At 36.4% G+C, this 144,179-nt stretch overlaps 3 protein-coding genes across 4 annotated transcripts; 2 read left to right on the top strand and 1 right to left on the bottom strand.

Annotated features, from left to right (window-relative positions):
- Window positions 1–73,984: 73,984 nt before the first annotated feature.
- On the top strand, window positions 73,985–92,690 carry LOC102694612 (sodium- and chloride-dependent neutral and basic amino acid transporter B(0+)). Its single transcript, XM_015351086.2, has 14 exons — window positions 73,985–74,152; window positions 74,341–74,506; window positions 77,174–77,305; window positions 79,519–79,680; window positions 82,101–82,236; window positions 83,344–83,476; window positions 85,642–85,782; window positions 86,886–87,114; window positions 87,947–88,072; window positions 88,582–88,697; window positions 88,780–88,879; window positions 89,763–89,872; window positions 90,337–90,504; window positions 91,497–92,690. Exons 1-14 carry the CDS (start codon window positions 74,060–74,062, stop codon window positions 91,659–91,661), a joined length of 1,977 nt encoding a protein of 658 aa, XP_015206572.2. The 5' UTR covers window positions 73,985–74,059; the 3' UTR covers window positions 91,662–92,690.
- A 9,086-nt stretch (window positions 92,691–101,776) lies between these two features.
- On the top strand, window positions 101,777–121,209 carry LOC102694810 (sodium- and chloride-dependent neutral and basic amino acid transporter B(0+)-like). Its single transcript, XM_069193439.1, has 14 exons — window positions 101,777–101,946; window positions 103,165–103,330; window positions 104,272–104,403; window positions 106,561–106,722; window positions 107,837–107,972; window positions 109,068–109,200; window positions 110,422–110,562; window positions 111,657–111,885; window positions 114,673–114,798; window positions 115,428–115,546; window positions 116,098–116,197; window positions 118,392–118,501; window positions 119,268–119,435; window positions 120,552–121,209. Exons 1-14 carry the CDS (start codon window positions 101,875–101,877, stop codon window positions 120,711–120,713), a joined length of 1,956 nt encoding a protein of 651 aa, XP_069049540.1. The 5' UTR covers window positions 101,777–101,874; the 3' UTR covers window positions 120,714–121,209.
- Window positions 121,210–122,690: 1,481 nt separating this feature from the next.
- On the bottom strand, window positions 122,691–130,767 carry agtr2 (angiotensin II receptor, type 2). Of its 2 annotated transcripts, XM_069193440.1 has the most exons (3): window positions 130,571–130,767; window positions 128,842–128,983; window positions 122,691–126,174 (listed from the first exon to the last, which is right to left on the bottom strand). In XM_069193440.1, exons 2-3 carry the CDS (start codon window positions 128,922–128,924, stop codon window positions 124,983–124,985), a joined length of 1,275 nt encoding a protein of 424 aa, XP_069049541.1. In that variant the 5' UTR covers window positions 128,925–128,983; window positions 130,571–130,767; the 3' UTR covers window positions 122,691–124,982. The 2 variants fall into 2 exon arrangements, with proteins under 2 accessions (XP_069049541.1, XP_015206587.1); XM_015351101.2 differs by lacking the exon at window positions 128,842–128,983 and having other exon boundaries at window positions 130,571–130,764.
- Window positions 130,768–144,179: the final 13,412 nt, after the last annotated feature.

Here is a 144,179-nt window from a genome sequence, read left to right as displayed (position 1 = left end):
CTCTCTACTTTAGTCATCAGAACTGAACACCCAACACCTTGTACACTAATGATGGATTTTGGTATGTCAGAAAAGATTTATGTTCATTTATGATAATATAATGTGCACAATAAACTGACATTGATTTCTGAATCTTAATCATTTAAGTAGCCACCCATCTTATGCAGACTATCCCATGGTTTGGTGTTAATCTCCACATTTCTTCTTGTTTTAGTTGTGTTGCATGTTCCTAAGAAGTCCACTATAGACTGTAACGAAACAGTTCTTTCCGGACCCTATGCGGACGACACAATCCGAAATAGTGAGGAAACACTGGGAAAAAAGTCATGCAGGGATGCAGGGATACGGGGATGAAAACAGGGGGGCATGTCCAAAGTGCCCTGGTGCACGGGGGAGGAGTGGCCGAGGCGAATAATCCAAAAATCATCCAGACTGGGAATCCAAGACAAGATAGAGTCCATGGCCAGGCGATCCATCTGAAACAGGAGATTAAAATCAGGAACCAGGTCGGAACTGGCAAGGGGAACAGGAACAGGCATAGAAACTTAAAAACATAACGGAGCCAGGCGCAACCAGGTCCCGGGCTCGCAAGATATGGAAGTCAGATGCAGAGCCACGATTGGCGACTGCGTCTGGCTTTTAAAGGAAGCTGGAAGGAAGCTAGAACAAGGAACAGGTGCGGGGAATAAGGCAAACGAGGAAGAGCCGGAGCGCCCTTAAGGAGGAGGGGCTACAATCGTGTCATAGACTTTGGTCTTCTAAATTTTTGCAGAATTGTTAGCTTGCCTTTTCCTCAAATGTTCTAATATGGAACATGAGAGCATGATCTACACTGCCTAAAGTCAGGATTGTATCTTGCAATGTGGATATCAAACAAGAAACACACTATTTGAGATTTCCAATCCTTTGTGCATTTTATATTTGTTGTATGTGTAACAAGTGAATGCCCCACTACTGCATTGTCAGAGTCCAGATGCAATACAATACAGCAGTTGGACAGAGCAATACTGTATCAAAATTCTTTGCTTAAAACTGTGGAGCCCTCTAGTTCCCCCATGTGTGCTAAATTGTGATGTAGTGGAGCTCAGCGATCGAGGCCTCATGCCAATGCATTTTGGACTCAAAGAGCACCTGGATTCCACCACTAGTGCATTATCAAATCATTATATATGATTATATGTACAGTAGTCAGAAGTGAGACATGTACACTTTAAAAGCTAACTGTGAAGGCTTAAAAGAAGTTGCTACATGGTTTAGATAAACCATATCATAAGTTATATGTTAAAATGAAAGTGAACCTAAAGTTTCTACTACTCCGATACAACAATTGAATTAAAATAAGGATTACTTCTGACTGTGTCTTCTTTAATTTCTTCTTAAGGAAATAAAAACCAAGAAAAACGATAAAGGAAAACATATCTGGGAATAGTCTCTCCTCAGCCCAATCTGAAAAAGAATTATAAGGAATACCATTGCCAGAGCCCAAAATAAATACAAAGTTCTATGCCACCTCTGATTAGATAGATAGTGGGCAAACAGGGGATTTACAGTAAAATAGAGATTTTATGCTTGCATTGTGTTTTGCATGCTTGTATTTGCCTAGGAATAGAATTATATGTTTTGTTGAAAAATAGCTGCGTTTCTTTTTTTTGTATCGACTCATCTTTCTTTTCAATATTAGACAGTATTCCGATGCTGTTGACTCAGTTTTGGAAATGAAGCTTCCAAAGTCATTATGATCAGTTTGTTTTTATCTCCATTTTTCTAGTTAGAATTAATCTTATGATAACATCCATACACAATTACCCTGTCCAGAAAATGCTTTCTAAATGTTTTTGCCTGAAGTAAAAGCAACACAGCCTTTTCTTGTAATTAAAATTATACACAGCAAATTAATTTACTGTATATATTTCCTTGATAACTGAAAATAGTTAGAATTGGACATCTTTGAAGAGATTGATTTGAAAACAGAAATTAACATCCTGCATTTAGGATGCATTACTCGGAAACAGCTGAAAGCTTATGACACATTAATGCCTATTTCTCCTTGGTGAAATGGAGAAAAGGGTGCAGTAACTGAGTGTACATTATTCAGTAATGCATCTAATTGTTTTTAACAGGGTTTTTTCTGTAAACTAAAGTATAAAACGTGTCTTTGGGAATATGAAATCTTTGTGCGATGTAAACACATTTGTCACGAATTTACAATGAATTACAATGACCCAAGAAGTGTCCAAGAATGTGTCAGAAACCTCACAGCAATAGCCCTTCCATTGTATTTACTGATTTAAAGAGTAATTATAATTACAGACAACTACAGGCCCATTAAAATGATTCTAATAAGATACTCAAGTAACAGAAATGGAGGCTAAAGTGAGTGCAGAGAATTTCTTTTTGATTTGACAAAAATATATATTAGGCATAATCCATCCCTAGAAATAAATATATATTAGATACGAAACAGGAATCTAGAGGTGTTAGGATAATTCCCTCATTAAATAAAATGAGTGATTATTGTATTTGAAGTGGATTTCAATAACAGCATTAAGTTCTTGACTGACAGGCAAATTAGATTACCTTGTCCTACATGCTTGGCAGTTCTGCCAGACCCACAAAGTTTTCAGAAGCTTTGAGCAATTTACAATAATAATAATAATAATAAACTTTATTTTATATAGCGCCTTTAAAGGTGGCTTCTCAAAGCGCTTTACAGGATGACAACAACAAATTTGAACAATATCTTCCTACTAACACTTTTTTCAGCACCTTTATCTACACACCCTGGTCCACAAGCAAAGACTATGATGATATCCTGACAACAGCCTGCACTCATTTCAGGATCGGAGTCAGACTTACTTGCTTCATAGAGTTTCCTGTTTGGAGAATCTCAGACTCCTCTTAGCCACTTAGCCTTACTGTACAGAAACCCTACAGTGGATCTCGCGCAGTGGATTACCCAAGTGTTTGAATAGTCACAATAAAGGTCTATTAGTCTCTTCACTATCTGAATTTCCTTTGTCTTCAAAACTTAGCGCCCTCTGGATAGAGAACTAGACAAGCTGAATTATACAGGCAGTCCTTATTTGAGTGCAGCCAGGGACAATGTTTTCCTTTTCTCCTAAAACCGTGCAGACCAGATCATTTGTTTTAAAAAGCGCAAAAAACCCATGCAATTCTGGATGATGATTTCCCTCTGACTACAGTATGTGTTACACACATGTTTCCTATTACTGTATCTAACTACAAAATGAGATAAAATGAGATTGAGTGTGTGTGACTAATGTGCTTTCAGCTGTGACCAGTATCACTGTGCCATTGAGCCCTTATTTCTTCCTTCTCCATGATAATTTCCAGGCTGCTTTCAAATTTCAGACACAATTTCTTTTGTTTACAGGTCTTGGAGTCTCCTCAAATGACACTTAGTTGCCTTCATTGGCAGAATTGCTTCTTATGGAGAAACACAACAGTGAAAGAGCATGTTTAGATGTGTGAGCATTTCTGATATTTCAAGAACTTTGTTTTTTTTATTAATATAAAAAACTTGTTAAACATGGCACATGATCATCCCCTATATGCTAATAAATTTATTGTAATTAAAGTTATAAATGATGTACAAAGTGTCACCAGCAGCCATATCACCCTGCACCTCACAACTGGCAACCCACTAAAGCTAAGCAGATGTGAGCTTAGCTAGTACCTTGATGGGAGACCTCCTGGGAAAAAGTAAGAAGAAGTGTCCTTGTTGCTGGAAGTAGTGTAAGTGGGGCCACTAGGGGGCACTCACCCTGCAGTCTCTGTGGTTATTAAAAGAGTAGGGGTGTTAGTCCAGTGCCCTAGCCAAATTCCCCATTGTCCTTTACTAATCATGACCTCCTAATAATCCCCATTTATGAATTCGTTTCACCTCCCTAATGATAGCAGATGTGGTGAGCATACTGGTGTACTATTGCTGTTGTCGCATCATTTAGGTGGATGCTGCACACCAGTAGTGGTGGAGGGGAGTCCCCATGTAAATCGTTTTGGGTGTAATGTCCAGAAAAGTGCTATATGTAAGAAATTATTATAATTATTATTATTACAGTTTAGACATGTAACTGCATCTGATTGTATCACACTTTAAAAGGAATCATACCGGGTTTGGAAGACTAATATTAAAGAAGGGGCTGTTCATAAGATCCTGATTGAGTTCTTTATGGCCAAGAGAGTCCACAGTCAGAAACTGCGCCACACATCAGGATTTTTGGCCAAAGAAAAGCACATTGCTTATACTGTAAATGTCACCACCTTCTGGGCACAAATCAAAGCACCTAACAACATGTATATAAAATAAAACTTTAATGTACCTTTGCAACATTTCTTAATAATTCTTATTTTCAATTAATTATTTCTCAATTTTCAATTCATAATTAATAATTAAGGAGCTCGCTGATGTATTTTTTTTTGCATATACTCAATTTATATCACATACTGTAGTACATTGTTATCACATTCCAGTACAGTTACTTGCAATGGAAATAACTAACTGTAATCATCATCATTATGAAACGTACTGCATACAGTATATTGAACTTGAACACCTCCCTATGCATTCATCTCAAACATCTCTCGTCTACACCACCTCTACCTTGCAGCTGCCCCTTGGTTCACTCAATCTGAATGGGGTTTGAGTCTCCTTGTTCTTTGACAAGGAGGATACCCCTTAATCAAAATGGTTAAGCCATAAGTATTCACAAAGCTTTCAGTTCTTGGATTTTCTTGTTGGTAGTGAAATCAAGTTGCATGAATTCTAAATAAACCCACACTCATAGGTGCCATAGGTGCCTGTGTACTGACTTTTCAAAGAGATTCCAGTGACAATAAATTCAATCACAAGCAGTAGTGCCATTTCTCTCACATTAAAAAAAACAATCACACAGTGTAAACGCCAGAGCAGGGAAGAAAAAAAAGACATTTATTTATTTTGATCCCACTTAACAATTGCATCATCCAGCATCTATTTCACAAGGAACCCACCATCACATCAGCAATACGTGAGCATGCACAAACAGACTATAGAAATCTAGCTTTCTACAGGAAATTAGAGGTTATTTACTGTAACATTCAGGTGTGGTAATGTTATTCAATGAGCTTTCTACATAATTTCACAAAAACAAAGGAACTATTTATAATTTTAAAATGGTGAACCTGTTTAAGTATGTATGTTCTGCCAAGTGTTACTTAAACTTAAAAAATAATATTGAATTTATGTGGATTTACCTGACAAGTGTAAATCAGGAACACCCCTAATAATTGGTATCATTTTTACAAAGATTACACATATTGCATTGCTAGAAATAACTGTCAATTTAATAGCCATTCCTTTACAGTAACATAAAGCCATTCAGTATACAGTAATATAGATTGCACAGTGTTAGATTGTAATTTATTCCTATAAATAAAACTTAACCACAATTTCAAAATGGATTTACTCATTGAATTTGGCTGATAAATCATCCTTAAAACATTTAAATTCCTACTAAGAGATGAGATTGAACATAATATTGTCAAGGGGCACTGAAAGACGAAAGCGACACCAACAAGCAGTAAACTGAACAAAAATGTATTTGGTGAGAAAGCTGTTTCCACAGTTTAGAATGAATTGAGCTCATGTACTTTTCTGAGCAAAACAATAATCTTTTACATAGATGGAATGTTGAATACTTTTAAATATGTCGAAGTATGCTGATTTCAATGTAAAGGAGTGGAAATGTTGTTTCCACTGAGCAATTTTGTTTGTCCATGGAACACAATTTTTGCTGTAGTTATTTTTCTTTTTGTGCTGATGATCTTCCTACTTCACTGATTCAGAAGTATCTCAAGAACACTGAAAGAAGATATGCTAATTTAGCATTTCAATCAGAAAGTGGTGACGTACAATGTAAATATGATAATCTGTAAAACCCTTGACTTGCATTTTAAAGTTCTTTAAATCTTTAAATCAGATCTTTGGTGCTTTTCACTCTGGCACTAAACTTTCAAAGGATTACAGTAAATCTCAACCAGTCTGTTTATCACTGCTATACATACAGTATACAGTATATAGTATTCCTAAAAAAGGCATTTTCCAGCATTTTCTCTTTTACTAAGCTTTTGCTTAGTACATTTTAGGGGGGATTCCGACTTAGAGGTGTTCAATCAAAATCACACATACAGTAGCTTTGCTCGACTGGATCCTAAGCAAAGCATACGTTACCATCCTAGACTATAATAGTAGTGTGATTTACCATAATAATGCTTATCCTGTAAGAGCTAAGCAAAAGTATAAAACAACAGAAATTGAAAGTGTTTTTTTTTTCACTAAGTGTTGTGGTGTTTTGCAGTGATGTTTAGTGATGTTTCAAAAAATAGTTTTTAAATCTTGCTACTACATGACAGCATCAATACTGTATGAGTATTGCCTTCTATTGTATGTAACCAACTGTTTCTTTTTACAGTGTTTCAGTTTTTACCACACCAGAACAATGACATATGATGATATACCAGAGTGAATGCTTACCAAGAATGAACAATCCTTTATTTGTAATCTGTATGAAAGTATTAAAACAAATGTCTTGCAATCTGATATTTGGACCTTCCCTAGAGCTACAGTATTATATTTAACCACCAGTCTTGCATGTTAATGTCATAAGTTGTAGTGATAAAAAAGAAAATTTCTAGAGGCAACGGGCATTTATCTTACGTCCCATACAGGCTAGCTGTCAACACTGATTGTGGTGCTAGAGAGACCCCCTAAGCCATTACACTTTTCAAATATTGCCAGGAGATTACGAAACATTTCACTTTCTTTCTGTTGTTTTGTTTGTCACTTTCATCCTATCCTGTCAGATTGGTTGTAAACAGCTCAATGAATCGACTCATTTGCTGTCATTTCCTGGCACTGTTGATGGTTGCTCCTCAAGACAAAAGGCAAAAAAGTCTGAAGGAAAGTCAAACAGAACAACAAACTTTAAAGGAAATCACCTTATTTCACGCTCGCTGCCCATAGACCTGCTGCATGATTGTACAAAACTTAAGATTTCAATCCCCATCACCATGGGGTAGCATTTAGATTAGATGCAAACGAAGCTGGGGAAATGCAGCAAAATGAAAAGTATTAAAACTCTGAGGCACTGCAGAAAAAAATCTGTACTTTCTCCCTTTATTCTACTTACTATGAAAAGTTTTTTTTAATCAATAGTTATCAACAGTACCAGCTGCATTTGATGTACAAGGCCAGATATCAGCCGTGGCACATTTGAAAATAAAGCCCGACTTTCTCAAGCATAAAAATACTGTATGCTGTCAGATTGAGAACTCATAAATAAACACAAAGCAAAGTTTCAAATACCACTAGGAATGATGGGGTGTGCCGTTAGGCTCTATGTAGCAGATCTGGGTGACTTTCTGAGGTCCCACATTCTTGAAACCTTGGTAACATTTTGAAAGTGGTAGCAAACATTGAGATTGGCAGCTACTCAACATAGTTGTCAAGAACAAAATCAGCCTTATTAAAAGTATAAAAAACAACTGGCAGTTGTCCTCCCCACAAACATTTATTTTACTGTCTGAGCCTTTATCACAAACAAACATGATCCAGAAATTATTTCTCTTTCACAATATCAAAAGATACCTTTTCCTTTATCAACGTGTGGTACTGAAAACAATGTACCAAGAACAAGGGAAATAAATCTCTAGCCAAGGAATCCTATCTTAAAGTACTGTATATTGATTTTTTTGGCATTTTAAGTGAGATATGATGGCTTAAAACATCTTTTTTATTATTTTTCTCTCCTGTAAAAGGATTATCAGCAACTCCAGCATCATGTGTGGCTTGGATCATTAACTTGGTAAGCCAGTATTGGAACTATTCAACAAACTTTACATTTACATATTGCCTGAGATGCATTATTGAAGCTTCAAGCATCTTATATGGTTGTCAAAAGGGCTGCATCTGAGTCCATTTAAGCTATAGCACAACACATTTGTCATCATAATCCTCTGCCTACCTCTCAGGACAATATGTGTAAAATATTAATATCTGAATGGATTAACTTTCCACAAGACAGCCTCCAATTCCCATTTGAAATCAGTGCCACATCATGCTGTGACTGTGATTAGAGGAGGTGGTCACCCACTCTGATATTCTGAACATTTTCTTATGAAGCTGCCATGCAGTGATTTATGGTTGTGATTTTTAATTACATATTTCAATTCATCAATCAGTTTAGGATTTTAATTAAATTTTTCTCCACTTTTCTCATCAGACCAGTTCCAGCTATTCTGGAAGCAGTACATTGGTTGTTTTAATATATTTGTAAATACAATTGTCATTTCTGAATTTTTTACAGGAAGGAATATCCAAGATATCTGCATTAAAATTCAGTGGTGATATTCACAGGACAGAGGAATGATCAAGCGAAGAACTCCACAACAACTAATCTTTTTTAATCAAAAATCACAGTTTTCCTATGTTTAGGAAAGAATAATGTAACTATAATTTGCATCCATTTTATCCAATTCTTGCAAATTATCTGTTCTAATGACACCATTTATTTTAAAATACGTAACATTTTTTCTGTTTTATGTACATTTATTCAGAGAACAAATTTGCTGAATATCATTTGTGTTATTATATATGGATCAACATAGAGTTCAATGGACTACTGAGACTAGAGCTGACAACATTATCATTTATACTTGGATCATAGTTACAGGTTTATTTAATTAATTATTATAATTCAAAAATGAGGATTGTAGTGCAATCTGCTTTTTCACTCTTACAAAGACAAGCTAAATGAAGTAAATAATCAAAGCCTTGAAAACAGAAGACTAGAAGGGGACTTGGTGTGAGTATTAAAGAGTATTGACTATAAAATCCTATACGGTATCGACTAAGCTCAGAGCACTGTATGAGGGGGAATAGTGAAACAAGGACACGAGTGGAAGTTATGAGAAAATTATTTTAAGACAGTGAACAGTAATATGTATTTACACAAGCAGGACTGAGGGTGTGCAACAAACCTTTCAGTCATGTTCTTCGTATTCTTCCTCCAGTATTGGCTAGCTGGAATCCTAAAAAAAACCACAATATTGGATCGCCCCCCCACCAACAAACACACAAACATGCACCAAAACTTATAATTTGCTATTATCCAGAAATAGTTGCACAACAGAAGTCCTTTTGTTGGGAAACATTCAATTGAGCCAGTACAGTATTGTTATACATACAGTAAGAGATGTGAATTAATTTTGAAAACATGGCACTGAAGTGAGTTTCAGAAATCTGCCTGACTGGAGCTGTTTCTGAAAGCAGTTGCAGTCAAACCATTTTAAACGTACACAAATGTGTTTGTTTGTGGTCTGCCGTCAGTGTGTGAATGAAAAAATGTTGTCTGGAAAAGACAGATTCTATCTAGAGCAAACTTAGCTATATCCCTGCACCAATTTACATTTAGATTTGATTTCTGTTCTTCGTTTTTGCTTGTTTTGATATCTGAAAGGAGTTATTTCACTTCTCACATGTAGATGATACAACAGGATTACTTTTTTTGCATTGTGTAGCAACTTGAAAGTTACATTAAAAAAGCAGATAAAGAAAAGCATACAGTATGCAGCTAATGCTGCCAGTCTTTTCCCATGGAGATTTACTGCCTCACCGTAATTATTGGTTTGATATCATGCTGCCTGAATTCTCTAATGCTGATGTAATTAAACAAGAAGCTGTATCCATAAAAATCTGCCCTGAAGCAGTATTGGGGCACTCCTGCTGTTCTCATTCTCCTACAGCTGCACAGTGGGAGGGTTGTGGAAGTTTTGGAATATAGGGGACACAGAATCCTTTATTTCTGGGATGCCTGCCACAAGTGCTGCTTACAGCTCGTATTTAAGTACAATTTCAAAAGCAACTTGCAGGGTTCTGAAAAATCCAGTATAGTAAGTCTTCAGCATTCATGAGGGTTAGGTGTTTAAATCCCTTACGAACATTGACATTTATGAATAATCCCATGGTTTATAAAAACCCCTTATTTTAGTTTTCTCATAAGGACGTTAGTATACAGTGTACAGCAAAAGTGGAAGTGCCATTAAACATATTAAATCTACACTTCTAAAAAATTGTCCTTTCATATTTGTTATAAACAAAAGAGAAAAAATACATTTCAATTTCAATTTAATTTCAAGAAGCCCCGTTCTCTCCTCAACATCACATTGACCTGGGCAAGGCCCTTAATCCCAAACTGCTCCAGAGGTGTCGTATTAATGGTTGACCCTGGGCTCTGACCCCAAGCTTCTCTCCCTGTGTTTGTGTGTCTCAAGCAGGGGTATGCAAAAAGACAAATTCCTAATACAAGAAATAATATATATATATATGTATATTGCCAATGAAGTGATCTTATCTTATGTTTCATCTCATTATCCCTGTACAACACTAATGACAGTACAAGGATCATAACATGTTCATTCATATGAAACAGGATTGATCCAGAAATGTGAATACCTTTAATAAACTGAATAAGTCAAACTTGGCAATACTTCTCTCTGTGTATTCAGAGCTTTTTAGTTTTAGTTTAAAATACATCATCCTTCCATGTACAAAACCAACATACGTACTGCAGGTAAACAAATATTAATCAGTCAAAATGGGGTAGTTATTTAACAAAACAATAACTTTATGTCAGCACTTTCTACCTTGAATATATATGAATCTAAAGTTGCAATTTTGTTGAAATTGTTTTTACATAAAATATTCTAAGTTTTAAAAATGTATATTTAAAAATAACTTATTTTCTTCTCCATGGCAACTTCACTCTGCTTTGATATGTTAGAATATAAAACGTCACCACTCCACAAGGAAATTATGGTAATTCCCTTCAGTGAAACCTGGTCTGATGCAGACTTCTGAGAATGTTGCATAAAGTGCTCAGCGGGGGCTGTTAAACGCTTTGCTCAGTAAACCACACGATTCTGGTAGATCAAACTGGAGATTTCTTTATTGCAATAAAGAAAGGAGAACAGACAAAGTTAACAAGTTAACCTAATCTCTCACTCACTTTCCTAAGGACGGCAACACTTTTGTTCTTGAAGATGAGCAAAATTTTCATACAGTACAAAAACATACATTTATGATGGGTCAGTAGCAGTTTTTTATCATATAAGGTGTAACAAGGTCAGAAGGTTAGGTGGTTGGGTCACCCTTGGGCAATTAACCAAGACCCTAATCATTTAAGTCCCTATTCCCTTTTATTTCACATATACAGTATTACACACAATCGCACATAGGATACATGAGTTACACCTCCACTCAAGAGTCCTTGAAGAAACCTAGCCAGCCGGAGTGTACAAAACAGTGAAACAGTTCTTGAGGACCAAATGGTTAACTCTTAACAGGCATACAGTAGGTTCCTTCAGGGCACTCGTGAGTAGCCCTGTGAAACACAAATTAGAAGTGGGACAAATTAATCCCTTTCACAACCTCACAGGAACATGCTCATGAAGGCTATGAGTTTGCAAGTGTGGATATTGAGACACGACCTTACTAGTGCACAGACTCAAATTTTACCTGACGCATCGCAGCATTATGGCACTGTGTGAGGCACAGTAAAATGTTACCATTTAAAAATACAGTCTACATGGAATGCATGGTGGTGGGATTTGAACCCTACTTGTGGATTTTCTGTTACCAGCACCCTGCTCTCTGAGCCATGAGGTTTAGAAGCTTTCTGTCATTACTCTATAGTGCCACTTCAGTGATTATTATCCACACCTATTTTGCATTGTTCATGAAGACTCCTATTTAAACTGACATCTTTCCTCAGCCTCTGCTCATTTTTGAAGCTGGCTTAGCATATGCACTTGCGCCACTACTATTTGTCTTTGTGTCTTTGTGTTTTTCTCTTTTATTTTACCCTTGCTCGGTATTGACTGTGCTTCTGTATAGGTTTTTTGTTAGGTTTCTTGAAGTTTGAATCATGCCTATCTCTGCTGCTGGCCAATCCTTCAACAGGTTCCTACTCATCACACCCTGTCCCAGACATTATTTTTCACCTCACAGCCCAATTCTATCCCAGTGACCTTTTCTTGCTAATAATGTTTAACCAATGTTTAAACCTTTCTGTATGAGGCATTGACAGTCCAATGCTACTCCTATTTAAGAAAAGTGTCTGAAGATTTGCTTTTCATCATTCTCAAACAGAATTTTTTTAAATCAGTACAATATGTCCGAAAAATCTTTCAAGATTGATACAGTAGTGTGTGTATCCATCTGTCTTCACTTACATCTTCTACTGTAACTGTTGGTTCTTCAGTTTCATCATGTTGCACATTTACTGTATCTTGACAATAACAAGCAGTTGACATTTTGAAAGTGATACCTCTCAAGAAATAATTCATAAATGCTTGTTATAGTGTAAACAGTGATACATATCTTAAGATTACAAGAATGCTTAAAAAGGTTAACGAGGTTAAGATCTGCTGCCTGTTATAGATCTTCATATTGTTTGTCATGGTTAACCACTGGTTCTGAAAACTGTCTCAAGCATTTTGATTTGAATATATTTAATCTGATGTCATCTGAATCAATTAAATATATCCAGCTACTGAAGTTTATATTTCTGCACTTCTCTCTGACAGATTTGACCTAGCCTAATTAAATGCTAGAGTTTGTTTTTGAGTATGGCATACATTGTTGGAGCTGTCTTTTAGTGGTTGGGCTAGTATTATTCTCCTGAAAGTAAACTGGGTGATGGGGTCCTTTTATGCTAATAACTTTTGGCACAATGTTGTAAATAAAGTGACGAGAAGGAAATTGTTTTTGGCTGTTCTACGTAATTACTGTAGGTAATGATTGTAACAGATGAAGGAAAAGGGATCATATAGTGATTTGAAAATAAGCTTAAGCACTACATGAGTTTTATATTTAAGGTGGAGATGGGAATAAAAAAACAGAAATTGACACTGTACTCCTTGACAGACAAGCTTAGGTGTAGGAAGAAAAATTTAGTGTGACTCTATATCTTTGGTAAGCCTAAGGAAATGATTGTACAGTTACCTCCTTGTATTCTATATGCCCTATTATAGTATTTAGCTTTTCTCTACTCATGTCTAATCTAAATAAAAATAATACAAGTTTCAAGACCATTGTTTCTGTATGGCTTTGTGTTTTTAATTAATGCTGAGTCACCAAATTATTATACAACTGTTAATACTGCTATATTACAAATTGCTTTAGGCCCTAATCCCAGTTGAGTATTTAGGAAATCAGTATTGACATCACACACATTTACGCAGATTTAATCTTTTCAACTATTAAAAGTGAAACAGTAGGCAGTAGCTCAGAGAAAATTAAAAGAGTATCAAAATCTTCACTGTAGACAATTTGAACACAGTAAGCAGTTTCCCCCCCCAAGTCATGAGTACACTTTTTTTCTGTATTATTCTTTAAGCAGTTAATTCATTTTATAACTTTAAACAAAAATAGTACAAAGCAGAACCTCAGAGCTTTGGAGAAGTAAGGTTTTCAAACCCACTCACAGCTCCCTCACTCCTCATGATTACTGACATTACTGACATTTAACTTCTTTCACCCATAAGAGCATTAATTTTGATCTTTCAAGTTTGTAATGGAAAAATGTAATATTGTTATTCAATAAAACAGGAAATAACTGGGAAGAGGATAAGGTATTGTACAGTACATGGATTCTCATCACTTTGTATTATAATTTCCTAAATTTAATCATAATTGATAATAATTGCTTACACTTACACACTCCACTCAAAGCGCTTCACAGGTAATGGGGACTCCCCTCCACCAACACCAATGTGCAGCATCCACCTGGATGATGCGATGGCAGCCATAGCGTGCACAGTGCACTCACCACACACCAGCGATCAGTGGGGAGGAGAACAGAGTGATGGAGATTATTAGGAGGCTGTGATTGGCAAAGGACAGGGAGACATTTGGCCAGCATGCAGGACAAAACCTTTACATCCTATCTGAGGTATAAATTTACTCTTGGATGTAAAACCCATACAAAAGCAGTATAACTCCATTTTAGGATACCTCAATATGAAACAAAGGACCTTAGGACAACATTTATTTGATCAGAGAGAGTTATGTTCTGTTGTTTTTTCGATGGATCAAAAACCACAATTTAATTAAAATCTTCTCATTTTGTTTTATTTCTAATAATAAACTTCCCCCTTATTTAATGAAGAAATTTTCCACTGCTTAATTTGAATTTGGATCCTGCTTGACATGAAAGATGGGTTGTCACTGATCCAGAAGATTCAGCAAAGAATCTTTGTACAAAGTATTCATGGTTTTAACCCTGAATGTTCACTTTTGGATTTCAGTTTCTGTGGTCTAGTAATACAATGTTACTCATTAAAATGTATTTCCTTTTAACTTCTGTTGCTGTCTAAAAGCTGCTTATCATCTGTTGGTCTTTACTTTCCAGTAAAACCACTGCATTATGGTCACATGAGTCCCTACATAAATATTACAATTTTAATGGGTAAATCTTTGGGTGTCTTGCACAGTCACCACAAAAAAAAAAATAACAAGCTTTTTTGGAAAAAATAGAAAAAAAAATAGTGTGTAAGACAATAATTTACCTTCTTTTTGATATGTCTCAAATGGCTTGTCGCTAGGTTTGGTCAGTGCTGGTAAGGGAGACCACTGAGGAAAGGAAACCTCCTAGGAAAATCACATGGTTACTGTAAATGTAGATGGTGCACCAGTAGATGGCGCTCCTCTCTCCAGATTGGAATAAAAAAACAACAACCATGGTGCTGTGGTTAACACTTCTAGCACTGGTGCCCTGGGTTCAATTCCTGTCCTGGACTGCAATGTTCTTGCAGTTCAGTATGTTCTCCCTACATTTGCGTGGGTTTCCTCCAGATGCTATGGTTCTGTCCCACAGTCCAAAGACATACTGGTACAGTAGGTTAATTGTCTTTTGTGGAAAAGTTGAACATTGCATAAGAAATACAATGGCCTAAGGAAACCGTGCATGGAAGCCCACAGACAACTTCCTACAGTATAAGCATTTGGAACAGAAGGGAAAATGAAAGTTCTCAAGAAAAATTGCTTTACTTCAATAATACACAACAAAATAGTTACTTAAACAACATGAACTGAATACATTTCAGAATTAGGGGCTGGCACAGACTTAATTTTCAAAGATCTCTGAGGTCACTGAAGTTTTCTAGCAGAAAAATCTTTCCAAGTAGCAATAAAATAAATATTAGTGCTTGTACTATATGTGACAATCTAGTGCAACACAAATTCGTGTTTCTTTATAAAGAGGTTCAGTGAAATAGACCAAATTTTAAATTCAGTACCTTTAAGTTACCAGTATGCAAAATTTTGTGACACTCCTTAAAGATTCTTTATACTTATAAAAACTCCAAATTAATTGCTTCAGTTCTTTAATTTGAGACTTAACACACAATGTTTTAATAACAAAATGTAAAATGATAGAACTGCAGAAGAGATCATGAATAACTTTACACATTTTTTATTGTTGCAATACATTTCTCACCTAAACCTTTTATACATCAGATACATACAGAAAAATGCTAAGGGATTGGGAGACGTCAAAAGATTAGAAATTGTGGCTACATTATTAAATATTGATTTAGTAATCTATGGATTACTTTTAATTGTTTTGAAACATACAGTAGCCATAAACTAGATTAGATTATTTTTGTGAAGTTTTTGGTTCAATCTCATAAACTGGCTAAATGCAGTCCATTTTAAAGACAGGCTTAGGACTTGTAAAACTCCACATAGTCTTTCTTTATTACCGCAGGCAAGGGAAGTTTTTATTGTAGGCCAGCTTTCTAATCCAATTCACTTCTTAAGTCTAACAAAGTCCCAAACTTGATGGACATTGGAGTGCAAATCAACTGGAAATCAAATGTTGCAGCTAATAAGGTATTATGAATGTAAAATAAATCTCATGACCTTTTAGCAGCCTTCCCCAAGGAAGAGCAACCACTCCACATGCCTTGATATTTTCTACTTCTTCTTGGTGAGGGGCTCTTGGTTCCTCACCAGAGTATTTAGGGATCAGGGCAGCAAGAACTACAGATGGGTCAAATGTTTTTTGGTCCTTCATCATTCAGCATGTTACCATATTTATGTGAATATGACATGAAAAAGTCTTAATTATAACAAACCTTTGCAATTTACAAACAATTTACAGTATCTTATGCAGTCAGCACCTAATTTAAAATTATTGTATAAGGCATACTTCAGACCGCTCATACCACCAGCTCAATGAATAATGACCATGTACAGTACACCATAAGATGACCTCTGGGCCACCACATCACCACATTTCTCTTTTAAGGAGCTTATATTCCAAAATACTTTCCATTAACTTGCTGTTCATGTCTTTTATTACCAGTGGAAAGACACTGTTCACTGAAAGCACCTGAAATCAATTTCAAATGTGCAATCATCAAAGCCTACCAGACATAATATACTGGCAAAATATATGTTTTCTCTACTAGCTTTAGCTTTTGTACATTCCAAAGTGTTTTTCTTTCCACTGTAAATATCTTCTTGCCAAAGAAAAGTTGATTTCAGTGAAGAGGCAAAATAAGGAGAGGCGTCCTGATGATAAAGCATCAACGTTTTTTTGAAAATAGAGTACAGTCGCCACTGCCTTATAACTTGACCTTTATGCCAGATGTGCTTTATTTTTTATGATCAATATGAGTCTTGCAGAGAAAAAAGAATTCTGACCTTTCCTTTCATTTTCCATCTCTACTCTACCTGTCAATAATGGAGATGAAGGTGAGCAACAAAATCTCACAGCACTGCTGAAAATATGAAAGCAATCACAACAGCAAAAATGAGGTATAATCTGAAGCAATGAATCCAACAGATTTTGATATTTCTCAAATTTGTGCAGACTATCAATTCCCATGTTTACAACCACTTTGGCTTTGTTAGAGGATCATGTTCCCTGTTGCTGAAATGTCATTTCATCAATCATTTTAGCTTCTATCCTATCTTTGGGATGCTGCATAAGAGTGTTATATATTTTGAACATTTTTATCTTCCATATCTGCTTTGACAAATGCTGACTACAGATCCATGAATAGTTTCCCAGATATTCTTTTGGATTCTGTCTGTACCAGAATCTTCAAAAGAGAAACAAATGCATCTATTGCTTACACTTGCTCTTCTGCTCTGTCCTGAGCAACCACGATTTCAGTTGTATGGATAAGCTCAAATAAATGTGGCAAGATTCAAATAATGAACTATATTAAGCTATCTCACCTGCCTGATGAAAATGCTGTTTGATGTAAAGACAGGGTTATCTGAATATCCCTTTATCTTTATAGAGGAATGAGAAAACAAAGCATCCAAGCAAGTTTGAAGTCCAATAATTATAAATAGGTGTGTGGGAGCAAGCAAGATTACAATTTTATCTCATTTTGTTCTAAAGTAATGTGAAAACCTCTGTTGACACTAACGACATTAAAAAGGGCTAAATACACTTCTGGTTGAGCGATCTCTTTAATGACAACATATTTAGTGAGCTCTTGTTTTAGTCAACGAAAGACATTTAAACTGATATCTCTTACAAAACAGAAGTGACAACAGACTTAACGTAGACAAATAATATTTTTCAACAATGAGTACAATTTTGCAGCATAGAAAAGGGGAAAAAAACAAAGACACTGACGTTGATAGTGGAGAAAAGCAGAGTGCAGAAATGGCGGCTGTGCTGCCTAAATTGAAAGCTCTACGAACAGATATTAATACACGGTAAGAGAAAATTGAAAACTCCATAAAAGGGTGAAAGATACGATGAAGAGTTATGGGCTTCACAGGTATATTTTTCATCTCACCCATCAGGAAGAAAACAAGGTGTAGCAATTCTATTTCATCTACGCTCTAAAATTAAAGATAAAGAAAGGAGATATATATTAGTAAATGGTTCAGTCTGTGGAACACCAGTATCATTGTTGAATGTGAATGCACCAAATGAAAATGATCCCAGATTCATGGAGAAAAAAAATGGTTTAGTTGCTGAAAAAGCAGATGGAAGTTTAATGTTCCGAGGAGACTTCAATTGTGTAATTTCAACATTGCTAGATTAAAGACCATCAACTTTTACCACACCTTCTGCTAAAAGTAGGACTCTTAGTGATGGGTGTAGCGAGTTAGGACTGGTGGACGCATGGATAAACTGTATTCTAACCCACATGGCACTTACTCTAGAATTGACTATTAGTTTGTATCTAAAAATGAAGTCCATAGAGTGCTGGAATGTAAAATGCACAATGTCTGACCATTCACCACTTTCTTTATAATGAGATGTAGGTAGACACTCTTCATCAGGGCAATGGCGCTTGAATACATAACTTTTAGGGGATTCCAACTTCCAAGCTTATATTAGGGAAGCTTATACAACATTTGGAACGGAATAACACTCCAGACATCTCCCCTATAACTTAATGGGAGGCAGCCAAAGCAGTATTTAGAGGTAAAATAATAGCTTTCTCATCCAAAAAGAAAAAAATAAGATACACTAAACATATAGAGCTAGAAAAACAGATCAACAAATTAGTAAAACAACATCAAAATACTTAACTCCTGACTGTCTAAGCCAATTGAATACAGCAAGGAGAGAACTAGAAACTGTACGCAAGTTGCGCTTTCTAAAGCAAAGATATTCCGAACATTATATTTCTAGAATTTCAACTTAAAACTTAAAGGGGATCAAGATTTGTGCAAAAATATTAAATAAAAATTAAAAGATAAATCAGATAAATCATTTTTATATAAACCACATGAAATATCAGAAGCCTTTGCTTCATTTTATCAGAAACTTTACTCAAGAGCAGACACATTTTCAGAAACTAGACTAGATAAACTCCTATTTGGGAAGTATTAATTTACTTAAATTAGATGTCTCCTCCTCTAAAGCAATAGATGAATGCATGACAAAAGTAGAAATTGAACAAACTATAAAACATTATTATAATAATATACAAATAAATATAATATAAAATAATAAAAGTCCCAGCTCAGATGGACACAAATTAATTTTATAAATCCTATATAGATGTAATTAGTCTATTATTGGAAAAAGCCTACACATATTATTAACACAACGGTGAACTGCCACAATCTTGGAGAGAAGCCATAATTTCAGTTATTCACAAGGAAGGCAAAGATCTAACAAACTGTGCATCTTATAGGCCTATTTCCCTACTTAACACGGACTGTAAGATACTAACCACAATATTAGCAAGGAGACTGGTGCCAGTTATGACAACTCAGATATAAACCCAGATCAAACAGGAGTGATCATAGGACGTCTTCTCTCTGACAAAATCTGTAGAATTAATCTTAGCGCCACAAGCCACTGTTGGGGGGAATGCAGGGAGAGTATAGCTACATATTTGCATGTCTTCTATCATTGTCCTTAATTAGATATTTGCTGGCAATTGATTTATCATTCTATAAATAACATTATAGACATACAGTATATTTGCCAAAAGACCCTAAAACAGCAATACTAGGGGCGAAACCAGAGGAATATTCATACAACAAAACAGGCTTACCTGCTACAGATTCTACTAGTAGCTGTAAAAAAGGCAATCACACTAAATTGGCTTAAAATGAACCCTACAACCTATGGGCAGTGGTTGTCAGGAATAAAAGAAATTTATCTGATGGAAAAGATTACCTTTTTATTGAGATTGAAGATGAAAAATATATGTAAAAAAAAGATTGCACTTATACGCAAGGTAGAGGGACCATGGGACGAATTAGTATAACTTAAATCTCGATTGAGAATAGCAATAGTAACCATAGGTATCAAAACAGTTCTTCCCCCAAGTTAATAGAAATATGAAAGTAATTATGGAAAATTAAGAGTCCAGTAGATCACAGCAATATTATCATTCTCACCTGTTTATCTTATATTTTGTTTTTTTATATAGGTTTGCTTGTAATATCATTGAAATGAATAGTGATCAATGAGATCATTTGTATTTCTAGTGAAAAAGTACATACATGAGAATTCAATGTAAGATATTTACGAGTATGTCTTTGTATGGCCTTGTTCTTTGAGCAGAAAATTATGATCTTGGTGGCATAAAAATGTGATAGCATTTGCAAATAGTACAGTTAGCAAATGAAGTTTGGGTCTTCTCAAAGGAAGCACCTCTTGTGTTAAATCTGGTTGCCCACTTTCTCATGAACCAGATTTTTTACTTTCCCTAGAAAGAACATTAGATTGGATGATTTGTTTCACACTCTTTCTTCACTTCTTGTAAGGGAAACCAAAGGTGCCCCATTGTAATAAAAGTTCTATTTAACACTTCATTCACAGTTCCCTAGTGGTGCAACATCTATTACTTTTATGCTATCTCTTATACTGGTTGTCTGAAAAAGACTGGGTAGGAATAGGTAAGAACAACTCAATTTCATCTTCCCTATTTGTCTTCATAAAATCCCAATTTATATGAAATTTCCAATTTTCTTCCTTATTTGAGGACTGCTAAAACAATAGAAGACAAAATCTTGAATTCATCCTTAATAAATGTGCCTCTCTGTCTCTGTCTGTAAGGTGCCATCAGGGACTGGTGGTTAGCATTGTTCCAGAGACTGGTGTGGACCTGTAGGACCAGTGTTGAAAAACATGTTGGACAAGTACTGTCACAAAAGGCATAGATTGAATATTAAATAATATTTCACTGTAAATAATGATGGTTCACAGTTACTGCCTTTGGCTGTCGTCATTAAAGAGACAGTGCTTATATTGACAGGGAAAATAAGTTACTGCACAGGTCATGTGACTGCTTGGAGAAGTAAACTGTAACTTTAAGCCTTTAGACTTCTCTAGTTTAAATACTACTCAGATACTCTAGACAAAAACTTCCCATGAAGTGTCCATGTCCCTCCAATTCAGACACAACTCATCCTGCACATGATGTACAGGTGCACAAAATTGAGGGTTAACTGCATAAGCAATAACCTTTTTATTTCAAGTTAAACCACTTTATAGAGGACTGATTTTTGAAAATCTTTAATGATCAATATCTATGTTCCAAATGGGTCTAAATTACAAGCACATGCAAGAATATGTCACAAGGTACAAAACCTGGACCATTATTAACACTCACACCTCACACCTGAAGAAGGCTCCACAGCCGAAACGTTGTCTTTTCTTTCTTCTTTTTTCAGCATGGAATAAACCTATTACTTGTTCCATTATTAACACTGTCAAGTGCATTTATTGCATGAAAGGCTATGTAAGTCTTTACACAAATCACATATTTTTATTTTAATAAGACATTATCTGAAAATTCAATGTTGTGAGAAACAGTGAGGGTCAGGTTCTGAAAGTATTACAAAATAACTATTTTCCATCTGTTACTGTGATCTCCAACTGCCCCATTCATTTTAATGTGATGTCTGCTTAATTGTAATGCATTTTTAATACTGTATATCCTTAAGGTGTGTGTTGCAGAATCAGCAGCTTTCATTGCGTGTTGTAAGAAAAAGCAAGATTTCAGTAATAAAAACACCAAAACATGCTATTCATAATTTCTACCAATCTGCACATTATGACACTTTGCAAGAGTAAATATTGTAACTCCAATGGATTAGCCAAGGTTTCCTGCTTATACAGTGTAGCGGCAATGCTTGTTCATAAGACAGAATTAAGTGTTACTGTGCTTTACTAAATGAGGCTCCATCTCTCTCTACCTCATCTCTGTGGTGCAGCTACAGAGAAGCTATTCATGCAGTCTGATTTAAAGTGTTTTCTTTCTGATAAGGAGCAGCTCCCAAACTGGGATGCACTTATCTATTCCTGACCATCATGATCAATAATCATCCCTGGCGCCTATCTGTCTATGGAATTCCTGGGGACATCTGGATTGCAGTCCTAGGTGTCAGGGGTCATTGACTCATCTCTCACCTTGGTCAACCAATCAGGAACTTGCAGGGTGTTGTAACCCTACGTGGGTCTCTAATACCCGCAAAACTCTTAACCAAGCATCGCACATCTGTATCTTGGTTAAAACATTGGCACAAGCGCAGGTCTTTGCCATTTTCACATACCCTCAGAGATAATCACATGACTGCTGGTGTTGTCTGCACTGGGTCTTTGTACAAGGCGCGAGGCCAAGGATCCCGTATGTATTCAGACAGAATTCTGCATCGACCAACGTGAATGCTCCGCTTGATCAACGGAAGCCTCCATTGGACCCTTGTCGACAATCTGGATATTTTTATTCAGAAGCAGCACTTGACCGGGAACAAACCAGTCTTCTTCCCCTCTAAAGAGTGGCTTGAGAGGACCCGCGGTAGATTTTCTACTAGTCAGCCAGACTATTAGTAGACTCCTGGGAGAAACGATTGCACTGTGCACCGTAGTTAGATTCCTCCCTTCGTCCTACTCCGAGCTGCATTTCAACTGGTTGGCCGGGAGCCAGAGGACGCCGGGACGACGCCTATTGGACGACCGCTGTGACAGAGTTGCAGCAGAGCCTGCCAGCTGGATTTGGTGTTCACGCCAGGAAAACCAAATCCATACACAGAGGATAAGTAAACTCAATGTTCTGCATTGCATCCCAAGAATTTAATTGTTACCTCAACACAAGTTGTTATCAATTTAATTCATGAGTAATGCATTTACTTTTGAGTATGGTGTAACAGTGGTTAATGAGACTGTTTAACGATACAGTATACTAAAGTATATTCTCTGTTGTGTACCTCTTTGTGTTTGAACTTTTGATAACCCTCACAGTAAGATCTGCCACCTGTATCCAAGCAGACTGATATACAGTACATGTTTGGTGCACAATTTATGTTCAATAAATGTATCTCGTGTATTGAATGTGTGTGTGTGTGTGCATGTTGCTGGTTATTTTGATGATTGATTGTCTAAGAGCCATAACGAATCACCTCGTGATTACTGCTACAAATAATCAATTGTCCCAGTAAATTCATAAAACTCCTACAACTGTAACTTTCTCTCAGTATACTTATGAATCAAACCTTCAAGTGCCCAAAGTCTGCCTGCCTCCTCTACAAACCCTTGTTTTTTTAAAAAGAAAAATCTCTTTTCTGCTCCAGGCAGAGAGAAACCCAAAACAAATCTGAGTTCCTTCTGTGTGTATCACACTGCTCACTGCAATGTGGACTGAGTGCTCTGTCCCAAAGCTGAGGTCTCTTATCCCCAACTTGTTTTCAACTCAGTCCTCTTTAAAATCTGGTGTTTCACTCACCAGCCTGACTATAAATCTGCCCCATTCTTGTTGATTTTGTCTCTTTCCCTTCCCCAGTGCTCCCTTTTTGCTGTCCCTGTAGGAGCCCTCATAGTCACTGATGACCTGGCTTCAGTCTGTGTTGGGTTCAGCTTCGCATTCGCAACTGTCACCAATTCCTCACCACCACCTCCACTTCAACTGCAGAACAGGCAGCATCATCTAATGGCTTCCCTTCACTCCCTATCCTTCCCACTGCCATCCAAGTTTGTCTATTGTGGGTTCATGAATTTCTCCCCAAAACTGTTTCATCCACGGCTTAGACCTTCTTCATAGGATTCCTACTTTCCTATGGTTTCCTGCCTTCCACCAGCAGGCCTCCTCCCAACTCTGCATTCCCCACCTTTTGGCGAAGGCCATCGTCTACTTACTTCAATAAAATCATTATGTGCCTTTTTCCCATATCTGCTGGGGCATGTGTTACCACTGATGCCTGCTTTCCTTGCACCCTTTTTCATTTCACACTTTGGTCTCTTCAGGATTAGTACTTACTAAGTGTGCAATACTTAATAGCCACCCACACGTTTCGGACTACATGCACCTCATCATCGATTTCTGCTCCTGGCATTATCAAGTCTGCTACCTGCATCTGACTTTCTTCTGCTTTATGCAATTACTGTCCATGTTATACAATACTTGATCAAAGCAACAGGATGAAATGCTTAGTTCATGACTACTATTATCACTAAGGCTCTTACATTTACAGTATGCCTGTTGACTCAAATATTCAGGCACATTGTTGGGTACGGTATATCAGCAAGATAAGTATTTCAATTTTACTTGCAGCACCAGTTCAAAGCTTAATCAACACTTTCAGAAGCCCTCTATTTTTATTGGTGATGCTAATTGGTGAGTTCCTTAAACTTTAATTTGGGATTTTTTGGATGGACATACAGTATTCACTTCTGCAGAGAGAAAACACATTGCACCTCCTTACCACAAGCTAAGCTTAGCCAGTTTAAGAAAATTCAAACTGCTTCCTCCTGGTCTTATTCAACACAAGCTTCTCTACACCACTGTGTTAACATGGATGTTGCATGCAAAGCAAATTAAGGCAGTTTCTCCTTTTCCTGAAGCAATGGAAGAGCATCACTTTCTCTAATAGATAACCCGTCTCCCAAATACCTTCAGCTTTTCACTGTGGGGTTATCATATTCATAGGCTGTGTGTATTCACAAAGATACTGTAAATACCTGTAGCTTGCAGCTCTGTGGCTCATAAATCCTTTAAGATTTCTCTGTAGAGTTTTGTAAATTGTGCCCAGTTTTCAGCATCATTCTGCTATGGGATTCCACTTGGAGGGAAAATCTGACTACATCAAATCTGAACCCAATCCACTTTAAGCACACTCACTGTGTTTTGTTGCATTCTTCTTCATTTTCCTTCTTACCCCTTTCTCAAAAATTATTATTCAGAGCAGTCTCTCCTGAACTTTCTCTCTCTTATCAATTTAGAAACACTAATAAAAAAATATTTTGAATTGTTATTTCTTTCTTATGTGTTTGATCTGAAAGCCATACCCTCATTCATAGTCCATCTTTAGTTTTTGTTACTGGAGACTCCTGTGTCGTATTATAGGTAATCCTCTATTTGTTTGGGGGATTTTGGCAGCCCCATCCTTATGGACTGCTTGTCACTCTCCTCAGTCAGGTGAGTTACCCTAGTAAAGCTCACCATTTCAATCTGCTTTAATTGGGGCGGAGCAGTGGCTCTGTGGCTAAGGATCTACCCCTGTGGCTAGAAAGCTACCGGTTTAAATCCCATGGCCGGCAGAGGAATCCTACTCCATTGGGCCCCTGAGCAAGGCCCTTAACCCCAACTGCTCCAGGGGCGCTGTTCAATGGCTGACCCCAGGCTACTTGCTCCCTGTCTGTGTATCTCATGGAGAGCAAGCTGGGGTATGCGAAAAGACAAATTCCTAATGTAAGAAATTGTATAGGGCTAATAAAGTGGTCTGATCTGAATTAGGCTTTGACTTCACTATTGAAATAAAATATGACAAAACCAGGAACTGACCTTTATTTTACCTTACTTTTATTTTAGTTTTCATTATGTTTATTCTGACATTATCCAAGTCTATACTGTGCATGATAGTTTTGCTTGGAAAATGATATTGTCCTATAATTGTAAAATATAATTTTAATATAATCATATAATCTATTTTATTTGTAAAATATAATTTAAAAAAATGGTCTCTTAGTACTTTTAGGAAGCCAATGAAAAAGCAATGAATTCAGTAATTGTAGGCACCTCATCTGATAAGTTGATTTAGATAAAGCTACAGACTCCTTAACACAGGAGACAGATAGTGTAGGACTATTTAGAGCACTTTACAGAATAAACTGCAAAAGCTCTCATCACACCACACTCTATTTCTGCTTTCATATCAACATTAAAAAGGTAATGGATAATTTTCATTTAAACACCTCCGGTTTCACACCTGAATTGCTAAACACACCAGATTCACACTTTTAGGTATTTTTGTCATGCACTATATATAACTGTGCAGTGCATCTGCTACGTTCCCTGCCTAGGAAAATACTGTGTGAAAGCAGTCACTAGGAATGTTTAGAATGTAGTATTTTTCCCATTTATTTGGTAGTACCTACTAGTGACTGCTTACTTAAAACCATGTACCTGTTTATTTTATATCGGAAAAGAGAATAGTCACATAGGATGCAAAACATCTCTCCTTCAGGGTGTGGATATTTTTCTATTTTCAGTCTGTTTTGAAACCATTCTAGATGTTGCACACCTGCTTGGTATTCATGATAAGATTTAAATTTAAAATTGTAAAGTAATTCAATAAGGTGAAAAGGGTTACAAATGAAAAGGAGTCATTTGGGCTCACTTATTTGTTGGCCTGCTAATAGCTTATCCAGTTCTTTCTTGAATGAACCTGGGGTTCCAGCCATAATATGAATATATCTTGAAAAGGTCTCCTAAATTCACTTGGTCAGTAACTTTTAGAATTTTGAATACTGTATAAGAACATATGGGAGTGTTTTGGCAAAGTCCCTGGTGGGAATCTGAGCCTCTGATTACAGGCATGATACCTTTTTCCACATGTTCTTCTGCACCTTTGCGAGATTGGAGTAGAAACATTGGGTACCATTTACACAATATTCACTGCCAGTTTTTAATAATTATGGGTCATCAGCAGTGACAAATTCCACACAGTGCCTATCCTGTCAGCCTCTTTCCCTCATGTGGAATTTATTTGTAATGTTCCCTCTGCATTTCAGGGAGTGAGCTTTATATGTCTTACTGAGACGTGGTTGGATGAGTCAAATGTAGAATCATAGTTGTGGTTAGATGGGTTTGGGGCTTCTATAATAATTAATTATAGTAATTGCTTACACTTATATAGCGCTTTTCTGGACACTCCACTCAAAGCGCTTTACAGGTAATGGGGACTCCCCTCCACCACCACCAATGTGCAGCATCCACCTGGATGTCTATACAGACTAGATAAAAGTAGTGAGGAAAAGCAAAGAGGAGAATCCTTGTTTATGTTAATAGAGTGTGGAGCAGGAAGTGTAACATCTTTGGCTCACATGCATCAGCGGATGTGGAATTACTTTCACTTGCGTTTAGACCAAAATATTTACCTTGTGAGTTTGGGCAACTTTAAGTTATCCTGGTTTACTTTCCTTTGTTTAGGACTATTAAGCACACAGCTGATGTCCTTACAGCATTCGTGCATGACCAAAAATCTCCACACTCCCCTGTTCTCATGTTGGGAGATTTTAATAGTTGTAAGATGGATAAAACCATACTTTTATATAATCAGTACAGTATGTAAAATTCCCGACCAGGGGTACAAAAACCATTGATCCATATTGTAGTTATAAAAAAGGCTTACAAATCAATCAAAAATTCCATTAAGCACTGCTGACCATAACACTATACATCTCGTCTTACTCCAACAAATCGCACCAAGTTACAAAGGGAAGGGAATACATTTAAAACTGTAAAGAAATGGGATCAAGGAGAGGAGTTACTCTGTGATTGTTTCAATTGCATAGATTGCTCTAATATGACTTTAGATGAGGCTGCTGAGGTGATGACAGATTATATTAAGTTTTGTGAAGAGCTAATAACACCTTCAAGGAAAGTAATGTTGTTGTCTAATAATATGTTTTGGATAACTAAGGAATTGAAAATAACCCTGAGTGAGAAAAAGAGTGCTTATGCTACTAGTGCTAACGTACTGTAAACACAAAAATATTCCAAAGAATTACAACCAAATTAAGGATTTGAAAAGAATTCACAGAGAAAGAGTGGAAACACTGCTGGAGGACACATGGGGAATGTGGAGATTTTATTTTCTGAGTTTTTAAACTCTTTCTACTGCAGATTTGATGAGTTCAATTTTAAGAATTTTAAGAATCTGTTATTAACAGTAAGGATAGCGGAGGTGGAGAGAGTGGCTTCAGGACAAGATAACATCAGTAATTGACTCCTGGAAAGCTATCATAAAGAACTGTCCCCTGTTTTCTGTTGACCTGTTTAATTGATCTTTGAGAAAGTGCACTAAACCTCTGCTCTAGAAATTCTTTGTATTTTGCCCTGTACCAAAGAAAAGCAGACCTCCTGCTCCCAATGTTTTTCATTTTGCAAATTTTCATTTCAGTGATAATGAAGTGTTTTGAGCTCCTGGTATAGAACTGTTTGAAGTTGACGGTCTTGGGTTTACAGACCCACTCCAGTTCGTGCACTCGCAGAATAGAGGAATGATGCTGTTCTGACATTGATCCACCATGGGTACTCCCACCTGAAGAACCTTTAGGCACAGGCAAGATTGCTGTTTGTGGATTTTTCTGGTGCTTTTAACACTATTTAGAGCTGGGTGGGTAGGAAACTTCTTAAAATGAAAGTAAACCCACAATTTATTTTACAGATTATTTATTTCCTAAGAGAGGGGCCCCAATGAGTCAGATACGAAAAGCAGTGCAGCACAATGAATGTAATCTCCACTGGTTATCCTCAAGGCTAAAGGCTCACTGGTTCTCATAGCCAAGGCTCTATAATTGTCAGTCTAGTTTGTATTTTTTATGTAAATTGAGGAAACTACTGTAAAAATGTATCTATCCTGCAGACCTTTTATAGATGTTGTATAGAATTGGCCTTTACATTCAGCATCACATCCTGGTTTGGTTACCACCCCCAACCAGAGTAGGGTGGAGAGAATGGTATAATTCTGTAAACTTGAGAGTGAACTCTTAAAGACATATTATTTTAGATCATACTGTATGAAAATGCAATGATATTATCCTTGATCCTACTCACCCCCTCTTGTAGTTAGTATGCCATTTTGCTGTCTGGATGTAGGATACAGTCCCCTTCTGTGAAAACTAAGCAGGCCCTTTCCAGTTTGTGTCCATTAGGCTGCTGAATTCTAAGGGCTGCCGTATGTTCCATTCTCCACCATAAAAAAGGAGATGCTTAGAACTATGGATACATCTTCTCATCTCCTTCCCCTTTTCACCAGCTTTCTTATATAGTAATTCATAATTAATTTGCCTGTTTTATAATACTAAATAATAAGACAATTTACTGTGGAACTTTTTAATATCATGTATTTTTTATGCTACATGTATGAGTAATGCGTTTTTAATGTTTGTTGAAGAATGTGTTTTTAATCTATGTACAGTATGCTTAAGGATATGTTTTTAATGTACCCAGCAACACAAATGAAGATCCTTGTGGAAAAGATAAAGTTAATGCTCCTGCACAGTAATTAAGCAACACTATTCATTAACCAACACTAAACATGAAGTAAAGGTTTAACGCTCTGTTTATAGCTTTTCTGTTGAGCACCCAAGCCTGGAAATTTGTGTCACAGAGAAACTTTCTTTGTATAAATCAAGACTTTTCACAAGTTATGGGAGTTTTTGCATTCAGGTTCTGTCAGAAGCATTCCTCATATTATATAGGCATCTTTTTCTTCATCTTTACCTGGCATTGTGTTCAGTGTTGGAACAGGAGTATTGCTAGTGTGTCATCACTGCTTATTAATGTTCAAGCACCTGTGGTATTACATTTTCTATGAGCTGTTCTCTGCACAGCTTGCTTTAGTTTGCTTAAAACATCCCAAATTTTGAAACACTAGTTTCATAGGAATACTGTATACTCAGACTAATGTAAGCTGAAACATAAATGAAAAATGTTTGTTTTCTTGGGTGGGGAAATATATCCTATGATTTCTTCCACATACTGTAAGTTCTTGTCTTTTTCCAACAGTATTTCTATGTGTTTCCAGTAGGATTTTGTAATTTGGTCAATTGGAAGTTTTGCTTCTACAGGAATGCATGTTGAAAACAGCAATCCTGCCCAAATAGTTAATTTCAAGATTGTCACTATCTGTCCAGGTAAGTGATTTCCATCTTTTACATTTTTTGTTCTAAGGAAAGCTGTTCTGTAACATTCTTTGAACCACGCCCATTAATGAAGGAGATCCACCTTCATCTGTAAAACAAAAGTTTAGCTTTTAGTTACAAGAAGATGAAACTTAGAAGTTTTTTATACAAACTGCGTCAAAATACTTAAAAGAAATACTCCAGGTTGTCTCATCTTTAGCATCTTAAAGAAAAGAATGTATACAGAGAATGAGACCAGTGACCATATCTCTTATAAGAAACCTTTTAGCTATTGTATTTTTGTTAACATGTGATACATTTAAAGCTGTTGTAGACCCTTTATTCTGTCTGCTTATTAAAATACTGTAGAAAATGCACTTTCACAGTCATAGGCTCTTTCTTCATTTCCAAAATGTCTTTAATTTAAATTTCCCTTATGCCTCTTTCTCTCTCATTTGTCTTTATACCAAGGCAGGTGATAATATATTATCCTCATGCCTGCTTCTTTATTTATAGACTGCAGAAAACTATGCAGCATTTATTATATTCATTCATTTACTACAGTATAAGTAAGCTTTTAGTGACCATCTTTAAAAAACTTCAAAAGGAAACTTTGTAAACCTAACATGTTTGTCAGAAACAGATAAAAAAGTGTATGATTAAATACCTGGAAGTTCATTAGTCATTATTAAATTTTGGAAAATATCGAGGAACTTTTTTTTAAGGTTGAGGGCCTTTGAGATGAGAGAATAAACATCATTGCATCTCAAGCACTAACTAAAATTAAACTGGAAACATTTTCATAAAATACTGTATATTTTTTTTAATTTCATATACAGTACATTTTGTTAACTGTATTTTCTTTGGAGTTCTGTTGCATATGATTGCATATTATTTGCATATAATTATATCATGTTATTCAAAACAGAACATTTCTTATTGCATGAGTCTAAAATGGATGGGATGTTGTAAAGAGAGTACCCTTAAAAGTCTTCATAATTGTGAAGATTGCTCTTACAACAGCTTTTCTGTTTTACAAGCTTTGCAATTTCCCTCATTTCCCTTATTCTAATTGAATGCAATCAAGAGGATGTGTTGGCATAATCTGGGTTAGGCAATCCCAGTGTTTTAGAGGCACTTTTCAATTAGTACCTGATTAAGACCTGCAAAACACAGCTAATTTGTTTGCTTATTCACTGAATTCATTCAATTAAGTTATTAAACCTTAAATTATGGTTTGAGGCATAATAAAACACAGAAACAAATGCAGCACTGATACAATTTTAAAGCAAATAACAATTCCTACTGATGTGCAAAGAACAGAGTGTAAATATTTGGACCAGTGGTCTCTGCAGATCCCAGGACTGCAGTGTGGATCAGTAGTCAGGGTTCAAGTAGAAGATTGTTTAAATTCCAGGTGCTACACTGCTATGGTACCCATGAAAAAGGTGAAGTACTTCAACCAAATTATTCCAGAAAAAATAGACAGCTGGAAACTGAAAGTGTGCTCTCTTCAGTCCTTGAAAAAAACAGATGTCTTGAGGCTTTGCAAGACAGGATATTTCTACATTTTGTGTGATTCTGGAACATGTTACCCAGTCATGTGCTGGTTTCAATAAAGAAACATCTGGATGAGATCCTTGGATCAATTAACTACTTACTACCTAACAGGACAGATGTGCTGAACGACTTTCTCTCATTTGTAACTTTTCTTATATCTTTCAAGGAGCTATAGTGAAATGCCCATGGCGGTTGAGTCCCAGACGTCATGGCAGAGAGGTTCAGTAGCCTAAGAAGGACAGGAGCTTCCTGATGAAGGATGAAGAAAGAATTGGAGGACATCCAGGCAGAAACATACCTTTCAGACACGTAACGTGAACAGTTCTGGAGAAAATGTTTTGGTTATTTCTTGGATAACAAATGCAGGAAATGCACAGTTTTGTGTCCCACAACAAGAGAGTTGGTAGATTTTTCATATTGCTGACCACAACGTGTTTAGGAATTATCTGCTCAGAATTGGCACAAGTACTGTTAAAGACTCTGATTCTAGAGCTGTTTTAATTTTTTAGTTTTATGAATTTGTAACTGCACAAAAGACAACTTTTTAAATCCCCTTATTGAGGTGTGAATTTTTTTACTACTGCAATGAAACACAACTGCTACCGCACACCATGGGCAACACCATGCAAAAGTCAGCTCCTAAACTTTTACCCAACCCCTTGTTACCATTATTTAACAATCAAAGCCTTAATTCAATATGAACCCACTCCACAATAATATAATTTTTGCCAAGCACTGTCATAGTGATTTGTGTTTTTATTCACATAATATCATCACAACTTTTTTCCTAGATAAACAAATGAAAATAAATTAGCAATACAGTATTTCAAAGCAGTGTGTGTTGCATGACAGTAAAATTCTGAATATCTGAGAGCACAAATTCAAGAGGAATAGTGATAGATATCCTTGATGAAGCCAGAAGTTGCACGATTGCATCTCATGATATGCCATGGGAGTAACATCATGCAGCCTTTTTCAAATGACAAGGAAAGGTGGGTGTTCTTTTCCATTGTAAAAATTCTATGGGGCTGTTTTACCTCACACAGAAAATGTGGAATTTTAACAAATTTAAATTGGTTTTAGACTTCCAAAAATTTAGATTGTTCATAGACATTTGTCTTCATTACATCTTCAAGCACCATCTATAATTAAACATCTTTTGTGACTTTGACTGTAACTAGTCATATTGTGATTTAAAAGGCTCTTGTTCCGACTATAGTCAAGTTATGGTTATTTTCAATATTCACTTTCTCTTCTTCATACTTTGATGATTTTATCCAGTAAAGCTATTGCTTTGTATTCTACTTTTACACTACTGCTCTGATTTATTATTTTGTGTCACATCTAAGCAAAGAGGAGAAGAGGTACTAAACGTGTATACCTTTTTTATTCTTAATTTACTATAACTATATTTGTCCTTACCCACTAATTTATTTCATTTTATATGAAACTTCTCCTGAAAAGCTTCCCCATTTTTTGTTTTTTAAAACAATTTGACACATTTTCTCATTTTAAACAGCCCAATTGTTAACTTTTGCTATAGGGTTAGCAAAGAACCAAGAAGCACAACTCATACAGTTAGTGACTGTAAGTACCTTTCATTTTTACTTTTGTATGTCAAAATGCTGGCAGTGGGGAGAACCTTTGCCTTGATTGTATTTAAGCTGGAAGACTAGATGAAGAGGGACTAACTGGCTGTTGTACAGAGATCTCTGAATTGCTTGGGGTCATTACTAGACATCTGTGAGTGTCACTAAGGCAAGAACACGCTTTGTGTAAAGAGAATATAACTGTGGTAGATCCCCCTTTTAGACAGCATGGCAAGGGGTCTCCACATGAACTGTAACTATCTTCTCTGGTTAGTAATAGCAATAAACTCTCTCGGTCGATTCCGGTTGGCCAGGTACTGTACAACTGTTAACCTTATTTACAGACACCCTGACCGGGAAAACAACCAAGGCTGCTACCAGTTTTATCCTTTTAAAAGCCTTCTTTGACTGGTAGTGCTTAACAGAACCATTATCACTTTGAATTCTCACTGTCTTATTTAACCATGAGGGTCCATAAAAAGACAACCTCTGACTTTCCTAGGAACTGCTTTTATAGGGAGCTAAAGTCACCAGGTGCAGCCAATTTACTGATTTCCCAGTGAGAATCCAAAAAACGTGATTCTCCTCGCCCCTGGGGAATTCACCCGTGTTTCCAATCCCTGCTTTGCTACAATAACCTGTGGTAATCCTACAAATACAATCCTAAAAACTGCTGCTAATGTCCTTAATACTGCCATTGCATACTTACTACTTACTCCTCTTGTCACAATACATATCATACAAACATGTTTTTGTTTTATTTTTCTCCAATGTAATACCCTTGTGAAAATGACTTGTGCATAAAGGGTTTTCACAATAACAATGACCCCAAAGCACTTTTTGATTCAACATAAATTACTTAATGGTGAAAAAATCATCTACTGTAGTCTTAAATCACCAGTCCCCTGATCTCAACTGCATTGAACATTGTAGAATGATCTTCAGAAGAGTGAAAAAGACAGTTACAGCAACATATTGTTATCAAGTGTCTTTAAGAATCTATATACAATGGGTAACACCTTCAGTATCTAGTGTCAACATTTCCAGCTTCAAACCAAAGGGGATGTCTGCTGAGATTTTTTGGTCCTAGATTCTGTGATCAAAGCAATCATAAAAGTTACCTTAGTTTACCTTAGCTAATTAAATGCTGTGTAAATGATTAAGTGTCAATCAAGAGTCTAGGAAGAGAGTATAAAACAGACAGGTGTAGCGGTGAGGCTTATTAATAAGACAGAATTAAGTGTTGCTGTGCTTTCCCAAATGAGGCCCCATCTCTCTCTTCATCTCTGTGGTGCAGCCACAGAGAAGCTATTCAGGCAGGCTGATTTAAAGATGTTTTCTTTTGATAAGGGACAGCTCCCAAATGGGGATGCACTTAGCTAAGCCTGGCTATCATGATCAATGGTCATCCATTGGCACCTATATGTATAGGGAGTGCCAGATGGACATCTGGACTGCATACCTAAGTGTAAGTAGTAAGTGACTCATATCTCACCTTGATCAACCAATCAGGGACTGGTAGGGCCGAGTAACCCACGTGGGTCTCTGATGCCAATGAACGAGCTGAAGTTCCTCCAGGTAAAAACAGGCAACACAGAGAGCCTGGAGTAGGAGAATTCTACAGAGAATTCCAGGGGTGCGAGACAATTCCAGGGGGGGACGGCCCAGGAGCAGAAAGGCTCCCAAGGGCAGGACATTTTCGCAGCGCGCCTCCTGACCATCCTGAGACTCAGTCCGGACAACCACAGAATGGCCAGTGTGTGCGAGTGCCAGAACTTCCACCCGAGTAACCAGAGGATCCACCCGAGGTTAGCATCAGCAGCAAGCCTCATGAACAGGTCGGAAATGTGGACAGCTGAATCAATATTCAGAACTAGCACTTCATCAGGAACGAACCGTTTTTCTTCCTGACCTGCTGGGACCCACAGTCATCTTTTCTCCTGTGCACAAACTTCGCTAGTTAAAGCCAACACTAACTAGCCGGTCTTCAGAGAGCAGCGCAGAGCATCGCAGGATCTCCACCACGTTGCAAACTGCAACAGCACAGCCACTGCTTGGCACCGAGCCAGAGAGCGCGGATTGGACAGCAACAAGCCTGCAACTGTTTCTTTGTCCCTGCAGGAGATCTGAATCCCCACTGATTGGATGAGTTTTCAATTTCACTGCATTACTGCTCAAGAATTAAATTGTTAACTTTTATGTCCTCTTGATATGGGTAACTCTTTGTAACTGAATGAATATATACCTTTTGTATTCTGATAACCCTCACGATAAGATCTGTTAGGTTTACATGCACATTTTATGTATAAATAAATGTATTCTCGTGTATTAGTATCCGTGTGTGTGCGTTGTTTGCGTTATACCGCAAGGTTGGATTCTAAGGCCATTAAAAGAATCATTTTGTGACTTACTGCTACAATTAATTATTGTCCCAGTAAATGCCCAAACCCCTACAGAACTGGTGCCTCGTGAGATCATGCTGAAAAACCAGACTGGTGTAGTATTTAAACCTTGCTTCTGAAGAATATTCCTATGATTTCTTTTGTAAATGCCTTGGTTAAAAATGGCCTTTTGTGATTTACAGAGTGCATTTTTTAGAATGTGAAGACGGATTACCATTTACTTTTTAGCACCTGGGTTTGCAGACAGAGGGATTTATCTCTATATATTTGAATAGGTCACACCTGAAGAAGGCTCCTCAGCTGAAACATTGTTTCTTTTCTTCTCTTTTCAGCATGAAATAAACCTTTACTTGTTCCTTTGCAGCCTACGCATGCTGAAGCAGCTACCCACCTGAACTACTAGAGGGATTTATACAGTACAGTATGTCTATAATGTGAGTGCATGTCATGTTTAGAAGCTTTTTCTTCTAGCTTTCTCTTAGCCTTTGTAGACATTTTATACAGTAAGAGTTCGAATGCTTGGTAGCAGTGTGGAGATTTTCTGGGCTGGACTTTCAACAAAGCTCTCAACCGCTCAGGTATAATCTAGACAAAATCATTTAGAATCTGGGGGGGGGGGGGGGGGGTTATGATTATTTATGTATTGATTAGAGAGTCAGGAAATAAACCAGGAATATTAGAATTAGAACCCCCTATTTGTAACAATATGAGAAAATATTATTCTTGCATGTACTTGGAATATTCTTGGCCCAGAATGCAAATTTTGTCCTGTCCATGTGTTTGTCAGCAGTTTAACCTGTCCTACCTGCTAAGCTTGGTGTGTTTAACATAGTTTTATAAAGACATCAACTTCTCCATCAACTACCCTGACTCTCCACTTTGGTTTATTACAAGCCTACAGATTCACACAGCTATGTCCTGTATAGCTCATTTCACCCCAAACACACTAAAAACTCTCTCCCTTTTTCACAGTTCCTTCTGCTACGACAATTATGCAGTGACAACATCGACTTCAAGAATCAAACCCTTAAAATGTACTCCTTTTTCACCAACAGAGGATACCCCAGCAGTGTTATTGACAGGGCCCTTGCCCGAGCCAAAAACACCCCTCAGACCATCAACTCAATCAGGAACTCCCACACAACAACAGCATTCCTTTGGTGCTTCCTTACCACCCCAACACACTTCCTATCCCCAGGACTATTAACGACAACTTTTCCATCCTACAGGATGATCCCTCCATCGGGGCCCTCTTTTCTGACCGCCCCATCATCTCATATCGCCAATCACCTAATCTGCTCAACTTTCATGTTCACAGCTCCCTTGACCACCCTCAGCAACCATCCACACCAGGCACTTTCCCTTGCAACAGAGCTTGGTGTATCACCTGCAAGTACACATCTAACACCACACTCATTCAAAGCCCCTCAGGACAATTCCAGATCACCCAGATGACATCTTGTAGCTCCAGCAACCTTATTTACTGTATCTCTTGCAGTAAATGCCCAGCCATCTACATTGGAGAAACAGGAAGGAGACTCGGAGACCACTACAGAGAACACGTCAGGGCTTAAAGATATCTCCAAGCCTATTGTTTCTCATTTCACCTCTGACGGCCACTCTAATCTCTTCGTCTGTGTTCTCAAAGACGGTTTTCCGAACTCATACATCAGAAAGACTACCGGAACCAAAATTATCTTGCAGCTAGAATCACACCTTCCCCCTTCTCTTAATGACAGACTACTCTTCTTCTAAATTTTCTCCATTCATTGGAAGTTTCATTTCACACCTCTCTACACCTATTCTGACTTCACACCTCTTGATTGGCCTCTCTTTCTATCCCCTGCTCCCGCCTCTCACTCCTCCTCTCTCCCAACATTTGTTCTCCTGCTACATTACCTTTGTCTACTGCCTTGTCTCTCTCACACCTGTAGAAGGCTCCACGGGCAAAACGTTGTGTTTTCTTTTTTCTTTTTTCTTTTTTTTTTCAGCATGGAATAAACCTATTACTTGTTCCTTTATAGTTTTATAAATGTAGTGTTACCTCCAAGCCTGATCTTGACAGATCTATGCATGGCTGGCTTTGGTCAGTTGTTTAATGGCACACCTCCAGGTAAACCAGGTGCTGCTACAGTGGACCAGTATGTGGTTTGTTTTCCTCTGTGCCTGAATTTCCAGCTGATGCCTTTGTATGACAATTTCAGCATCCAGTTACAATCCTTTGTGATGAAGAGTACAATGTAAAAATAATCTATTGCTGTACCTCTAAGTTATTCTCATTGAAATACATCAAAAATTAAAGTGGTCCTTAATATTTTAACTTGATATTTGTTGCTCAAAGAAAGAACAGTTAATAAGAGACTATTATATACTATTATACTATTATATAGTAATATGTTTTACTGTTTAGGTGTAACAGCATATAGCAATTTCTTTACTAACTACTCCAATATCTTTATTAAGACTAGATTTGATTTAAGAACACAGGTAGTTGAAACGTAGGTGGAGCCATCTTTTGAATACATATTTACATTCACTGTAGTAAACCAATTTCATATTTATTCTTAATGCTGTGTCCTTATTTTGAATTTACTTGGCAATGTTAGCACCCCCCTTTTCAATATTGAATACATTTGAACATCTAACATATTTAATATTTGAAGGAATGGGAAAATAAATTATTTAATTTAGACAAACCAATTATTTAAATTTGTCTCTGAAAGAAATTTCTTGTGTTCTTACACAAATTCATACATTTTCTTAGATTAAATGTGTGTTTCACATTTCATGTTCCTCAATAGAGGAGGGATATCCACACATTCGAGATATTATCACTTAAATATTTTATTCACAAAAGATGTCATTGTGACCTTGAGATTACCTCTTTAAGATATGGCTGAGCATAGCAGTTCTAACTCAACAATTTGTATAGCCCAGCTTCTATTTCAGTCTAGCACTCAAACAAGTTTTGTTTTCCTGTCCCAAGACTGGTAATTGGCACTTGGGGCATTTTTGTTGTGGAACAGGCAGTGGAATTTAAAAGCACCAGTCTTTTTAGCTTGACCATTTTGAGATAGCTTAAGAGTTCCAAATCTTAATTCTTTATGTTGCTTAATGCACCACTAAACTGAAATATCACACTCTGTATCATAAATTCCCTGCTAATGTGACTTATTAAAAATATTTCTTAGTTTCTCAAATCCCTTCTTGCTTTTTATGCAGCAAAGCAGAAAGGACAGCACTGGTACTGAATTACTATGAAGCTATTGATTGGGAAAAACAAGCAAATTGTATGTCTCTGCTACTGTGGCCTGTTAATAGCCTCAAAAACAATCAGCATTTTGACAGGTTTCAAGAAAGAAAAATATTTTGAAGTAACCTTGATTCAACACCCTACTCCTATCTTTATAAGCATTTAAAAATCCCATACTTCAAAGATGCAGAGTGATAGACTGGCCCTGTGACAGTGTCTCATTATCACTCAATTAACGCAAAATTCACTATGTGACTATACAGTACATCATTCAGCTTGGTCATCAATCAGCAGGATTAGAAAAATAAGGAGTCTAAGAGCCTTATCCAAAGCTCTCACTGTTCCTGTCCTGTAAACACGACTCAAACTGGACTTCATGAAAGGCCTGGAGTTAAGATTTCAAGGTCCATTTACTCTAGAATAATAATTTATAGGCACGAAGGTGACATGATGGAGCCAGTCTGCCTAACCAGTGCTGGAAGTTAACAAGATTTGTAAGTACATCACAAAGCATAACATGTGCAGATGATTCTATATGAGGAGTCTCCAATCATTTTTTATAAGAGTAACTTCACAAAAATGAAAAATATATCTCAAACTACTTGTCACATATATATATATAGTTTTATCAGGGTACATACTTTAGATTATTTATCTCTTAATTTTAACTAATTTATACTTTAACATGTACAGTAAGCATACCTATATTTCAATATACGTAATATATATCCGTCCAGCTACATTCTACAGTATCTATCAAGAGTATTATCTGAGAGAAGTGCTCAAGGTGCTCGTCAGTCAGAATTGTATGGAACACTGACTTGATGAAGGTCATGTTGGAGATAGCAGATTTGCACACGATCATTAAGCCAGACAGTAATTCTTATGGAAATTGTGTGCATGCTGTTGTACTTCTCTCCATCCATGAAGCTGCACAAATTGTTGAAAGATTGATGTGACATCAATTGAATACCATATTGAATACTGACAATTTCAATTTCCAGAATCCCAAAATCAGTATTAAACACACCCATTGTTTACAAAATGTCAGAAATATCCAACTCTCTGAAGGGTGTTTAAATCACTAGGTTTGTTAAAGAGATCACTGTACTTCTGAGAGTCCAAGACACCAGCTGCAACTTTATTGTCAATTAGCATTTTTAGCAGAGGGCAAATTCGGCACTACTTTTTTGCACTTGTTAATGAAAGAGGTTCAATTCAAATTAGACTTGAAACGTTTGACCGCCCTGATCATTACAGTGATTGTACTGGCCTTCTCTTGCAATTCACAGTTCCCAATTCAAAGTTAAAAACATAAATCAAGCAACCATGCAATGTCTGTTAGCTAACTGATAGCCATATTTCTAAACTCCATGAAAGCTTTTACTATATATCTAACAAAAGTGAAACAAATTAATATAGTATGCTTTTTCGGCTTAGCTATATAATTTCAGTGAGCAGCAAAAGCTACAATACTGCCATACTCAGATGACAGCTCTTCCTGAAAATACAATAATAGCTCAAAAAAGAAGTTTGTTTTTGGTCTGAAATTAGCAATGTAGCCTACACCCTTCCCAGTCATGATTGGTGAATGACTGATTTTTATTGACAGCAACCTCTCGGTCTTCCTACTCTTTTCTGTGCAATAGTTCTTCAACCCTTTGAATAAACAATCGAACAAACATCACATACTGAGCAATATCACTTGAGTCCAATTATTCCTCAGACTAATTTGAGATCCTTTGGCAGCTAACATCTAGGTCCAACCCTTCTTTATATTGGTAAAAGTAAAACATGGCACAAAATGTAATTGTCAGCTTCAGGACAAAAGGTTTTGATCGGGTTTTGATATTGTGGATTAATTAGGACAGTAGTTCTCACTCCTGGTCCTACAGTACCTCTGTTTCTTCTAGTTTTTGCTCCAGCTGAGTTCAGAACTGCCTTCATTCAGGTGTGCGATCAAATATAAGCAATTGAACTTAAACAGAAGGAAAATCACTGACTTACTGTGGGAGTGTCTGATTATATTATTCCCACTTGTGTCTGTTCATCATCAATTGATCACTGATTAAGTTGATCACTTATTGATCACAATGGATCGCTGTTTAGTCAGATATTAGCAATTAATTTTATGTTGTCAAGTTGAGGAGAAACTTTATAAAGTTTTGTGAGACAAAGTTGTTGGAAATAATGCAGTTTAGCTAACACAGTTTTTTAAAAACCCAAGGACTCAGAAAAGAAAAATGTCTAAACTAGCAAACAGATCTGTTACAAACACCAATTAGCACTTGTATTTAAAACATACCATATAAGGCACTTATACTGTTTATAAGGAAATGCAGATAATACAATTATTATCTCTTATATTTCTGTGTACAGTGATGTTTAAGTGCATAGGATTGAAATGCACTGAAATTAATTCTGGGTACTTTAGTCCATATGAGAAAGAATTTAGTAATACCAAAGTATACTCAAGTCACACACAATACCCATGACTGCTAGAGAACCAGAACAGACCAGAAGGTACAGTATATATATCTTAATTTTAGAAACACACTGTTTCATAAATCAGTATTATTGAAAAGTATTCTATTATGTTGCTCAAACGTGGTTTTCTGATAGCACTGCCTGGACATTTCATATCATACTGTAGCTTAGCACTTAAAGAAACATAATGATCTTTAATGTCTGTTTTAGTTAAATAATGTATTAAAAAATGAAACAGAATAATAAAGCAGTAATGATTGTTTCATCCACATTCATAACATTGCAACAGAAAAGAACCATGGTTTAGACAGATAAACTATTTCATAGCACTGTGAACTCAGACAGGGTTGAAAGTATGACCATCACACATGAAGAAATCATATCCAGCAGAAGGGATATAAATGCCGACCTTGTATACGGTATGTTATCAATCAAGTATTATCAGATTAGACAAGACTAACCTCCCCTGACTGACACATTACACATAGTTGGATTATTTTCCTCAGTCATATACATCAGCTGCATATGATTGCCACTAGATCATCTCGTCTGAACTAAAATTCAAGGACCTGCCATAATGATACAATATCAAAAAAGCTCTATTTTTTTATGTCTTCTATGTAATGGAACTATATGTTACTGTATTATAACAAGTTGGATACTGGAGTGCTAAGAAAGGATTGCAGGCAAGCAGAAACAAAGCATAAGATGCAATGAGACTAATTGTTAGTGGAACTGCAGATCAGAAAGCTACAAAATTGCGCTAGAGAAAAACAGACTGGTAGGAGCTGGTGAGGTACCAAAATCAAATCATCACATCACTTTTAACAACCACTTCAGAACACTGGAGTGGTTCAGGAAGGTACAGTACTAAAATGTCATTCATAATTGTTTAATGAGGAATACATAGTATATAGGACTGACAGACTGACCAGGGTGCCACAATTTGACTGAGAATCAGTGCTCATTCAATCCTTCAGTCTCCTTCCTTCCATAGTTTGTCTGCAGGTTGGTTGCTTCTGCTCTTTTTGTCTTCCCTGCGCATCACTTTTCCTTCTGCACAAGCTTTCACTGGTGTTGATCTAGTATTGGTACTAAGAGAACAAGGTGGCACCTGTGTGCTGAGCTTCGCTGCAACCCCCACCAAAGAATTTGATTTGCTCTCACTGTTTCTTTCTCTGCTTGTTGCTGCTCTAGACTTGTAGCTTCATGCTCCATGCCTTTCTGTGGACCTTGTTCCCTTCTATGAATGTTAGTGCCCTCCATCATGACATTGTCCCCCACACCACTGTACTGATGTAATCTGAATTGCTGTTTGTGCTTGCACTGTTCCACATCATTAAATCAGACACCCCAATTGGGTGACAACCAGGTAAAGAAATAGATTAAGGGAATTGAAGAAGAAGCAAAATAATTAGGGGTGAGTAAGTTCTGGCACTGCAGACAATCTTCAGCACTTAGATTCCTCATTAATGAGCCCTAGGCACTAGGCACTGATGGTATTCAGCTTAAATTCAGGGAAAGGAGCTGTATATTTCAAATATGTAGAAATATGTATTTTTGCTTTTAAATACTCAAGATAAACATTGTCCATTTAGAGTGAAGCATTACCTCTGTAAGACTTTTTTTAAAAACAAACATCTTTCTCATAGAGATTTGTGTTTAACAAAATACAGTACAGTTCATCACAGGCCTTGGAATTAACAAATTACTAGGTTTTTATTCTGTTTTTAAAACTGTTCAGGTTGTATATGTTTATATATTTTTAAAAATTATCTGATATAAGTGACGTACATAAGATACATTTTTGAAGGTGCTTAGTTTGACATATTATTTAAAACTGATTTTTAACCAGATACAGGTTATTACGAGTTACCATTTTGCCTTTGCAAATGAGAAATTGCTTAAAGAGAGAAGCCAGACACAGGTCACATTGCTCAATGGGTACTACATAAAAATAAGGTTACTTTTTATAACGAGGACATTGATGTCAGTTTGCTTCTCACACACCTGATTAATTCATGGATTCTCCAGCTGTTTATGGGGTACTGCACATCATGTACAGTAATTGTATAGCTTCTTCCTATTGTCTTTCTCATTTGTGAATGTAATATTTCAGAAAAAGATACATAGATACAATAAATACATAAAAATGAGAAAAAGTCATTTAAGGATCAGGGGTATTTGAGCAAAATGTATTTACATCCCAATATATTTTTAGATTCCTGGGTGTCCAGGCAGATGACCTTTAAAGAAACCACTTGAAATCACAGAGACATTGCTGTACTGCCATCTGTTGTAGTAAACCAAGTAGTACAGGCGACCATGATAGCCCTAATAAAGAATATAAGTGCCTAATTTTACAATAAAAATCAATTAAACTTCTTATCTTGGTATAAACTGATAATGTGGTGTTAGTGACATATATCAATAAAAGGAAGAATCAACAACAACTACTGATGTACTGTATATGAAGATGCATTAAGTTTTAAGTGAAAACACAACACAGCACATACTGTATTCTGATAGTATTTCATGAGAATAACAGACTTCTCTCATTGAAATATTTCTAACTTCTTCCAAAGGAAACACAGATTTATCTAAGATTTATCAAAGAAGCAGACTTTTCTCATCAAAATGTTCCCCTACTGTTCCCTTCATAAAAAGCCCACTTTTCACATTCAAATATTCCCCACTTGTTAGTTACCTTAACTATATAACCTCTGGATATTTTGGCCCTCAGTACTTTCCCATCTTCTTTCATCAGTTCAGCCCTGTTTTTGGCAAATTACTGTAGTTCACTTATGTAATTTTTTCAGGATTCTGTCAAGCACCACCAGTAATATTTCAATTTGATCAGATCAGGAGAATTGCAAGGTCAACTTAGAAAAATAATTTTATCTGAACAAACTACAGTATTGTGTTTGGTTAAACTCAAGATTTTTGTGTTCATTTACTAAAATGTAAAGTTAAAGGTGAATGAACCAATAGGCAAAACTAGTATTTCAAAAACGCTGTTCTGAAATGGAATAAAGTTAGTTTCCTTGAAAGAAAGCTAAATGCAATCAGAGTGCATAGGAAATGTACTTGTCTGATTATATTCAGAAATCTGCACAGGAAATAGAATGTTCAAAAACCTGAAGTAATCTCTTACATTACACCCATAAGATCTATTCAGATCATATGCTAGGCCTTTGACCAGTTCCTCTTATTGTCATCTCTTTTACTACAAGGAAATGGATATTTAGTAGGGGTATAAAAAAGGATTAAAATTCAAATGTATCAATGTCTGCATTTGATTTAGCAGCTGGAGGCCAATAAAAGTAAAAGAATATGAGGTAATATTCAGCAAATTTAGTTTGGACAGTTTTTTTTTTACTTAAGCATTATGGAAACATACAGTAGGCTTCCGAGACACCTTCTGTAGTTTTGAATTTGTTGCAATCAGCTCTCAACATTATGTTCACTGCAATGTCTGTTCCATTCTACTGTGTTGTGTTTGACATTTTAAATATTGTTCTTTAAGATAAGATGATTCCTTAGACTGTTGTTAAAGATGCTTATTTCCACACTATTTCCATCGATAGTTTATATTGAGGACCTACATGAAACACTGCTCAGAAATATAGACACCAAATTATTGTTTTTATTTCCTTATAAATTAAAAAGGTCTTAGAACTAAGTTGCTGATTGCCAGAAACAGACTCTGGGTGTCTCATCTGAGGAACTGTTTTGCATTGTGCGTCAGTGATTCTGAGGTGTGCTGATTAGAGCACAATTGCTCAGGGAATTGACTGATTTCTAAAAGTAAAGAGGAAACCTATGGGCTCCCCGGCATTAACAGACAAACAAGGTGGTAACAGCTTCTGATAAACCCTGAAGACAGTTTTTTTCCCCTTCAGATGCCATTTTGAGAGTATGTGCTAGTCTCTGCTTGACTGCACTAAAGTTTCTGTGGGCAAAAACAAATAATTAGCAGCACACTTTCATTTTTCTAAATAACACCAGCCCCTCAGAGCAACCCTTGTTATTTAGAAGTGGAATTTGTGTCGCCTTTGAAAAACACAAAGTATACACTGAGAATTCCTGAAGCAGTATTGTTTTTAGGAGGCCTGGAACAACACATAAACCTTGTCAGACTGTTTGTTTAGCCATGATATGTTTTAAGTAGATGTAGGACTGAAAAATGGAAATGTTGTAGTCATGCGGTTTAAAGTACAATTAAAATTCTCTTTAAATTCTTTCCACTAAATGACTTCAGAATATACAAATTGCAATGATGAAAATGTGCAGTACTTCATTTTTTGAGATAGCACTAAAGAAGAAGCTGAGGGGTTGCAAATTATAATTAAAACAAACAATTAATCAGAGATCAGTCTGTGCCAAAGTTCCTGCACTGCTTATGAATAGATTTTTTTTTCTTCACAGAGCAAAAAAGAAACAAAGCAACTAAATGCATAAAAAAACAGAGGAATGTCAATCCACCAGACCTGTGCGCTATTAGCAGGAATGAATTGAAATAATTAATGGCAACACTTTCTATTTTTAGAGCAGTCTAGATAAAATTATGATTAGAATGATCACATTTGGGTTCAATAATGACTGCAGATGTCTGCATGGCTTTATTAATTTTGCACAGCTTGAACCTCTCAGCTATACTTAGCATTTCCTACTCTCAGAATATATCAGATGGTATCTCTCATCCCATAAAAAATACAGTTGATGTTATGTGTTAATATTAAAAATTCAGTATTACACATCATCGTATTTTGCTAAAACTGTTTAACCAATAATCTTTTGATTTTTCTTTGGTACTGCCTGCATTGCCATCTTATATGACAGAAGTATACGACACTCACTGTCAAGATGTCAGCTTGCCGTGGCAGGGGTATGTCTTTAAAGCTACTGTCTTGTCTGATGTCACTCATATCTGTTAGAAAGACAACTTTCTGCATACTTTTGAAAGATACAGCTATAGTTAGGGTTTATCCAGAAGCTCTGAGTCATATAATACAGAAAGCATCCTTGAGCATACTGTACATCTCTGCCATACCAAATATAAGGTGACATTTTGAAAGTTTGTGTATCACAATATAAATAATAAAAAGAACAATTACAGGGATATGTGCCAATGCAAAATGCTATGATTTGAAACCCATCTACTTCTTACAAGTACTAGAAATAAAATTGAATCCATTGCATCTGAATGGTGTTCTTTACCTCTAACCCAATTAAAAATAACTAAGTATAAATAAGATTCACTACAAAGATATTTACTCCAGACAAGAATCTGTACTATTTGCTGTTTGAATGCATTAAATACATGACCATTTATAGGACAGATTATTGTTGGTAATGCATTAATATAAGTAATCAAAATTAACTGTATTATTAGTGTATCAGAAATAAGGCCAAAAGCCTATATACTGTATATTGATACTGAGCAATATATGTGTATACTTTATTTTAACAAGCAAAGTAGCTGAACTGAATCCCTAAAAGACATAAAATCTAAAGCTAAACTAACATACTAATGTGCTTATTATACTCAATCTTTCACATCCCCAAAAACACACATTCATCTTGGAGTACAAAGTGAGGAAGCAGCAAGAAGCTGCTAGATTCTCTTTCACTCTCACGGTAGCAGAAGATTAGTGGATCAAATGATTAATGGTGAGCATGAGAGTGACAGGAAGGGAGGGAGGTGTTCCGCTGGATAAGTGGTAAAGGGATTGTTAGAGTAAGAAGTGTCAACAAAGTAATGAAATACAGTTTCAAACGAAATCTGGAGGAGATGATTTGAAGGAATTATGATGATCACAGCCTGTTTGTATAAGGAGCAATCTTCCTCAGGCATGGCACCTTTATTAAGACCTTAGACAGCTGGGCCTTGAGAAAAAAAAATCCCATTGCGATACAGCATATTATAAATAATAATAGTAAAATCCAGACAAGAGTTTGGATGACAACTTTTGATGAAGGATGTACCATTTTGTTCCAGGAAATTGAGTGGTTCTATTTATGGACATATAAACACCCATCATTTCACTCAGGCATTTAAAACAGAATATCTGTGCCTTGTGCAAGCAATGCTATTAAAAGTACCTTCTGTCAAGAGAAGCAGCATATGACATCTATTTTCTTTTATCTCTGTTTAAATTCAGTCACTTTAATGGCTGATAAGCAAGCTAGGGGAACTGGTTACAGTTTCTCTTTGAACATGAGTGTTAAAAATACAAAGTAATAAAAAGTACTGTATACAAAGACACAAATACATGGAATCAAAGTATATTAATTTAATATCAAAGAGCATTGTTTATTTGATGAAGTAATATTTGGAATTCATAGTTTCTGAAAATACACACACATATCCATCCATACATTTTCTAACCTCCTCTTCAATGCAGGGTCACAGGGGAGCCCTGCAAGGACCAGGCACAAAGCAGGGTCCAGCCTGAACCGAACGCCAGTCCATTGCAGGGCAGACATTAGGCAGGTACACCCATGGCCAGTTTTCCCAGAAACAAATTAACCTACCAATATGTTTTTGGGCTGTGGAAGGAAACCAGAACACCTGGGGGAAACCTGGGGGAAACCCACACAAATACATGGTGAACAAACAAACAAAACACAGATAGCGCCTTCAAAACCTACAAGGCAGCAATGCTAACCACTACACCACTGTGCTACCCACACATACATATCATTTGTCTTATTGTGGGTTTGTGTTGTTATGTATTTGAGTTGCATTAATGTAAGGATGAGATTTTACCAGTTTTAAACTGTGATCTCTTTATTTGAATTTATGCAGCACAAAGGTTAGATTAACAGGTCCAAATTAAAGATTTCTTTTTGCATTTTTAATTTTTGAACTTTTTGGAACATTTCAGTGATAACATTTTATCACTCTTACGATATGTCACTTTATTGCCACCTGTGATATTTTCAACGATGTAACCAAAAGGTTAGAAATTTAGTGGAATGAGATTAATGAGAGTAAATTCTAGCCTCCTATGGGCAAAAGGCTGGCCATCCTGTGTTTGGCATTTGTCTGAGAGCAAATTAAGGAGAAAACCTGTGAAATCTTTCTGACACTAGTTTCCTGTCAAAGACTATGTATCTCTGTTGGCCTCACACCCAACTCCCTCCCCTTCTATGAACTTCTTTATACCATATTACATTAACTCCACAAGCATTTTGTTGAAGCGACAAAAATATTGGAGTGCTGCAAAGTTCTCCGATATCTTTGTTGATAGTTGGGGGAGGAGTCCTGCTCTTTGGTGATTCTTGTATCTGACTGTCCTCCAATGGAGGCTGATTAAATGTCTTGAAGTGACTGATACCCATGTCTCTGTCTCCTAGCCATCTCCTGACTTCTAATTTCCTTTCCCTGTCCTCTTTTTCTCATTTACTACAAATAATTATGTCCATCACTTCTCCTCTTACCTCCACCCCTCTCTCCCTCTTATCAGCTGCCGAGAACTTTGGTGTCACTCTTGACTCCTCCCTCCCCCGTATTCCTGAATCTCTGGCACACTCCTGTTGCTTCTCCTTGAACAGCTTCCATAGAAACCACCTCTTCCTTGTTGACTGTTCTGTGTAGGCTGCAGTCCAGTCTCTGCTACTCTTGCCTAGACTGCTTTAACTCTCTTGGCCTGTTTCTGCCAGCACTATCTACACATTCCAACTCAACTTGAATTCCACTACTCACCTTCCCCATCATAATCCTGCAGTCACTCCACTGGTTTCCCTATTGCCGCACACATCTCATTAAAAAAGTCGTCAACACCTAACACTGTCTCAACTACTCTGCTCCCTCAGGGTGGAATGAACTACACTTATAAATCAGAACTGCTCAGGCCCAAAAGACTTTTTTGTGCCTACTCGAGACTTGTTTGTTTAGGCAGCACCAGTGACCTCTCAGCTCTCAACTACTGTATATGCTTCAGTAATTCTAACACACTATTGCACTCATGTTTTCAATTCACAATCTGGTAATGAAGCTTGTAAATTACACTTCTTATTGCAAACAAGTAAGACATACTAATAGAATATCTACATCACAGCTATGTATCACTATGCATGATTTGTATTCTTTTCATAATATTTCATTTTGGTTTTGAGCAGCGCTTGTGTTGTGCTTCCAGCTTTATTGTGCTGGCCTTCTTGTCCTTTATTCTTTTTATAGTTGCATTTTATCATAAGTATTATCTTTTTTATACATACACTTAATAATAAGGGTGTCTACTAAGTAATAATAATGTGACATTGGCAATTCAGTGGAGAGCTAAATCTTTCAAAATACTGTAGATTTTCCATCACGAAATGATTATTAAGATGAATTCTCCACAGCGGGTTCAAAAGTCATAAGGAAATTTTTAACTAATATTTTGAGAGAATCCAATGTTCAATAAGTAAGCGCACTGAAACATAAATTCATTTCATCATCGTATTTAAAGAAATTGATAAAGGCTATAACAGGCTTATAGTCTGGAGTGCCTGTTAAGTGAATCCTTTGTCTATGAAATTATGAGATTATTGTAAATGCAAAGTTCTAGGTCCCCAGACATCATTCTTTGTAAAGGTTGCTCTTTTTAGAACTTATTATTCAATACATATTATCATTACTAACAGTACATGTGTTTCTGTGATTCCAATTTGCCTGTAAGCACTGATTATATCTAACGCAAAGAGGATGTACATAAATACAAGTCAGATAATGAAAATGTTTCCATGAGAAGAATCATCTAAATAGACTCACATATTTTTCATAATTTCTGCTTGTGTGACATAAAGGCTCATTAGAAGAAAAAAGCCTTGGCTGTATGTTTGAAAAAGGTGCACTTTACCAGTGTCCTAGTTTCTAAATCTGTTGGCTTGATTTAGAAAAATGGGAAGCCTATGAAAGAGGTTAGGTTGCTGTGATATCTATTTATACATTGTAAGCTGACCTGAATAAAAGCACATTTATTTAAACTAAGCACATACATTTATTTTACATCTAGACCCAGATTTGCTAATTTTTTGTCACAAGAAATATCTTTCACTACTGTCTATGATCAACCATTGCTTAATAAGATATGCAGCAGGTCAAGGGAAAAAGAGGCATATCATATAGAATGTAGAAGTTATCATAGAAGTATGATATACTATAGAAGTTGTCGAAGAAAAGTTTTCACTCAGGTTAGGTGTAGTCAAGCCAAGTCCTTTATTCATGCGCATGAGGAGGATAAATCATGCAGATCTGAGAGCAATCTCTCATACAGATCTGAAAAAATCTAACTCCCCGATATGATAAATGCAATGAGTTTTATACAGCAGACTCATACAGGAAAGCTCAATCTAAGTTTCCAAATTAGGGTTTTTTTTTCTCTCTACAAATATTTCTTTGTAACTGACCACATTCTTCTTAAGAAGCAGTTTTGCCTTGTATACAGACAAAAGGAAGTATAAAAATAAAAGGTGTGAAATGAGCTAGACATTCTGCGGTTTGTAATATCAATGTCAAAAGGTAAAATAATATGCTTGAATTATCCTTTTATACTGTTGCTAAGCAAAAGGCATATGAGCTAATAAAAATAGTCACTATTTTATATATTTAATAAAAAAGGCAAATGCTAAAATTCTTCCTCAAAGTAAAAAGTGCCAAAGACCTGACCAAGAACATAAGCAGTAGTGCTTTATATGAATGAGGCTAAAATATTGGCATATCTCCCTCTTAAACGCCAAACACCAAATTAAAACAAGATCTATTAAAGCCAATTAGCAAATTACAATTTTCCTGTCAGCATTATTACAGAGCTATACAATCCTGTCAGCTCCTGTCAGCCCTCAACAACTTGTACTGTATATTTTTACAACCATTTCTGCAAATGGCAGTACAGGTACAGGTACAGTATTTGTAATTGTTCATTGTGAAATATAAGTTCAGCAAACGTTAAGAGCAAAATTCCAGGTAGTGAGAAATCAGGTGAAAATGATGGAAGACTCCATTGAGGGTTTATATAAATAGTGTATTGTTTACTGTATTTCAGGTTATCTATTTACAGTATGAGAAAACCTCATTTAAGTAAAGCTCATATTTACTGGTCTTTAGTGTTTCTTTTTCAATACTTTGAATGAAGCACACTTACAGTATTATTTTGTAACCCACTTAATGTATCTTAACAGTGGAAGCAAAAATTACTTTCAGCACTTCTAATTTGCTCAAACATAAAAAGAAAGACAATTATGTAGTTTAATCAAATCATACATGGTGTCAGATCTGCTGTGTTTCACTTTAAGGGCCTCTTCAGAAGTCCTAATCTGTTTTTTTACTCTTCAGAACCTCCATGTTTCCTGAATGTTTTTGCAATAATATACACCAAAACAAAACAAAAAAACACCAGAAAGACCACGAATGATAGAAGTCCAAACAACTCATTATGATCATTTGAGTTTGATTCTATATTGACTCATAGCCAGTACTATTTATACTTATCTTATGTGCAAACAAAAGTGGTCTCACAAATCACTAAGTGGCAGTATTCCACATTGATTAATTTAGCATCAGATCCTCTGTCTTTAAATGTTAAATACAGTAAAGTTATGTTTATCTAGGTAGAAAGGTAAGAGGTAAAGACCATACCAGAGTCGAAGCAGCTCCTCAGGGCGAGCTTATCTGGTTTCTTCATGTGAACCACTATTATATACAGTGTACAACAGTTACTAACAATCTTCTTATGGCTACTGATTCAGGTTTTCTATCTATCCCTATTCTCCTATACAGTACCTCAGCTCTGGTTTTGACACTGTTAACCATAACATCTTACTTTCCCGTCTTGAGAATGTGTTTGGAATTTATGACACTGCTCTAGAAATGATTAAACTCTTACTGTACTGATCACCAACACTTTGTCTTCCTTGGGGGTTTCAGTTTTGAAGTTGGATTCATTAAGACTGGTATTCCTTGGAGCTCAATACTGGGCCCCTGTGCTATTCAGTATTTACATATTCCCACTTGGATAGCTATTATGATTGAATGGCCTGAATGATCATTTCTCTGCTAATAATACCCAAATCTACAGTAAGTCCATACTAAACCTGGCACTGAAATTGCTGCACTGTCTGAGTGTATCTTTAACATACTGTAAAAACCTGGATGAGTCAAAATTTCCTTAATTAAACCTAACAAGACTGAAGTCATGTTTCTAGGAACCTCCCATCAACTATCTAAAGCCAATGCACTAAGTCCATCTCTTACTGTAGATGTGCAGTAACCCTGTATGTTACTCTAGGTGACACTGTACTTTAATTTCACTCTAAATGAAAGAACTTGGGAGTTGTACTGTATTTGATCTGGGCTTAAAGTGAAAACATTATCCTTCCATCTCAGAAATATCAACAGTTTAATGTTGTTTCTGACTGTAGCTGAAAAGCTGGTGAATACATTTGTCTTCTCTTGAACTGATTATTGTAATGGCCTGCTCGCTGGGGTATCTTAATTCATTCTGAGTGTAGCGGCAATGCTTGTTAATAAGACAGAATTAAGCATTGGTATGCTTTCCTAAAGGAGGCCCCATCTCACCCTCCATCTCTGTGGTGCAGGCACAGAGAAAGTATTCATGCAGGCTGATTTAAGATGTTTTCTTTTGATAAGGAACAAGCTCCCAGACGGGGATGCACTTAGCTAAGCCTGGCTATCATGATCAATGGTCATCCATTGGCACCTATCAGTCTAGGGAGTGCCGAATGGACATCTGGACTGCATTCATAAGTGTCAAGAGTAAGTGACTTATATCTCATCTTGACCAACCAATCAGGGACTGCCAGGGCGTGGTAATACCACGTGGGTCTCCAATGCCCGCCAAACTCTCAACCAATCAGCACACATCTGTGTCTTGGTCAAAAAGGGAGCGCAAGCTCAGATCGGGGCTCTCCTTGGCCATTTTCGCGCATCCTCAGAGACAATCATGTGACAACTGCTGTTGTCTGCAAAGGGACTTGGACTTTGTTCTAAGCGCGAGGCCGAGGATCCCGTATGTACTCAGAATTCTACCAACGTGAATGCTCCGCTTGATCAACGGCAGCCTACAGTTGGACCCTCGTCGACAACCTGAATAGCTTGTTCAGAAGCAGCGCTGGACCGGGAACGAACCAGCTTCTTCCCAGGCAAAAGAGTGACTTGTGAGGACTCGCGGTCACACTCTGTGCATAGAGACTTTCTACTAGCCAGCCGGACTGCTGGTAGATCCCCTCGGAGCAACGACTGCCCTGCGGGCCGCAGTCAGATTCCTCCGCCTGTCCTACTCCGAGCGGCACCTCAACTGGATGGCCGGTAGCCAGAGGACGCCGGGACAACGCCCATTGGACAACCGCTGGAACAGAGGCTGCAACAGAGCCTGTCAGCTGGTTTGGTGTTCGTGCCGGGAAATTCCAAATCCATACACAGTGGATAAGTAAACCCCATGTTCTACATTGCGTCTCGAGAATTCAATTGTACCTCAACACAAGTTGTTATCAATTTAATTCATGAGTAATGTATTTACTTCCGAGTTTAGAGTAACAGTGGGTAATAGCACTGATTAGCGATTTGGTAACCGAACGATATATATTGACATATATTCTCTGTTGTGTATCTCTTTGTGTTTGCATCTCTTCGAGATTATATACCTTGTATATTGATAACCCTCACAGTAAGGTCTGCCGCTCATATCCAGGCAGACTAGTATATGTTTGGTGCACAATTTATATCAATAAATTTATCTCGTGTATTGAACCCGTGTGTGTGCGTTGTTAGTTGTTCTGACGATTGATTTTCTAAAAGCCCCAACGAACAACCTCGTGATTACTGCTACAATTAATAAGTGTCTCAGTAAACCCATCAAACCACTACATGAGCAATCTTCAGCATGTCCAGAATCTTGAATAGCTCTTGTGGAAGTGATCACTTTACTCCTGTTCTGGTGTCTTTGCACTGACTTCCTATCAGGTTTTGTGTCAATTTCAAAATCCTCATGCTTAGCTACAAGGCTCTACTGTACATAACTTGACACCTCAACACTTGTCTAACTTATTATTCTCCTACTCTCCACCTGATAGCCTTCATTCATCTGACTCTGGTCTCCAGTCTGTCCCCCAAGCACGTCTACATAGAATGGGTAACTATGGGTAACTTGTCCTTCTCTTCCTATGTCCCACATCTCTGGAATTCTATCCTCAAGGATATCACAGAATCACCTTCCCTGATCACTTTCAAATACTGACTCGAAACCTTCTTCTTTAGAAAGGCTTTTATTTAATTGATATCTATATTTGCCCTACTGAACCTAAAGTCTACTGTTTCTTTGTGGTAATTGTTTCATCTTTGTTGCTGTTTTTTAAATTTTTCTTGTTAATTGCTTTGAGAAGATGTTTTTAAAGATGTTATATAAAATAAAAATGATGAAGATTATTATTATATAAGAAGGAATTAAAATATATATTGTATATTTCTGTGGTTGGCCACAGACACAGATCTGAAAACTTATGCAATAATAACTTTTCCATTTTTGTTTCATAGTAATTATATGTTTACTTCTTTCTTTTTGTTTTTTTCTTCGAATGCATACATTGTGAATTTAACAAATTCAAAGTCTATCTCAAAGTGTTATGACTGCAAACCTAAAGTCTAAAAATAAAAAAACTGCACAAGAGTCAGAAAACGTTTATAAATACATTTACTTTTTTATATTTTATTAGATATTTTTATCACAGCTCGGAAGCTGTTTAAGATTGAGATGTTTTCAAGAATACAGTTCATAAACAAAAACCTAATACTGTATGTCCAAACTTTAATACATCCAATTCATTCCAATTGAAACTGTAATTTAATACATAAAGCTAATGCACTCTGTAATTTGGCAAAACTTATACTTGAATTTTGTTTCATTGCAGAATTCCCAATCGAATATAGTAGTAGCTCAGACATTTTAGCCTGGTGTTATTTGGGTATATTATGCATGGAGCACTAAGCTATAAAAGTTGTCTTTAGATTATGGAAAGTCTATGAAATCCCTGTTTTTCAAGAATTCAACATCTTTCTCACTGTATGGGTCAAAAACACAGCAGGTCATTTCTCATTGAATAAATAACTCACAGCTCATACATTATCTCTGTCTCTGTTTAGCAATAAACTATTTCTTTGAAGACTTGTAGCAAACCAATAGACTGTTATTATACTGAACAGACAGACTTTAAATTGTAGGATGACATCACTGTATTACAGTATATTGTGCTGAAAGTATGAAAATAATTCACCACAGCTCTTTGCCTTCTATCATGTGTTAGATTTATTTTTCAAGTTAAAACTGATCTCTCTACACACAAAATACAGAGCTTGAAGATAAATGATGTACTGTAGATGCAGAAATGGTATTAAGAGAATTAGTTCTTTGTTTCTTACCATGGTCTTTTAATCTAAATATCTTTCTAAATCATAAAAAGATTACTTAATGTGCTGATGGGTGAGAAAGATGTCTCTGTACTCTGCTGTAACAAGTATATTTAGTTATGACTGAATGTGAAGTGTAGTTGTTGTTGTTCATAGTTATCCTGAATGATAGGGCAGCATAATGATTAGTGCTTGCTGTCGTACAGTTCTATGGTCTTCGGTTTGATTCCAGCTTGGAATACCAGTTGATATGGGCGGTGCAGTGGCTCTGTGGCTAGAAGATTGCCAGTTTGTATCCTGTGGTCAGTAAAGGAATCCTACTCTGTTGGGCCCCTGACCCCAAGTGCTCCAGGGGCACCATGTAAATGTCTGACCTCGTGCTCTGACCCCAAGCTTCTTTCCTTGTCTGTGTGTCTCCTGGAGAGCAAGGTGGGGTATGTGAAGAGACAAATTCTTAATACAAAAATTGGATATGGCCAATAAAGTGATCGTATTTTATGTGTGGTGTCTGTATGTTAGCCTGCACTAAAGCAGTCCACACAGCTAAAGCTCCCTGCACAGTGGATCCAACTCCTCACACTACACAGTTGCTCCAAGTCTCCACCTGGCATCATAGTCTCCAAGTCCCACACCTAATGATTGGACTACATTTATCTTCATCTGTAATTTGCTTGGTATGTTTTCAACATGATATTCAGCGACCAGCTTAGTATCTTTTCACCAATCTGCTTTTCTTTAATTATGATGGTGATGATAGATATCTTAAAAGGAACACCCTCCAGGGTTATTGTGACTTCTAAGAGCATGTAGCCAGCATAAATTATGGCTATGAATATTAACTAGCTCTTATTGTGTCAGTGCTCAGAAGTTAGAGCTATCTTGCAACTTTTATACATTTTATGTGACATGTTGATCTCAGAAAAGTTTTAATTAACTTTAAGTAAGAAAACTTCTCTCACTCAAGGTAACAGTGGCTCCCACCAGCTGCCATCTGTGTGGGTAATTGGAGGTGGCTCCAATTACCCAGGTTGGCCCCAAGATAAAAGTATCCCTGACACAGATGTGCCAAGCTGGAGTGAAACTGGGAACTATACCTAACCATTTACGTCAGTATAAAACTGGGAACAACAGTATCTGAAATGATCAGAATAGATCACATTCCTCTCAGAGCTCTCCGTTGTCCAATGTCCTAAAACTGTATGCTGTCTTCAAATCGTAGTAGTAACCATGTAGTGTTAGTGCTGTGCTGTGGTGTATATTTTTTAAATTAGAAGCTTTGACTTTGGGTTAACGAACATAACTGAAGAATTATCTCTAGACAGGGCAGCATGTATAGTACAACACTGCAAACCCACCAATAACCCCCTTTGTTCTCACACTGACATCAGCTGGATTGGCTGCAGGAGTCTTCTTTATTTACCAGTCCAGATGGAACAGGTGTTCTAACTTGAGCAGGAATGACAATTTCCTTTCAGAAAGATTGCATTGCTGGACCAAATGATCTCTAGGACGGTTGCAATTAGACTAGCTGCATTTACTGTGTCATATGGTCATATGGTCATATGGCTAAATGTCATATGGTCATGATTTAAAATATCATTATAATTATATTTTTTTATTCCAAAATGTAACAAGAAGGACAAGCAGAAAGAACAGAAGAAAATGAAGACAAGCATAAATATAGTATCGATCTACACACAGATGCTGTAAATAAATAAATTGATTTTTGCTTCTTTTTCTAATGTTTTCTTCAACTTGAACAGATTGTCAAGGTCCTGTTGTGTTATAATGTGGTTTGGTCCTTTATAGTGGAGAAAGTGTATTTTTATAAAACAATCATATTAAATCATATGGGAATCCTTGATATTATATTGATATAAACAGTATGAAACCTTTAAGTATTCACAAAAAGTCAAGGTTGATATTCGATACAGGTCATTTCATAAAGCGACATCTGAAGTCATGGAAGTACAAATACTGCTGTCGAAAAAATTGAGGACACAGAGCTTTCTGTTCCTGTGGGTACATAGAGAAAACTATCATCTTGTCTCACAAAGCATTATAACAAGCTTTAAGTTATCCAATATGTAAACAAGCCATATGTAATTGGGAGGGAAGTACAAAGCTTCCCTTAGGAGCAGTGTGTTCCACAGAGATAAGTATTCATTCAGCAAGCCCACCTGACTGTGGGTTGGCATTACATGATGAAGTAAGCCACATGAAGCCACATGCTTCACAATCTATTCTGAATCTATTCACAGTCTATTCTTGCATAAATGGACTATCACATTAATCTTTGAAGGGCTGGCTTGTACTACAGTATATTGTTTTGCTTTACAGTATAATCTGGCAAAACATTATTTATAAAAAATCTATTGACACTGAAGGACAGCTTTAATGCAAGTTGTCTTAATTGAAATAAGTAGTCTATTCCAAGAATAAATTAATAAGAAGAAATTGATTCATTAGCTACAGTTTATTGTCTCTTTTCTTTGTCCCCCACAAGGCTTTTAAAAATAAATGAAAATGTGCTTCAAGAGGACCATGATCATTTATTTTTGTATTATATGGGAATACATTGAATTGTAAAATAAATGCACAGATTGACAAGCTGCATGTGTTAAAGAAACCTTAAAAACTGTATAAGGAGGTGTACAGTAGTTCTTTGGACAAGTTTGCAATACCTTTACAGCAATTACAAAAAATACAGATTTTAACTAAAACCCTGTATTGCTTTTTGAACATTATCATCTCACAAGGCGAGTCTAATGCATTAAGCATAAACCTTCTACAGCCTGCTAGTTATAAAACTGTTGGATTCAAGTTTCTGCAAATGTTCAATGCCATTGATGCCCATAGCAAAATGGACAACCCATTAGATAAGCTTTTATTTCAGCCTTGACATTCATTGCTTTCAGTGACTTTCTGGTCCCTCCTGAGGGAAAAAATAATAGCAAATCTAATGGGAAAAAAGCTTTATGCTAGGTGGACACAGGAGGACAGGCCAGACATGCATAATGTACAGTTCATTATGAATCAGCCAGTGGGGTCTGGTGAGAAAGGTCTGGGTATTGGTAAACCTTGTTCTTAATATTTAAAACTGTATAATCATAATCAAAATGTAATGCCAATAGTACACTCTTGTACAATCAGAACACTGCTATAATTTAGGTAGGTATATACAGTACACAAATACACAAGGCCTGAAGAGAGGACAACAGACATTAAATGGAGCCTCGTTGAACAAGAAAATGAAATTTCAAGAAACATGCCATTTTTTTGCATTTATTTAAGTACTCTTTTGTAATAATATCTTTCACTGACATTTTGAATTATATGCATACAATTCTTATATAAGTCTGTAAATTATTACATTTGCTGAACATTTTCCATGGTGATAATATTTTAACCTGATGTATACTTTACATAAAGATTCAGATTCAGAAACCTTAATATATATAAAATAGGTATAAAGAAATAATATTTTCCTCATGGTCTTATCTCCTTAAATACACTGCAATGAAAGAAGAGGCATCTAAAAACATTGTTATAGTTTCTGCACCAGTAAAAATGTAACATAGTTTCATTTCCTGACATAACAACAACTTCTCCAACTGGGTACCTTGAATCAGAGTCCCATCTCAGCAACATTCATAAAGAGCTGGCTCTAAGAAGTTAAGTACATCCAATTAGCTTTTGAGTGTTTTATATTTGTTTATATGTGTCAAATATGTTTATATTTTTGTTCTGTTTTACATAAATAAACAATTACTGAAAAAGCCTTTTTTTGTTATGTTCCTATAATTTCATTTTCATTAAATAAATCACGTAGTAAAACTTAAGATATACACCAACAAAATCTACATTTTGAAGTGATGTAATTCACTTAGTAATGAAGAAAATTAAGTAAGGAAATTGTAGCTGATGTATGCCAAGGGATGAGTAACAAGATACACCATAAAAAAAAATAATACATTAGTTCAATTTAATGCATAAATTATGATTAAATAGGTATTGTTATAGGCACTAAAGTTAATAACATACTATAGCAGTCTTACAGTTAAAAACACAAAAAGCTTACAAAAAAATAAGCACGCATTCATCCACCCATCCATTTTTTGCGCTTTTTTCAAAACATGGTCACAGAGAAAACCAAAGCCTATCCTGTCAAACAGTGGGCACAATGGGCACAAGATAGGATATACCCTGGATAGGACACTAGTCTATTATAGGGCAGACACACAGAAACATACAGTACTGTATATACACATGCATAAACTCACACGCACACCAGGACCCATTTTACCAGAAGCCCATTAACGTACCAGTATGTACCAGATGTGGGAAGATATCTGATCACCCGTAGGAAACCAATGAGAACACAGGGACAACATACTTTACAAACTCATGACATGCCTAGCATATATTCATTTCAACAAATGATATACTGTATAACACAGTATCTCACTTTCAAAAGTCAAAATAGTTAAATTAATACAAAACTTAATGTTTCAGTTGTGAAGCTTTCACGCTCATAAAATAATTCAGTCCTGTCATACATCTAGATCTAATCAGGAGGACCTTAAAATCGCTTGTCTTCACATGATAGAATACTTTACTTCCTTTAAAAACTTGGAACAGATTAAAACTTCTCTTTGCTTTACAAAATCATGCACAAATTAAATAATGAGGCACAACTTTATAAGAATACATAGCAAAACCTCAAGGTGTCTGCCAAGAACCAAGATTCATTAACAGTAAATAACACAATTAATGAGCTTGAGGTCACTCATCAAACCAAAACAAGGCTTTCACCAGCAGCAGTAAAACAAAACATTTTGCAATATGGTTTGTAAGATTGTTTTTCTTCTATGGAGGCTATACATTTCCTTCTGCCCGGTGGTGCAAGTGTAGATTATCAGAAAATACTGAAACTGTATATTGAATTGTAAAGAATCCAACAATTCATCATTAACTTTAATTTCTGCAGCATTCATTGCAAGAGAAGATGGAAGACCTATAACCTGGCTGACATATACTTACTTACCTACAGTAAATGAAAGTTTTACTGTGTATGCCACATCCTTTTGCATCAGAAAACAATATGCATGATCAAGCTTGATTGAAGTAAAAGGCCTGTATGTTATTTTGATTTGGGTCTTGTTGCAATGTAGCTTGCTATGTATAATTTAGTAAGCCTCCTGTATTTCATCACTTGCAATGTTATGAGTGAAACATCTTCTCTTTAATCCCTGATGTTACCATGTGAGTGATTGGGTGTGTGGGTGCTGTCAGAAGAGATGGCTTACTTTGAGTGCAAATTTAGCATTTGTTTAAATTATATTTAGAGACACCAGGGCTTATAGCATAGGTGTTTATATACATAAACCTTCTGAAACAAATTAGAATAAACACCTCAGAGCTTTAAAAGTAATAAAACAACTGTACAGAGACACAGAAAAAAGATTAAGGAGATACATTAATCCTTACTAATACGAGTTATTTAGTTTCACACGATCATCTGTCCACCATAATAACTGAGAAAAGATAGATAACAGATATTTGACCAGTCCTGACCATCGTAGCTGGCTAGATTATCTTGAACCTGATCATTTTTGAGTTCAGAAGCAAAGTAGTCCTTGGTGTGATTAGCACTGGAATAGAAGTCTTCAAAGGAATATCTTTTTGTGTTTATATACTCTGCACTTCATGATCAGCAGCAATTGTAGATCACAGATGTCAGTCACATCCAGGAACATACTGTAATCAGCTGCTATGAATGAGCTCTCACACATTCCAGACCGGCACAAACAGTATAGCCCATGGGCCGCAAGAAATGTCCCAAAAGAAAACAGCTCAGCAGTTCCAAAGTAATTCCTTTGCTGGGTCTTTGGTATTTTCCTCATTCCTGGGTGAACCGAACAATGTGTCCCTAATATTTCCCCCTCTACCCTGTTTGTATTTGAGTCTAGTCTTGGGCAGAGGAGGGTGAAAGATAATTCTGGGGTGCTCTCAGTCCCTGGTTTCAAGTCAAATCCTTCTCCCAAGGGCTGCGTTGTACTGATTGGTGCTTTTTGAAGTCCCCCTTCACTAGGGATCATAATTCATTCTCAGGAGTGGAAGTATTTCCTTGATGTTTTGGGTTTGGGAAGAGTTTACTCTCAGCACTCGTCAAGGAAATGCCTGTATACAGATGGACAGGTGTAACGGTAAATTCACACCTTATTCTTGAGCCCCACTCCCGGTCACAGACACAGTTAAACACGTCTTACACACACTAAATTGTGTGGTAATTAACAAGTGTCTGCACAAGAAACCTTTGATCAATGAGAAGGTTAAGAACACAGAATTACAAATGTGCCACCAGCCATTCTATACAAATCCAGATAAACACAGTCCTTGACAACAGGTTCCCCTACATCTGTTTTCTTTCATTTTGTGATATTCCCACTGCCTTTAGTACAAAACTAAGGATGCTTAGTATTTCAACAGCAGATCCTTACAAGTAGTGGTTGTTCAGTTCACAGCTTTTACTTCTGTCGAAATCAAAGTGGACCTCCAGCAAGTTAAAAATGTGTTCAGATTAAGTAAATGAGGACACATTGCAGTATAGAACGTCATGCTGCTGTTCAGCAAATTAAAGGAATATCTAATCTTGCAAGCTGTTAAAAAGTACTCATTATAATAATAAACTTTATTTAATGTACTGCCTTTAAAGGTGGCTTCTCAAAGCGCTTAAAGCGCTTTGCATTAGTGCAAAACTTTCCTTAGTTTCTTAGTTACAGCTAAAGTAACTAAAAGGATATGACATTATAATGAGAATATTTTACAATAAAATTCCAGTAATATACACTGTCTCCTGGTGGATTTTCATTTTGCAAAGGTTGGTAAACTTTCATAACATCTGTGGTGACTCTTCCTCTAATACGTAAGGAGAGGGGGCCATTCTGTCCATGTAGCACTTTTGGTTTTCAGTAACTGATCAGACAGTAGGATTTAATCTAGCAGTCTCATGAAAGAAGCCATGGTACTGGCTTTGACAACATGGCTGCGTACAGTATCTTGTTCCAGACTCCCACAGCCTTTTGACTTTTGAGCCACTAGGTCTTTGTTTCGAAAGTATGTCTTCTTGATATCATTATACAGATATTTATAATATACATACATAATAATACATATTGTATTATTATAATCTAAATGTCGTCTTACTAGTGCATTGTACAATTTTAACATGTCCTCACTCAATTTTAATTATTGTCTGATACCTATAGATCCTAAAATTCCTAAAATCACCAACTTTTTGTGTTTTCTCATTAGGAAAAAAGCAGTTGTTACTTTAGCACAATGATTCAGGTTTTATGAATATGGACCTAAGAAGGCAGCTTGTTCAAAATTAGTGTTTCACATGTTATATTTATAGTTGTTTGGGTAACTGCATATAATACTCTACACTAGATTCTCTAGTTTGAATATACAACAGTAACATACAACAGTAATATACGACAGGTAGTATGTGAGGACGATTTTGTCTGATGTGCCCTAGCTTGGAGCTTGGCTACACTTGGCTACACTTTTTCACCTACGTTCTAAAATGCTATAAGTGTCTGAAATCAGTTACAATGAATAAAAGATACAGTACACACAAGTAAGCAAGTAAGACAGAACGCATTGATAAGATTAAGTGTATTTGTCAAATATACAGTAATAGAGAGGCACATCTTTTTCTAAAAACAATGGTGCAACACAAACCAGAGGAAGTGGAAAATGGGCAACACTGTGGAGCAGTAGCCAGCATTGCTGCCTCGCAGAGTTCAGGCCATGAGTTCAATTCTGCATGAAGTTTATATGTTGTCTTCATGTTTCCATGGGTTTCTTCGAGGTTCCTTAGTTTCCTCCCACAGTCCAAAGACATACTGATAGGTTAATTGGCTTTAGGAAAATTGACCCAAGGTATGAGTGTGTGGGTTTCTGTGTTTGTGTCTGTTTGCCCTCTGATGGCATCCCGTCCAGAGTGTATCCTGCCATGCACCCATTGCTTGCGAGGATAGGCTCTGGCTCCCCTGGGACCCCGAATTGGATGAAAGTTAGAAAATGGATGGATGGATTGTGGAACATGAGCTGGTACCCTGGCTTCATTAAAGAAATGGCTACATGAGATACTTCAATTAGTTACCTTCTACAGTAACTACCAAAATAGTTTAGCCTCCTCTCACTTTCTTATGGTTTTATATTCTAATGTTCTAAAATCAGAGGTAAACCTAATTTACTAAGACCACAAGATGGCAGTGTTGTCTAATGAACTAATGCACAGCTTTGTTAACTTTTCTATTTAACATTTTCTATTGTTTTATCTCAAAGTTTGAAGACGTTCTGTCCAAGTTAACTGGCATCTGTAAACATCACTGACTCTGTGTAGAGAGTAAGAAAACTGCCAGATGTGGCTCTAGGTCATTAGACCCTAAGGATACAGCATTTAATGGAGTTTATTTAACTAAAGTTCGGGAGGGATGACAACAACCACGCTCAATCATCCCCAGTTGTCAGCGATTAGCAATCACTCCCTTCGTCTTTCCTCCACCGAACACTATAAATACCAAATGCGATATCTCCCTCTCCCTCGCGTGCGACTTTTGCATCCCACCTCCACCCCAACTCCACCTCTGCAGCTGCCCCTTGGTTACCTTGCGGGAGGGTCCTGGCCTCCTCGTCCTATGGCCAAAAGGTCGGCCCTCAGCCAAGTGGGTTAATCCGAATATTCGCTCCACAATAGTTCGCCACGCTCTGATTTTGGGGCATTGTCATTCTTGGCGAACTGAAATGAGTGGATGTTTTCTACCAGTGGAGTGGCACAGTGGTAGAATTTCTGCCTTACTGGGTGAAGTCCTGGGCTCAGTTCCAAACCTATAGTGCTGTATGTACAGTATGGAGTTTGTAAGTGTATATGTCCTCCCTGTATTTGTGTGGTTTTTCTTTGAGGTGCTCTTGTTTCCTTCTGGGAAAAATTAGGCCTTATGTAAATAAGTGCTTGTGTCTACATACCCTGTGACGGACTGGTGTCCCATCCAGGTTGTATCCCACCTTACTCCCATTGCTTACTAGAATAGGCTGAGCATACATTGTTGAAATGTACAAGAATAAATCTTCAACAGTTCAACAAATATCGTTTTAGATATATACTGTATAAAATCATTTAATAATGATATTGTAACTTGTAACTTCACTTTAATTTTGTAACATATAAAGTTTTACTGCTTATGCAACTTGATTTCAGTCTACACAAACCTATAATGTTTTTCATAATAATATGAAACATAATCCCTAATTGAGACAAAACATATGAAACCCAGCCCAGATGCATAACTAATTCATTTTAAAGGCCGAAAATTGTATCACAAAAAAAAACTGAAGTTTTGCTATTGGCTGTGGTAAGTCACATAAAGAATTTGACACATGAACATGGAGACAGAGCATACAAGAAAACGTTATATAAGAGACTGCTTTATATAAAATAAGGAGAGAGTCATCTGGATTTTTTTAAAAAAAATAAAGAAATAATCTGGACATCTGGACCCAAAAAGGAACACCAAAACTAAATTGATCTAAAGAAAATCCTGAGCTGGAAAAACTCAACATTCAATCAATTTCAATACTTCTCAGCAGTGGCAGTGTGTGTTTTCCCTATTTTTTCTTTATCTTAATCAGTGTTTTTCAAACAGCTCAGCTTTGTCTCAGAAAGTCTCTTTTGTATAACCCACTGACTGCTGTAAGAGAACTGGTTGATTTAAACATGGAAAACAATGACACAAGTTTAAATGTACAGTATATGAAATTCTATACATTTTAACTTTTTCTGAAAAGTTTACTATTTGAACTTTGCATAAATGCTCAATGAGACAACATAATTTCAGAATTTGCTGTGTCAGAGTAAGGGTATGTCCCAATGCTTCAGCAACAAATTTGTACTCAGCACTGAATGTAATAACAATATAATTAAAAACTTGGAACATATTTGTATCAGGAATGTGTGTATCTCCTTTAGAAATGTTAGTGGGTAGCTGCCCACATGCCTCCCTGTTCACTACAATAAGGAAACATTTTGACACATTTATTTATGTGTTTTGAGGCTCCACTTTCTGAGACTTTATGCTGACACCACAATATTAAAAAGCAGAACTTCTCATTGACATATAAATTAAATATATTTTTTCTAAAGATCTAACAGGCAATTTATTTTTTTCAGTGAAGATGGGATTGTGCCTGAGGCGATAATTCATGATGTATTGGCCGGTTCAATTCTCCTAATGCTTTCTACCTTTCTCCATTTTCTGTCTTTCTCCAGGTGTGTACTGGAAACTCCTGCTGTGTTTGCGCAAGTGAAAGCACTGTTATCTGGAGTCTTGTGACACACAAAGACATTGAACAGAGGTGTGAACAGGCTGGAATTTCTTTAATGCATTTACTTTATGTGTGTATTGTTAAATGAGGAAAGATTAATTATGGCCCTTGTTTTATCAGCTGTTTGTGTTTCCTCCTCCAGTATGGCTTTAGATTACCGAAATTCTGCTGAGTCTGTCGTCTGCTTTTCTTTGTCCACTTCTAGCGCCTCAGACTTAACAACTGATAGGTCTAACTACAGTATACTATACAATATGTTCTGCAGTTTGGGCAAACACTAATTAATACAGTGTACAGATTTGATTTGAACATGTTTGCTTTGTTGGTTTAACTCATCTTGCTGAGAAAATGACAACCTATTGATGAGGACATGGTTGTTGGATTCCCTCCTACCCCCATTTGAATGAGGGGGTTTGAGTGTACATGATTAATATATATGTGTGAAGAAGTGGTGGAGGGGGATTACTGAAAAATCAGACTCATGAGTGTATAATTTATAAGCAGGTACTGTAGATTAGAGTATGATTTCCTCCAAAATTTGGTTTAAAACTTTATTTCAGTAATTGGTTACACCCTAATTAAGATGGAGTACAGGCATTATTTGAACTATGTTGCTAATTTTACTTCTGTTTAATATATAGTCTGTCTGAAAGACTGAGCAGAATTCTTCACATTCTGTACAAAGTTTTAAAATCAAATATAAATGAGAATTGAGGGCATGGCGGTACAGTGGTTAGCATTGCTACCTTGACGCACTGGGCAGAGTTCAAGCCATGAAGCTTGAAAGAAATTTGTATGAGGGATCATATGTATAACTTATGTGGAAGGAGACAGCATCACTTCTGCATTGCTTCTGGAGATCTATACACAGCAAGTGTAAAAGCCTGAAGAAGGAAACTGGAGCCCAACACTACATCAGATTGGATGCCAATGGAAAATGGAGGAATGGGAGGGGACCTGTTAACACAGTTCAGATGCCAGGAGATGCAATCTAACAAGGGAAAACAGGCATCAGCAGCTCTTGTGATACAGTGGGGAAAAGCAGAAGGAAAGGGAAGGTCAAAAGATAATGGGCAGGACCAAAGACATGGTGAGTAGGGCACCAAACAAAGAAGGAAAAGACAGAAGAAGGGAAAGAGTCAAGGCAGAGACCACAAAAAGGAAAAGAAAAAGTGAAGGAGGGAGAGACATAAGGGGCATACAGAGTAGGATAGGGGACGGTCCCACAGGCTGGGGGCAGTGCAGTCAGGACAGGCCAAGGAAGAAGGGAAGATGGTATGGAGATGAGAATGAGTTTTCCATGGAAAATTAGATTGATGTTGATGACTTGGAGAAGAGAGGTGGGACTGAAGATGGGTTCGGATGCTAGAAGACTTGAGATCGGACTTGCGGTGTAGGTGAGACAAAGACATAGGGAGGTAGGAGACTTGTGCGAACAGAGCTGGGAGACTCAGGGAGATGGAGGGATGGAGGCTGTGTAATGGAATGATGAAAACCATGACATGGATGAGAAGAATTGGGAGACCATAAGGAGATATAAGGCTTGCTGGGTTTTCTTCAAGCAGATAGAAGCAGAAAAGAGCCATGGAGAGCTACAGAGTAAAACCTGTTTATTGTGAGGGAGAGCAATGAATACTATCATTGAAATGAGATGTGCCAGTGACTCAGTTATAACTGTGATATTTATAGGCAGGTATCTGGAATTGTGTGATATTAACTCCCTTCAAGGGGAGTTCAAACCTTTTGTTTAAAGCCCCATTAATCACAAATTAGATCAACTAAATTCTTAAATTAAAAATAGCCCTATTTCTTTTACAGATAACAGCTATTTCATACTACTGTTGAAACTGCTTCAACCACATTTCTAGACAGTTCGTCCAATTTTTTTTTTACAAAACTCTCTCGTGTTTACAGCAAACATACTTTGCTTAGTAAAATCTGATGTTTTTCTGTTGTCTTTTATTAAAAGTATATATGCAGTTCTGTGAAGCAATCACAATACACTTTTGATATATGACATATTATTATTATTTGTCTTGTTTATTACAAATAAAGTTTTTTTTTACCATTACAGCATCAGCATGTCACTTATTATTTTGTAAAACCTCAAAATGATAGTTTTCTATGTAGGGCTGTATTTCAAAGACTTGAATAGAATCAAATTATCATTTTTAACACTTTTGTATTTTTAACAGATTTGAACATATTATACAAATACCAATTCCAATTTTAGCACACTGTACATGTTACAATATTAAGACAAATTAGAAAAAAAGGGGAGGTGAATATTCTTATCAAATATCTGGCATTTCAGAGAGTGCTAATTGTTATGAAATATATTTTTGCAATAAAGATTCAGTACCTTCAGTAGAATCCTCCGCTTTTTCTATTGAATTTTGTCCTTGATCATGGTTTGTTTTGTACTGCTGAAATGTGCCCTTTTCCATGTAACCCGAATTCCTAAGATGCTTGAGAAGTTTTGCCTGTGAAAAACTCCTCAGGCAACTTTTCCCAATTCATTAGTTAAAGAAGTGAATTAAATAATTACTTGTTCTGACTATTTATCTATAATTGCTCTCATTTGTCATTTGCCTGACTCGATTGTTAAAAGGTACAGTATGTAATTCAGAGGAAAATGATAGCTTTTCTTAGCAAAACCTTTTGTACTGTAGCCCGTATATACAATTGAAATAATAGTTTTTAATGGAAGGCAGAAACAAAGGAAACACTTATTTTAAACATGGGGACTTTTTCAGATTAAATAATCTTAATTAGGTGAAATGGGTATAGAAAAAGGTGGCACAGAGATGCAGTGGTTATTGTTTTTGCCTCTCAGCACTAGGTCCCTGGGTTCAATTCTTGACTGGGGTGCTATCTAGGTGGAGTTTGCATGGTACCCCTGTGTTTGCATGGGTTTCCTCCACCTGCTTCAGTTTCCACCACCAGTCTTAAGACATCCTGTTAAGTAAATTGGCCTTTGGGAAAATTGGCCTTAGTTGTGAATATTTGCATGTCTGTGTGTCTGCCCTGTGATGGACTACCCCGTGACCCTGAATTGAAAGTAGCTTCCACTGACCCTGAACTGGAAATAGCTGAATTGGTTAAAAAGGGTGGGTGGATAGTAATGGAATTAAAGTTGGACAATTTGGTGATGACATTTTTTCCTTCAATAGGGGGTTACAATACCCACAGCCTGAGCTTCCTGTCTCTGATGGGGTCCAACACTTTGCGAAGATTCCAGTGCTGGAGTGGGAAGACATACAGTAAGGAAGTTTTAATAGAATGCCAACAGGAATGGAACATGTGATTGCTCAATGGAACACCTGGCACCTGGCCTATGACTTGGTTGCCATTATCATCACTAAGGTATAGGCCCACTGTGGAGTATCAGGAAGCTCTTTCCCTTGTTTATCATAAGTCCCTAGATCCCTTATCCCATCATACTGAGCTCCAGAAATGCTAAAAATAAAGTTTATTGGATATTTCAGTTTTATTCTTGGTTTTATTGAGTCTCTTTTCTGTTTTTTCTTTTTAATTTTTCCTTTTTACTTACAGTTACGGGCATTGTGTGTGTTCTGTTGCACAGTGCTTCCAGTCTCTGGAAAATCACACATAAATAGAATTGTATTACTGAATGGGGAAGGCCTCTCTCACTTTCACAGTTCAATCTGTTCTATTGTGCAATCTCATTTAAAGGCAGCAAAGGTCTGTTATTTTTTTCTGTTTACACTTATAAGAGTAGCCAAGAATGTTACACAAAATCTGCTTTTATCCTTTAAGCCTTTTAATTAATTTACATTAAATGCAGCTTTTAAGTGCTTTTGTATGGCAACATTAATTGCAGTTTGTATGATATTAAAAGCCAATTTGTCTCCACTTGAGCACATGAATTATACTATTTGGTTGTTACACTTTGCTAACGTTACATACAGTGTGAAAAGTTTTCTAGATTCCAGCTGAATTCTCCCTTTGCTGTTCTTGAATATGACAATAAGCAAAGAATCTTAGCAGAAACATGTTTCTGCTTAGATGATTTGAAATGATAGTTAATTTCAAATAGACATGATAAAAAGATTACAAAGATGTTTTCTCAGAGCTGTGCTGTCTTTCAGAAGTACTGTACATTCTTAACTACTCAGTGTAATTTAGTAAATGTGATTTTAATATGTATCTCATTCACATTCTCTGGATAGTAGAGTTTTCTGTTTTTTTTAAATATAGTAAGCAAATTTTACATCTGTGAATAAAATATGACAAAATGAAGTAGATAGTCTGAATTGAATTTAAACATGGATTTTAACATTCAGCTGAATGTTCAGTGAAACCAAAGTACAATATTATTTTGCTCTTCTCGTATTCATCTTTTGTAACAAAAATAAATATTTCTAAAATATTGAAACAATGAAACCATTTTACTGTATATTAGATAGTGTCAATGTGCAACACATATATATATTCCAGCAACTTAATTTTCTTATTCTTTTTAAACATCCTTTACATTTTTATTTCTTGATTTTGCCTTGCTTTTTATCCACATAAAATCATTAATCATCTAGTGCTGTTAAAACCTGTTCTAATATGTTTTATATGATTATCAGATTAAACAGCATTTCACTTCCAATACCAATCTTTTTTTGCTGTTTTATTAATGAACTTGATCCTTGTTTAATAATACATGCTATTACATGATTAATATTGAATAAGGGCATTTTATTAAATTAAAAGTTGAATAAGTCAAGAATGGATTCAACATGAAATTAATAAAATGATGGGATTTTTTCATGACTGCTTATTATTGAGTTTTGCCACAAACTGAAACCCTAGAAACAAACACGTAACACTAACATTATTAGCCTTCTCTACTGTCCTATTACAAGTGGTTGATTTTGTTAAGATCTTGTGTTAGACAATAACATATTGTGTGTTGTTTGACAGTGATCCTCACAAGAATGCTTTAATATTGTGTGGAGTACTAATTCAGTAGCATAGACAGCTTTTCAAAGTCAATTATCAGTGGGTTTGACTGTGCCACTTATTTTGAGCTCTTGTAGCTTTTGTGGTCTTTGTGGGTCAGAGATCATGGTTATGAGCTGTCAATAAAACTAAATTAGTCCACTAGCTAATAAGGTGTATCTTGTCTATGCAAGTAACCTACTTTTAAGCAATGGGATCATTTTTTATTTTGTAATGGAGAAGTTCAAGTTGCCTGTTAAACAAACATGAGTATAAAATGGAACTTGTAATCCTCAAAATGCTACTTTAATTACTGGATTGTAAGTGTGATTAAAGCTGTGCAGGTTAAAGGCTTGGCTGTTAGAACTGGCATTGCCCAGGCTTATAGCAAAACAAACAAATCTGACACATCATAAGAACAGCCTGTTTCACTGCAAAACAGTATGTGTGCTTGATTAGGAAGATAAAGAATGCCAACAAATCAACCAAAATATAACACAAAACAGCTAAGTAAATATTCTCCTGAATGAGATATAATGGAGGCTTCATTATAAAGTAATTGAAGGAGTAATGCCAGCACTCCATGGCAATTTAAATCATCTTTAAGTAATGTACTGTTCTGCACTGACCACTTTCGAGCTTTGACCTATAGTAGGTCAGTGTGAACTAGATTTTCCTTATGTGGGCCACATGTCTAACAGGATTATAAATGGGTCAATTCACTCGGTCACTATAATTGGATGATTTTGTTTTTTGGATTTATGATATTCACTCTGTATTTCTATACTTGTTGTCCTACTTCACCTGTTGGGATATAATTCTCACACTGCAGATATACACAAACATACCATAGCCAGCACAATAAAAAATAATTAATACTTTCAGGTTATATGGATATTGAGAAAGTGAAATACTGTAGTAATCAAGCATCTTGGATGAATTGTAGAAAGTATCAAATGATAATAGTATTATAAAGCCATACATTGGCAGAGGGAAAATAACAAATAAATTGCCTGAAATCTCTTAGGATGAATGACTAATTCAGGGTAATACTTACATTCTTATTTCACCGATTATTTCCAACACTTGTATTTACAATAGAGGTCGGTGCAGTATACCATCCAGTATATAAGTTGTCCTAAACACAATCTTGCTGGTTAACCTTTTTAAACCCAATTGTCTGTGATATTAATGCCTTCTAAAAATGTGTTTGAAAATGTACAGTACTGTAGATGACCACAAAGAATGATTGAATGAGGTACGTCTGTTCCTTCATAGAAAAAGTTACTCAGCTCCATTTGCTTCAGTAAAATGCCCTGCTGTTCAAACAAGTACAAATTAAGTTGCTTTGGAGAAATGCATCAGTGAAATAAATTCCCAAAAACATAATCTCTGAGGTGCAGTTATCAAAAGCTATTAACTATATAAAAAGCAACTGTCACCTATGGTTAGTGAATCACAGCAGGAAAGTTGATGGGATAGTACCACAATGTACAGTAGTTCCTACAGTGTACTGTAAGTCCATAAGCTTTAGCTTTGTTTGCAGTGCAAACAGATTTTTAAAAATGGGAAAATTCTCTGCCTCAATCACATTCAGATTGAATGGAGTTTCCTGTCTTGCGCAACTGTGAGAGATATGTTTCTCACTTTTTATGTTCCTGGGCTTCAAACAGTCGGAACTTTTTCTATCTCAATCACATTCAGATTGAACAGAGGTTCCCAAGTTTCACAACTGTGAGGGAGCTACAGTATGATACTCACATTTTGTTCCTGGGCTTCAAACACTGTGTTCTACCTGCCACAATTGTGTAATTCATTATGTTCCTGCAGTGCCGTTTTTGGAGTATAGAACACCATTGTTAGATTGAAGCAAGAAGTTAAAAGATTAAGTTATGCAGTACATCATTCTAGAGAAAATCAGCTAGAGAAAAGTCCTATGAAAACTATATACCAGGATTGGTAGGGGGAATAGGTAACAAATACTGCAACATTTCGATTTGAAATGTTATGTACAACCCAGGAAACAGGAACTACACTGAGAACTCAACAAAACAACTGAAATTCTATGCCTGTCTGCTGGTGTCTGCAAACTGTAGGCAGCATGACCTTCCATTTCACTTGCTGCAGTCTTGTTTGCTTTTCATCATTTTGCCCATGAATGAAATAAGGAACTCTTTCAGACCGTGTGAAATAAGAATGAGCATTAGGATTCTGTGTTTCTGTACATCCCTCCTTCACATTCCTTTCGGCACCATGGTGACGGTTAAGAGTCTTCTGTGTATCTGCCATTGTACAGTAGGTGCACAGGGGAAAATCAAAAAACTTTCAAAAAGAGTTCATTTCAAAATCTTCTTCTTAGGTTTCTTCAGTGGGAACACTGAATTAGTCTGAAATGAGCTGTTGTTACTCATGAGGATTGTGTTTGAAAAAACGATATGGGTAAAAAACAAATTAAAAAATAACAAGAGTTCTACAGATCGTAACTCCATCAAAGGCTCAGTAGTTTTTACATCTACATGAAGAACCCTATATCATATATCCTATGCATTTGCCAGTCCATTTCTGACCTCCAATCTTTCCCTGACCTCAGGCATGCAGGTCCACAGCACTTACTGTAGGTCATCTCTTTCCTTTTGCTTAACATGTATGACTGCAGAGTAACAAACTGGCCTTTGAGCAGACTAAATGGGTGCTTGGTGAAAACCAACAAAAATAAACAAAAGGTCCTAGGATAGGAGGTGCAGGCTTTTAAATAGCAGAAGTTAGAGGATTTTAGTGAGTCATAAAAACAGTGGTGTAAAGAGAAAATATAATCCCAAATGCTGTTTAATTAATTGGTTATTTTGCCGTATTTTCCCATTTCTCTGTCTGAAGTCCACACTACTATGATTTCCGTTATTCAGTCAGTTTAAAATTAATTACATTAACTGAATTAAAGATTGCCACTCACAAACTGGAAAAACATCCATTAAACCTACAGGACATGAAAATGACAACAAAAGATCCCTTTCCGGGTTACAGGGGGGCCACACATTTGATCATTTGCAGTTAAACTTAAAGGTGTGTATATTAAAGGAGGTGGATGCAATGAAGTGCTCCTGTTATTGTGTTCAGCTAAACAATCTAAAGAATTTGAAAAAAAGTAACTGATGATTTCATAGTCCTTTCTCTTGCCCAATAACAAACAGACATTTAGTCAAATGCAGTGAAGTGGGTGGTTTTCACTATAAAAAGGTCACAAGAAGCAAAAGGCTACTTATTCAGACTCTCAGGTGCTTGAGCTGAGGAGTATTGTTGAATTTTAATAGAGTGCTCTTCAAATAAGAATGGGAAAGAACACATTGCCTGTGGTGGCTGACCGACCCGATAAGATGATAGACTTGTGTTTTAAAAACCCTGCTGTTAGTGAATCCGAAAAGGTAAGAATTAAAATTTATACTCTAGAACTGTGAAGTGCAACCTTTTGCTTTACTGGCTGTAGCATTTCATTGTTTTTTTTTTCATTGTTTTGACAGCTTTCGTTTTATTAAAGCCAAAATCTAGTTTAGGTTCATAATTTTGCATCAGATAAAGGACTTGTGTGTGTTTTTCTCTAACCTTGTTTCAGAAAACAACTGATTTGTGCCATGATCCTCACACTGCCAAGAATGATGAGAATGTGGAAAGAGGAAACTGGTCCAGTAAGACAGACTATCTACTCTCAATGGTTGGATATGCAGTTGGACTGGGAAACGTCTGGAGATTCCCATATTTGGCTTACAAAAATGGAGGAGGTACTCTAAAACATACTTTCTAATATTTCCTTTACTAGCACTCACTCACTGTCCTGACAAGTAAGCTTATTTTTTTCTTGTAATTGAACTAATCTGATCCTTTTAGGAAGTGCCTAGGCAGTTGTTTTATAGTACATGTCTCTCAGGTGTAGGTCAAGTATAAATGGATTAAGCTCAGATGCATCAATCAGAAATCAATATTTCCTGATGTGCAGTGCTAGTATACTGAAGTTGCACATCCAAATAAGACATGACATGTTGGTAAAAATGTTCAGCTGTTTCAGTAGGCCAAGCTGCTGTCATCAGTGCATTAGGATGAGAATAGCTAATCAAATTATTCAAACAAAGGAGATAGCTTTTTCTTTTGTATTTGTGTCAGAAATAACTTTTTTTTCTGCATAAAAGTTTAATGGGAAGTCTTACGATGGATGGAAAGGAATTACTTCTCAATGTACAGTTCATACTGTACTACATACAGCACTTTACAAAGCAAAACTAAAAGGAAAGCTCTGTGTGGTTCTAAACAGGATACAATATACGATATAGTAGATATATGTTGTCTTATTGTATCTAAGCACTACACTTCAACACTTTGCATACAGAGCAAAAGGTGTTATTGTTAGAAGAGGTCAACTACATAAAATAATTTATATGTATTTGCTGTCTTTCTATAATTAATACTATAATTAGTAAAAATATACAGTGGGCTAAAACTTTGGCCATTCTTTTTTTATTTAAACTCTTTTCACTTGTTTACTTTTTTGCATTATGGAAGTGATTTCTGACAGATTCCAAACTCAGAATGCTTGTCTTGTTACTGTAGGAATGTTTTTATCTTGTGTTTTGTATCAGTATCTAGCATAATGCACAGGAATTGTATGAAGCTGGAAGTGATTCTTTGGAGACAGCTAATCTGTCCTTGCTGAAGGCCAGACAAAAAAATCCTCTAGCAACAGTCTCACTTCTGTATTATTCATTACCTTATATTATTCTGTATTCTGCATTAATCATTAAAAATGAGCTCTGGAGTCTGACATGTGGCAGCAGACTGTAACACCTATTCTGTTAGTCAGTTATGTTTTTTCTTAATTTGTTGTCATTGTTTTCCAACAAGAAAAAAGTTACTTGCTAGACCCAAGTCTGTACACATACTGTATGTACTTTTAGAATCACACCAAGATGAAGTGAATTGTCATACTGTCGTTGATTATGTGAACTAAAGGACTATACCACTAGAATTAGTCAGTCTGACAATCAGTAATACCTTTTTCTTGTTTGTTGAGAAAATGTGGTGTATTTTTATTTGAAAAAAAAAAGTCCTCCATCTAAATCACAAAATTATGCAATACCTCCTGACGTGTAACATTGTGATTTTTTATTTATGAGTGATAAGCGGTTTAGCCTGATACATGAGGTAATAATAGTGGTCAAAGCAGCTGTGGTCACTGAGCTCAGCTGCAGTGTAAGACCTCTTCCTTTGAAACATACTTCATAATGCTTATTTTCGATGAGAGGCTAAACCAAATTTCAGAGTCCTTACTAATTAAAGATTCTATGGCACTGTTTGTAAGAGTAGGGATGCTAATCCCATTGAAATGATTTAATTTCATGTTGGACAATCCGGCCTCCCTAAAGTTCTCCTAGACCTCATTCTCTCATCTCTACTGCTGATATGTGGTGTAATGGTGCATATTGGTGCTCTACATCACCCAAATGCAAGTCACTTGGTTCCTTCCCACTGTAAATATGATAAAAATATGCTCATAGATCCTCTGGGTTAAAAAGTTCTATGTATATAAACAAAAGGATAAAATAATAATAATAATAATAATAATAATAATAATAATAATAATAATAATAATAATAATAATAATAATAGCTGTTGTTGTTAATCAATCAATCCCTGTGGGACATTTACAGGATTAGTTAGCGATCTTATTCCTGATATCACATTATCTAAATCTTCAACATTTCAAAACACTAAGTGGACATGAGGACTTCCTTGTCTGCTTTCTGAACTCATTTTATTGCAGTTGCACACCTGCTAAAAAGGCTTTGTAGCAATGCTTCTAAAAGGTTCCTGTGCTAAGAAATTATACAGTATGTTTAATGATTGTAATTATAGGGGTTAATGTCTATAGAGCAATCTGCAATTGGACCAGGACATGAGTTGCTAATGTGTTACATACATTCTGGTTTTGCCGATACCAACAACTTGTTGTTGAAATGACGTTCATTCTTATCTCGAAGTATCTTGTTTTTAATTGTATTTGCTTAAGGATACCTACTACTGTACAGCCATTTAAGTCCATCAAGTCTAAAAATAGAATAGAGCTAAGCAGTCATGTGTAAGGCAATCACATCTACAAAACTGGCGTGCACAACAATTTGTTGATCAATAATGGTTGCCATAATTGTGAGGCCACTGTGCTCAGTGGAGAATTTGTGAACTAGAGAATTAATTTAGTTATTAGTAACTTTAAATAAAGTCCAAACTCAGCAAAACACAAAGATTCAAAGTTTTGTATAATAATAAAACTGAATTACAACGTTCTAAACTACAAAGACACTGAACCACCTCCTGATTTGAACCTGATGTCTCTTATCACTTTTCTCATGTTGTTATCTCATACTAAAGATGCTTATGTGGATGTTTTTCCTCTACAGGAGCTTTTCTTATTCCCTACACCATCATGTTGGCCTTGGCAGGTTTGCCTCTCTTTTTCCTGGAATGCTCCTTTGGACAATTTACAAGCCAGGGCCCTGTGTCAGTGTGGAAGGCTGTACCAATCCTACAAGGTCAGGAATTTACCATCTTACAGAGTTATTTCATTTTTTATTTGCTCCACAGAATAATGTGCAAAAATCTCTGATCATTAGCTACTGTACTAGCAATCAATTGGACTACATAGACCCAACAGCCAATAAAAGAAACTGATATACAGATATAAGAAACTCTAGTTGAAGTCATTGCTCCTCAAGATAATGCCTCCAGTTATTGAATAGTTCTTATTCAAAAGAGGCTATTTACTGTTGAAACATTTTGTTAATGAAATAATTCAAATATATATTATATATCTGTGCTAAGCATTTAATCAGGTTATCTTCATCTTTATTTAGACATTCATGAAAATCTAGTTATAGGAGAATATGGTCTAAAAGATCCACTATACCATATGGACCATTCTAGGGGATTCACAAAGCTTTTCTCAGAACTATAATCTTTTGAACTGATTGAAGTTGTAAGTGACATGTTTCTGTAACTGCTCAGAATGTAAGGATATCTTTATCACATTTTGTGTGCATCACAGCTAGATTATCTATCTATCCCAATTTGTAATATGACCAAGCTTGGTTTGGGTTAATTAACATTTTACCAAAGCTGAAATATTTTCTGTGGTCTTTGCAAGTGTGTTTACTTGAAATGCACTTCAATTCAGGAATGCACTTCTATCTCGTTTTCTACCAAGGAGCACTTTCTTACAGGCATTATGGACACTATCACACCAAAGCAAATATAGACACAAAAATACTGAATTGACATTTTCTTTAACAAAACAATCATAATCTACCTGATGCCAAAAATTAAATAGCTATTAATTTACAAAATTGTAAAGCCAAAGAAGTTAAGTGCCACTTCAAAGATCACAAAAAAGAATGCTTGTGTGCTTCAGGCATTACTTATGACTTTGCAAATCTTTTAAATGTAATTTAAACCAGCATATAGTACAGTTGAACAATATATGTATCATTGTCCTACGTTTGTTAGCATTTGGATTTACTAGAGTACATGAAGTATACTGCCCAAAATAATTTGGTGGGTCTCTATAAGTAGAAATTAAAAACTGAATAGCATTTAAAGTATATCACACATGTGGCACAGTTATCTATCTTTGCTCTATTGCCGCACTGGGGCCCTGTGTTCATCTATCTCCTGAGTTTTTATGTTCTCCTAGTGTTTATGACTGTTTGCTCCAGGTCCTCCAGTTTTCCCCCACTGTCTAAAAACATTAATAGGTAGGTTAGTAGCTTTATTGGGTTGTGGGAGAATTGTCCTGGTGTGAATGTAACAGGCTGCAACAGACTGGTGTTCTGGTGTACCCTGTCTAGGGCCTGTTGCTACTCGAAATAGTTTCCAGATTACTTGTAACCCTGTATTAGATGATGTGATTATAAAATGGATAGATAACACATGTTTTTTAAAAATTGCACCAAATGTGTTAGCAGTATCATCTTCAAATTAGGTTTTGATGTGAAGGATGGAACTTTGTGTTTATTTTTACTACCTTTATTACATAATACCGCACTGGCATGTACTAGTGTCCTGGCATAATATAAAACTGATGATGTTGCTGATGGAATAGTAGTGAACTTCCCCATTGTGGGTAACATTCCTGAAATATATACTACATCAGTTGACAGACTTCTTATTTCTCTTAATAGGTAAACAATCCAGCAAGAAGTAAAAGTGACATAAAAATGTCATGAGTCAGTTAAAAGAGTATAAAGTTTTCCTTCTCATTTTGTAATTCAAATTTTTCCTCATTCATCACACAAAAAAGTGGATAAATGTAACTGTTTGGGATAACCAGAATAAAAAAAAAGAATCATAACCCAACTTCAAAAATTATTTCGAGTTACAGGAACTGTAAAAGAACAATTAATCTTTGTCCAATGCAAACTTTTTCAGGCTAAAACTTCATTATAAAAATAAATAATAAATAAATAATATAGAAATAGCTGAATGATTGCAATTAATGTGGCTTGATGAAACCTCAATGCATGTGTGAATGAGTAACTGAGTAACTGAGTGTTATTCAGTGATTTCAGTGGTCTATTGAGAATCTATCACTTTTTAAATGAAATTTCAACTATCCTGTGAAAACATCTTATATATTGGCTAGATGCTTTAAAATATTTTTTCAATAAAAAATTGTATTATGTTTCTTTCTCACTTCCTACTAGCAATTTGAATCAAAAAAGCAATTACAAACTTTGTTTGTTTGTGACAGGTGTGGGAATCACAATGGTCATCGTATCCACTTTTGTGGCTATCTATTACAACTGCATCATTGCCTACAGCATCTATTACCTGTTTGCATCTTTCCAGTCCCCTTTGCCATGGAGTGACTGCTATGACTGGTCTGACAAGAATTGCAGCAAGTTTCCCAATGGTATGACTCTCTAAAATCATTCACAAATATTACATGGTATCGTGTCTCATAACCTACAAACTCCTCAAGAGGTGGTACATAATTAACAGAAGGATATCAAGTGGAAGGATATAATGAGGTGTCCCTCTTGGGTTTCTGCATTAAATGCCCTGTGACTTCCTACACTCCTGTAAGCTTGAGGTGTTGTTACTGAGACATCCACTACTAACCTCCTGTGAGACAGTGTGGAGAATTGGTTCTGAGGCTAGGTGGGACTGACTACCCACATTCCCTTTGTGAACTGCAGTGAACTGATAAATACACATGGCAATTACTTGGTAAAAAATAAACTGTTCAAAAACAGAGATGAGCAGAGCATTTTGCATGACATTTGCTCTGATCTGCGTTATCACTGAGTCACTGATTACTTTAAGCATTATTAGTTTGGTATCAGTATGAATGTCAGGTCATTGCCAAAGGTCATACTGCACCAGTGAAATTGACCAGGTTTCACCAATCTGTGAAATCAAGATATTAGTTTAATAGCAGAAACCTTATGTGGTTTTTCCAAAATATTTGGATAAATAATTAAAGCTAACAAATGTGTGTCAAAGAAAAGAAACACTTTATAGGAAACGGGTAGGATAAATCATAGCTTGTTATCAAAGTGTCTGAATGAAAAGTAAAGGGAAAGGGAAATACTTCTGTAGAATGTCTCAGTATGGGTTTTCTTCCCATTAAAATAAAAGCATTACAAATTAGCTAAAAGGTTTTGTCAAGAGGAAAATGCTTGTTTACTCAATAAGACATTCACAGGTTCTACACCACAACTATCACAAAATGACCTAAAGGTACATAAGAATCATGTCCAAATCTGTTGAGTGGGCTTGATGAGCCAGTTATTGATGAGCTCTCCTTGGACTGTTACATTTGCGAAACTGGGACAAAATCAGAAAGGGTGCTGAAACTCCATCTTTTTAACTCCATTAAGACAACACTTAATCTCATTTGGAGCACATCATATAGAGGAAACTGAAATGGGTACTTGCTTGCACTTTCTGGCTCTAGTCCCTCTCTATTTCCAAAATGCTAAAGCACAGAATTTAATATGATTTTCAAAATATATGCTTGCATGAATTATTAAAATATAGAAATCAACAAAATGTGTTTTCATGTGTTCCATTTGGCAACCAAGACAATGATTATTGAAGGGTGACAATGGATTTACTGTGTAAATTCCCTTTCTGAGTCATAGAAGATCACTGGGCCAGAGCTTGTCCTGATTTCATTAAGTGGACTAGAGAACATGCAACACCCCCCCCCAAATGGGAAACTAGTCCATCACAGGAGCCCCCGAGCAACGCTGGGCCCCACTTGGTAGACTGGAGTGGTTTTATAAGAATAGGGTTTACAATGGAAACTGCAATAAACATTAACTCAAGGTCATTTCCTTTCCTGAATAATGTATTAGCTCCTGGAAAGCTGAATGTTCAAATCTGGCAGATAATTAACCACAAGGTGCAGAATGGCTGCCGTGCATCACTGAAAAGGGTCCTCACCTAAGTATAAAGTGCATAGTGATGCTTTCTGATAAAAAGAGCTATACAGTAATAGTAAGCACAAGGAATTATAATTATTAGTTGTAGTAGTAGTAGTCATAGGTCTACTACTGTTATATTCATTGCAATTTAAGAAAAGATGAATTGATGTACACTTTCTTGTTTTTTTGCTCTGCAATGTTGCTCTGTATCTAAGGTTATGCAGGACCTATTTCTACATATTTTGTACTTTAACAAAAAAAACAAACAGCTCAATCATTCCTACATCTAGCGATTATCAAAAATGTGCTTGTTGCAGGTAAGGCATAGTAATATAAAAATCAAATGGATTTTTGCACTTATTCCAGCAAAAATCTCAATACTTTTAGTAATAATACATAAATAAAATGTTCAGAAAGCTTATTTTTAATGGTCAAATTCAATGCAATCGTGGATGGCACAGTGGCACAGTGGTTAACATTGCTGCTTGGGGTTCAGTTCTAGACCTGGGGTGCTATCTGCTTAGAGTTTGTATTTTCTGTGGGTTTTCTCTGGGTGCCCTGGTTTCCTCCTGCGGTCCAAAAACATACTGGTAGGTTAATTGGCTTCTGAGAAATTGTTCCTGGTGTGAGTGAGTACATGTCTGTGTTTGTGTCTGCCTGTCAATGGACTGGTGTCTCACCCAGGATGTACCCTGCCTTGCACCTATTAATTACCAGGATAATCTCTGGCTCTCCTGTGACCCTGAACTGATAGAAGCATTTAGAAAATTGATTGATGTATAGAGTGCAATCACCAGGAAAAAAACACACAATTTACAAATGCTGATCAAAAAAGAACAGAAATTTGAAATTCATCATATTGATGACTACAATAACCTTCAACAATCTATACATTTTTCAGATTTGTGCAACGTAACATCAGAAGTTGGAAGATTTATTGTTGTTAATACAACATGGTTAAGTAACAAGAATGAAACCTGTCCAAAACAGAACGTCATTCCAGTGCCAGTCCAAAACCCCAGTGAACAGTATTGGGAGTAAGTGGATATATTTTTGGAAAATGTGTCTCTTATATTGCTTTTAAGTTGACATGTGGTTATTTAACTTCAATTCTATAAAAACCATACTCGTATTAGGTTCTTGTATAACACAAAATAAACCTCTTTATAGGATGACACATTTGACAGATTTTTAAATCTAAACCTGTCTGGGGTTATTTTAACATTAATGATACATTATATGTCTATGATGAAGACAATGTTCTTGCTTTTAAGAATGTTAATGCAAAGAACAGTACATAAAACAACAAACTTTGAACTGTTTGTGTGTGTGTTGGGCTACATCCAACATGTACTGTCATTGTAATATACAAGAATTGAGACCTTATATTAGTTTGGTCAACATCTAAATAATGTAATAAGATATATGATATTAAACACTTTTAAAATTTCTCCAAAAAATAGTTTTGAAAATCTTGAGAATTCACATATCAACAAATTATAGGATTAAAATATATTAGAAACAAACCTGAGCAGTTTCCTGACTTAAATAAGACATTATCTTACTGGATTTGTACAGAACATGTATTAATGTACAGATTAATGTACCCCAAAATACATTTCTGAATGCATTTTCTTATCGAGTGATGTTATTACTTGTTAAATTCTACTCACTTGAGGTTAAATCCAAAAATAGTGCAATCTGTTACAATCACTCTGAAATCCTGGCCCTTAGAGCACTGAGCCCTATATAATATAAGGTACCCAATACAGAAGGGTACAGTAATACTTATTTTTAAAAATATGTAATTTACAGAAAGGTAAGAGATTTTTCTTTTCCCATATGTAGCCAAAGCTTATAAACATCTATCAAATCAAATCAAATAATAGAAAAATAAAAACTACAGAAATCCCCTTACAGTACAAGCTAAAAATAGCCTTTTGCCAGCTGCAGATTCACGTACAGTATGTTGAATATTTCATCCATCTTAGATTATACTAAGATATATGCACACAAGGATATACAGAGTTAAAATTAAACAAAAATGCCTTTAAGCTTCAGTACCAGAGCTCACACTGTTTCAAAAAGGGAATCTTACTTTCATTTCTGAATGGTAATAAATATTTTGGGTATTTTTTCTCCAGCAAAGTAGCTCTACGCCGGTCAAGTGGATTAGATGAAACAGGAGAAGTTGTCTGGCATTTGGCCCTCTGCCTCCTCTTGTCCTGGATAATAGTGGGAGCTGCCTTGTATAAAGGCATTAAGTCTTCAGGGAAAGTAAGTACAGTACATTTCTGCCTCTTTAAAAAAAGCAAAGGTTTTCCTTCTGTTCCTCAATCAATGCACGCCAGGTGCAGGCAATCAGATTCCTTTGTTTTGATGTGGTATAACTTATTATACCAAATAAAGCTCATTACATATTGCTAACAAAAAATGAAAACATACCTTTCCAACATCAAAGTGTATCACTTGTTTGGCAGTGCAACATATAGAGGAGATACAGCCAAATTCAACTGTTTCTTTAAGACTTCTTAATGCTTTCATAGAAAAGATCCAATCTGAGCTCAAGATGACTGGAGCGTGTATGTGTTCTTCAGTGCAACATTTAAAAATTTGTCTACAACAGAAATGTATAATCTATTTTCTAATTCTTTCTCAAACTCCTCACAGCTTTTTCTTAAACTGAACAGTCCTTGAAGCATACTGTACCTCCTCTGCATGCACTTTTTAAACCTTTATTTGAATTTGAAACCAATGTGATAGACAACCTGAACATCACAACTGTCAACAATCTACAGAAACACTCAATCACTGGGTATGGTATTTGATACAGGGATCAAGTACCATACTATAAATGCTAAAGCTGAGGTGTTAAATTTTCAAATAGTTGCTCATTTGTCTTCCTATCCAGAGGCCCAAAAAGTAATGGAAACTCAGCATGACCCATATTACAATGTTGATTAACTGGGGCTCCTTCACTCCTGTTTTGTAAAGAATTTGCTACTCTGGCTGAAGTGACAGCAGGCAGATTCAATCAAACTGTATCCTGGGTCAACTTTGTTCTTTTAACATCTAATTTAGTTATGGAAAGCTGAATTGATCACATAATAAGATATGTGGTCTCTTCTTAACTATTGACTCTGCACATTTAATATTAAAAAAATAAAAAGATACAGTCCTGTATACTTTCTAGGAGGTATCATAATTAAATCCATTGATGGATCTGTTCTTTGTATTGGTACAGGGTATTTCTTGACTGTATGAGTGTCATATAGACTGCATGTGTTTTTGATTAAATTCCAGCTGCACAGTGCCTACAGAGAAATTTCAGTTTAATCTGAAAATGATCCAAATCTAATGTTTCTTTCAATTACAGGGGTTTCAGTAAAGACAGAAATGCAAATGAGGGCAAACAACATTGCAAGGACATCTGTGCAACTGTTTTTATAAAATGGAAATTTCGTTAACTGCAGTAGTGGTAACACAGGTCTGAGTGATTAATGATCACCTAGAAACTAAATATTAAATGTAGTCTGTTCAGTATTAAGTTCATAATTTGTATATCTCTTGCTGCTGTTTTACATTTTCTCTTTCTGGTGTGCAAATTCTTATATATGCACATCTGTCACTGCCCATAGCACAGATCTTTCGATGTTTGGGGAGCCTGATCTCTAGCAAAGAAAAACAACTTAGAAAAACAACACAATGTACTGCATTCACAATGAGACTATAATGAATCTGTTTTTTTTTTCTTTTCCCTTTACTCTGTGGCTGGATAGAAGCCAATTAGCAAAACTATAAATTAAAGGGACAACTCACAATACAAGTTTCCCAGTATTCTTACCATTTGAAAAGGAAGAAGGAGAATTATGTACCCACTGTAAGTCAGTGCTGGAGATCAATGCTGGGGTCTTTGTAGTGTGCTCTGAATCTGCTGAGACAGACATTCAAAACTGCACTCCAGCATGAAGAGTCTTGCAAAACTTTAAAGCTATGCTTAAATACTTTGTGAAGTCTGGACTTTTTTCATTTTGCTTATTTAAGGTGAGGCTCAGTGGCACAGTAGTTAGGACTGTTGTTTCTCAGTGCTTGGGCCCTGGTTTAAAATCTAGACCTGGGTGGCTATCTGTGTGGAGTTCATATGTTCACCCCATGTTTGCATGGGTTTCCTCTGGGTGCTCTGTTTTCCTCCCACAATCCGAAAATATACTGGCTTCTGGTAAAATTGGCCCCGGTGTGAGTGTGTACGCCCTGAGATGGACTGGAGTGTACACCGCCTTATGCCCGTTGCTTGTTGGGATAGGCTCTGGCTCCCCTGTGATCCTGTACTGGATGAAGCAGTTAGAAAATGAATGGATGGATGCACTCATCCATCCATCCATCTGATGGTTAAGACCATCCGAATCTTACTTGAATGTGTCTAATGAGAGTTCCCTTCACAGGTGGTGTATTTCACTGCCACCTTCCCCTACGTGGTGCTCCTGATTCTCCTGGTGCGAGGGGCCACTCTGGAAGGAGCTGGAGAAGGGATTGAATATTACATCGGCACTCAGTCAAATTTTTCTAAACTGGCTGAAGCTGAGGTGAGTGTACTTTTAAACATTAACCCTCACTCAATTGTCTCTATTTTCCAGGAGTTTAACTGAATAAGTAATCTTTAGAATCTGGTTTTATTCCTAAAATTGAACTATATGTTTACATTGCTTATTCCAAATTGAGTTGCTAGTCTTCCTACGTATCTCTTTGACACTGTCACACCTCAATATGTTACCTCCATCTTCTACTTTAATGTTTCATCCCATTTCATCATTATTTACCAGTATTGACCAATATTTAACTTGGGAACATAAAAGTATAGCAAGCTCCACAATCTTATTACATATAGCCATTTGTCCATTCAGTACCTATACTTTATAAGGAACGTATAACCAACACTCAATCAAGCAAAATCCATTCATTGTTGGCAATTATTGTACATGAATCCCAATAACATTTGTATTTGTACACTATGCATATGCCAATTTATTAAATAAGCCAGGAAATTACTGCAACTTGTTTGGCTAATACACATGAGCTAGAATTGTCTACTGTGCACTTTAAATGAGTCCAGCTGCAACAAAGCATTATTTACTAACTTTGATAGTAAACATCTGTATAATATGTTTTAAAGGCACTAAAACAAAGAGTGTCTTTAGCTCCAGTTGTGCATCACTATAAAACTTAATAACACTGTACAAACCAGAGGAAGGTATTTTGCTCATCTGTCCAGTTTAATAGTAGCTTATAAATCAAATAATATCATATGGCCATTTCTTGAAGGAAGCCAAGTGTTTGCTTCAGCAACATGGCTGGTTAGCTTGTTCTTTACTCGCCCAACCTTATGGTGTTCTTATTTATGGATCTAAAGGCACTTCCACATAGTTTCAATTGGCGGACTCTGGTTCATGTCTTAACAGCTCATTTTGAAAAACGTCCACTGCACTGCTTTATCAAGCCCTTTGAGAATGTTTAATACTTGCAACAAATTCCTTTGTAACACTTCAGAATGGAAACAGATTAGACCAAGTGGATTCCCGCATGTGTAGTGTCTTATGAGTCATTCTGATAAATATTTCTTCTTTTCTTACTGGAAATGCTCTTAAGTACTTGATCCATTTCGAGGATTGTTTTTCTTTCTTTTTTACAGGTTTGGAAAGATGCCGCAACTCAGATTTTCTACTCTCTGTCTACTGCTTGGGGGGGGCTGATGGCCCTGTCTTCATACAACAAGTTTCACAACAACTGCTATTCTGATTCAATAATTGTCTGTGTAACCAACTGCGGCACCAGTGTGTTTGCTGGCTTTGCAGTCTTCTCTGTCCTCGGACACATTGCTCATGTGTCTAAAAAGCCTGTATCAGAAGTTGCGCAGTCTGGTAGGTCCAATTTACAATATTATCTAGTTCATACTAAACAATGAGCTTGTGGATGAAGAGACCATTCCAAATCTTAAAAGCTGTAAAATATGTTTGATCAGTGAAACATATCAATGGTAGATGTCATCAATAGTTTAAAAATGTAGAAATGAAACAATAGAAGCAGGTTAAAGCATTTTTATATCTGCACAGCTTGCCTGCCAATGTTTCAGTAATAGAAATGTTCATTAAATATAAGTTTGTTAATAAATAAAAACAAGTTTAGCTTCTTCATTTTTCAAAATTCTAGCTCATCTCTTCTGAATGGTTGAATTAACTGAACACTCAGCTTATCAAGTGATAGTTAAGATCAGAGTTGTCCAAGACTGGTCATGGAGGATATTTGCAGATTTCCCTTAAAATTCAGCCCCTAACTTAACTAAATGGCTGAACTGGACTTACTAAACAGTTTCTTTTAGCTCAGATGCTGGTCTTTAATGAGACATTGAAAACCTACAGACACCAGGCCTCCAGAACCTTGATTAGACACCCCTGGTTAAGATGTTCAAGTGAGCAAGATTACATGTTGACTGTCAACAATATTTGTCTATATCTTTGTATTTACATGTGACATGCATTATGTAGGGTCTAATCAGACAAATCTATGTGTATGTGTATGTGTATGTCAAAAACAAACTTACAATATTTTATTTGTAATCAGATTGAATTTTATAATCAAGTTTTAAGAATAAGAATGTGATTTTAAACAAATGCAAACATTTAATGGAGTCACAAATTCATTAATACATTTTGAGTTCATATCATATCATATCATATATCTGTCTCTTTCCAGGCTTTGGTTTAGCCTTCATTGCCTACCCAGAGGCCCTTTCTAAACTGCCAGTGTCTCCTCTGTGGTCTGTGCTATTTTTCGTCATGCTGTTGACACTGGGCCTAGACTCCCAGTTCGCCATCATGGGTGAGCTTCACAAAGTGCTTTTCTTCTCTACCAGCAGCACCAATAGTGTAGTGGTCAAAAATGACCTAGGAAATGGAAGCTGCTGTTTATTCCGAAAGAGAGATCATTTGAACCAGATGTGAAAATTGATTTTTCCCCTCAAATTCTAAATTCTGTGTTTGTCACTCCTGTGAAAAACTGCAATAGATCCTGTAATGCTTTTTATTATATATATATATTATAATAAGATTATAATAATTATCACTACTTTAAATGAACTACTGTAAGAAAAACAAGTGAAATGTTTTCTTTCATTGAATGAAAGACAGAATAATTTTTAGGAATCTGTGAATTGAAGAATTTCTGAACTATTGTAATTGTGTACAAGCTTATATTTTATATGTTTTGCTAAAACCATTTGTTAAATGTATTGTAAGTTGTTGAGATGCCTTTTTATTGGTGGCCATTTCTCGTAATTTGGTCTAGCAGAGAATTATTGTTCATTACCTAATTAACTATTCTTTTCACAGAAACTATCACCACCACTCTTCAAGATGAATTTAAGTTCTTGAAGTCCAAAAGAATTTATGTCACTTTTATTGCCTGTATTCTGTTATTCCTGCTTGGTCTTCCCTGTGTTACAAGAGTAAGTGCTTTCAGTTAAGGAATACTCTTTTCTCCTGTAAATATTATATGTTGATTCCTAAACTTGTGCTTTTCTGTTCCAGGCTGGCATATACTGGGTGAATTTAATTGACCACTTCTGTGCTGGATGGATAATCCTTATTGCAGCTGTGCTAGAACTCATTGGAATTGGTTATATCTATGGTAAGTATTCAGAATGAGTTTTTTACTGTTAAGTGCTACTATTAAGTGCAGTTGGTGCCATTGGCTTTCACTGAGTTTTCAATGCCAAGACAGTCTGTGCACGTGGATTTAAGGGGTGTTCTTCTCCCTGGAGCAGAAATTTTAAATGAATAAACATGGAAAAAGGTGACATTTGTTAATGAGCCATTCAGTGAGAAATTAAACATTACATGGGATCATTACAGATCCCATTCCACCATTCATAAGATTAGGAGTGCTAACCCTATTGCCCTTGCTAAATTCCACTCTGGACTTAAGGATCTCACTAAGTTCAATTAGTGAAGAAATTTCTCTTTGGCTTTGCTGGTACAGAATAACGACATGTCAGCCAGATGGGTCCTTCGTATTCAGGGGTGGAAGAAATGGGTTAGCTCATGCTGTATACAGTACTGTATGTGATACTGTGGGATGAAAAGGGCTACAGTGTGTACATTTCTAGGAATGAGTTATCTAGGTGATTTGCAAAACAACTGTTTTTAAGGAAAAATGCATATACATTCCATACAAATTGGAGATAAACATTTCAGTAGAGAAGACAGATTAGTTTATTTTCTATTTTTACAACTAAAAAAAAGAAAAGTCACTCTAAACATCTAGCAAAGGTGTGTCTAAAGGTGTAGATAGATCACCCTATAGGTCAATGTCACATGAACTACTTGTATGCTTTTTTCATGGAAGAGCAAACTAGTAACTGTGTTGTAACCCCCCAAAAAATTAAAGTGCGACCTCTGCTAGGTGAGACTTTGAAACCTGGCTATAAGAGCTAAAGCTCTGAAGGTTGCTTTAGCTCAGCACTTAAATGACACAACATGCTTTATTTCTTTTTTTTATTTGGTCTTTCCAGGAGGCAACCGATTCATTAAAGACATTGAAATGATGATTGGGGAAAAAAACTGGTACTTTTGGCTATGGTGGAGAGCTTGCTGGTACATCATTTCCCCCTTAGTGCTCATTGTGAGTAAAACCCTCTGTTTCTCTTAGCAGAATGTTAATAATACACCTCTAACAGAATTCCACAAAGTGCTCTTTATCCTTCATATAAAAGAATTACCCTTTAACCCTTCTGTATTCACAGATTATTGCTCATAATTAGGCTTTGCATACTATAGTAAGCTCATACAGTAAGCTTTGAGAGAGAACTCATAGTTTTCTTCTTTCGTCCTTTTTGTCTGCACAACAGCCATTATACTGTAAACCAGAAATTGCAATGATTCAAAAGCCATCTTTTGTTAAAAAATGAAACATGACTATAAGACTAACACTGACCTACTATAGTCATACAGTAGCTGATTATATGAAACTTAAATCATACCTTGCTGTTGCTTGATTTTCAGTTTACTTGACCTAAACATTCTTTGTGCAATGTCACCATTTCATTTATGTTTCATTTTCAACTTTGTTTCGTTTTCTATAATCAGGCAATATTGATCTGGTCCCTGATAACCTTCACCTCCCCATCTTATGGGTCAGTGGTTTATCCAGACTGGGGAACATCAATAGGATGGTGTATGACTGCCTTTTGCCTCAGTTGGATTCCCATTATTGCCCTTGTTAAAACTGTTAAAGCTAAAGGCAGCCTTTGGCAGGTGAGTGATTATTCATTGCTACCCACATTCAGAACACTTTGTTTGTCTAAAAATCTAAGATTTTTCAGCATTTATTCAGAAATTAAATTTATTTCATTGTAAACATATACAGCAATTCATTTCTGGTTGATAACAAAGGAAAAGTAGCTCAAACAACTTGAGGTGCGTGAGGTGGGAAAAAACTCCTAAACAGCAGGTGATCCCTGTTGATAGTGAAGGGTATTATCACAGTTCTGAAAGGGGGATTTCTCAAAAAACAATTAAGTTCACCTTCAGATTCCCAGCCTCCTCAACACCAAAAGCAGACAGAAGAATTGAAAATGGTCAATAAACACCCCAAAGAACTTTAATATGTTGACTTTCACAGCGATAACGGATAAATAAATAATAATACATTTAGTCAAGTCAAATATTCTGTATGTCCATTGGTTCACCAATTCAGGGTCTCAAAGGAGCCTGGGCAGGCATAAGGCAGTATACACTCTGGACAGGATGCCAGTCCCTCACAGAGCACTTACTGACACACACACTCACACCAGGGACAAAAAAGCCAATTAACCAGTATGTCTGGTAGGACTGGTAGAGAGAACAGGAGCAGCCAGAGGAAATCGTTAGTTTTTATGTGACATTAGATACATTTTATTTTATCTGAGGGATACATAAAGACAATTTCTTTAAAGCACTTTAAACAGGTAAACATTTTATTCAAAAGAGGAAAGAGAGGAAAGCAGCAATGCATGTCTTTTTAAGTAGCTGACATTGTTTTTATGTGAAGTGGGTTAACCTGTAATGCAGATTTTTAATCCTGTAAATACCCTTGAAGTGAGGAAGAATAGAAGTACATCTTTGAAATATAAAATATAACCAATCACTTGTTTCTGGTTCCACATGCACAGTTTATTACAGCACAGTTTTTTAATGTCCATACTGTCCAATTATGCTTTATTCTCTTTACTGAAAACACATTGCTTTGCTTCTTTGTTCTCTCTCAGCGCATCAGAACTGTGTGTTCCCCAACAGCAGACTGGGGTCCTTACCTAGAATGCCACAGAGGAGACCGATACAAACACCAGCAGTGTGCCTGGGATCAGAATCTGAAGAAACTCAGAGAAACTAAAGTATCCGTCATCATTAATGACTACAATACACAGCTGTGAGCACTATCCAGGAAACCCATTATAGGAGCATCAGCAAACATATGTACTGTACCTACATTTTTAAAATCAATATCAAGGCATGGTCTTTTTTATGGTGCATCTTGACAAGGCAGAAACCTGTTTTCTCAAGATAGATATTTAATTTATCTGCCCCACTTCGTGCCATTTTCTTAATCTTCTGTACTTTATGATTTTGTTCATTTGCTTTGTGTCATCCACTGGATTTATGGAAGTCTGTTCATTGGAGTTCATTGGAGTGGGAAAAGAACTACTGTTATATATTTGGGGGTTCTGTGCTTATTTTACACATGTCCACATGTCGAAAAAAGGTTGAAGAGTGTTTGCTTGTTTGAACTCCACTCTCTTAACCCCTAGGGATTTGAGTGCTTGAATGTTTACAGGTTGACCACATGATGGTAAATGACTGTATTCCAGACTCCTACTTAACGGGGGTTATCTATGTGTGATGAGGAAAATAATGTCTGTGTTAATACTCTCCCATAGAGTATTAAAAACACACACTGTTTTCTCCAGAAATGGAAAATACTGTATGCTTTCTCCAAAAGTGTTGCGGCCATTCAAAATATGTTTAGCAAACCTGTAACTAGATGTCAATGCTCCTCTTCTCTAGGATTATTTTATCTATTTTTTTTTCTACAAACTTTGATTACTTGATATTATATAAAATGAAAAGTGCTTATTACAGAGGACATACAGTAGTATCATCACATCTGATTGTATTTCTGTCTTAATGATAGCTTAATCAGTAATTATATATGAAATGATAGAAGTCATTTCTGGAGAATATACTGTAAAGTTTTAATAATCAAATAATACTGTGCCATCTTCTTTGCTAGATGTTAAAAATAAATGTTCACTCTTTAGTGCATTCATATTTTCCTTATCACACTCCACATAAATACTGTTTGTACAGTTTTGTTTAATTATGAAAAAAGTTGTGCTCAAACCTATTTTATATGTACATATCTGTTTTATTTAAAAAAAATGATAATAAAAATGAAATCCAAAGATCGATTCGATTTTTGATAGCATTAAGCTGTTTTCAGAAAAGAGTGGGTGTATTTAAGTAAGTAGAGATACCTACAGTAGTTAAAACAAATGAAATATTTGTCTGCCAGTGACTTCTAAACTTATACAAACATGTTATATAGAAGTGTGGTATACAGTACATCTATATATATTAACATATATAACATAAACATAAAATATATATATATATTGTAAGAGGACCCGGGGAAGGGTCATTTATAACCGGTATTTCCAGAACGAAACACTGAAAATACGCGATATAGACCTTGGCAAGATGGCCACCCAGGATAACCAGCTGACCCGCTATTGGAAAAAGCCTATGCAGCGAAACAAGGAGACCCAGCTGAACTACGTCAGGAAACAGGATATAAATTTCCCAGAAACGGTGAGCCGGCGCGGAAGCCAATAAGGTGAAAGCATTTTGGAGGAAGGAGAGGTTTAGTATTGTGCTGGATAGAAATAAAGAATAACGGACTACGGGATACGGTTTATGACTAAAATTTACGGATTACGACTTGGATACGGTGCGGATTGGTGTGAACAGACGGACTTGGAAATTTGGATCATTTAAGGATACTGGCAACGGATTACGGAACGGATTTGGGAAACGTACGGACAAAGAACAAAGAAGATCAGTGTGGTGTGAGTTATATCTCTTTTACACCTGTTTTACCCCCAGCGATACCGCAACTGGTGGAGGATGTGGGCACCCCCTGCTCGGGTTTGAGAATCGAAGAAAGCAAGTTTTGTTTTTTTTGGTGTGTGTGGGTTTCGCTTTGCGTGTGTGGAGAAAAATAATGGAACTGGAGATCCGGGGAACAGAGGGAATACCTATTACTTGCATTCACTGGGACACCAAGGTCTATCCGACAGTAGAAATTAGTGTCTCTACGGAACAGGGGACATACCATTCAACTGTCAGAGTGGTTGAGCAGTTGCCTTACCCTGTGGTACTGGGACAAGACTGTCCCCACTTCCTCTAAATTTGGAACACTATCCAAACAGCTAGGCGAAGACCAATTCCCTGCTCTGAAGGCTGGGGTGACGCCCCTAACAACGACCCTGATGAGACGGACCCACAAGAAGGAGGAACTTAACTTGGAGTTGGTAAATATGGATTTACCGGACTTGGAGCCACCAGAACGTTGTGGTAAGTTTGGGTCGGCCCAATTAGAAGATGGAAATTTGAGACATGCATGGGGACATGTCAGGAAAATTGATGGGAAGTGGTGTACTGATCCTAGTACCTAGTATATTTCATGATAAAAAATAATCTCCTCTATCAGGTGCAGCAGAAGGGACAGGAAGAAGTGGAACAATTCCTTATTCCCCGGGCCTACCAGATGAAGCTCCTCAACTTGGCCCATAGCCACCTCCTGGGAGAACACCTGGGGGTAAAGAAGATATCCGAGAGACTACTCTCTAGATTCTTTTGGCCAGGGATCTATAAGGCCATCGAGAAGTATTGTCGGGAATGTGTCAGAAAAGTGCTCCACAACCTTATTATAGAAACCCTTTGATTCCCCTCCCAATTATTGAAACCCCCTTTGACCGGATTGGGATGGATTTGGTGGGGCCCCTGATCAGAACCACCAAAGGTCACCAGTATATTTTTGTGATAGTGGACTATGTTACAAGATACCCCGAAGCCATTCTGTTGATAGCTGCCACCACCAAAAACATAGCTAGGGAGCTGGTACAACTGTTCGCTTGAGTCGGAATACCTAAAGAGATCTTAACTGATCAAGGATCTCCTTTCATGTCTAAAGTCATGTGAGACTTATGTAAGCTACTGGGTATACATCAGATCCAAACCTCGGTCTATCACCCTCAAACCGACGGTCTAGAAGAACTTTTTAATAAGACCCTGAAAGGCATGCTGAGGAAGGCTATGCAAAAGGATGGGAAAAATTGGAATCAGCTGCTCCCGTATCTCATGTTCGCGGTTCGAGAAGTACCACAGGCCTCGACCGGATTTTCCCCATTTGAATTATTATACTCACGGAAACCACTGGGCCTATTAGACGTGGTCAAAGAATCATGGGAGCATCAACCTTCCCCTTTACAGACCATCATTGAGCATGTGGAACAGATGAGAGAAAGAATAAACGTTATTGTTCCCATAATGAAAGAAAACCTGGAGAAAGCCCAGGCTCAACAACAACAAATTTATAATAGGGTAGCGATTGCAAGGGAATTTCAGACTGGGGACAAAGTACTGGTCTTAGTTCCAACGCCAGAGTGTAAATTCTTGACATCCTGGCAGGGGCCTTATGAAGTGGTGGAAAAGGTGGGTCCGGTCAATTATAAGGTCAAGCAACATGACAGAAGACGGCAGCATCAAATCTACCACGTCAATTTGTTGAAGAAATGGCATGGTACCGAAGTTCTGCTCACCCACTTCTCCCCTGACCCTCTGGAAGAAGAAACGGGTGCTATAGCCATGGGAGACCTGGCTCCGGCTCAGAAACAGGAACTACTAGAATTCCTAACCCAAAACAAAGATGTTTTTCCCGGACACCTGGTTGAACCCATCTTATATAACATAAGATTATCACGGAACCAGGGAAGAAGGTAAGACTACCTCCGTATCGAGTACCGGAAGCCAAAAGGAAATTGATTAAAGAAGAGGTGGGAAAAATGCTAGAAAGGGGAATAATCGAGGAATCCCATAATGAGTGGGCTAGCCAGATAGTTCTGATCCCCAAGCTGGATGGAACTATTCGATTTTGCAACAATTTCAAAAGGTTAAATGAGATCTCATTGTTTGATGCATACCCCATGCCCCGTATAGATGAACTAATCGAGCGATTAGGTAACGCCCGATACATATACAGCACCCTTGAGATCTTACGAAGGGATATTGGTATATCAGTATAGGATCCTACCCTTCGGTTTGCATGGCGCTCCCGCAACATTTAAAAGATTAATGGACCGAATACTGAGACCATATCGTGATTTTGAAGCTACCTACTTGGATGCCATCGTGATCCATAGCACAACCTGGGAACAACATCTACAACACCTGGAAGCAGTGACTGGAGCTTTGCGAGCAGCAGGATTAACAGCCAACCCAAAAATGTTGTCTTGGGGCTCGGGAGGCCAATTATCTTGGTTACACGATCGAGAGAGGATTGATCATGCCCCAAGATCAGAAAGTGCAGTTAATTAAGAACTGGGCCAAACCTTCTACAAAGAAGCAAATCCGAAAATTTTGAAAATAAAATGGACCGACTTGGAAGAGAGGGCCTTTCAAGACTTAAAAACAACTGTCTCTTCTCAACCCATCTTACAGGTACCAGACTTCAATAAACCTTTCATGGTACAAACTGATGCTTCGGACACTGGAATTGGAGCCATACTCTCGCAAGAAATATAAGAACTGGAGCATCCTATTTTATATATCAGACGTAAGTTGAATCCGACATTAAAACACTTTTCTCCGATAGAGAAAGAATATCTAGCAATAAAATGGGCCCTAGACTATTTGAGGTATTATTTAATGAGAAGATGATTTATACTGTACACAGATCATGCACCATTAACATAGATGTTACAAAATATGGATAAATGGTTTCAATTCCAAACGGTATATAGACCCGGAAGGAAACAAGGAAATGTAGATGCCCTCTCCCGAATGCACTGTTTATTTTTTTCTAGATCGCCCGAGGACGGGGGGACAGGGGGAGGGAATGTAAGAAGACCCAGGGAAGGGTCATTTATAACCTGTATTTCCAGAACGAAACACTGAAAATACTCAATATAGCCTTGGGCAAGATGGCCACCCAGGATAACCAGCTGACCCGCTATTGGAAAAGGCCTATGCAGCGAAACAAGGAGACCCAGCTGAACTACATCAGGAAACAGGATATAAATTCCCCAGAAGCGGTGAGCCGGCGTGGAAGCCGATAAGGTGAAAGCGTTTTGGAGGATGGAGAGGTTTAGGATTGTGCTGGATAGAAATTAAGAATAACGGACTACGGGATACGGTTTATGACTAATATTTACGGATTACGACTTGGATACGGTGGGGATTGGTGTGGAAATACGGACTTGGAAATTTGGATCGTTTAAGGATACTGGCAACGGATTACGGAACAGATTTGGGAAACGTACGGACAAAGAACAAAGAAGATCAGTGTGGTGTGAGTTATCTCTTTTACACCTGTTTTTCCCCCAGCGACACCACATTATATATTCTTTCTAATTTCACAAATTTTTGGAAGTTGATCTTCTTTCATTATGATTTAAGTTACAATCTCCATATGTCAACCTTAAAATATTAAGTTTAAAGAGTATGATTATTATGAAAATATCAATATTAAAAACAGGGTGGGAATGTTTTATACCCTGAGAAACTGCTGGATGTGGATTCAATCTCAACTCTGCAAACATACTGTATGATCCAACTATACTCCAGGTGGGCCACTGTGTTTTCATTCCTTCTCAGGTCTCAATGACTTTACTATTGGTTTAATGACACCAATTTACCATTTTTGCCTAGGAACCCTAATGTTTTTACTTCAAACCTGAAGAAACCTGCACATATGCTTGTTGAAATATGTTTGTGGAAAGTAAGATATTGTGTCAAGTTGGCCCAAACCCGGTTCAGCAGAGAGGATGGCGACAGACGATAGGCAGGGGCCAGATTTGCAGCTTCACAAAGAGGGTTTATTGCCCTTTTAATCACAGTGGAAGGTGATTCACCGGGGAGCGATATGAAGAGAAAAACTGCAGATGGAGAGAAAAGGAGGAGCACAGTTTCCCCTAGCCTGCCCAGTAGCTCCCTTATATAGTGTGCAGTGGAGGAGGGGGACGCTGCTGTTTAGGGTCATGGGGCAACAACACAGTCCATAATTCCAGAGGCCAGTGGAATACTACAATATAAAAGAACCCCCACATCCACAATACTCTAGGCAGATGCACCACCTAATCTGAGAAGCATGTTAAAAGTAATGTTATGGTCTGAGCATGCACGACCACCTCTGAAACTGGTTCACTTTAATGATGATATAAATAGAGTAATGATAGTAGCAATATAATTATTATTTCATTATTTACATATATAGTTACATTTAAAATATGTTTCCAGAAATATTTGATCTGCTTGTATAGAATAAGATTTATGGGCAGCACTTTAAAATGCTCACGGCAATGACTTAGTGTAAAAAATACTGCCAGTGCAACCAAGGATTTAATTAGGAGAAAAAAATGTGAATTCTTTGGCTGATCAAGCCAATCCATCCATCCATTTTCCAACCTCTTTATCCAGTAAACTGTGGCCGGGAGCCTATCCCGGCAAGTAATGGGCCCAAAGCAGAGTGCACCATGGATGGGACATAGTAGTTAAGTCAATAAGCTGAAAAAAAGAATTAGTCAGAATAAGTCAGAACAGCTCAAGAAAGAACTGCAGAAAACTACATTACATTTAATTTTATTATAAATTCCACTAGTTTTCTATTTAATTTAGAGTGGACTTAAAGTTTATCCTATTCATATACAGTGTAAGGTACTGAATGGTCTACTGTAGATCCAGATTGTCCTTAGGTTTTATTCCAAGAGCATGCAATACTACATTGAACTTACCATCACTACAATTCTAACACATTCACTATCATTATCATTAAGTCATTATCAGGAAAATAAAATATTTTTGCAAAGAGTGAACTAACATTTTAATGCAAAGGCATGGCATAGGGCTGATTTATATTGCTGCCTACAAGTCTAAATAACAGGGGGGTTGATTGTGAAGGTCACAGGCTAGTAGCATGTGTTACTACTCCTATAATGTGAGTACCTTCATTATTCCTAAGGGTCAATATTCTTTACATATGCACAAGATAATTGTTTGATGAGCAAGATTATGATCACAGGTATAAATGAGAACTGAAACCTGTTTGTTTTTAAATTTGGAAATCTGTATCTGCATTCTGTGGGGAGTAATTAGAATTCATTAAACAAAAGCTGTCAAGAGTCTTCTAGGATGGAATATGCTTCAAGCAAGACTTGAAACTGATAGATGTAGGATAGGGTTGAAAGGTCAGCATCACTTAATTTCTGACATAGTTTGACAACACCCTCCAGGTTGTTCATACAAGTAATACAAGCAGTGCATCTTTGATTCATTCTTTGCACCAGGTGGCAAATGTGATCAAATGGGATTTTCACCCCAATTTATATTGCACATGCTCAATGAGGTTCAAATCTGATTAGTCCGTCCACAGCATAATAGTCACATTCTAGGCTTACAAAAAAGCTGTTGCTACATGAGTAGCATGAGGATGTGAGTTGTCCTGCTTGAATGTTGGAACATTAAGAAAAGCCCACAGGAAGAGAAGCAGGTGAGATCTTGATCAATGTACAGTAGCATCATGCAGTCAGATTGCCAACTGTAAGTGGAGTTCTGTAATCACTGACCTTACTCCTGGCCAGATCATCACACTTGGACCTCTCCTTCAATCTTTGCAAAGTGTCTTAACTAATGATCTCCCAGTTTGTGGCCTAATATTGACAGACTACAGTATTTAGTTGTAAGATCTTGCAAGAGTAGAAAAGACAGGTTGTGTGAATACTCCAGAGGACACCCCAGACATCGATTTACAATAAGATGATAAATTGATTTAGTCCAAATTCATTAGTTATATGCACACTGGCATTGTTTTTTTCAATATGCAGGGTATATTTATTATTTTCTGTGTTTTTCTTCACTACTTTTCACCAGTCTAGACATCTGACAGATTATTTAAATCACCACCTGTGCCCAATGACCTCTTTCACAAATTTTGAGATTGAGATTATGTCTTAGTACTTTAGCAACAGTCAATGTGTGAAGAAAGCACCCAAAGAACAACAGCCAAAACATTATGCTTCTACTTTTCAGTATCGAATTTATCTTTACTAGTTCCTTTGTATTCAACATATCCTAACACAGCTCTTCACTTTAACATATAGAGCAATGATGTGTTTGATGCTCAGTATATTAAATTAACATGACTTAATACTTCCCTCAGTTATGCCTGGTTTTCACAATAAAACCTATTTCAGTTAATCAGTCATATGTCTTTTTAGAAACATCTAATTGTTAGAAACAGCTTGAGCCACCTGCATTATGAACTCACAATTTGTTTACTTCCAGTAATGAAGGGATGTGGGCCGTTTATTTTATGTTTGATCTCACAGTTATTTGGTGAGAGTCTTAAGAGCGATGAGTTCATCATGTTCAGTCACCAAAGATAAGCACGGTGACCTAAGACAATGTGTTTTTGTGGTCAAGGCAGTGTAGGATCTGACAGCACTGACGTTGTAAAAAGTTGCATTACTAAGAACTGGTACGGGTCAAGGGAGTTTTGCTCAAAAGAAAAAAAAAAGAAAAGGCCTGATAATGTAGAACCAATCTGTAAATTGATCCAAAGATCCATCTCTTTCTTCAAAGAATCCAAGGTATCACCATTAACAATATGGATGGGTAACTTGATCCAGACCCCCACATGGGATATGTTATTTCTAGGAACAGATACAGTATGTAAGACATCATTTTAGATCTCTTACATCCTGAGTGTGACTGTAAAGAGGATTATTATACTCAAAAAAAGGATTCAGTAAATTTTTAGCTTTCTTTAACTACTTTGTTTATATCAATCATATATTTTAACTGGCATAGGTTTTTTGTATCATAGTCTCAGTTTCATTTGGAATTGTCATGCTCAGAATGTTTCTGAATGAAAGAATGTGGTCAATGGAATGTTTTGACAGAGACATGACTAAGGATAGTCACCATGTATCTTGTATTGACTAGCCACCTCACACTGAGCTACAATTGCCTGACATTCTTTCTATCTGTGCTGTGAAATCCACATGTGAGTTATGTCACTGTTACCACAAAATTACCGAGACAAATGACTGGACAGATCATATAGTCATTTGATCATATGGTATCTACTTCATCATTTGAAATCCATGAGGTTGTAATAGGTGTAATCTAAAAAAGGAAATGTCTTTTATATTTATATCATTCTTGGGTAGTAAATCTATTTCTATGAATAACAATATTAGAAAAATAAGTGACTAGATAAGAGAGGAAGCAAGAGATTGTGACACATGTTGGAAAGGTGAGAAGTCCACAAAGGCTGGACTAACAGTTAGAGGAAGCCTTTATACAACTGAAAAGGAATGATAATGATAATGTTTTTTTTAAAAAAAAACAGGCTTCAGTATCCCCAGATAGTTTCAATGTTAATAAACAAATTAATTTAAACACACATGCATCTATGTTGCTGTTCATTGAGTATTTTTCTTCCAATCCTATAGAAGTTCGTGCATTAAAGAATCATGCTAGGAACTAGAACCAAGAAAAATTTCCAGATAAACAAGCGTAAAGCATTTTAAGTCAAAGAATTAAAGGTTTAGATCTTGACTTGGTACATTTAAAGAAATGTTCTACTCAGAGGAAATAAATATTTTTAGGCTTGTTAATGGGGACCTTGTATTCAAAATCCTCAAGGGCATTTATAATCTAACCAAAGAACTTCTTCTGAAACAACACTGAAACATGAACCAGAGGACTAGCTTGAAAACTATGGGGAAGTGCATAAAAAAGGAGAACAGGAGGCATATTTTATGCAAAAAAAGTTATGCAATGTTGTCCAATCTCAAATTACAACCTTTTTCAAAAAACACCTTAATGAAATCCTTCTGTCATTTAGCTTTGACCATCCCAAATGGGCTAGGTTGGGCAAATTGCTTCCTCTTGTTGTTGCCTTACTTACAGTATGTTTTAATGGAAAGAAAATAGGGAATGAATTTTCCTCAAGTACAGAAAAATGGCAAGTAATTCTCTCAAAGCGTTTGCAGAGCATGAGTTAATGTAATTTTGTATCTGTGAGTGTGAAAGGTGTGTAACTACATCATTAGGGGTTGTAATGTAATGCCATATCTTAATGAAGAGGTTGGGTGTAACCAGATGCTCTGGACATTGTGTACACCTGAGCGATTTGACGCATTCAACAATAACTAGCTTATGATTTCATACTCCTTACTCTTATCCAATAACAAACAGCCTTTCATCAGGGAATTGCAGCAGAGTGGGTGGCTCTTTCCTGAAGATCACAAGCGGAAGAAGGCCTCTGAGAGCAGTTCACAGGTGCTTGAACACATTCAGAAAAGGATGGGGAAAAAAACACTGGCTGCGTTTAAAAAGTTTTCTTTTCAAAAACCGATCGCAAGGCGAGTTGAAAAGGTAAGAATGTCTAAGTTGTCAAATGTGAAATGTGTTTTATGAGCATATCATTTGTTTTTATCTTTTAAATGCAATGTCCGTAATCTTGGTAAGAGTGTACCTCATTGTTCTATGTTTTAGATTCTTAGCTTTTTTAATTTAAAGAAAACCAGTTGGAGGTCATTAGTACTAATTAAATACATCAGTAGTTAATACTGTGGGGCACTTTGACTGGTGGACTGTGCCAAAATAGACACTCGATTCTTTGTGAGAATTTACATGCAGCTTTGAATCCTATAACAATCATCAATTAGAGAAGGATATTTGCTTTTCACAAATTTAATACCATAATTTTTATTTTGTTCAATGCTTAACTTGGCAACGTAAGAAAATATTGATGAATGCAGAACATTCAATGCAGTGCTCACCATTTTCCCTGCTACAGGCCTAGTTTTGAAACAATGTATTGTCACTACATTTTTTTGGGGAAACTATGGCAACATGTTCATAATTCCATTATGTCACTGCAGTCTCCTAAGGCTAATCTTATATATCCTCTGGACCACCATTTATTGAGTTAGAAAAGTTATGTCAGTCTGTCCTAATTTGTCAGATCTTGTAAACTAACAAGGTTGGGCTTAGTCAGTATTGGGATGGGAGACATCTAGAGAAAACCAGATTGCTGCTGAAAGTTGTGGACAACACTTTGCTACAGTAGGTGACACTCTTCCTTCTGGACCACAATTTCCATTCCAATGCCACCATATAGTGACTGGGGACACTTTACTATGGGACATGCCACCAAAGGGATGAGGTGTTATTACTTTGTCATGAAAGAACCAGTGGCATTGTTGTTAAATGTAGAGATGTTATCATTGGGATATCACTCTGGTCTTGTACCATCTCGCTTATCTGAAGTTCTCTTAATCCTACTACATACCGATTACTGCATGTCACCCAAGTGGGGGGTGCACTTCAGTAGTGGATAACATGGATGTCTTACTACTTGTAAAATTCTTTGAGATGTATTACTAAGAAAAGTGATATATAAGTCAAAGAATTAACGTATCCACCTAAGCTTTTCTCTGGACTTTGTTTTGCTTCTTTATATAACATGGAGCCCAAAACCTTGTACATCTCTCCTGCTGGTGTTTCTCTATGTCATTGTACAGTTTTGGCCTCCTTCCTTTTACTCTGTGTACATTTAGTCTCCATTGTCTCCTTTTCATTCTCTTTTAGGAAAAGCCTAATCTTTTTCAAGATCATCATGTTGATAAAAATGATGAGAATGTGGAAAGAGGAAACTGGTCCAGTAAGACCGACTACCTGCTGTCAATGATTGGATATGCAGTCGGACTGGGAAATGTTTGGAGATTCCCATATCTGACTTACAAGAATGGAGGAGGTACCATAACTGATTTGCTCTATTTTTTTCTACTGTTCACTCACCAACATTTTAATGTGTGGTGATATTCAACAAGCCAGTGCTTATGCGTTTTTCATCCCTGCACTTCTGTACTTTTTTGCTTTGCATTTGTAGCCTCTCATGCATAAAATAATACAATATATACTAAGATGTTAATACAGTACATTTCCAAAACAAAAGTATTTAAATTTCCAATCAATCTGTGTACAACAAACTTTTATAAAAGATTAATTTTTTTATAAACATTAGGGTGGTGTATAGTGAAGAAGTGACAGTAGATTAGTACTGTCACTAATCCAAAGTTAGATCTCACATATCTCACAGGGGCAACACACAGTAAGACAGGCGGTGGATAGATTGAAGGAAAATGGGGCTCCCATGACCCCTGTGACTGCTTATGTCTGTGAGTGTGTGATCATCCGAGAGATTTTTCTGTGCCAATTCTTCATCAGCTCAGATGCACACATTTAATGATAGATTAAAAGATTAAAACCAAAAAATTCAAATTTAGAAGACATTGGTTGTCATTTCATGTCAACATTGAGCTTTGTGGCTTTGGGACTTGCACTAGGATCCTTTGACAGACCCTGTGTTATGTTTTCTTTTTCAGCAGAGTATCAGAGATTTGGGGGGATGTTTTTTTTTTTTGGAGCAGAGTTTCAGAGAGAAACTATTTGAGTCTCAGAGAAAGACTTTTGAGAAGAGTCTTGGAAAAACTTGAGTTTGGAAGTCAGTAAGCAGCTTAGCTGTAGATGCCCAGAGTGAATGGGGAGGGTATGATGTGGAGTCTCAGCCTCTTGTTTATATAAATAGTCAACCAACTTTCTTCTACCAACTGGACAGCAATTCAATTCTGGGGAAGGTGGTTCGGATAACGACATCTTTTCTGAACCTACTGCCTTTGTGCTTTCACTCCGCAGGTGCTTTTCTCATTCCATACTTCATCATGCTGGCTTTTGCTGGGATGCCTGTTTTCTTCCTGGAATGTTCCTTAGGGCAGTTTGCAAGTCAAGGTCCTGTGTCTGTGTGGAAAGCTGTGCCCATCCTACAGGGTAAGGACCTTTACTATGTTTATCATTTACAAATGTACTCCAGAAGATTGCAATCCCACATGGTATAGTGTCAATACCTGAACACTTTCAAGGGACTAATTTGCTACCTTACATATGCCCTTACATACCCTTTACTGCAGCATTGCCGTCATCTTCTGATGCTACATGCGCTGTAACTCAAAATCTTGCCACAGTAGGGCTAGGCATTCAGAGCACAATTCATTGTGACCTACTGTACATACATACAGCGAAATGTACATGCACGTCTCTGAATTTTTAGCTTACACTCCTCCAATCACTTTCTTGAACTATTCTATCAATGCATCCACTCCTAATGCAGAATTCATCCACTCCCTCCTGATGGTGGTCATTTCATTTATAAACTGTAGCTCTCATTGTCCACACCTCTTTTTTTGCAACAAAATCATTGGCAGCGGTTTCCAATATGGAGTGCCTCTCACTCTGTGAACAAAACCTTATATTCCCAGCTTCCCTCACCCGATTTTTAACCTCTACCTTTTCTCAGCTTTTAGTAATGTAGTCCTGTCTGCAGTCCCTCTTCACGGTGCAGTATGTGAACAGCATGCAGTAACCTTGAAGATCCCACACACCAAACATTCTAAGCTGCGCAATCATGTAGGAAGCTCAAGCTTCACTCAAACCATGGATCATGCTCACAAATAGAGTTGAGCGGTTCATTTGAATTGAGTGAATAATTTCTGTAAATCAAATTAATCGATTTACTGTCACGATCGACATCCCTCCTCTAGACTGTGCTCTGACCCTTTTGTATTTTAGTTTCATTATTACGTTCTCCTGGCCCTCGTTCCTCGACTTTTATTTAAACCTTGTGCCTGCGAAGCTCAGGGCCCTGCATTGGAGGCCTGCCTAGCATCAGTCACCCTACGTCCGCGGCTTGAAAGCATTAGCTTCCGAATGGCATCCTCACCAAGCTGAGTCTGGGGCTCGGAGCGCCTGGCCTTGTCACTCCATTTTTAATCTCCTTGCTCCATGTCCCTGTTCCTGTTTTTAATCGTCTTGTCTTGGATGGATTCCCTGGTTTTGGATTTTGGACTCCGCACCGGATTTCCTACATTGGACTGTTCCCTGGACTTGTTTGCCTGCACTCCCCCCTTGCACCTGATCACCGTCGGCACCATCCCCTTCCTTTCCTAACCGTGTTTTCGCCATAGCCATTTTTCCAGTCGCTTCCGGATTATACCATCTGCACAGGGTCCTAAACTACACATTGTGATATTTACTACTCACCGATTTACACTCACTAAGTTATTTGGCTCAGTGAGATGAATCAAACATAGAGCTCATTTAGTCACCACAGGAAATTATTTATATCAAATCCCAGAGCTCAGAGAAGGAAGGGAGGATCTTGGACAACTGAGAAAAATACCACAGAGTAAACATTAAGTGATCATATATTTAAAATTTCATAAAAACACACTAAGTCCACATCAGACATCAATAATAAAGTCAGGAATGCACATGTCTATGTTTTAAAATGTTGATAATGTATATATTCTTGCTTTCTCAACTGAAAATACAATTATGCATTAGATCAGGTAATAATAAAATGTGATGTCATTGCAGTTTTATTAGTTTTCCATTATCATTCCATTGTTAATGATTTAGATCCCTCTAAAGGTGTCCTCTTTTTCAATCCTTTGTTTTACCTGTCTATGCTACTACCTAAACTGGCATAGGTTTATCAATGCTGCAGTCCAGAATTGTATCTTTTACCTACTATATTGTGTTATCAGCTTCAGCTTATATATTTGTACAGTATGTTCTGCCTTTTGCCCTCTTGCTGCTGGAATCCTGCATTTCACAGTGTCAGTCCCTGATGCCCATCTTTTGCTCAATTATCCCGTCATCATAAATTATTCTTTTTTTAGAACGTATGATTATTTATTACTTTGTGATAGAATGGACAAACATTTAAGCTATCTTTTGTTACCAAGAGTTCCAAATGAATTAATGATACAGAAATCCAAAAATAGTGCTACTGACTTACACGTTCTGATTTCTAATAGAAAACATGAGTTTTTCTGTTGCTGATAGAAAACAAGAATGTGAATAAAAATTGTTAAATACATACAGTACATATTTTGTCTCATTCACCTTAATTCATCTTTTTCACAGGTGTGGGAATAATGATGGTGATAGCATCCACTCTAGGAACAATCTATTACAACTGCATTATTGCCTATAGCATCTACTACCTGTTTGCATCCTTCCAGTCTCCTTTGCCATGGAGTGACTGCTATGAGTGGTCTGATGAGAACTGCAGCAAGATTCCTAAAGGTATGCCGCTCTTAACTGAGAAGGTTCTTAGAGAAGTCAATTAAGTGAGAACCCCACCCTTGGTATACAATAACACAATCAATGCAAAATGCAATGAAACAAAACCAGAATGGTCTGAATAGTATGAGCATGATAAATCCCTATTTTGTGGTTCAGAACAGGACAGATGTACCTCCAGCTCCTTGTAATTCAGGACACCAGTGTTTACACTAATAAAAATCCATTTCAAATCAGTTCTGCATCCCACACCTTATAGCAACTGGCCTATTTCTAAAATTCCATTCCTCCATCTACACAAAAGTTCTGAATGTCGTAAAACCGTAATCTCATCTCCTTCCATCTAACCTATGTATAAAAGTCTTGCTTCTTGCTGATTCACTTAAACATTTCATTTTTACATCCCTACTACCACCCCATCTTATCCCTTGCTACAGCCCCTTTCCTCATTCATCCTGAGAAGTTTCTGATAGTTCTGTCATTATGGATGGGCTGTCATTCTTCTCAACCAGTTAAATCACCCCAACAAACCTCACTATTTGAATCATTCCCCACCTTAATTTTGGTTTGACAGAAATATTGAAAACTATATTTGTCAAACATTTCATTGTCATTGCATGCTGATCAGAAAAAGAAACAGAAGAAATGCCATGAAAATTAAATGGAAAACAATTCATTTGTGCATACAGTATACTACAGTATGTGACTGGTCCCTGTTTTCTTTTTTAAAGGGATTCTCCATCACCTGTTCAGTGCATGATTGGGATATGGTTAAACAACAGATTAAGTATTTTTTCCTTGATGTAATTCTGTGTCAAATGAGACATGAGAGGTTATCAAGAAGAAGAACATTCTTAACATTTTGAAAAATGTTTTTAGCAACATCCAAAGATCAGTTCAGCAACTATATTTCTCTCTATAAAGCCTCTTAACATTTATTTCATACTTTTATAAACCCCATGCTAACATGCATCAGTACATCTATCTTGTTTCCTGAAATAAGTCAAGATAAGTTACATATACAGTATCTCTATTCTTTCAATGGGAGGGAGCCAATAAATATTGTAAAACTCATCAAAATGTATCTCACAATAAGGAAAAATTTATTTTTCTGCAGATTTGTGTAACATAACATCAGAAGATGGAAAGTTTGTTACTGTTAACACAGCTTGGTTGAATGACAACAACAAAATCTGTCCCAAACCAAACATCATTCCTGTGCCTGTACAAAGCCCCAGCGAACAGTATTGGGAGTAAGTGGTATTGTGTGAACTGTGAAGATTCTATTTACTACAATATATGATAGAAGATTATTGTTCATCTTAATTTTCATAATACTAAAACATTTTTGTGAAATAAGTATTCAGTACTGTTCTCAAAGAAACTCTTTGAATACAGTATGTAATTATTCTTGCTAGGCCTAACCTCTTGAAGAGTCTCTTTTATCAGACAACTGCCGCCTCAAAATGCTAATGCTTGATTGTAATTCTTCAACATTTTAAAGATAATATATAATAGTAGTGTACTTATGATATCAGTATTCCGTTTGTAATAACAGTTACATGTTTTGATTATTTTCAGCAATATTTTCGTGAGGTGTCATTTTATTTTCCAAAGTTTTTGAGTGAAATGTGAATGGACAATGTTACTGCCCTTTAAATGTCGTGCTGAGATTATATTTAGAAACTTTAAATATCATAGGAATTTATTATATTGGCCATTTTCTACATTCAGAACAGTTAAGATGATTTATAAATATGTTTAATTCCCAACTGCACTGCAAAAGGCAGATTACTGTCCAAGATCTAAATTCAGGACATTTCCAGCTGATTGAAAGATGAACAAGCTTTGTGTCAGAAGTACCAACTGCTTTATACTGCAGCTTATACATTATCTGACCTATTTTTCAGAGCTTTTGCAGACAGCCCAAACAGCCCAATGCATTTTTACATCCTATAAGAATAAAACTAATTGATACTTAAATTAAAGCATCTGTAATTACACATAAAGAGTACAAATTAGTAACAAATCAAGCTGAGTAAACAATTAATAACCCTATGAATTAGCAATGAGCCCCACTTATAGTAAGAAAAATATGAAAGCTGACACTCTGAAGCTAGGAAGCCTCTTTTCGTTCTTCTAATTCAATTGTTTCTGTGGAAACAAGTAAGTATTGCGAACAAAAGCATGGTTTAGTAATAAATCCTAAATGAATACTAAGAAGGACTGAGGTTTTATGAAAGCTGAATGATTAAGCATACTTTTCCTTTCATTAGTCTATCCATTCTTTTTGTTCTACAAGCACTGTATCAATAAAATTCCAAAAAAGCTCTTTTTTATTTCTTTAGCAAAGTAGCTCTACGCCGGTCAAGTGGATTGGATGAAACAGGAGAAGTTGTCTGGCATTTGGCCCTCTGCCTCCTCCTGTCCTGGATATTGGTCGGAGCTGCCTTGTATAAAGGCATTAAGTCATCAGGGAAAGTAAGTACATTAACCTGATAATACAGCATATGAAATGTCTTTTCTTTCTTCAACATTTGTTGTAAATAAGATTTTGGAAACAATTCTAAAACCTTTGCTTTGGAGTGAGATGACATTGTACAAGGCACACCTTCACAAATAGACATGACTTTTTGACTACACATTGTGCCATATTCCAACTAAATGGATATTGAATTAAATGTAGCATATTAAAAACAGGTGTCTTGGCAGAGTCCATATAAATGTAATGCTTAACCAACTACAAAAAGTGCCCAATGTAAAGATTGCAAGAAGTGTTTGATTGCTGTTGTGCGTCATACAGGACCGGGTGCAGACTCAAATACAGAAAGTAAACAGGGTTTTTTCAAGGTTGTGGAATTGTACTGGGAAATCCATTTCAAAATTCTCAACAAATATTGGCACAAACAGTAAGTGTAGAATAATGTTCCCTTTCTATCGTTTTTTTTTTCCTGAAGGTGTTTATCCGTTTTATGAGGAAACAGGCTGATTAATCTAAATACACTTTTTCAGATCAGTGTTTCAAAAAATGAATTAATGTGTCATAGTTTTGTATTATTATACTTTCATAGCAGAATTTCTCTTGATGTTTCCTGTTCTGGGGTTCTACAAATCTAGTTTTCCACATTTTTGCACAGAACCCTTCTATGTGTGTCTCCATCATTCTTTTAATAGTAAACTACTGTTGTAGGAGACTTGATATTTATGACCTCACAGGAATGAATTGAGATATGAGTTGAGTTGATTAAGACATGTCACAATTATTTTCTAAAAGCTGTTTTATAATATTTTATTTAAAATGCTGTTCTAGTTTTGGACACTCTTGTACAGGAGTATTTTATAATCTTGGTATTTTTTAATGATTGAGAAGCTTAATCGTTTTATTAATTTAGAAAATTACAAAATGATAACCTAGTGTTTCTGCTTAATACAGTCTCAGGTTTTGAAACCGTAACATGAATAAATCATAGTAGGGCTTAGTGCAGTATTCGTCTTCTCAGTTTTGTTGTGAAAGAAAACAAATATTCATAATTGAATACACATCTGTTCTGCTGCCACAACACTGGCATTTTTCCAAATTGAGAATAATCCATTGCAAGGCTTGCCAAAGGGTTTGTGCAGCTGCTACACAATGAACCATTAGTTTGTTGTTGCGGTTTTTCGGTGTGTGCTGTTACACTATACAGATACGTCTTTCCACAGGTGGTGTATTTCACTGCCACCTTCCCCTACTTGGTGCTCCTGATTCTTCTGGTGCGAGGGGCCACTCTGGAAGGAGCTCGAGAAGGGATTGAATATTACATCGGCACTCAGTCAAATTTTTCTAAATTGGCAGAAGCTGAGGTGAGCGTTTTTTTAAAAGCAAAAACTCCTCAAGTGTCCCTTTCTCAAGTGATGGACACTATAGAGAGTAAACTTAAATGCTATTGTACTTTAAAGTGTAAAATGCAGCTTGATCACAACCCTATTAGTGTTACTGCCTTACTGAGTTAATCAGAACTCATCTTAAAAAGGGTGGGCCTGGACAATCCTGGATGGGAAACCAACCCAACCCTACTAAGTGGTGCTCCAGTAGATGGAACTCTTTGCTCTGGACAATAATTTACCAACAGATGCTTCAATGTGATAACAGTGGACACTGTGTTATAAGAGGTACTGTCCTGTGACAGAGATATACAGAGATTCCAACTACATAGTCATTAGAGATCCCACAGTACTGCTTGGAAATGTAGTGTTAAACCTGGTTTCCTAAATGTATTTGTCTTGCTTGGGATTGTACAACTACAGAAGTCATTTCTAATTTCTCAACCTGATCTGCTGTGTAGTGGAGAAGCTAGGGCACAATACTGTACCTCTTGCCAATCACTCCAGTGGTGCTGCATTTCAGTGGTGGATGAAGTGAGCCTCCTACTATATGTAAAGTATTGCGGGACTATTTGGGATGAAAAGTGCTGTACAAAGCAAGCCATTAATAATTAGTATTAATTTTATCCGGGAGAGCAGTGACCATATTCTTTACCCCAAAGCCTCTTTTTTTCTGGCTTTCATTTCATATAATGAATTCCGACTGCTAAATTGACATAAGCAATTAATTGGGCAACTTCTCTACAAATGTCAAAATGCTGTATGATGTTACTGTATGTCACATCTGCTTTTTTTCTTTTCATTCTTGACAACCTATTTGTAGTGTGTTCCATTTCATTGTTAAGATGCCTTCCCTTCTGCATTGTGGATTTTTGTTCAGAGAGTATGACAGCAGTAGGATGACTTGATTAATTATTAAGCCAACATCACTGAACAAAAGAACACCCTATGTCATAGAACACGCAGCTTTCAAATCTCTTTTTTTGCAGTCGTTTCCATGAAAAATGCTGTCTGTCATTTTTATGAAATTGAGTGCATTTGAAAGGTTGATTCTTTTTTTCTTTGTGTGCCAGGTCTGGAAGGATGCGGCAGCACAGATTTTCTTTTCTCTTTCAACCACTTCAGGAGGCCTGATCGCCTTGTCTTCATACAACAAGTTTCACAACAACTGTTATACAGATTCCATTATAGTTTGTCTAACCAACTGCGGAACCAGTGTGTTTGCTGGCTTTGCAATCTTCTCTATCCTCGGACATATTTCTCATGTGACTGGAAAACCCGTATCAGAGGTCGCCCAGTCTGGTAGGTCCAGTTTGTATTGTTGTCCAATTTACACTGAAAATTGATGGTCTAGGTACAATCCTGAATTTTAAGATTCTATGGTTTTCCATTTTAAGACAAATCTGACCTTCATCTATTCCTAACCAAATCACAACAGCAGATAGATGTAACCTCATGTAACCAATAATACACAATTTATACTTGTGTGCACAGAAGTAAACACAAATTAAATGTAATAGCATAACACTATATTAATAAATGTCACCACTATTTCATTTATACGTTTTTAAAATGTCCAGAAACTTCATGGATACTGTGGACATTTTCCAAACAAAGTGAGGGATTAAGTATCAAAGAATAACAAATGTGTGATAATGAGCACACGTTCACAAAGTGAAAACGGAACCATGAATGAATTCAGAGGAAATAACAATCTGTAAGATTATTAGTGAGAACAGGAAACTGTGAGTGAGATTTACAAACATGCATTTTAAGGTGGAAAAACTAAATTAAACATTCACACGTATGGACTGTGCAGCATACACCTACAGCTGTGAATTATTAACTATACACAGATAACATCAGAAAGCCCTGTAGGGAGAACATCCACGACTGCATCACTTTTGGTAGGCTGGTAGTTAGCTGTCTAGTTTCCACAGTTTATGCATCTTAGTGTGAGAACACTACTTAGGAAGTAGCCAGAGAACAGTCACCAAGAAGCTGGAAAACTCAGGAAAAGTCAGGCACAGGAGGATCAGGGGTTCTTTCCCTACAGAGCTACAGATACAGGGTTCAAGGGACTACAGATCTCTGAGATAAGACATTCTAGTGCTGTCGGGTTAGGCTCTGAGACAGCGGGAAGTAAAAGTAGTAGCAGGCTCAGTTGTTGCCATGTCAGACTGCCAGAAAGGTAAAGATGTGCTGACCACATGGAAACAACCTGGTTCTTTCTCAATATCACCAATAGGATTAAATCCCAGAAGGGTTTTATTCTCCCCAGAAGGGGAGATTAAAAACTACAGGGTTGCAGACTCTGGAGGGAGTCTGAGACAGGGTATTCTAGGTAGACTCTGGAAAGGTAAATGTTCACCTTAGTTGTAATTCTACTGTAAACCTGGAGCCAGCTGTTTGCAGTCTGACGCTTTGAGTCCGTGAAGGAGAGGCTAGGAATGCGGCAGTGTGTAAGGGAACTAGCGAGTGGTGCCCTGATAGCACCATTAGCAGGTAGCCATACAGTGTATAACACGGATGATACACCATCTACTAACCCCAGAAGAGATTACAGCAGCTTGGGTTGGGGAACTCTATAAATAAATAGGGAGATTAGCCTAGTGTGCTGAGCGGTGGCAACATTTTACGTTTGATACCTGGGAAAGCATGAGCAAAAGATCTCATATTGGATTTACACTCTGGAGGAGTGGAATTGATACTATATAATCTTTCCTAACTTGCTATTTGGAGTCTAAAGTCCTAAATTCAACAGTCACCGAGAGTTTCCTTAAACAAGAGAACTACAACAACAACGCTCTCAGGGGGGAGTTTAATAGTACAGTACTTCAGGTCTAGAGGAAGCCAGGTATCTGATCCTGATGGGTGCAGTCCCTGGGAAAGGGTTCAAGACTTTAGGTAAAGTTTCCCCAGCACTGCATAGCTACAGTGCCATCTGTAAAGTTAAACCCATCCACAGACCACAGAAATGCCACTCAATTTCTTGAAACTTGGAAGGTCACACAGCCACTCACCACATAACACATGCACACAACCGCCCATGCTATCCATTGTTTCATATCTAACCCATTTAAAGACCTATCCCACGAAAACCTCTTTCAGAAAGGCGGTAGCATTCAGTTGTAGTATAAATATTGTGTCCATTGCAGAAAGATTTTCAATGTACAGCACCACATTTAGTCCAGTGCATATGAAAATTCACGGCTGCCTACCTGGCTTGAGGCTACTAGCTGCATTTTCAAAAACAGTACAAAATGCTGCAGCTAGATAAAAATTTTAAGGATTCCATTATCTAACAGTGGATGGGTTACCATCAGGAAGAAAGCAGGGAATCCTTTCTTTAATCCACAGAAAACCTAGAGAAGCATAAGTTATTTACTGCTATTCTGACAAAGTTGTTCTTCCTCCACATGCAACACTGCAGCTTTAGATAAGTAAACAGCTGCCAGATTATGTATCAGTCTTGAGAACCCATCTTTGGCCGCTTGATCCAAAAATGACCCAGATATTTAGTATTGTATACCCGATCAAATGCTGATTAGTCAGCTTTTGGGAAGAAACATGGGTCTATAATTTACTACCTGGGTTCAGTTCTAGACCCGGCTGCTATCTGACAAATGAACTAATCCATCATATTTACGTTTTATGGTGTTATCTTAACTTTTTTGTAACCTAGTTAGAAAAATATTTAGCAAAAATACTTAACCAAGCAATGCACAAGAAATAACATCTTCCAATATGAACAGGCATTAAGGAATGTTTATTGAGGAGTTGGAGCTTATGACATTTTGGCATACCCCACTAGGAAGTGAGGCCATCCATCTTGCAGTGGTGTGAGGGAGGTGGGACCCCCATATATAGTGAAGGATTAACCAAAGGGCAACAGCTAAGGTGGAGATGAGGTGAAGGAGGGATGCAGAAAGGTGAAGAAAGAGAGAGACTCACTATGGTAATTTACTGTATAGTTTTTTAGGAAGAGACATCATGGATGCTTATAAGTAAGAGTAAGGTTGCCGTCACTCCTGCCACATTTTCATTAAAAACTCCATTTATCTAAAAACATTTTACATTTCCTTTCAGGTTTTGGCTTGGCCTTCATTGCCTACCCTGAAGCACTTTCAAATCTGCCAGTGTCACCTCTGTGGTCTGTGTTGTTTTTCTTTATGCTTTTGACGTTGGGCCTTGACTCTGTGTTTGCAACTGTAGGTAAGTTTCCTGGTAATGTGTATCGGTACATAATAAAATGGTTGAATGTTCTGTCAAAACGTCTGCAAAATGTTTTTGATATATGTATCATTGTTCCTTTATAAGTTTTACAAGAACCTGTAGCAGATTAGTGTTATTAAACATTTAGGTAAAATTTGTCACATTTACATGCCATCTTTTGGGCTGCACAGAGACGCATTGGTTAGTATTGTTGCTTCACAGCACTGGAGCCCTGGGTTCAGTTCTGAGTGCTATCTGTTTGGGAATTGTATGATCTCCCCATATTTGTGTAGGGTTCCTCCTGGTGCTCTGGTTTCCTCCCACAGTCCAAAGACATAGTGGTAGATTAATTGGACTCTAGGAAAAACTGGCCCTGGTGTGAATGTGCACATGTCTGTATCTGTGTCTGTGTGCCCTGCAATAGACGGGTGTCCAGTGCAGGGTGTACCCTGCCTTGTACCCATTGCTAGCTGAGATAGGCTTGGGTCCACCTTGACCCAAAATTGGATGAATTGGATACAAAAATTGGTGGATGTCATTATTGTTATAATATTTGTTAAAGAGCCTTTATCACCCTCAGAAACTGTAAAAGAATAACACCTCCATTCAAAGTTATTTTCTCTCCACAGAAACCATTACAACCACTCTTCAGGATGAACTTCCTAAGTACTTCAAGTCTAAAAGGATTCATATGACAGCTGCTGCCTGTATTTTATTTTTCTTGCTTGGTCTACCTTGTATTACAAGGGTAAGTGCCTCAATTAAAGCATGTACTCACAGTATTAGTATATACTCACAGTATTTTGTTAGGAAACATAATTCTGGTTTCTTTGGTGGTTTTATCTAACATCCCACTTTATGTGCACACAATAACAAAATAATTACTTACATTCTTCCAAGGTATTCCAAATATGATTCATTTCAGAGTTTCAGAACTCTGTTAAATATTTATCTTTGTTTATTGTGTATGCAATCTCCTACATTTGGAATATATATGTCGGCTGGAATATTATTTTCATATGTTGGATCTGCTACGTTTCAAAATAAACAAATTCATCTATGCAAGAATCTACCTTTGCTATAGTTTAGTTTTAGCATATCAATGATCATTTGATCTTCCTTGAAATACAAGGCTTCTTTGTTTTGGTTGTACTTTAAAGATACTGAAAGTATTTTTTCCCCAACACACTGTTCTTCATTTTTACTTATCCCGTGTAACATCACACAAAGTGTACATTCCATTTTGAGTAAATTTCTACATATCTTTGGATTCCTAAATCCTGGTCTTTTCTGTTTCAGGCTGGCATATACTGGGTGAAATTAATTGACCACTTCTGTGCTGGATGGATGATTCTTTTTGCTGCAGTGCTGGAAATCATTGGAATATGTTACATCTATGGTGAATATTAACTTTTTTTTTTCAGAAATACATTAAATGCTGACCATCCATGCTGACCGTACATACAGTGGTAGACTACATTTAAAAAAAATGAAGTATATATTTTTGTTTTTTCAATTATAGCCACTGGAGCAATTTGAAGTTGCACATTTTCTCCAATAGATTTTCTTCTTTTCTTTCTTCTTCAAAATTACCTGATTTTCTCTAAAAACTTATTTGACTTTTATTTTGAATTTTGCTCTTGGGTTCTAACACTTAACTCAAAGAAGGGTGTTGCTATCATGGTCAGAGTTCTTTTATGAGCCTAATTACCCAACAACTAACACCTGACACACAAGAGACACCTGGCTTCAAAATAAAGAGGTTCAACACTATCAGTTTGTTTAATTGACTTAAGTGGATCGCATTAAATCCACATTGATAAATATACATACATATTTCCAGATTTACAAATATACATAAATATTTCCAGTTTAGTCTAGCACTGTTAATTAAATAATTCAATTCTTATAAAACAGATCTTCTGGAAGGTTTTTACTGCAAATAATTTCAGCAGTATGTCATACATATTTTAATTATAATACAGTTGATGTCACCATCCATAACATCTATAAATACAAATCTGTGGATTTGCCTGGACTTTACAGTGTGTTCAGATGTACAGTGTCCTATTCCAGATTTTATTTATTTTACAAGCCATTACAGATTCTGAACATTCTATTACTGATTGAAGTCAATCTGGGGCTTTATGAGCTCTACTATTAAATACTCCCCTCCAAGTTCCATACAATTAGCATCAATTGTTTTTTTGATTTTCTTTTTTCAAGATTTTTAAATATATATTTTAAATAATAATTTGTTGTTCCTTTGTTCAGCTAAAATTCAATATGAACTAATATCAAAGGTATTAATAGTCATCATTTGAATATGCTGTATATTATCTTAAAGTAAAATCTATTTTACCTAAACTGCTCATTCAATCTGCTGATTTGAATGAAGCAGACAGAAAACGGGTGGCAACTATAGTGTCTCTTTACTGAAATTCTTGGTATTTTTTTAATTTTGGTGGTGGCCGTGGTCCAATGTGGAATGGGAATGACTTCAAACAATTCCTCACTGTTGCTTTAGCAAGTTTTCATAATATACAAACGCTTGCATATGGTAAACTACACTTAATAAAGTTCTGAATAAAATTAAAACAAAGAGTCATCTTAATTCTTTTAGGTTGTGATAGATTCCTTTGAGCCTTGCCTCATCTGGAAGAAATTGTTTTAATCAATATAGCTTGTGACTGGATTACAGTATATTTTAATAAGAGAAAAAGGAAAACAAATCACAAATACTTTAGACATTTTAGTTCATGCATATACGAGAGTAGAGATGGATGTATTTCAGTCATATATATGTTATCTGTATGCATTCCTTCTCCTGTACAGTTCTGATTCAGTTACTTATAGGTCATCTCAATTCACCTGTTTTTTTTTAAATAGGAACATTTGGTATTGACCAATTAAGTAATTTGTTCAATTAAGAGAACTGTGGTCTTTGAGGTCTTTGTTCAATTAAGGGAACTGTGGAACAATTTAACTGTTGCTACAGTTAAATTGTTCCATGTCTTTAGAAGTTATCTGATTTAAAATTACTGTTATGTTTTAGACAGCTGCTACAGTACAATGTACTTCATTCAACACAAAATTCAGCAAAAACACTGATGTTAGAAAAAAGCTAAGGCAGATAAAAGTGTGATATCCAATTTCTTAACAACTTTAAGAAATAAATTGTGATTGATTTTAACTTTATTTTTTAAATAAAGTAGGTGTTTTGTTTAAATCTATGAAAATTCTAATTACTTTAATTACTTCCTTCCTTCATGTTGTGGTATTGCTAGCATGCATAGATAAAAATTAATAATACAAATTTCCTTAAATTTATATATTTATCCCATAGAGCTGTACTCTCCTTTAGCTATAGGAGAGAATCCATGTTATGGCATATCTGTGTGACTCTCAGAAACAGTAACACTACACATATGAATTGGAGAAGTACAGTAAGAATGTACTTCACCAGATTAATTAAGGTGAAAATTTAAGTTTAGGCTCTTTAGATTTCTCCCATCCTATTACTGACCAGACCTAACCTTTTTTAGCTACTGTGACAAAACACTCTTTTTACACTCTTCATTTTTTTTTCTCAGGGGGCAACCGATTTATTGAAGACATTGAAATGATGATTGGGAAAAAGAACTGGTGGTTCTGGTTGTGGTGGAGAGCTTGCTGGTTCTTCATTTCTCCCTGTATACTCATAGTGAGTTTTTTTGGTGATGTTTGTTTTAATGGAAAGCTCTTCTGCTGGGGTGTATACATAGGGGCTTGTGTGAAAAGAAATAAATACTGTTAATCTATTTTAGCATACTAAATTTGCAGGCATATCACTCTGCAACGCACAACTAGCAACCCACCGAAACTAAGCATGTGTGGGCCTGGATGGGAGACCTCGTGGTCCAAGGTTGCTGCTGGAAAATGTTTTAGAGGGGCCAGTTTTAGAGGTGCTCACCTGTGATCTGTGTGGGTTCTAATGCCTTAGTATAGTGATGCTGTAAAAAGGATAAGATGTAAAAACAGAGGTCCTGACTCTGTGATCATTAAAAATCCCAGGGTATTGCTTGAAAAGAGTAGGGGTGGTACCCCAGCATCCTGGCTAAATTTCCCATTGACCTTTACCAATCTTGGCCTCCTAATAACCCCCATCTATGAATTGGCTTCATCACTCTGTTTTCCTCCCTTCTGTTAGCTGATGTGTGGTGAGCATACTGCACGCACTATGGCATACAGTTGCAGGTGGTTGCTGCATATTGGTGGTGATGGAGGGGAGTCCCCATTACCTGTGAAGCACCTTGAGTAGAGTGCAAGGAATTATAAGTATTAAAAAATGTTTCCATGTAGGACATGAAACTATATTATTTTATTGCACCACTTTGATTTTCTGTGAAGAACATGGCTCAGTTTATCTCTAAAGTACAGTACAAACAAATGAACTAACCTTGTGGACGTTTTCATGATTTTGTTAACAGGCAATCTTGTTCTGGTCCTTGGCAACCTTCACTTCCCCATCCTATGGTTCAGTGGTTTACCCAAACTGGGCGACCTCCATCGGATGGTGTATGACTGCTGTCTGCCTTATTTGGATTCCAGTTGTAGCAGCTTTGAAAGCAATAGAAGCTAATGGGAGCATTTGGCAGGCAAGACAACATTCCTGTGTCACGCTTATCAAGAAAATGTTTGGATAATACTATAGCCATGCCACGACTTTCCATTTCCTCTTGTTAGCAAATTGATTAGCTAATCATTTTTCTCAGAGATCTTTATTCAAAGTAATTCATTCGGATGGTAGAATCCCATATCTTCTGTAATTCTAAAATCATAGTTTAAAAAAAACTTTTGATAGGACTGATTACATTATGTGGCACATTCACTATTTCGTCACATTCTGGACTTGGGTATGTGTGTGGTAGAGACGTAAAATAGCAGAGATTCTGTCTTGAATAGCAGAAAAGGAACTCAATCATATCACAATTTATACTCAATAGGGCAGATATTCCCAGTTTAAGCTGCATGTGACCAAGATCACGTACAGTAGCAAGCTTTCACCAAATGAACCTGAGTTAACCAGACATGTTGTAACATAAAACAGACCCTCTTTTCACATGCCAGGCACATGTGAGACCACACTCTTTTCTCCTGCAGCCACATCATGCCTTCGATTCTTCAGCTGAAAATAGATTCTATGGTAGTAACTACAGGGCTATCGAGAAATTTAGATTGCTCCCACAGGCTTCCATTTCTGAGGAAAGCAGGCAATGAGGTTATAACCTAATGCTGCTACAAGGATCATATCAGCAAAGCTGAGTACACGAACATTTTGTCGTCTCAGATTGCAGGAGCATAAAGAAAGAATATTGATTTTAAAAAGCAGAGATTAATATGGAGATTTTCATAGTACTCTCCCTTTGCAGCATTTAAATTTACCTTTTTTTAAATGCAGCATTTTGCATTTAAACTATGGAATGTTTATAGTAACTGTAACTGAAATACGAAAGCTGGCTTAGAAGATATAAGAGACACTGCAGTGATTCTAAGGTAACAGTTCTTATTTCTGTATACTGTACATCATATACAGTACACAGAGAGGGGCGCCATTGTTAACTAATAATTCCTTATTTTATACTTACAGTAGTTTTAGACAGACAGACCCAAATTACAGTAGTGAGAAACACGTTTTTTAAATATTACACACAACTCAAAGAAACATGTTCCTCTTTAATTAGTAAGTCATTGTTATCTCTCTTATTTTTCAGCGCATCAGAACTGCCTGCACTCCAACAGCAGACTGGGGTCCTTACCTAGAATGCCACAGAGGTGACCGATACAAACATCAGCAGAGTCCCTGGGATCAGAAATCATGTAAATTCAGAGAAACTGAAGTATCTGTCATTAATGACCATAATATTTGGGTATGAGCCACACTACCCAGGAAACCCATCAGAAACATGTGCCAAGTTTAGAAATCTAGATTTATGGTTTGCCAGGTATTTAATCTACTACTTTAGATTGTCCCAGAGTGTGACTGTCTTTCCTTATAAAAAAGGAAGATGGGCATCCAACTCCAATAATTAATCTGCCCTGACAAAGAATGACTCTAGTGTCTCTGAGCCCTATTTTCAGTACAGAATATGAGTTGAAGGGATAGATTCAATGTGCAACTCAACATTATCCTGGCATGACAAAGGCCCAACAGTAAATTCCTAAAAATATTGAAAACACCAGTTTCACAGGATTTGCAAGACATGCCTCCTAATATTCACTCGCAGCAGATTTCACAACTTATAACTTTTTACTAAATCTCCTTTAAGATGTTTATTTCATTTAAGCCAGTTAAACTAAATTTACTGACTGTACCTGTGGTAGTCTGACAGGTGGCTGAATGTCTCTGAATAAATTGTGGATTTGAATGGACATGAGCGCATTTTACATTTTTAATTTACTTTTACCATTTTAAAGTGTTTTTTGTACTTTACTTTAACTTTGACAAGTATTTAAAACTCTGATCAGCTTTAAAATGAATGAACATGCTAGTGTTTTAAATCTCTTCTCAATGGTACTCTGTAGAGATGAAATTACATTAATACTAGCATTATTGTTATGGGTTTTAAAGTAAAAATAAATCTTTATTAACACTGAAACATTGACATAGAGTATAAGGCACATGTAATAATGATTCCCCAGCAGCTGAAAATATGATTGTAATGAGATCATTTTAGGTGAATCAAGGTAATATTCTATTCCTATGACATCTACTGTTGCTTTTATTGATAAGCTTTGCATAACTTTACAAAATAGTCCTGAAAGCCAAATCATAGTTTTTACTTTCTATAATCTGACACTGATTAAACTATATGGGTCACTTATTTCAATAATAACTAGAACTGACTCTAACTGTTAAAAGTTTGTCTTCTCATGAAATACAGACTCCTGACCAATTCATGGATGTGGTAGATGAACTTAATCACAGAGACAGCAGTGACATTACGTTACAGAGAACAGCAGATCCCTGGCAATCCTGTCAGGGCCAAGGCCACAGAGGAGTTTAAGTATGAGTTTAAGCAATGCAGTTTCCACAAGGATCAATTACACTAGGCATACTTAAGAACAAAAGGATGTCAATTTATTTATTGTTTTCTAAAAGGACTTAAATTAAACTTTACGTGACTGGGCAAAATGTATGCGACACAAACTGAATTAAAAAACGCAACCTACTCTAGGTGCGTTACATTTCTGACAACTGCTTCACCACATGATCAGCTTCACCAACTAACCCATTTGAAAGTTCATAAGCAATACATCCAATGAATGTCTTTATTTCACATCCTTCTTTCCACTGTCCGCCTGCTTCTTCGACTTCACCTGACAGGGGATTTTGTGCTTTACGGCTGCACTGACCCCCTGTGTGGGGCTTTCTGGGGTTTGAGCATCAACGAGACAATGTGAGGGAAAGATCATGGCCAGAACAATCCAAAAACATGATGGTTCTGAATGATGAACACTGTAATGTTCTCCATCTGCACTCTAGTAAAAGACTATTTTAATCATTTCTGCCTAATGAAATATTGCATACTGTATATATCTCCCTTTTTTACTGGAGTGGAAGTAAATTAAAAAAAATGTTTCTAATTATTTAATATTATTCATAAGTGTCTAATCCTACATATTGTAAGGATGTCTGTTTTTTGTCATTTTGTCTGTCTCTATTTCAAATAATGTAATATTTAGACACTGGTCTCCCAAAGAATGAGCAGCAACTATTTTGGCCACAGGAACACAGGTCATGGGTTAAATCAAATGATACAAAACCCTTGGGTTGTGTGGGGCTTACACATGTTATCTTGCTTTCTGTAAAGGAAAGAGATGGCATATTGGACAATTAGTTAACAGCAATGTATTGCAATAAGTGTGACATTTATTTGGCACAAAACGGGAATAGTTTTGAAGACTTACATGTTGCAACACAGCCTGCCTGCTTAGAAAGGATGTAACAGGGGATTTGTACTGCACTAACATCAAATTCCCCTGACCTCTTCTTGCAATGCTACATTTTTTTAACTCAATATAAAACTGGTGAAATATAATGATGTCCATTAAAACATTTCTGCCTCCACTAGTATATTCATCAAAAAAGATTGATTGGCAATGATAACACTGTTAATGCTTTCTATTTAGTTGTATGGATAAAGGTTTAATTGGAATTTGGTTGATATTATTTATTTCAACTGAGTTTCTATGGACGTTTAATAAACTAATCATGAAATTAAACCAAATGTTAACAAAGCATCACTATTACTGAATATCTGAATATCAATATTCAATGGATCGTAAACTGACTATTGCTGACTATTACTAGAACAATAGACCTTCACTTTTATAATTCAATATAATGCACGTCTAGCTACCCTTCTAAAGAATGTTAAAAACAGTTATGCTTTAAAGTTGGTTTTCAAGCATGTTTTTAAGATCCGGAAGATAGTGGTCTCCAGACTAACACTTCTGGTTTTTCAGTGACCTAACCTTAAATTGTTAGATTTTCTCTAATTTATACGGTTGCTAATAAACCACAAATGTATTTTTGGAATTTAAGACTATTGTCATGCCTTCTATATATGTATATGTATTATATATTTTTTCTGTTTAAGTAAATATACCTTGCACTTGCCAGTACCTTTTTTGCCAGCTAATTTGTCTAAAATTAAACAGAACAAAGAATGAGGGATTAGAATTTGATTATTACAATCAATGAAAAGAATATCAGGTTTCATTTAATAACATTCTGGGTTGCTGTGAGTAATAAGAAAAGCGTGCTGTATTCTCCAAGTGTTTGAAAGATTTCCAACCCATTCCCATACACTTTGGTCTAGTGCAATCACCTTTTGTGATGAGGGTAGTGGTGTGTAGGATTGATTTTCAGTAGGATTGAGATCGGGGGATTGTTCTCACAGGGTAAAATGATTAAAGTCTGTCTTGTACTTTTCCATTCAACTACACATTTTGTGCCTGAGACACTTTATTTATGATACTGAGTTCATACAACATTGGCAACTGATGTATCACGTGATGGCAACAACTTTTGGATTTAATAGTTATCTTAATCAATAGCAAAATATAAACACAAAACTCAATCTAGACTGAGTACTGTAAGTCAATATCTTGTTCAGTTATGTATTAGGTAACGGTTAGAATTCAAACCAGAAAAAACTGTGACTAAAAAGCACAAGGGTCAGGGTTCCCTGATTCAGTTTTCCCCAAAGACTTTAGCTTTAAGTTAAAAGACTTATACTAGTCTGGAATAGACTACCTTAGCCATGTGATGAAAGCTGACACGGGGATATTCTGATTAACTAATACCAATCAATAAATTGAATGGGCTGAAAGGTTTCCTCTCATTTGTAACCCTTTGAATGTTTTTACTATCTAATAAATAGGAATGATGGAACCTAAGGAGGACACGTAATGTGCTCTCTGGCAGGGATGGAAGCAGAAGACAGAGAAGACAGTGGATCTGCTTTATCATACAAGACAAGTAATAAACTTGCAGATGAAGAATTCACACTACCTGAAATCAAGACCTAACACTAAGCAAGCAACAGCAAAATTGTTCAATACATCACAATTACTAAAGTAAGAAAATGAGTAAAAAACAATACAGGAATCGTTAACTTATTTAGTATATGAATGCATATATTAAGTATTTCTTATAAAGTAATGTAATACATTTGAATCTTTTATAGGTAAAATTAGTTTAAACACAATCCCAAGAAATTATTCTGTACCTGTGTTCTACTGTGTTGATAGATACCCTGAAGTCTTTGTCAAACAATTAATGAAGATATATGAATATATAAAAGGCTATGCATATTCAAAAGGCATTGTCACTCACCATGTAAATCAGGGAAATACATCAATCATACTCTCAAACAAAATAAAAATACTTGCTCAATGATCCAGATAATGCCTGCATGAAGTCAAAACCTTGAAATAGCTTTGACCTTGAAACGTCATTACTTTACATGTACTGTACATGTACAGTATAACATAAAGTAAAAGAACAGAATAATCTTCTTCCATTGTCCTCTCTCCAGTTACTGACTTTCCCCGGTGTGGTGTCTTTCTCAAAGTGGTGACTGTTCCAAGCGTCACAGGAGAAAAAACTTCCCTTTTTGAAAACAAGTCACATAGTCTCAAACTACAATTGGTGTCTGCTGAACAGAAATTTGCTCTGATCCTCTTTTGTGCACAAATGTTTCAAGCGCTCCCATGTCCTTGAGGTCACTAAGTTTCCTTGAGAAGGAGCTAAGTCTGGTACTGATGGAGCTCCTTTTCTGGGAGAGATTAGAGGACCTTCTCTCATACAGGTGGCTTAACTGTTTTCTGAAATGGTTGCCCACAAAGCAGTAGAGAAAGGGATTGATTGCGCTGTTAGAGAAAGCCATGCATAGTGTGAAGGGTACTGCTGTGTCGATCAACACTTGTACCCTGCAACTCGTTATGACATTGAGCCTGGTCAGCACATCCAGAAAAGTGATGACGTGGAAGGGAACCCAACAAATGAAGAATGCCAACACCACAGCCACCACCATCCTCAGAACCTTATCTCGTTTGTCGGAAGTTTGCTCCAGGCCTGGAGTCCCAAGTAGATGTTTGCCAATGCCCAGGTAACAGCTGGCAATCACTGTGAAGGGAACCAGGAAGCCCAACGTGTTCTTCATTAAAGCCATTCCTGCAAACCATTCAGAATAATGGGTCTGGGGAAAATCCATTACACAGGCTGTGACTCCATGTTTCAGTTCATAAGTGTTTCTGAAATACATGGTGGGTAAAGACGAGAGGCTGGCCAGTACCCACACAATGCATGTCACAGTACGCGCCCTACACAATCTCCGACTGCTCTGGGACTGAAAGGGGTGTACTATGGCCCGGTATCTGTCCACGCTCATGCAGGTAATAAAAAATATACTGGCATATAAATTGATACACAAGACAGTGCCACAGACTTTGCACATAACAGTCCCAAAAATCCAGTTGTAGCTAAAAGAGTAGTACACAGCCCACATTGGTAGACTCAGTAAGAAAAATATGTCAGAAATTGCCAAACTGAGTATGTAAGTGTTGGCAACAGTTTTGCGTCCTATTCTTAGACACAGAACGGACACTACCAAGCAGTTACCGATGAACCCAAAAATAAAGATAATACTATATATGGCAGGAATCAGGGTGGTATGGTACCTAGACAATGGTACTCCATGACATACTTCAGTTGCAGATGATAAATTTTCTACTTCTAATGTGGAAAACGAGGTATTAGGAAGAATGGTGGTCATTGTCATTACTCCTTCAACATTTGTTGAAAAGTCTCCTTCTAATGTTGCAACCCTGCAAAAAGAAAACAGAGTAAATATGATTGTTACAGCTACATTATTTTATTTAACTGTTGTGTTGAATAAGGCTTTACAATAAGTGTCACAGTAACTAGAGCACAATCTAAATACAATCTCAACAACAACACTTACAAAACAACCTTGAAATAAAGAGTTTACGAGTTGATTTAAGAGTAAATGCTGAGCAGATGCATCCATTAGTAAACCTATTCTAAATACTAAAATGCAGATTCTGCAATGTCTCTGACACAAATGCTACAGCTCTCGTGTGTCCATATATTCTTATTAAATAAGAAATATTAAATAATAAAGAAATAGAAGTTACTGTAATCTTGTATGCATATTGTCTGCTATGTTAGTTATATGCCTTCCTATCAGAAATAAATACAAAAACATTCTTTGCAAAGGAACAATTAAAGGTTAATTTCTTGCTGAAAAACAGAAACACAACATTTCGACTATTGAGTCTCCTCCAGCCTAATTCTCATCTGAAGAAAGCTCAGCAGCAGAAACACTGCGTTTTTTCCATCTAATTTTCAGTTAACCTTTACTTGTTTCTTTGAAGTCAATGCACGCTTCCACAAAAACATTCTTTGTTGTATAAGGAGCAAATGCTATTTATGATGTCTGCAAAAAAACTGCTTCATATTAAGCATTAATATTTGACTTTCACTTCATGTTAAGGTAAAAATGTTTCTTCTCATTTAAAATAAAAATCTTTGCATAAAAAAAACTTAGTTCATTAATAGTTTTAGTTTTTTCTGGCACAGAAAGTGTTTGGAAAGCACAGCCAATAAAAATGATTTCTGTTTAACTTCCACAAAATCTAAATTAATGTGGCCTGAGGTTTGTAAACATTCACAGCAGGGACATACACTCACAGGCCAAATGCCATGTAGACTGAACTTCAACACGGAGTCACTGTTCACAGTTTCAGGGTTATGTATAAACTCTACAGCAACTGCAGAAGATCAGTTTTATATGCACTACGGTCATATGTTTTGTATTAAACTAGAAGTAAATAGGTGAAGTTTTAAATGGAATGTTGCCAGAGCTGTACAAGGAACTTATTTATTGCACATTACTAGTGATTTTATTTTTTAAAACTAAGTGTAATTAAAGTGGGATCACATATTAATTTTTCAGTAAGAAGAGTGTAAACCTATTTTGGAATTTGATAATTGGTGAAATTTAAATAAAAATTTGAAATTCTTTTTTAAAGAATTCACAAAATAGCTTCATAATCTAATAACTAATAGCATGTTACCATACCTTTTCCTACAGAATCCTGATCTGAAATCTGAAATCAGAGATGGTCTATAAGATACAGTAATGGTGGGTGTGTACAGCAGTGCTGTGTGCACGACCTTACCTAAGTTATCTGTATCTGATAACAAGGACAAGAGGATGATCTGGAATATTACCTGATGGTGGGAAATCATGAGAAGTTTCACTGAACCTTTGAGAAGATAAATATTACCTTAATGTGCCTTATAACGTTGCGGAAATAAGAATGTATTATAATATGGGAGAAATGTCTTGGAGGCATGCAACTCAAATCATGAGGGAACCAAGGAAGAGAAAGCGATGAGCCTGGTCTCAGGCTGTCAAAGAAAATAAAATACAGCAATCTGTTTTAACGCCACCCTCTTAATATCACAATACCAAACACGTTAGCTCCGCTTTTGTATCGCTATGATACAGAAAACATATTGCTACTCTGAAATCGGTTTACAGATTACTAAAGAGCAACCAGATACATTCACAAGCTTACAGAAATGTGCCTGCACTGAATGGCTAAAGGAACTGACCCTTGTTTTCAATCTTGAACAAAAGACAACAAGGGGACCTGATTCAAAATTTCAAAATACCGAAGGACAGTGACAGTTTGTCCAAAGGACTTCAGAATCAAAAGAAAAATACAAAAGCCACGAGTGGAAACTGCTTGGAAGAGCATTTAAAACAACCACTGTGAAAAACGCTTTGATGCTAAAGTAACATAAGATTAGTTAGAAAAGAGCCATTCAGCCTATCTAACCAATTTCAATTTTACTAATAGTAAATTGATCTGAGGATCTAAGCCAAACATTTCGTGAAAGAAGTGTATGTATCAGCTTCAACAGCATGTTCTGGACACCCTTTTTTGCAGAAATGTGCCTCCTGTTCTCAAATTCAAATGTACCTTTGTGCTTCTCATTATGACAAAAAAGTATTTGAATTTGCTCTGTTTTCAAAGCTGTTACCTTGGCTCTTTTCTAAACATAGTTGATGAACGTACTCAGAATAATTAGCTACTAGCAAGCAGAAGAGGTACAAAGCCCAGATGGTCTTTCCAGTCTGTAACCTTTCTTGTGCTGTGAAGTTCTTAACTTATTTGGTGTAAATAACAAGGCCAAATTTAAACCTTTATAGATAATAAATGAATTTTCTCTATTCTCCTTCAATTTTATCACATTCACAGCAAATCTAAAGGAACGTTAGCTAAGTTTCCCTTATGATATTACTGTACATCACTCTATAGAAATATTTTATGAATGAGAAAGGTATACAGTATATAGGTATTCAGGAAGTAACACATTTTGAGAAACACAAAATCAATCTGCTTCACTCTATATGCAACAGGAACTAAAGGCTTACACATCAAATAAAAATAGATAATTACCAAAAACCTGCCAAGATGACTTTCAAGCTCAATGGAGAAAGTGGAATTGGTGAAGGGCTGAATAAAATATCCAACTTTGTCATTTGTTCTACTCTACCAAGTCACACACTGTATTTATTTTAGAAAAGATCAGCTCCAAACTCTGCAATAAATTAAATGATTTTAGTCTTGGATTAAATACTGTAGGCTGCAAATCAAAGACAGAGAGACCAGATCCCTTCTTAAGAAATTTGCTAGAAACCTTTTCAAGGCAAAACATTAGTTTCTCTGTAAAGAATAACATTCTTCACTTTTATACACACAAGCAAAAGCAAAAATGTTCCTTCCAGAGTGTATTTCAAGATTAGGAAATTATATTTTCACACAATATAATAGGTTTTCCAGAGATACAAGCATCTGGTTAATGTTAAGAGGGAAGGAGAAAACCATGACAAGCCAATGGCTGGCTGAAGTATTATGAGAGGTCAATATTTCTCTTTGATTCAGCGTGGAACCCAGAAACAGGCAAGAGCCTAGGAATCAGAGGAATAAGAGTAATGTCACTACATGTTGCCTTTGCACGCAACATGCAAGTATTTTATCTATATATTGTATATGTCAGTATACAGTATTTCAGTATTTTAACACAGAAACAAATACAGAAGATATTAGGTATGAGTATTAGTATTACCGTTATTTTAAATCAACCATTCAAAACCTATTCCATATTTCAAAAGATCACTTATATTTTTGAATTGGCACAATACGAGTACAGTATTTGCATAGAAAAGCATAATCAGACTATATAAGCATAATCAAGCATAACAGGCATTTATGCTTACTATATAATAGATCTATTAATCGTATAGATACAGTACAATACTGCACTTAAATAAAAAATCTCATCTAATTTAGACCAATTAATAAAATATAATGATTTTAGAAGTGATAAAGACAAATTAAGCATCATTTTGCAGTGAAATTATACCTTCGGTTTGTCTACAAAGACAAGCACTTTGGAATGTAAAGAAAAAGCTATATTTTAAAATACGAGTGTTTATTCACAAACCAGAACATTAAAAATTAAATGAATAGACACATTAAAAAATATCATGTGCAGTAAAAGTACCATTAATTGTTTATGAATTTAACCTATATAAAAAATAATACATTCAGTCTATAGATTTGGTTGAAGTTTGCCAAAATATTCATTTATATTTGTCTGTGCGCTGGTACAGTAAAATTATTACTTTATACAGTAGATTACTTTAGATGTTCTGTGGAATCTGTGCATCAAATTCAAAGACATGAAATCCCAAGAATTACATCAGATCTTGTATATAAATAGAGCCCTAGACATCCAACAAGTAAAATATGATTAATGATTAAACATTTCCATTGAGCAGAATTTGCTATGAGAAGGGGAAGACATCTGATCATCATACTTAAAAATAAATTTCGCGAATTACATTTATTTATAAAGTATTTATTTTCTGTGAGTAAACATCTGAATGACTGAGTTTAAATCATTTCTCTGAATTTACGATACAACTATTGTATCGTGAGTGAATGAATGACACCAAATATTATTTTTAAACATGCATTTAGTTAAAAACTATACCCATCTGTTCTACTTTTACCTAAGTAAAATGAGATGGTTTATATGTTTTCTGCATTCGTTTAACATTAAGAAGTACTATTCTTGTTTTCTTTTAATTTATTTCTGTTTACAGCAAATTAAATCTCTTACCTTTAGGGTAAAATCCTTTCAAAGGAGTACAGTGTATGTTCTCCCTTTTTTAGTTGTTTCAGAAATGATCACTAGAACTTCTTGTTCTTTTCTTGTATACTTGCAACAGTCCATTGGGATTCATCAATGTAAATCAACTGGTCAAACAATTTGAACACATGCCAACAATTTGGGATAAGAAATCCGTCATTTTGACTACTCCCAGTCCTCACATTAAACTGACTGTTGTCCAAAAGAACATGGAAAAACAGCTTGGAGAGGCAGGGCTGAAATCAAATCAAGATGTTGCATGTCACACCATTAAAAAATCTGAGGCTTTTTTTTAAAATAAACTTCTTTTCTCGCTCCTTTTACAACAGTAACACAAAACGATGAATTGTGACTGACCCTAATATGGGATTAACAGTGTTAAACTATCCTTTAAACAATAAGGAAATGAAAAATCAGGCGCTGTGGCTAAAATATATCCATGAATTGCAGCTCTGTTCATTCCCAGTGATGACATGTGGATATCATGTTTTTAAAGTAAATAGTTTCTTCCAAGCTGAGGTTCTTGTAAATCTGCAAGTAAAAAACTAAAACTGGCGTGTAAGATATGTTCTCTGTCTTTATTTGAAAGAAATAGGAAAAACGGCTGTAAGGGTGTATACTGTAGAAGGTTCTTCAGTTCACAAATAATAGAGGTGTGTATCCACTACTACAGTAATTGTGTTATACAGCCAAATAAAAGCTACAGTATTCTACCTAGAAAGATACGCACTGTAAAAAGATGGTTTAATATTGAAAACTACATTATTTATTAGAAAGCTAAAAGTTAATACACACCAGTTTTCCCAGAAGCAAAATAACTTGTCAGTGTGTTTTTGGACTGTGGAAGGAAATCAGAGCACCCAGAGGAAACCCACATGGGAAGAACATGCAAACTCCACACAGAAAGGACTCCAGGTCAGGAACTGAAACCAGAGCCCCAGCACTATAAGACAGAAATGCCCACTGCCCCCACTGTACTGTGCTGCCCTAAACTATATATTTCATACTCAAATTATTTTTCTTTTCATATTTCATCTCAAGTATCCTTTATCCACCTTTGCAGCTGGCACCTTGGTTCACTCTGCAAGGCTAAACCTCAATTGAGGAGGCTAAACCATAGTTCACTCTAAATACACAATAAAATACATCTATTTTCACATAGGAAGCTAACCCACAGCTTTTGGGTTAGGAATTAACTCCAAGCAAATGTTGGCTATGACTTCTTTAAAGTCCTTTATAGCCAAGGGAGATAAGAGTGTTGCTAGATTAGCATAACAAACAATAATGTTATATTAATATGAAGAAATTAAACATCTAGTCTTGAGCACAAGGGATGGAATTTGGGATTAACGAAAAAGTTCATTCAAGCTTCCTGGGAAGAACCAACCATTTTCCTGGGAAGATGACAAGTAAAAAATGAAGTAGGTACATATAAAATTCACAATAAGAGGCACTTCTGTACATAAAGAGTGATTAGTGTCTGAAACAAATTATCTAATCATGTTGTTCTGATTGATGGGATGCACCATCATGTCTGGTGAGATTTTGTCACTGTTTAACTAACTTGACATACAAACATGCAGGAAAAGCCATGGGTGTCTTCTCTTGTCAATAATCCTTTCAGGCTCAGGTCATCATTGTGCATAAGAAATGCAAATGTGCAAAGCCACAATGAGAGAGGATCATATAAAAACAATATTTGTATGTTTCCAAGAACAAGCAATTATTTGCTGTCCACTATTATATTTAATTTAAAGTTATAAGGTTTCAGTTTTATTGGTTTCCTTAACCCTACTGGACCAAACGATTTAGATTTCAATCAATTCTTTGTAAAATTTAAATACAATTCATTTGGTATAGTTTCTACTAAAAAGTTAAGAAAATATTTCAATTTTTTACTTGCTCATCACTAAATACTATATATTAACTTTGGATAACCCTGTGAGCTGTTTGGATATTAATGCATGTGTACTGAAATAGCCATTAACAGTAACTTCAATTCTGAGTGTCCAGCAGCTGGATATACAATAAATCCTCAGTACAAAAGGTCATGCACATGGAAAAAATGCCATTCAGAAACGTGTGTTAAGCTCTTAGCAAGATGCGTAGCTGAATAGTGTAATATCTAAGTTCTATTAGCAACAGCTTAGCATCCCTTCCTCAGTGTTTTGTTGTCATCATTAAATGATAAATGAAAATGACTTAAATGAAAAGAAGATAGTCAGTGGCATCTGCACTGAATAAAAGTCAAAACCTTTTGACTTTTTAAGTTCCAGAAACAATTACAGGGACAGTGTAGTGGTGCTAACCTCAGAGCTCTGTGGCCCTGGGGTCAATTCCAAAATTCAGGTGCTACCTGTGTGGAGTTGGTTTGTTCTCCCTGTGTTTGCTTGGATTTCCTACAGGTGCTCCAGTTTTCTCCCAGATTCAAAAACATAGTGGTAGGTTAATTGGCTTCTTACAAAACGTGTCTTACTGTAGGTGTGCGTGTCTGTGTGACTGTGTTTGTGTTTGTCTGGCCTGCAATGGACAAGTATGCCGTCTAGGGTGTACCCCTCCTTGTACCTGTTGTTTGTCGGGATAGGTTACCCCAAGTCCCCAAACTGGAAGAAGCAGCTAGAAAATGGATGAGTGGTGATAATACTACAATAGTGATGGAGGACTCAAAATTAGAGTCTTACTCAGGTGACACAATGGTAATACAATTCTAAATTATCCCATCTTTCTAGTCAACATCTTTATTTTTCACTGCTCAGTAAAATACTGAAGCTTACTTCTACTAAGCTAACAGGAAATAACTAAGAATATGTTTGGGTCTGTTGCATTATTTGTGTTTCTGCAATGTATTGTTGAGGAACACTGTGACACAATGTGTTGTAACACATCAAAGAGCTATTTTCATGCAAGATGTATAACTCCATTTTAGTTCTTTAGGCAGCAAGTAAGTTGCTGCAAATGGTTATTTTACCAATGGCATTCCGTCTTTTCTTATCTTTAAAATGTAAAGCCGCACAATTGTATTTTTAGAAAACTAGAACAGGGAGTGAGATTGTGAGTAAAACAGAGGAATGTTTTTAGTCCATTTTTTAAAAATATTTATTTTGTTGAAAACTGCCATCAGCAATTCAAATCACTGAATAACAACCTACCAGGAGGCTAAATACTCTAGAGGTCTACTGGTCAATTCACAAGGGACAACTGTGTGACCCGTTTTTCAATTTGGTAAAATGATAGCTATAGGAGTGCAACATGTTATGTGACAATTATAGCTGCAGCAACTCCCTCTCATTATCAGTGAAAGCACTCTGGAATGCTTGTTGGCTTTAACAGAGCATAAAGCATTTCCACAAAAAGCCCATTTTATACTGCCTCATTTGCTGAATGGTCTTTTTATTAAGTGAAAATATTTATTCCTATTAAATGACAGTAATTAGACTTTATTGACACTAGAAATTTAAACATTAAAAGGAAACAATAAAATTAAACCAAAGGTTTTATATAACCTTTATATATTAAAGCCTTGAAACTGTACCTTTTCTTAAATTCTGTTGTACTTCCGTGATTATTGACTGTTTTTTCCAAATCTCTCTCGTACTTAATAGTAAGGAACAACATTAACATGTTTTCCTTTTATTTACAAGTATGAGTGTGTTAGAAGGTGAGATTGCTGGGCAGTCCTTAGTCCTGGCAGAGATGCAGATCAAGTTTTTCAGGGACTGGAGCTGGTGAAGTCTCTGGGACACATAACTGATTAACAAAAGTATCTGCACATTTAGGTCAAATGGCTTTATCTTGCATACTTCAATTATAATGAGAATATGTTTCTCTTTTTCACATTTTTATGTTGAATCACCACCTTCAAGCATCCAAAAGATGTGAAAATGTCATAATATATTTTCCTTTTCTGGGCATGATATTGAACATGCACCATCCCTGAACATCTGCTCTCTCTGTCATAGAAAACACAATTCTGCAGTAATTACCCACAGCAGACATTTATCACTCGAACAATCAGAAAAACAAGTTAAAATGAGGAGTCCCTAAAAATTAAAACATCTGAAAATCCAGCATGGTTACTTTAAGTAACTCTTTACATTCAAAGCCAAGAAACTGTGGTTAATTTTATACATTTTATGAAAGTATGTACTTTTATACTTCCAGAGCCTTATGGTACAATCTGTGCATATCTAAAGATTATGATTTTTTTTGTGGAACATTTGTGGAGGATGGACATTATCCTATACATATGATTGTGATTACATAAATATATAGAAATATCTATATGTTTAAGACCAAATTAGCTATTTTTAATTGCTACAGATATGAAGAAATATGTGTGGCACAGTGGCACAGTGGTTAGCATTACTACCTCAGAGTGCTGGGGACCTGAGTTCATTTTTCAGGGTACTATCTGTGTGGAGTTTGTATGTTCTCCCCATGTTTGTTTGGGTTTTCTCCCACAATTCTAATTCAAAGACCTACTGGTGGGTTAATTAGCGTCTGGGACAGCTGGTCCTGATCTGAGTTTGTGTGAGTCTGTGTGCATTCTGTGATGGATTGGTGTCCTGTCTTATGTCCATTGCTTAGGCTCAGGCCCCTCCATGATCCAAAATTGGATAAAATAGTTACAAACTAAATGGATATAGAAATATATAACCTATTCTATGCAGTGTAGTACAGTCTATTCATTATACTGTAGTAGGCACAGAACCTGACTATTAACAGGAGCCTGTTATATAAAAGGAAACAAATATTAATTTTTTATTGTTTTGCAAAAACTGACAAAATGCAGTTAGAGCAATTAGAGCAATTACATTAAATAAAGTAAATCCTAGAACACAATAGTATAAAGTCACCCTTAACCTGAGAAGAATGTAGGTGTGAATCACCTCTGTTTGTAACCTCTTTGTAAAGAGAAGGACAGCATCCTTAAGATGGATATTCATCTCAGAATCTTAATTCTTCTCTTTGATCTTACATTCCATGTATTGCTATTACTTGAAAAGGTCCAAAGCTTAGATTTGTTGTAACCAACAATGTAAAGGCACTGAAAGTTGACAAGGATGTGGAAAGTTACTGGTAAGCCATTAGTAATAGTGTTCTATGCACTGGGAAGACAGGAAACAGTCCAGATCATCTGATGTTCAATCCAGATGCAAAAACATTTATTTATTGCCACACTAAAGAAACATGGGAAAGTAAGGATCCCAGGGCATTTGCAATATTTAAGTAATGCAATCTACATGTGTTGTTCTAGATAAGAAAGGACTGTTTATTTTTTGCTTATTTTGTGTACTGAGTTCACATCTAGATAGAAGACCTGGCATGCATTTCTTATTGGCCCTTCAAATATAAATTCTGTCAGGGTATGGAATGCTGGCCTGCCTCTATGTAAAGTAAGCGCACTTAAGCTCTTCCTGTCAAGAGTTGTGTACTTAGGACATTTTCCTATGTCCAATGGAGCTGAAGGGAGGCGAGTACTGACTTAATAAGCTTACGTATTAAGCTTATTAAATACTGAGACATATAAACTCTCAAAGCAGGCAGACATGAGCTCTTCAATCAGTCAATAGCAAATTGAAGTAGCCTTTCATTAGTACAAAAAATGATTTCCTTGCTCCTGACATATGACATTTCCCTTCCTAGGGGCCAAAGTATTCCCCAGGATAAGTTATTACTGCCTATAATTATGTAGGTCTTGGTGTGGAATGTCATTGTTCTTAAGAGTTGGAGTTTTATTTGTAGTGTCCTGACTAAAATCTACAATGGTTTTACTGGGCTATACCTGGGCTCTAACCTTGATATTGTCATGTCTGTCCTCGCAGAAGCGCTGCAAGGTAGGTTAGTTCGACTGTGGCAGCCGGTCATGTCTCTTCCACTGGTAGTGAGTGTACACAGTAATCGAGATGCTCATTACAACAACAATTGTAATATCATAGAACAACAATTTAAGAAAAATGCAGCATCTGAAAGTCACGTAAATTTCTTGCCTTTTATGGAACACTTCAAAACCCTGGCAAAAACATGAATGCTTTAGTAAGCAGACGAGAACCAAAGTACTTAACAGGTGTTAGCAAGTTAAGAGCAACATTTGTCCATAAAGATTGTTTTACATATTTAAACATTTGCACATTAAAGCTACAAGCTGTGACTCTGATAATTTTGTTGTTCAGTTTTTAAGACTCACTAAGTCTAACTCATCCAAAACTGGCTAAATGCTGTTAATAGCACATAGTCATGATTGACTACATATGGTTAATCTGTTGTCTCTAAGTGTGCGTGGGAAAGTGGTGCTATCAATGTTATATCAACTGTACTTCTGGGGCTGCATCTTGGTACACCACAACGTCCTAAGCAGTATTTACTGTATTTGATGGGAAACTCTTGGTAATCTCTGTATGAGAAATTAAATGACAGACTTGACATCCATCAGTATGAGATTGAACTATGCTGTTTGCACTATTTAAAATCCAATGAGACATTTGGATAAGGTAGTTTTTTAAAAACATTGTTTAATCACAAAATTCAGCTTTATGTTTTCATTAGATTTTTGCTAAAAGTAGTTTTTAATTTATTTTAGATTTTTCTTAAGCAATCTGGATGTATTGGTAGATATAATTAAAGGGTTTAGTTTTCTTTTAGAGCTGACAACTGTTGTATCAGTTTTTTAGTTATACATCAAGCCACTAACATGTAAAGGGTAGCATTGACATAGACACAGCAAATGTAAAACACAACTATGAATGTGAAATTCTGAATATGAAAAAAGCATGACTGAGACATGGGGACGACAGTGCTGTAGTAGTTAACATTGCTGCCTTGCAGTGGTGTTGCCCTAGGTTCGATTCCTGGTGTACTAACTGTATGTAGTTTGCATGTTCTACCTATAATCATCACCCACTATCCAAAGACAGACTGGTAGGTTAACTAGCTTTTGATCAAATTCATCCCTGGTACAAGTGTATATACTGTATGTTGTGTGTGTGCCCTGTGATGGACTGGCATCCCATTTAGGTTGCATCCTGCCTTGTGCATAGAGGCTATTGAAAGTGATGTAGTGAGGCAAATGTTTCCCAGTCTGGCCTTTTGATTTGTGTGTCCCATGTGGCAGGAGTGACTGAGACAGAGGTATGTAATAACCATGAGGTTGCCACCTAGAGGCTACCATGGCAGCATCAGGACCAGTCCATTCGTAAACAGTGTTACCAAATACTTAATTGATTGACAGTTTGGCACAATGATGCAGTGGTTATCATTGCTGCCTCGCAGTGCTTGAACAATGGGTTGAATTTCGGAGCTGGGGTGCTGGAGTTTGTAGTGAGCTCATGCCCCATCATGCACTGGCTCCCCTTTGACACCGAATTGGAAGAAAATGCTAAGACATTATATGGATGGTTTGAAATGTGTGCCTTCTCTTGTGTATCAGATGTTGTCTGGCATACAGTATAAAGGAGTTAATCTGGGGATGGCAGACTAGAAATGTTAATTGATGGATCAAGTAGATCACAAAAACAGAGAGTTGCCTTAGTTTCAGTAGTGTTGGTACTGGGTAAGCACAGCTATCTATTCCATTAAGTATGACCATTATCTAGGGGTTTAGCAAGAGCTCAACTGAGCCACACTACATTTTGTTTTATTGCTTTGTCGGTTTTATCAGGGAAAAACCTGGTTCAGATTTGGAGGTTCCAAGAGCCACACTACCACACGGATAAGATAATCTTCCACATTAGGCACTTTTGTACTTCTAAGACCCTTGACAAGCTTGTGAACAAACATTACTAAGCAATTACATTTTTAACCTAGCAAGAATAATATGCACCACATTTCTGATACACTGTACACAACAAACTGGAATGGAATTTCTCTACCAAACCATGCGAGTCTAATAGGTCTGCCTCTCCTCAGGTGGATCAATGTCTAATCAGAGGGAGAAATCACAACCAAAAACCAAATACTGTGCAATATTTGCACACAAGTACTTCAAGGGGAAAAAAAAAACACAAACCGAAAATATTTGGCCCTGTGAATCACCTTATATACAAAACATCTACCTTAAACCCATGTGAGAATGTGATTCTTGGGTGTTTTCTTTAATTATTAATCAATCAACTAATTTGCCACATATGAATCTATTTACATGTAATAGAGATCCTAATGACCTTTAGTGACAGATCAGTTCAAATTGCTATCCTAATTACTGCTGGACTGCCACATTAAGGTTCCTTGGTGAGGATCTTTGTGCCTTACCCATGTTAATATTTCAGGGGCAGTTTGCTTTTCAAGAATTCAGCTTGTTAAGCAAACATTCTTGTATTAATCATTAATATTTCTAAAAGCAATGCTTTTGCAGGGACTGACTATCAGCAGAAGAAACAGGAATAAGACAAGTCTGTGAAACCTAAAAATAAGCAAAAAAAAAAAACAGGATATAAACTCGGGGACAAAGTTGCCTTGGGAGTAATAAAAAACTGATGGGATCAGGAAAAATAAACTAAAATTGCCTCTGTTTTTTGTGGTTTTCTCTTTCAAGGAATGAACAGATAAAGAAATTCTGGAAAAATGCCCTGCTATTCAAGAGCACAAAAATTTTACAGGCTGAATAAATGCTTCATACAGTACATGATACATTGTGCCCTAAATGTTATTCTTAGTATCAAGATTTAAAGATATATCACATGTCTCAAATATATAAATATAATGTACTATGATACTGTACCAAAATACTATCCTAGCTCCAGAACTGGAGCATCTGCCAGAAATCCAAATGAGCTGGGAGGCAATACTGCTTACCATATATTCAAGGAAAACATACTGTACTGAAATGACTTGAAGAAAATGAACCACTTTTGTTCTGTTACAAAATTATAAAAGAAAAACATTTATAAAAAAATATTCTTAAATACATTATATCCTGAGACACCTGATAGCACACAGTCTCCACATAATTTTCTAGAACTGTCTTAAACTGAGTTAATATTGACTATGCTCCATATACTTATATTTATGCATTTTAAAAAATATATACTTTTTTTTCAGGAGCAACACACCTTGCTAGTCATCCCACTTAGTTTATTTATCAGACACAATCACGGTCACACTAGGGCCAATTTTCAAATCATCTACCAGTATGTTTTTGTACTGAGGAAGGAAACCTGAGCACCCGGATGTAACCCACATGAACACAGGAAAACATACAAACTCCACACAGATAGCACCCCAGGTCTGAAATTAAACCCAGGGATCCAGTGCTGTGAGGCAGCAAATCAAACCAATCTGAAACAATAGTTTCTTTATAAATCCCTGTGGCAAAAATGCATGAAAGATGGACAACGGTACTCATATTCAGTGCCGTAAAGAAACAGGGTGAGTTCATGAATTAAAGCTGAAGCAAATCAACAGCATGAAAGAAAGTAATGAAACAACAAAATAAACGGGAATGTATGTGTCTTTCCAAGGTCAGTGGTACAGGTCAGTAAATAAATATAGAACAAATGTCAGCCAGGAGTCAGTACATCTGGTATAGACTGACATGTTTCGAAAAAGGAGATTCTACTTCCACCCACCAATCAAAGACTTCTAAATCTGACCTGACTTGCTGTTTCTTTGATTGGTTCTCAAAGTCTCCTATGACTTGCCCTAATATTAATATAAGCATTGCTAGCTATTTGTTTTCTCAAAGCATACAATTTTTCAAAGAGGAACCATAAAGAAGAACCTGTTTTATTATCAAAGCATTACTAGTCATAGTTATTAGTTAAAACTGTGTGAATGTTATCAATGTTCATGATCAATGTTCATCAACAGATCACTCTATGCTCGTCAATGGCTAGGGGCTTTTGATTTAAACGTGCTCAAACTGTTGTAGTCACATTCCTGTATATAAAAAGATCATATTCTTTTTCCATGGCGAAAGAGTCAAATACTGCATCTTGAAAACATGGCTAATGAACTCCATAGCTTCCTAAATCGATTATTGAACAATGTCCTGTTTTTGCTCCATCAAAGTGAAACTGTGTAAGACATCCAAAGGACCAAGAAAATACAACAGTGGAGACATTACTAAGGATACATTTATGTACTAAAATAAAGTTTTCTTACTAAATTGCTTATTCCAGTTTATAAGAAAATTTGTTCAGCCAAACTCCTGGGATCTAATCAGGCACTACAGCTTGAATGTATTGACATACTGTAGCAGTTTAGCTCCACATTATTACTGGAGCATCACATTTCAGTGTAGCAGATTTCATACCAAAATTAAGCAAGGCCAGAGGCAGCTCCTTTCTTTAATTGGTGAATTTCTCTCATTGTTTACAAAATATAAACAAACTTTTTTACACCATTAAAAACGTTCAGAAATGAACTGAAATCAGTCCAGTTTCAAACATTTGTAAATGATAAGCTACAATTCTACTGTACCTTCAACAATTCTGCCACTATTTATCACAGACTTACCAAAGTATAACAGCAAACAAGAAAACAAAAAGTGATTTCTTAAATGATCTGAAAAATTAAGTATAGGATGACAAAATCACCAATTTTGAGTTCTTTATCAAAACTAAACATACCTACAGTAGCCCAAAAGTACATAATTATGATACGGTTCTGAACCGGGCTATAGATAAGATAATAAGAAAGCTTACAAATGAGAGGAGACCATTTGACCCATCTAGCCCATTTGGCAGTGAATAGTTAATTGATTCAATTACCTCATTCACATGTTTCTTGAAAGAAACACCAGGACAGAGTAAGGAATGTGAAAGAAGAGCATTTAAATGTGAATTAACACTTGGCTTGTCTCCACTGTAAAATATCATTATAGCATGAATGGAATAAAATGTACTTTAATTCTATATTAATTGGCAAGGATATACCATAACATATATACACATACTGTATACATATTTATACAGTAACATCTAAACTCACAGAAGTGACAGTTACTGTATAAAGAGCATAGAGTAATAATAATAACAGCTGTCTGACACCATAACACAGAATATTGTATAATTGTAACCTAAAAGTTTACATAGTACAACCAAGATATAGCAAGGCACAGAATGGACAATCAGTAAACAAGGACTCACATATTCTAACAAAATAAGATGTATCTGGTTATATTTCAGCTTGTACTGTAAGTAAATAATCCTTTTATGTCATCTACATTGTGATTGTTTTTGCTGGAAGCTTAAAAAATGTACGTATCTGGTAACACAGATAGACCCAGCAAACACAGAATTGACAACATGAACTGATTTATATCAGTCCTAATTAGGATAACAATGATCCGTTAAATACCATTGTGATAAAAAAAAGGAACAGGGAGTGTATTTCTTGAGCTGAAGAGGTCTGAGTCCACCTATTCCAATTCTACTGAGTAATTACAAGAATGTGTTTAAGGTTTAGATCACAAATTCACAGCTCAGAAAATTCCTTAAGACAGCCTGGTATGTGGGACAGTTTTATCTATTACAGCACCCTGTATACTGACAGTGCCACCAGGAAGGTTATATCTATTGATGCTCAGCAGTCACGACATGGGTATGAGTCCAACTGAGGAGCTAGATCAAGTGGAAAATGACTTTGGTTTCCTGTGGGTTTGAAATAGTAGTTTGTTTAGACTTCTTCCATCTGATAAATGCAATAGATGAGATAGACTCTCAGGGGTTGGAGTCCCATCAGGTCATACAGGTATTTTTCAGCTGATTAGTACCTAAAGCAACTTCAATTCAACTTCCTACCCAAATAGGTATTCCAGCTATATCAGAGGAGGTACAAAAACTAGGGAGCCATTATTTCCTTAAGGAACAAATGTGTACATCCATATGGTAGATTTATTAAGGCAATTGCCAGATGTTTCAGGAACAGTTTTAACCTACAGTCATATAAACATGAGCATGTTAAAATTTATGTCATTCTTTTTGTATGGCCTACTTTGCAGTATCAGTTTACAATATGTGTAATGTAATACAGTATAATTGTAGTATATGAGTGTTATACAGAATGGAATTTTGGTCTGTAACACCACAGCAAAGATCTTTTGCGCTCCTTTTTGTCATTTGTCACTATAAAATATCTATAAAGTTTAACTATCGTGCTTTTTAAATATTTTTTTAGCAATGATCATATAAATACTTTGCAAAAGCTTTGAATTCATGTGTGAATATAAATATGAAGAAAAGAAAAAAAATCAAATTTACTGGTCTTTTCTATACACAAGAATTTGCGATGCTTATTTTCTGCATCCTGCTTTTTTCTCATTAAAAATATTGGAAGAGAATATTTCTTTCCTGTATCATGAACACATTCAGATCAGTTTATTAATTCTGCCCTGTTTAAGTTTTCCTTTCTAGAAAGTTATTATTTTAGGTCAAGCTCCACTTTAATAAAGGACGTTTTAAGGACATTTTGCTTTGGCCTTGTTTGTGATAAAAGTATTATTGTCTTTGTTTATTTTTTAAAGGGAAGTGATTTATTGATCACAAATAAAAGAGAGAAATAATAAAAATAACACAAAATGAACTTTGCATGTAAATTCCAAACATGAGCAAAGAGAACTGATTTTGTCTTCTTTTGTATTTTTGCTCAGTGTAACTACTGGATGCTGTCGAGCAGTTCCTTTCAGTAAAATAGACTTTTGCAACACAGGACAGCTTCCACTGCTCAGACCACATCCAGCATCTAACATAAATAGAAATAAATATAGGCAGAAGACAATTACCCTCTCAAACCCACAGAAAACCAAAATCATTTTCAACATCATCTAGCTTCACAGTTGGACTTAATCTCATACACACAGCGGAGTTAGCAAAGTCACAGGGTGAGCATTTTTTATTAATTGAGTTTACAGTATATATTTCTTTTCATCCCAACCACTTTACAGTAGGGAAGATCCACTTCCATGACTGAATGAGTCATTATACACCAGGAGCCCCACAACACAGTGGATGAGGTGAAGAAGTGAGAATTTTGTTTTACCAAATTGAATTGTTCAACAGAAATGTAGGAGGGGACCACACTGTCACGATATTAGTTCCCCCTCCTTAAGGGTGCTCCAGCCCTTTCACTCAAGACTTTATTCTTTGCACCTGCTCCCTATTCCCAGCCCACCTTAAAAGCCAGGCGCTGATGCTCTTCCGGGCTCTGCATCTGATTTCCATATCGTGCGAGTCCGGGACCTGGAAGCGCCTGGTCCCGTTAAGGTTTGAACCTCTGTTCCCGTTCCCGTTCCCGTTCCCGTTCCTTTTCCCTCTCCGCCGGTTCCGACCCGGCCTTCGTGTTTTTAATTCCTTCTTCTGATGGATCTCCTGGTTTTGGACTTACCCTTGTGTTTTGGATATTCCTCTCTCTCGGATTGTTCGCCTCGGCCACACCTCCCCCGTGCACCAGCGCACCTTGGACACGCCCCCCTGTCTTCTGCCCCGTTTTCCTGCATGACGTTTCCCCAGTGTTTCCCCACTCCGTCGGACTGTGTCGTCCGCATAGGGTCCGGAAAAAACTGTTCGTTACAACAACACTTTCAGTAGCAAGTTGTTTATACAGGATGTCTCCCATCCCAATGTAAGGCAGTCCCAGCCTTTAT

The sequence above is a fragment of the Lepisosteus oculatus genome, chromosome 8 (genome assembly GCF_040954835.1).
Source record: "Lepisosteus oculatus isolate fLepOcu1 chromosome 8, fLepOcu1.hap2, whole genome shotgun sequence".
NCBI classification, from domain to species: domain Eukaryota; kingdom Metazoa; phylum Chordata; class Actinopteri; order Semionotiformes; family Lepisosteidae; genus Lepisosteus; species Lepisosteus oculatus.
Note: the sequence above shows the minus strand (reverse complement) of the source record. Positions and strands in the feature narration are given on the sequence as shown.

Bases quoted from the DNA above. Each gene is read 5' to 3' on its own strand.
- LOC102694612 (XM_015351086.2), top strand. From the start codon at position 74,060: ATGGGAAAGAACACATTGCCTGTGGTGGCTGACCGACCCGATAAGATG. The intron at 85,783-86,885 runs GTGAGTGTACTT...TCTTTTTTACAG, and splicing joins CTAAACTGGCTGAAGCTGAG to GTTTGGAAAGATGCCGCAAC. The intron at 88,698-88,779 runs GTAAGTGCTTTC...TTTCTGTTCCAG, and splicing joins GTCTTCCCTGTGTTACAAGA to GCTGGCATATACTGGGTGAA.
- LOC102694810 (XM_069193439.1), top strand. From the start codon at position 101,875: ATGGGGAAAAAAACACTGGCTGCGTTTAAAAAGTTTTCTTTTCAAAAA. The intron at 107,973-109,067 runs GTAAGTGGTATT...TTATTTCTTTAG, and splicing joins CCCAGCGAACAGTATTGGGA to CAAAGTAGCTCTACGCCGGT. The intron at 109,201-110,421 runs GTAAGTACATTA...GTCTTTCCACAG, and splicing joins GCATTAAGTCATCAGGGAAA to GTGGTGTATTTCACTGCCAC.
- agtr2 (XM_069193440.1), bottom strand. From the start codon at position 128,924: ATGACAAAGTTGGATATTTTATTCAGCCCTTCACCAATTCCACTTTCT. The intron at 126,175-128,841 runs GTAATTATCTAT...TTCTTTTTGCAG, and splicing joins GTCATCTTGGCAGGTTTTTG to GGTTGCAACATTAGAAGGAG.